We start from the raw sequence: 144179 nt of genomic DNA on the forward strand, positions 1-144179 counted from the left end.
ATCCATTGGTTGCCTCCCACATGCCCCAACTGGGGGTCGAACCTGCAACCCAGGTACATACATGCCCTTGACTAAGACTGGAACCCATGACCCTTTGGTGTGTAGGCGGATGCTCTATCCACTGAGACACACCAGCCAGTGCTGTAATTGGGGTTGCTTGAGGCCATTTCTGTGTCATTTTCAGGGTAGGTTGTGCATGGTGTGGTTCTTGGACTTGACCATATCTGCACTGAAGCTCCCATCCTAGATAGAATTGTAAAGTGATTCTGCCCAGTTTTCAGATGGCTTTTCTATTTAGTTTTTGGAGATTCTTTCCCACCTTCTGGGATCTCCATTCCCCTCTCCCATCTGAGTGGTCAGTGCCCCATTCTGCTTTCTATTCAAAGCTTTTCAATCTTTTTTTTTCCATACATAGGATTTTATTTTGCACTGCTGCAATAACTTCATTATAGATCAAGGGAGAAAATAAAATAAAAGGATAAAACCACCACAATGAGTAAATTACAAAAGCTCTTCTACTTTTTAACAGGATTTTCCATCTGGTAGATTTATTGTCATATTCCCTTCAAAATAGATAAAATGCTTACCATATTTTAAAGATTACAGGTTGCCAATAAAAGGAAAATTTTACACAGTCACTGTACATCAAGGTTGAAAAAGTGTCCTGCATGAAAAATGTACTGAGAAATCTCGTGAATAAAAGGAAAAGAAAAAATTATTGTACGTAAGGAAAAGTTAGAGTCCTCATAATGTGCCAACTGAAAGTGGAATTCATTCTTCTTGGAGTTGCTTAGGTGGAGGAGTGCTTGCTTCTGCCCATTTCGCTCATTATGCTGTGTTTTTAGCCAACAGTATTCATTAAGGCAAACAAATCCTTTTCTGGAGAGTTCTTAAATAAATTGTGGGCGAATAGCAAAATTTTGGCATTAAAATAGGTTAACATGCTTGCTAACAACATCAAAAAATTTAAAACCCAGCATCAAAGCAATTCCTAACAATGCTTCAGTAGCTGTAAACTCCAAACAGTTTAGATTTATTTTCTTAATATTTCACTGAAAACATTTTATTAGCCTTTTGGATAGAAATGGGAATTTATTTGCCAGGAAGGATGATCCCATCACACTTATGCTGGAACCAGCACATGGCTTCCTCGTCACTGATTCTGAGTTTGGCCTCTGTGCAGCCTGTCCTGCATTTCTTGTCTGTGAAGCTAAAACCTGGCCTACCCAGCACCACACAGAAGTCCAGGCCATAGATACTAATGCTTGGGACATATCTGATGATCTCCAGATCAATGTATTCCTGGATCCCAAAACCAAAGTTTCCAGTATCTGAGAAGTTATTTTTTGGTAAATCGTACTGTCGCACCTTCAGAACTTGCGCCAAGATTTCTTCTGCCTCAGCCCCATGGACAGTGCAGTTGACAGGAATCTTTTCATTTCTCCTAATGCCAAAGGATCTGACAGTGTATCTAGCTCTGGAGAACACAGGATTCTGTCCAGTGAGGTCTAGTCAGCATCCAGTAGTCTTAGAAACAGGATCCTGGGTCTATTGACTATTGAAACAGAGTTTTTAATCAAACAAAATATAATATGTTGGCCTCAGTTGTGTTTTAGCTCCTGAGCCAGGAAAGTGGAATGATCCCACAGAGCAAATCCTTGCGAAATTGAACAATTCAACTCCATGGCTAACATCAAGACCAAATACTGTGATCAATTACCACTACCCCTACCACCAATCAGTAGTGACCACAACTTTAACTCTATTAGTTACCATGATTAATGATTTTCCCCTCTATATAATCCATCCTCTGGAAGCTATTGGGAAGCCATCGGGGAGACAGGTCTTTGAGTGTGAGCTACCTATGACTCCAGGCATGGCACCATGTTCTTAATAAAGCCTTACTTTCTTGGCTGCAAACTCCTATTCATGTTTTATTGGGCTTTGATGCAGACCAATGGACCCCTTCAGTCAGGTGCGCAAGCTTAGCCTGATAATTTATTTTTTTAAATATATTTTTATTGATTTCAGAGAGGAAGGGAGAGGGAGAGAGATAGAAACATTAATGATGAAAAAAGAACCATTGATGGGCTGCCTCCTGCATGCCCCCTACTGGGGATCAAGCCCAAAACCCAGGCATGTGCCCTGGCCAGGAATCAAACTGTGACCTCCTGGTTCATAGGTCACCGTGGCTGGGATAGCCTGGGAATTTAGAGTAGGGGTGTTGATAATGGAAAAAGGGCTCTTCCACAAAGTCATGAGAAAAGTATTTGAGTGACCCAGCATAGGAGGATGAGGTGTAGTGTAAGATTTATTAGAGTAGAAATAAGAGACTGCCCCAGGTTCCTGGTGTCTCATCCACGGCAGGTGGCTCAGCTCCGTCCCGCTGTGGAAGAAGTTCAGCCTTGTCTTCACCAAGCCCAAAAGAAGGGGCAGAGTCCAAAAATTCTGTGCCATTGGCTCAGCATCTACAGGGTATAATGCAGTTCAGTCCATGCCAAAGCTTAGTCCAGCTCAGGCTCTGTCCCCACCTGCTTAGCTTAGTCTCCATTCCTGGCTGCCCTCCAGCCAGTGCTGCATTGCCATACCCAAGCCCACACTTGGGCCCATGTCTGCCAGCCCCTCAGCAGCTGGGCCCACAGGGTGCTATGGAGATTGAAGGCAAGGGAACAGAGGAAGAAAAGGGGCAAATGCGTGCTCCCCAGAGAGGCCTTGATTATGTCACCTTGGGCTTGGGACAGAGCCCACCCTCTTTCAAATTAAACAATCTCTTCCCTAATTCTTTGTGGGCTTGTGTTGGGTCCTCCCCCTAACCAATCCCCTTTCTAGAGCTTCCAGGGTTCTTTATCCAATTCGATCCTTTTCCCAGGCTAGGCACCTCCCCTTTGTGGTTGCCATCTTGGCTCCTACTACACATGCACCCAGCAGAGGAGTTTCCCCTTTATTGTTTTTATCTCTTCCTCAGTGATCCTGGTTAATGGCCTGTTGTCCTCCTGGGAACCCACTTCGGGGATTAAGTCTCCTTGGTGGTGGATGAAGGATGGGTTGTCCCCTGGGGTGTCTGAAGCTGTAACTGCCAGACTTAAGTCTGATTAAGTGTAACTTCCAGACTCAATCAGGCCCAGCAGTCTAGCTTCCTTCTCTTTTGTTGACTCCTTCCTGCCTATGCTAACAGGGGTGGATGGTAGGCAGCAGGTAACTCTGAAGTGAGACCTGCAGGAAAGGCTACCATCACAGCCAGGATTCCAAGATGTCTCATCTAACATTAGAGTCAAAGGAGGACAAGTTGACAGGGAGTGATACCAAAAGAATGGACCCTGAGTTCCAGTAGCTCAAAATTTCAACACCAGCTGGACATACAGAGACCAGCAGAGCAAGGAACACTGCCTAGAGACCAGAAGACAGAGAGCAAAGATCACTGCATGGATCCCAAGACCCCATCCACCTTATCCACCTCAATCAAATGGCAGACACACATTTCTCTCCCATATGCTGAATACTCTTCAGGGAGCAGCAGGAGGGGGAGAAGCAAGCTCAAAACTCAGCATTCTAGAGACTGCCCCTGTGGCCCAAGGGAACTGTTTCAATATCCCCTTTAGTCCAAGCTTTCCTTTCAATTAGGTCTGCTGTGTGACTGAGGTCTCTAAAAGTAGGCCAGATTAGGTTTAGACAAATTAAATAAAAATTCTCTCTTTTGCCCTTGCCAATTTGGCTCAGTGGTTAGAGTGTTGCCATGTGGACCTAAGGGTCTTGGGCTTGATTCCTGGTCAAGGGCATGCACCTTGGTTGCAGGTGCGGGAGGCAACCAATCAATGTGTCTCTCTCACCTTGCTATTTCTCTCCCCTCCCCCCCATCCTTCTCCTCCCCTTCCATTCTGTCTGAAAATCAATGAGAAAAATATCCATGGGTGAAGATTTGTAAAAAAATTCTCTGTTTTTCTGAATCTTTGAGTTAACCTCTAAGTCAAGCCTCTGCCTAGATTACTTTCCCCTTGGCAAAATCCTTCAGGAGGCTCTCAGCTAAATGACCTCCAAACAGTTAACCATTCTTTCCTCTTTATCGTAGTTGCACCCTGTATGTATTTATTTATTGTTATTATTTAAATGTTTTTATTGATTTCAGAGAGAGGAAGAGCAACATCAATGATGAGAGAGAATCATCGATTGCCCCCCCCCCCCCAGGGGATGGAGCCCACAATCCGGGCACGTGCCCTGACTGAGAATCTAATTGTGATCTCCTGGTTTACAGGTTGACACTAAACTACTGAGCCACATGAGCTGGGCATCCTTGTACATATTTACATGCACTTGCACTTGTACACAATTTATACTTCCCAGGTCTGCCTCCCTTACTAGACTGCTCATCTTGAGGGCAAATATGGTGCCTGATTCATTATGACCTTGGGCTAGCACCTTCATCTTGAACCTAGCACAAGACATAGCACTTAATAAGTAACAAGTGGCCCTGGCTGGTATGGCTCAGTTGGTTGGAGAGTCGTCCTATGTATGCACCAGAAGGTCTTGGGTTCGATTCCTAGTCAGGACACATCCAAGTTATAGGTTCAGTCCCTGGTGGGGGTGCATACAGGAGACAACCAATCATTGTTTCTTCCTCACACTGACTCTCTCACTCTTCCTTCCTCTCTCTCTAAAATCAATAAAAATTTATTTTTAAAAATAGGAAAAAAAGAAGTGACAAGTGTTGGCTGAATTACAGAGTTCTTAAAGATGGGGGATTTCAGCCCTAACTGGTTTTGCTCAGTGGATAGAGCGTCGGCCTGCGGACTCAAGGGTACCAGGTTCGATTCCAGTCAGGGGCATGTACCTTGGTTGCAGGCACATCCCCAGTAGGGAGTGTTCAGGAGGCAGCTGATCGATATTTCTCTCTCATCAATGTTTCTAACTCTATCCCTCTCCCTTCCTCTCTGTAAAAAATCAATAAAATATATTTAAAAAATAAAAATCATCATTCTCCCCTTAAAAAAAAAAAAAAGATGGTGGATTTCAGAAGTGATGCTTTGGGTCATTGAGACCATCCCCCAAAATCATATACACAAACTAATTGGCATTTAGGAAAATCAGTTTCTTCTTATCTCCATTCCTTTCCCAGAATGACTGTTATTGTGTCAAATTAATTTCTAAACAAGAATGAATTTGCAATGTCATCCACAATGAAATCTATTTAAAGATTTTTTTAGAAATGGGCTCCAGGTTGTCTGATGTTTCTTAAAATTCAAATCTACATATTTCTTATCTATTTACTTAGAAGACTCAAGTGGAGGGACAAATTCAGTTTTGTGGGTTTTTTTTTTTTTTTTGCTGGGGAGTCTCACTGGATGCTTATGCTCCAGAGAAAGCAAGTCCTCTTGCATTTGAAACTTCTCCCACAAGGACAATGAAGACTTCTTGGATCACCTTACAGATTGTTAAATGTTAAGCATGTGATATCTGGGAGATAGGATTATGTCAGTGATTTTAATTATTTTCTCTGTGCTTTTCTATATGTACCAAATTTTCTTTTTTTTTAATTGATTTTTTTTAAAAGAGAGAATGGGAGAGAAACATTGATGTTTTTCAGTCAGCTGCCTCTTGCACGCCACCTACCCCGAGATCGAGCCCACAACCCGGGCATGAACTTCAGCTTTGTGTGTAACAGTATTCTGAGGTGGGAGATGGGCATCCTCCTCTTCTACTCAATGCAGTCTAAAGGAGTTGGGACCTGAGGACAGAGTGGGACGTTAAGGCTGATATGCCATCTTGAACTAAGGAGAAGGGGGAGTTGTGGTTTGGGACTACAAAGGGCAGGGGAGCAATTTACATGGAAATGGAAAAGCAAAAGTTTGGTAAATAAATGCTTGTTGGGCTGTTTTTAACAATGGGACACAGCCACGACTTTGATCAAAAGAGCCTGGCTAGCCCTTGCCAGTGTGGCTCAGTTGGTTGAGTGTCATAGTCCCTTGCACCAAATGGTCAATTTCTGGTCAGGGATCATACCCAGGTTTGGATTCAATCTCTGGTCAGGGCATGTGCAGGAGGCAACCGATTGATGATGTTTCTAGCTCTCGCTCTTTAAAATCAATAAAAATTAAAAAGGGGGGGGGCTGGCTAGGTTCCTCTCTATCACACACTAAAGATTAAAAACTATAGTTATCACCGAAGCCGGTTTGGCTCAGTGGATAGAGCGTCGGCCTGTGGACTGAAGGGTCCCGGGTTCGATTCCGGTCAAGGGCATGTACCTTGGTTGTGGGCATATCCCCAGTGGGAGATGTGCAGGAGGCAGCTGATCGATGTTTCTCTCTCATCGATGTTTCTAACTCTCTATCTCTCTCCCTTTGTCTCTGTAAAAAATCAATAAAATATATTTTTAAAAAATAAAAACTATAGTTATCTATGATGATAACTCCCTTCCTAGAGCAGGTCCTCGATCTAAATTATTTTAGGCAGGAAGGGATAAGGTCAAAGGTTGAGTCTGTTACTTAAAAATGATCAGTGTGAGCCCTGGCTGGTATGGCTCAGTCAGTTGGAGCATTGTTCCGTGTTCCTAAAGGTCTTGGGGTTCGATTTCCGGTCAGGACACGTACCCAGGTTTGGTTTAACCCCCAGTCAGGGCACATGCGGAAGGCAACCGATCTGTTTCTCTCTCACATTGATGTTCCCCTCTCTCTAAAATTAATAAAAAACGTATCATCAGGTGAAGATTTAAAAAATAATCAGCTTAAAAGAGGCATATTTTGGGGTGGGTAACTCTGCCTTCTCCTTAATACCAAACACATTCTAGTTTGTAAGGGTGAATCAATGATCATTTCCCACTTAGGTGGAGGGCCTTGTACACTAGGAGTCTTTCTCTTTCTCTTTCAGCAGCGACCCTCTCTTCTCATGTGGGAAAATGTAGTTTGTTGCTGGGGTCCAGCCCCAGCAGGTCCAGGGGTTCCCAAAGGTGTGGATGGAGTCGGCGAAGAAGGAATGACACGGAGACAGCGTTCAGTTGGTCATCATAGCGAGGTTCTCTCTTGATTGTCCTATTACATCTATATTTATACTATTTGATCCCATAAGCATGCCTCTATAATTACATCATGGTATGTTTTGGGTCACGTTCTATAATTCCTTGTTTATTATCTGACCTTAGCCAAAAATCCTGTCTCTATCTAGTTCTGTTGATTTTAATCTTGTCTAGGTTAATCTCTGTGTTCCATTACAAGGGCTATTCCAAGGTCACTGCTCTACTGATAGGCTACAAGGAAGTGACTGCAAGGGTTTATCCTACCCAGTAAAGGTTATGTCCTCCCAGCCCCGCTGCTTGCCTTCCCTGGGACTGCCCTGTGTCGGTGGGTCTCCAGGGGTATAGGCTTTGGTGCTTTCCCTGGTGGGCAGCCCCCTGGGGATGTGGGCCCAACAAGTCCCAGATTTATTGCCAACAGTCTTAGTCCAAGTTCTTCATAAGTAGTACATGGTATTTCTGTAACACTAGGGGGATTTACTGATTTATTCTCTTCCTTAGTCCTGTTAATCCCTAACCTGGGGAAACAACCTTTCTCCGGGAGGTGGTCCTGTTTAAAACACATAGTGCTAAGAAGGGGAGCAAACCATATTAAGAACAGTATGCCAGGTCCCTTGAAACATAAGCTGTGCAGATGTTTCTTCCCTGCAGCGACTGTGTCAAGCTGCAAGGGTGGATCGGCTTCCAGCAGTTTGTGAAGCCAGAGAAACTGATTCATGTTGAAATAACTGTAAAAGCTCCAGAAGGCTAGACAAACAGGACTAGTAATTTCAGTCTTCCAGTGATTATAGTTATTGTGTTTAGGCAGAAACTCCTCCCTTCCTGCCCTCAACAACTCCTCCCCTCTGCTGCTCCATTACTGTCCTCACAATTTCTGCAAGGCCAAAGAATATCTTAGAATGGAATTTCCTTCCTTTTAGGAATCAAGTGTAAACATTGACTCTGAAGTCCATAACATGACCTTTTTCCCTGAATAACTCTCAGTCTCAAACAATAATCTCAGCCCTTGCAGCTAGAGGTGGGTGCTGGGTATTTATCCAGGCTGCTGAGTAAAGGAGGTAATATTGCCGCCTACATAATCAGGAGCTGACTAACGGGACTCTACCCCAAGGCCTTGTCTCATGCCTTTCACTACCACCTACAAAGGAGAATCATAGGATTATAGAATCACAAGAAGTCTTTAAGGATTTTGTAACCCACCTCACCATTATGCAGATGAAGCTGAGGCTCATAGTCCCTTTCGCAGTGACTGGCACCCAGGAGGTACAGTGCTCAGTCACTATTGCTTTATTTTTCTGACCTAAGTTGTTTAAAATGATCAGTACATTAGAATATGGGGTTACCAATTTAAAAACTGTTTTCTTACCACTCTATCACACTGAGTTATGTATTTCTACTTGGTTTACTATAAAGTCATTAGAGCCATAAATTTAATTTTAAAACCTTTATTGAGATATAATTTACATACCATACAGTTCACCTATTTAAAGTATACAATTCCATGGCTTTCAGTTTATTCGGAGCCATGTATTCATCACCACAATCAATTTTAGAACATTTTCATTACCCACAAAAGAAATCCCATACCCATTAACAGTCACTCTTATTTTCTCTCATTTCCCTGGCCCTAGGCAACCACTACTCTTTTATATGTGGTCCTTTTTGAGTAGTTTGTTACTTAGCATAATATTTTCAAGGTTCATACATGTTGTAACATGTACATTATTTCTTCTTATTGTTGAATAATAAACATTCCATTACATGCATAAACTGTATTTTATTTATCTATTCAACAGTTGATGGGTATTTGGCTGAACTTTTATTTTTGTAATGATTTTAGAGAGGGAGAAAGGGGATGGGAGAGAGAGAGAAACATCCATGTCAGAAGCTGATTGGCTGCCTCCTATACTGCCCTGACCAGGATCAAACTGCAACTTAGGTATGTGCCCTGACTGGGAATAGTAGCCACAAACTTCTGTGCACAGGACGACACTCCAAACAACTGAGCCACACCAGCCAGGGTTGAATTTTATTTTAAAACAAATGTGCTCTGCATGACTAGTGTTGCTTAGTGGTTGAGCGTCAACCCATGAACCAAGAGAGCACAGTTCAACTCCTGCCAGGGCACATACCTGGATTGCCAGTTCCATCCCCAGTAGGGAGCGTGCAAGAGGCAGCCCATTGATGATTCTCATCATTGATGTTTTTATTTCTCTATCCCTTCCTCTCTCTGAAATAAAAAACAAAAACATAAAAAGAAGAAATGTGATCTCTGATAGCCAGCAGCTTAAAATCTAGATATAAGTGTATGTCTCATATCTTTCTATATTGAATTTATACTAAAAGAAGCATAGTTAGTATGAAGATCTATAATAATAAAAGGGTAATATGCTAATTAGGCCAGACATCCTTCTGGGAAGCTGCTGAGGCAAAGGCCCCCTGCCGCCACAGCAGGCAGGGGCACAAACCCCTTGCACAAATTTCGTGCATCGGGCCTCTAGTTTCATTATAACTGCATACCTGCAAATCATTTTCTTTTCTCTAAATTTTCTGATGTGTATGATAACATTATGAAAAGACAAAGTAAAGTCTTGCCCTGTTTTCCTGCTCCTCTGACTCCCAGGAAAATAGAGGCTATGTAGAGGGCATGGGTGATAACCCTCTGGAAGAGAAAAAAAGACTAAAGATCCAGAGCAAGACTGTTTGTTTCTGGCTTTAAATGGGAGGTTTAGAAGAAAAGGGCATTTGGGGCTCACACCCAGCAATCTGATCAGCCTTACTAAGACCCAAACATAAAATAATATATGTGGGCGAAGGTGAGAAAGGGGGACAGTACAGACCACAAGTTCAGTCCAGTCCGACCTCATAAGGTTTAGTATGTTCGTTTTTGTCCTGTGTTTAGAGATTGGCCCTCGTTTAACCTCCATATGTTTTCGTGGGTCTCCAGATGAGTCCAGACTGGGGGACTAGTGCGTGCTTGGTAGGAAGAACTTGAATTTGTAAATACCAAGTTGAGGATATTTATGATCCTGGGAGGTGGTTGCTTCCCCGACTAAACCCTTGTTTATCCAAGTCCTGACTCTCCCAGCCCCCCTTGTAATTACAGTCGGACCGGACCGCAGAGCTCCTGAGTCACCTGCTTGGAGAGGAGGGGTTTTGGGAGTGCCTTCCGTTCCATTTGCAGGAACTCAAGAACACCAGGAAGCGACCCTTGACTCAGCCTGCCTGAGGCTGGAGTGTTGTGTCATTCCCCACACGTGACGCTCTCCCAGGCGTTGGAGACTCGCGTATCATGGGACTTTTTCACCCCAGTGACTCCCCCCCTTTTCTTTACCCGCAACCCTCGCACTTCCCCCCCCGCCCCCTCTTGAGTCTAGAGGAAGGGAGGGTAGCTGGAGCCAGGAAATGCCACTCTCCCAAGTTGGCCAGGAGAAGAAACTCAGTGTTTGGGAAAGTGCCAAGACGTGACGTTACGCTCTGACCCTTCTCCAGAATGCTTTGCCCTTCCTCCGTTCTGGGCTATCCTTGCTCTCATTCCCCCTATGGGACCTATTATTGATCTCTCCTGTTCAAGACCCCGTATCACGCAGACCGCGCCCCGCTTAAGGTTGCGTTCCCTCTCCCTCCGTCTCCCACTTTTCTGAGCCTGGAATTCTCCACCAGAACTGGTGAGTCTCCCATCGGCCTCCTTCCCGATCTCGCTGCGTGACCTTGAGTGAACCACAACTTTTCTGGGCCTATTTTCCTTGCCTGGAAAACGGGGGCGAAACGTCTACCTCGCCACGCCGGAGGTGAGGAGCAAACGAGAAAGCCTTCCGAGCGTGAGGAGCAACAGGAATGTCAGCTATGCGGCCTCTGGCGCGCCAGTGGCTCCAGGACCCCTCCCTTTCCTCGGGGACCGCCCCGCCAACCCCGCCCGCGGACAGACCGCCCCGCCTCCTCCCGCAGGCCGTCCTATTGGCGAACGCACGGCCGCGCGGCGCCGGGTGCTGACGCCCGGCCCCGCCCCCGCCGGCGCACGAGGACGCAGAGCCCCGCCTCGGCCTCGCTCGGCCTCCCACGGGGCCCCGCCCTGCGGGCCGACGAGGCGCGGGTCCCGCCGCCCAGGCAGTTGGTGCAGCGGCGGCTGGGATGAGGGTGCTCACCGCCCGCACCCCCTGCTCCGGCCCGGGCCCCCGGCCCGCCCAACCCAGTCCCAGTCCTAGCCCGGCCGGTCCCGTGCGGGGCCGCACCGACCACCCCGCGGGCGACGTCCGCCCCCGTCCCCGCCCTCACCCCTACCCCCGCCCCCACCCCCGCACGAAGACGCAGAGGCCCCGCCCCTGGCCGCGCCCGGCTCCCGCGGGGCCCCGCCCTTTCAGGCCGACGCGGCGCCGGTTCCGCCCCGCGGGTGACGTGTGGTGCGCGCGGCCCCGCCGCTCAGGCAGTTGGTGCAGCGGCGGTTGGACTGAGTGCGCTCACCCCACCCCTCCGGCCCGGGCCCCCACCCCGCCGGGCCCAGCCCCAGCCCCAGCCCCAGCCCTCGTCCGCGCCCGGCCGGAGTGCGGGCCCTGCCGGCCCCCAGTCGGCGACGCCGGGCCGCCCGCCCGCCCGCCACCATGGAGCTGGAGGACGGGGTGGTGTACCAGGAGGAGCCCGGCGGCTCGGGCGCCGTCATGTCGGAGCGGGTGTCCGGCCTGGCCGGCTCCATCTACCGCGAGTTCGAGCGGCTGATCGGGCGCTACGACGAGGAGGTGGTAAAGGAGCTGATGCCGCTGGTGGTGGCGGTGCTGGAGAACCTGGACTCGGTGTTCGCGCAGGACCAGGAGCACCAGGTGGAGCTGGAGCTGCTGCGGGACGACAACGAGCAGCTCATCACCCAGTACGAGCGGGAGAAGGCGCTGCGCAAGCACGCCGAGGAGGTGAGGCCGCCGGCGGGGAGGGCGGGGCGAGCCGGGCCGCCGGGGGTCGCCGCCCGGCCCGGGAGCGTGGGCGCGCCGCGTCCGGCCTCGGGGGGGGCGGGTCTGAGGCCGAGGCTCCGGGACCCAGCCCGGCGGCGCGGGGTCCCCGGAACCCCCGCAGGCGAGGGAAACCGGGGGAGGCCAGTGAGTGCCCGGGAGAAGGGAGTGGGATGGGGGAGGCCAGGCCCGGGAGGAAGCGCGGCCGGCGGAGGGCACCTGGGGTGGCGGAGGGCGGAGATGTAGGGCGCCGGGCGGCCTTCTGCACTTTGGGGAAGTTTCCGACCACCGTGGGCAGTCAGGTGGCGGCGCAGACATTCGCCACGGGGGCGGGTGCCTGTCAGCACTTCCCTCCTGCAGGTGTAACTCGCTGGTGCCAGAGCCTTTCCAGGGGGGACAGCTCGGGAAGTTAGAGGTCTCCCTCTTTCGGCCAGCTTCTTCTTGACGTTCCGAGCCTGTTGAGGAAGAGGCTTCATTCTGTTTTACGTGCTTTGGTGACACTCCGTCACCACCGGGATATTGCAGGGCAGTGCTCTGTCAGTGCAGAGTGTGCAGTTTTCTCTCTGGAATCCCACACCAGAGCGGCCCTCCCCGGCAGGTGGTAACCTTGGACAGTTCCCTCTAAAACCCTCCGTTTAGAGAGGACTGGGGGGCGGGGCTGAGGGGGTGTGGGCGCTGACAACCTCAGACTGCAGTTTCCAGGTGCACCAGGTGATTGCTCACCACGCTAACGGCGCACGGTGACCGCAGCACCTCGCCAGGCTCTGCGGACCCTGGAGGTTGGAATGCAAGTGCTGGGTCTGTGACTTTCTGAGACAGGCAAGGATTTTAGCTTTCGGGCTGTCTTGGCGCTGTTTCTGTGGGACTGTCTAATGCAGGTTAAGTGGCCTATTCATCTTTGTCCCCTGAGGGTCTAGCAACACCTGGCTAAATACGTGGTGATTGAAGGAAGCTAAAGAACTCATTATTGAAGGAATCACATGTTATCTTTCAAGAAATACTTGGAAAGTTTGTAGGATATGAGATTGGTTTAAAGTAGTACCACGACTTAAACTTTTGTTTTGTCATGGATACCTTGGTACCAGATCAAATAGGTCTTTTTCTTTGTTAAGCTTGACTTTAGTGATGATTTTTAGTTTTGGTACTGTGACCCATTTGCCTCAAAGGAAGGCCATTGAATTTGCCAAACAAAATTGACTTTATTTCAGGAGAAAGCTTATAGGGAAGGGGGGTTGCAAAAAATCTGAGGATGGGATCACAACTTCCACTCGTTTATTAGCACTGTTCATAGGACAGAGGCCAGGTACTACTTCTGAGATGGCATGCTCTGTCTTCATGCTCAGACAGGCCATTGCCTGTGTGTGGATGTGCTGGGAAGGGACTGGGAAATTAACTACATACACACAGGTGAGGCAGGCTCAGCATGACCTATAACCTTGGATGAAAGAAATGCTTTCTTCAGCCTTCAACTCTTGTCAGTCCATGCAAACATGGACGAAATGCCAGGGTCACACGGGCCAAGAAAACCATCTGCCACAGGTTGCAAAATCAGAACATAAAACTAACTGTTAGGCTCTAGATTGTGTTTTATTTTTTAAAAGTAAATGGCTTTTAAAAAATTGCTTACTCAGTGACTCTTGTAATTTATACTTTTTCAAACACATCTGTAAATTCTCTATGAAACCTTTGGGCAAAGGGCCACGACCTGAGACTAGAGAACATTGATGAAATGCTAGATGAGCCAACTCCCAGACCACAAACATAAAACCACCTTGTTCTCAGTCTCAATAAGACCATATATCAAGTATTACTGGGTACCCAGAAATCCAGTCTCTTTTAGGTCAGTATGCAGAAGAGAATTCTGTCTTTAATTTTCTGTGAGTGCTTTGTTTGTGGCCTTAATATGGAGACTAAGAGACTGCTATTATAGCAAAAGCACCTCAGGGTATTTACAGCAAAAGTATTTGAAAGCATGGAAATTGTCCATCACCAGAAAGTGTCAAGTAAATTCTGAGCACCTATGTGAAAATGTAGGAGGGTATGTAAATGGTGAGAATGTCTTAGGGGGTATGAAGTGCTGTAATCATCTTTTGCTTGCAGGAATTCCATCAAGGAGTCAGAAATTTCATCTTTATTGTATTAATATTACTTAATTTGAATACCTTCTGTCTTTTTCTTTGCATTTTTTTGGTGTGGACTTAGCTGTTGTTTTTGTGAGTCTTTATAAACAACCTAAAGGAGGGTTGATATTTTGTGTGTGTGACCAGATTCAAGTATGAATCAAGAAATCTACCTTATTTCTCATCACTTGCCCCTTTGGGCTTCCTGTTCATGCCTTAACCAAGTCTTGTCTGATGCCTTCGCCCATACTGTTCCCTTAGAACTCAGCTTAAATTTTACTTGCCCTGACAGGTAGCTCAGCTGTTCCAGCCGTGGGCAAACTACTGCCCGCCGGCCGAATAAAACTAAAGACCGTACCCTTTTATGTAATGATGTTTACTTTGAATTTATATTAGTTTACACAAACACTCCATCCATGCTTTTGTTCCGGCCCTCCGGTCCAGTTTAAGAACCCATTGTGGGCCCTCAAGTCAAAAAGTTTGCCCACCCCTGTGTTAGACCATTGGCCCCATACACCAAGGTTGCGGGTTAGAGTCCTGGTCAGGGCACATACAAGAATCAACCGATGAATGCATAAATTAATGGAACAACAAGTTAATGCCTCTCACTGTCTCTCTCTGTCTCTCTCCCTTCCTTGCCCCTCCCTGTCCTTCTCTCCCTCAATCTTCCTTCCTCTGTGTCTAAAACTAATAATTAAAGGAATTAAAAAATATCTAAAAAATTTGTTTTCACTTCTTCAGTTAGAACTTGCTTGTCTATCTAGAGTAAGCCTTGTGAATTTATGAACAATTTATTGGTAAATTGGTGATTTTTGTTTTATTGATTCTTTTAGACGGGGAAGGGAGAGGGAGAGACAGAACATCAATTTCTTTAGTAACTTTTTTTCAGTCTTATATATTTTCCAGGATGCCTTGTTTCTGACTGCTTCACTTGCTCCACTAGGGTCATAGAGCCTGAAAACATTTTTAACTTGTAATTTGAGGTCCTGCTGATTGGATTCCCTATCGGGGATAGGTCTCTGATTTTTATGATTTTGGATCTCGTTATTGTCCTTTAAAATGTTTTTTCACTTGCTTTTCCTGCAGTTATTTTTTTAAGGGCTAGAAGGAAACCCCATGATCTTCTACCTAGTTCTATCCCATTACTATAGGTTGATAGATAGGCAGACCCATAGATGATTAGAAGGAACAAATATTTTTTGAGCCAGGCACTGCTCTAGGCTTTGGGAATGTAGCCACAAGCAAGACAGACAAGGAAGGTAGCCCATGTTTTATTGAAATGTGTATTGTAATAAAGAATAAAAATGGACCACCCTATCCGGTTTGGCTCAGTGGATAGAGCGTTGGCCTGTGGACTGAAGGGTCCCGGGTTCAATTCTGGTCAAGGGCATGTACCTTGGTTGCGGGCACATCCCCAGTAGGGAGTGTGCAGGAGGCAGCTTATTGATGTTTCTCTCTCATCGATGTTTCTAACTCTCTATCACTCTCTCTTCTTCTATGTAAAAAAACAATAAAATGTGTTTAAAAAAAAATAAATGGACCAGTTAATTACAGATTGTGATAGATGATATGCATATAATAAAGATAGTGTGATAGAGAGGGAGGTACTTTAGATGGAACAAACATGTTTGTAAAAGGGTGAGCTGCCCATGAAGGATATAATTGATCTCATAAGAGTAGTTACTTACACCTAAACTTTAGGCACATGTAGTCAGAGTTTCTCCTTGTTCTTGAAAATTCCAAAGAGAACTAGCTCTCATAAATGCATTTCTTCTATTTTCTGTTATATTCCTTCTCATACTTGAATTCTCAGCAACATTTGACTCTTTCAGTAAATAATTCTTTAATAAACATATTCTGGTTCTGTGACTTTGGCATCTCTTGGTTTTCCTCTTCTCTGACTTCTCTGGATTCCTCTTACATTACTTTTGGTGTTACTTGGCATTCTTTCTAAGATCCACTTTAGTTCTCATTCTGCACACTGCCTAGCTTATATTATCCATTCCAGGGAGTTCAGTTACCATTTGTTGACTGTTCCAAAATGTATATCTTATTCATTCAACAGATATTTATTTACTTATATAAAATATTTTTTTATTGATTTCAGAGAGGGGAAGGGAGAGGGAGAGAGACAGCCTGGGCATGTGTCCTGACCGGGAATTGAACTATGATCTCCTGGTTCATAGGTCCAGGCTCAGCCACAGGCTGGTTGGTATTTATTGTCAACTATGTCCTGTGTCCACTGGGAATATAGTGGTAAGTAAAATCACAAGATTCGCCGAAACCGGTTTGGCTCAGTGGATAGAGCGTTGGCCTGCGGACTGAAGGGTCCCAGGTTCGATTCCGGTCAAGGGCATGTACCTTGGTTTGGGCACATCCCCAGTGCGGGGTGTGCAGGAGGCAGCTGATCGGTGTTTCTCTCTCATCGATGTTTCTAGCTCTCTATCCCTCTCCCTTCCTCGCTGTAAAAAATCAATAAAATAAAAAGAACTTTAAGATTAGATCTCTTTCTGGAGTTTCTGATCCATGTTGTTTATTGGACATGAAAGTCTGATACTGAACTTATCTCCCAAGCCTGCTCCTCCTCTGTTGTCTATCTTCCTGAGGGATACCACTGTCCACCTGGCTAGATACCTGGTCACCATCCTTAACTCTTTTTTCTCCTTCATCCCTATTCTGCTATTTTTTTGTTTCCATCTTTTAAATATTTCTGGAATCTCTTTATCTTTCCAAATCCATTTCTTCTACTCTGTTTCAGGCCACCCACACCTCCTGCCCTGAATTCAAACTCCATAGAGTTGAAAGTTTGTGTCATTCTGACTATGTATCAATGTCTGGCACATAGGAAGTACCCAATGAATATTTCTGAATAAAAGAATGGACAACTAAAACTGTCCCATAACTGATCTCTCTGCTTTCAGTATTGCCAACCTACAAATTGGCCATCACACTGTAGCGGCATCTCTCCAAAATGGAAATCTGATCAGATCGTTTCCATACTTAAAGCCTTTAGAGGCTCTATCTAAGGTTCTTAAAGTGACTGAAGGACCTAATCGGCTGCTCCTTTTCTTACAAGCCTCATCTTTTCCTTTTTGAGCCATACTGACCGCTGCGTTTGTTTTGCAAAACGTATTCTTTCCAGGCCTTCTTATGAGCTGCCCGAATGCGTGGCGCTCTTTCTCTTCTGTTGCCATCTTCCAGGTTTTAATTTTGGGGCTTTCTATGAACACCGGGTGCGGATCGTGCCCATCTTCTGTTTTCCCACCGCATACCGTTCTCTCCCTCTCAGAACTTCCAGTGTCACATCAAACTAACCTATTGCTTCAATTCCTTTACTAAACTACTGGGATCCAGTAGATACTATTTTTTGGTTTGTTGGATGAATGGATAATTATACTAAAGGTCAAATTGCTAAGCCTAACTATTGAAAGTTCTCTTTTGTGCACTCAAGATGTTGTCCTTACTGTTGGTGCCAAGTTATGCAAAAACTTCCAAAAAGTTCTTCGATCAGTAAGTCCTTTGACTTTTATACATACAGAAAAACCACGACTTCTCCTGAGTATAGTTACTGCAGACACTTCACCTACATTGTCCTATGCATAGTAGATATTCTATGAATATTTATGCATTATAAAAACTGAAATATGGCCCAGCCGCGTGTGGCTCAGTGGTTGAGCGTTGACCTATGAATCAGGAGGTCACGGTTTGGTTCCTGATCAGGGCATATGCCCAGGTTTCGGGCTCCATCCCTGGTGTGGGGCATGCAGGAGGCAGCCAATCGATGATTCTGTCACATCATTGATGTTTCTATCTCTCTCCCTCCCTCTCCCTCTCCCTCTCTGAAATCAATAAAAATATATACATATAAAAACTGAAATATGAAGATCATTGGAACTACTGTCATAAGTATTGTAGGGATTACTTCTCATTTGCAAAGGTTGGGCTAGGTTAGCGGTCGGCAAACTGCGGCTCGCGAGCCACATGCGGCTCTTTGGCCCCTTGAGTGTGGCTCTTCCACAAAATACCAACTTCTGCGCATGGGCCAAGAAGTTTCAATCGCGCTGTACATGCACACCTGCATGTGGTATTTTGTGGAAGAGCCACACTCAAGGGGCCAAAGAGCCGCATGTGGCTCGCGAGCCGCAGTTTGCCGACCACTGGTAGGTGATCTAGCACCATGATTCTTGTAATATTTTAAACTTAATTGTGGCTTTCTGTTGTATTCTTATTCCTTTTAGCCACAGATATTTGCTTCTAAGTTACTGGATGAGAAATAAGTTGGTCTGTCTGAATAAATTTTTCATACAAATGAAGATTAAGTGCCAAAACGTAATTTTAACTATTGGCTTATAATCTTTTTTTAAAATATATTTTTATTGATTTCAGAGAGGAAGGGAGAGAGAGATAGAAACATCAATGATGAGAGAGAATCATTGATCAGCTGCCTCCTGCACGCCTCCCACTGAGGATTGAGCCTGCAACCTGGGCATGTGCCCTTGACAGGAATTGAACCCGGGACCCTTCAGTCCCCAGGCCAACGCTCTATCCACTGAGCAAAACCAGCCAGGGCCTTACAATATATATATATATTTTTATTAGTTAAGGTATTACAGATGTGTCCTCATCCTCTCCAATAACCCCCAACCTTTCCCCCCCCACAATATTTTTTAATATATATTTTTATTGATTGGAGAGAGAGAAAGGGAGAGGAAGGGAGAAACATGGATTGGTTCCCTCCCCCATGCACCACAACCGGGGACCAAACCTGAAACCTGGGCATGTGCCCTGACTGGGAATCAAACTGGCTACCTTTCGGTGCATGGGATGACGGTCAACCAACTGAGCCATACCAGCCAGGGCTTTTTAGAATCTTTTGACAGGGATTTCTAATTGGATATAAAAGTAGAACCCTATAGTAACAAATAAAATAGTTATTAAAACAGCATTTATATTTGAAGAAAAATTTCCTCTGAAGAATAATAAACTTTTATTTCTTGGGCACTGAAATCTATATTGGTTAAAAGCCTCTGCTAGGCTATTATGGTATAATTTTATTTATTGATTGATTTATAGAGAGAGGAAGGGGGGGGAGAGAGAGAGAGAGAAACATTGATTTGTTGTTCCATTTATTTATGCATTCATTGGATGATTCTTATCTGTGCCCTGACCAGGGATTGAAACCTTGGTGTATGTATCCAGATGACGCTCTAACCAACAGAGTTACCCAACCAGGGCTAAAATTTCTAATTTTTAAAAATATATATATTTTATTGATTTTTTTTTTTTTTACAGAGAGGAAGGGAGAGGGATAGAGAGAAACATCGCTGAGAGAGAAATATCGATCAGCTGCCTCCTGCACACCACCTACTGGGGATGTGCCTGCAACCAAGGTACAAGCCCTTGACCGGAATCGAACCTGGGACCCTTCAAGTCTGCAGGCCGACGCTCTATCTCTGAGCCAAACCAGTTAGGGCTAAAATTTCTAATGTTAATGATCAAATTCTCAATTTAAATTTAATTTCAGTTACCTGTTGTCCTATCATTATCATTATTGTTACTATTATTATTTGGTTATTGCTGCCTATTCAAAAACAAATACCTTTGAAAAAGTTAAACAGTTTACTCGAAAGTGTGGAATCAAACAGGCTTTTGTAAAACCAGAAGGGTGTAATTTCTTTCTGAGGAAGGAAGAGGGAGAGATAGATAGAAACATCAATGATGAGAGAGAATCATAGATTGACTGCCTCCTGCATGCTCCCTACTGGGGATCGAGCCCACAGGCCTGGCAACCTCTTGTTTTAATTTCCTTTCTCAGATCACTGGTATGATTGAGCATATGATGATTCTGCTTTCCTTTTCTGTATGAATTGCCTGTTGAGTTTCATTTACTCATAACTAGCAACAACCTATATCTGGCTCGATCTAAATTATATTTTTACAGTGGCTTTATAGTATTCCCTAATGATCATCAATGGCTGCTACAACATCTCTGTGAAAAGGACTTGGGAATCTGTAGTTTAAAAGAGACCTGAGAGATGTATCATCCAAATGCAACATATGGGCTTTGTTTGGAACCTGACTATAAAAGCGTTTATGAGACAGCCAGGAAAACCTGAACAGTGACTGGATATTCCCTGTTATTTCATTAAGGATTGGGAAATGGCACTAGTCTAACTCAGTCCTTCAGCATTTATTAGCTAAATTTTCTTATAAAGGAGAGCTTCCTTTATAAACCATTTGGTTTACCCCCAAAGTATAGTTTGTACAAGAAAAGCAGAATAAGTGCTAGCTAGATTCTTTAATTTTCATACTTTTATGTTCCAAGCGCTCTTCCTTGTTCTTACTCTCCCTCCAAATCCCCAGTTTTAAAAAATAGCATACTGCCCTAACTGGTTTAGCTCAGTGGATAGAGCGTCGGCCTGCGGACTCAAGGGTCCCGGGTTCGATTCTGGTCAAGGGCATGTACCTTGGTTGCGGGCACATACCCAGTGGGGAGTGTGCAGGAGGCAGCTGATTGATGTTTCTCTCTCATTGATGTTTCTAACTATCCCTCTCCCTTCCTCTCTGTAAAAAATCAATAAAAAAAATATATTTTAAAAAATAGCATACTGTTCTGGTTTCATGGATGAAATGACTTTTCTTTGGTCTCTGAGTATATTAATTATAGTTTTCATTTGTTTCCTGTTTTATCTGTTTCCTCAGAGTCCCTTTCCCCTTTTTTTCTGGTCTCTCTCTTCCAGGTTGGAGCTTCAAATACCAGACCACCCTTAATTATCCCTTCATGTTTTTTTAAGAGTGGGGTACTAAAAAAAGAAGGCGGAAGCTTTGTGTGGCTGGATGCAGCTTATTGCCTATTGGGAACCCAGATTTTGTACCCCAGACATTTGAGTTTTTCCAAATAAAGATAGTCCTTTTGGAGGTGGAGGAGGGAGTGGTAGATAAGCCTAGTTATCAGAGGAATCTGGGTAAGGGACGGAAGGGAAAGAGGGCTGTCAGAATTACTGTTTGGTATGTAGATTTTCACTTCATTCTCTCTATTTGGTTGTGCCTGGTATCCGCTAGTGTAGTCTCTCTTCGTGTCTTCAGGAAACAAACTTCCTATCCTTTGTGTGGGTGGCAAAGAGGGCTACTGGCTGCTCTGGGATGGCTCTGGGGACCTCTTAGGGAGATTACTAACTAGTGCATTTAGACTTCCATTCAGCCTACCCTCACCCCAATTCCCTAATTAATTAAATAGTTTTCAAGATATGGATTAATTGTATTTACTTATTCACTATCTATTGATGGACATTTAAGTTATCTTCCAGTATAAACTGTTACAAATAGCCCTTCAATGAATATCCTTGTACATGTATATTTGTGCATGTATATTTGACTTTCAATGATAGGAAACTTGTATTACAATATTTTGTCATTTTATTTTTTTAAAATATCTTTTTATTGATTTTTTTTAAAAGAGAGAGAGGAAGGGAAAGGGAGAGATAAAAACATTGATATGGGCCGAAACCGGTTTGGCTCAGTGGATAGAGCGTCGGCCTGCGGACTCAAGGGTCCCAGGTTCGATTCCGGTCAAGGGCATGTACCTGGGTTGTGGGCACATCCCCAGTGGGAGATGTGCAGGAGGCAGCTGATCGATATTTCTCTCTCATCGATGTTTCTAACTATCGCTCTCCCTTCCTCTCTGTAAAAAACCAATAAAATATATTTAAAAAAACAAACAAACAAACAAACAAAAAACATTGATATGGGAGAGAAACATCTATCGGCTGACTCCTGTATACCTCTCGATAAAGGATTGAGCCAGAAACCTGGTCATGTGCCCTGACCAGGAATCTAACCAGTGACCTTATGGTGCATGGGATTTGTCATTTATTTTAAACTAGTGGCCCAGTGCACGGATTTGTGCACAGTGAAAGGAAATTAATTAGAAGTATTTTAATATCGCTATTCGCCCTTTCTCTATAATAGAAGTGTCAGAGATGAAAGAAAATTAGTAAAGTGTATATGAAAATAATATGTAAATTGATTAATAAACAGTAACAACAACAAAGACATGATATAAAGACAAACAACAAAAACATGATATAAAAACATTGATAAAAACAATGACTGATAAATTGATTCAACTTACTGTATTCTAATATCTCCCTGTATACCACATTAAGAGTAAAAACACTTTGAGTGCTTGACAAATTTCCCTTGTGATGAAGTATTTACAACTTTTACTTTAATGTCACATGCTCTTCGAACTCAAGAAAGCAGCCCTAGCCGGCTTGGCTTAGTGGATAGAGCGTCAGCCTGCAGACTGAAGGGTCCCAGGTTCAATTCCGGCCAAGGGCACATACATGCCTGGGTTACAGCACAATCCCCAGTGCGGGGTGTGCAGGAGGCAGCCGATCAATGATTCTCTCTAATCATTGATGTTTCTCTCTCTCTCTCTCTCCTCTCTTCCTCTCTGAAATCAATAAAGAAATAAAAAAAAAAAAAAAGAAAGCAACATATAACTGACCATGTCCGAAAATGGGTTCAAGTAGGAATATTCCTACTCTGTCTAGAGTTTGTCCTTGTGATTTATTAATAGTCATCGCAAATGCTGGCATCACTGAAAACTGGTCAATGTCATCTTCCGTTCGTAATTTGGATTCACTACAGCGGTTCTCAACCTGTGGGTCGCGACCCCTTTGGCAGTCGAACGACCCTTTCACGGGGGTCACCTAAGACCATCCTGCATAGCAGATATTTACATGACGATTCATAACAGTAGCAACATTACAGTTATGAGGTAGCAATGAAAATAATTTTATGGTTGGGTCACAACATGAGGAACTGTATTTAAAGGGCCAGAAGGTTGAGAACCACTGGTAATATCAATAGTATGTGAGCGTGAGGCAGTCCATGTTTCTGAAATTCGATGACATACATGAATTTTAGCTATTACTTTGCCAAATTGAATTTACATATATAATTTAAAAGCATTCATCTTAATATTAAAAACCCTGGCTATCAAGTCAGGTTTGTTTTCAACTTATTACCAGCGTTTTAAATTATTTACAATATCTGCCCATTTTGGGTTGCACATTGTGGTTACAAATAAATCGGGCTTGGGATACTTCGTTACAATTGCTGTAGCATCCTGATATCACTGCTGCACATTTCTGGGACTACCCTCAAAAGACGATGGAAATATTATCATTTCACATTGTCACTTTCAGATCTAGATGTGAGATAATCCATCAAACCACTATATTTTTAACTCTCAACTTAGACTGGTTTGCTTTAATGAAATTTATCCAGTTGGCTTTCATTTTTTAATATGAATCAACAATATACTGTTGAGTTAATTTTCCTGCATTTAAAATAGGATTGAATGTGTCCCGGGCAGAGAGATGAAATCCATAATACTGCATTTGTGTGACTTGCGTCCTTACATTTCATCTAGTATTATTGTCAGTTACACTGTCAGGTCCAAGTCTTAATGCAATATCCGTTCCCCAGCCTTTTTCACATGTGGAAAAAGAATAGGATATGTCATTGCATCTAAAGTAGGAAGCATTTAGTGGCATTCGGATTATTGGGATCTGGTTTACAATGAATGAGCAAGTCCCTTTCAAAAGGAGGTTCTCCTTCTTCATTTCTGAATATGACGGCAACTTCAGTTACACGGGATATCTACTCAGATCACTATTACAATCATATTTAATCGCCATTGTTACTTCCGTGGGAGCAATACCTTTCACTGCTGCTTCAGATTGGGCTTCCTTTTCTACCTAATGTAGCATCTTGTATGATTTTTTTAAAAATATATTTTATTGATTTTTTACAGAGAGGAAGGGAGAGGAATAGAGAGTTAGAAACATCGATGAGAGAGAAACATCGATCAGCTGCCTCCTGCACATCTCCTACTGGGGATGTGCCCGCAACCCAGGTACATGCCCTTGACCGGAATCGAACCTGTGACCTTTTAGTCCGCAGGCCGAAGCTCTATCCACTGAGCCAAACCGGTTTCGGCATGATTTTGTTAATTCGTTTATTTCATTCATGGTTGTTGATATTGATCATGAGTCTTTCTGAGCAGCCCTGGTTTTCTGGCCTTGCTAATCTTTTACTCGTCCCTTCAGCCATGCCTAAAATGTAGCGTTGAACAAAATTCCGAGAAACACCATCTGAAGGATGTCAAGTTCCAGTACGGTGATAAACTTGACCGTATATTCTAAAACACTATGGCCCATATCCTGGTGGTAATGTGATATTTGCACTCATTGATGCAAAAGCAAAAGAACTATCGAACGAATATTTTCCATGAAATTTTTACTGTCAGAATCTTCATTTATCATGAATTTAAAAAAAAAATATACCGGGTATTCTGGAAAGTTTATGTCATTTGGACAAACTTTGCCTTTGCTAAAACATCGAGTAAATTTTCTAACAGATGGTTTTTCATTGGAGAAATTTAGTGATAGGTAAAATTGACGTGTAACAGTCACTCTACCACAACTACGTTCGATAATTGCATCCTCATTTACTTCATTTTCACTATGAAGGCAGTTCCTACCAGTATTGGTAGTACTTGTCAATGACGGTTCTTCAGACATGTTCTGTCGAGGATGCCGCTTTCTTTCAGCTTCAGAATGTCAACAAAAACAACCAAATTCACGATTGACAATGACAGATCTAAATATACGCATATGATTGGCACCAGCGAGAGCTTTATATGTATTGCGCATGCACAAGCCAACATTTTTTATTTTTTAAAGTTAACTATTTTTTATATATATATTTAAATACAAAGCTTTTTCTTTTAAAAAAAATATATTTTATTGATTTTTTACAGAGAGGAGGGGAGAGGGATAGAGAGTCAGAAACATAGGTGAGAGAGAAACATTGATCAGCTGCCTCCTGCACACTCCCTGCTGGGGATGTGCCCGCAACCAAGGTACATGCCCTTGACCGGAATCGAACCTGGGACCCTTCAGTCCGCAGGCCAATGCTCTATCCACTGAGCCAAACCGGTTAGGGTGCTTTTTCTTTTTTAAATATATTTTTATTCAGAGAGGAAGGGAGAGGGAGAGAGAGATAGAAACATCAATGATGAGAGAGAATCATTGATTGGCTGCCTCCTATATAGCCCTTACTGGGGATCAAGCCCGCAACCCAGGCATGTGCCCTTAACTAGAATCGAACCTGGGACCCTTCAGTCTGCAGGCCAACATTCTATCCACTGAGCCAAACCAGCTAGGGCTCAATGTTTATTTTTAAACTAGTGACCTGGTGCACAGATTCATGCACATGAAAGGAAATTAATTGGAAGGTGGCAGGAGGGGCGGGACTGGGCAAGATGGCTGGACACACCTTGGAGCCAACCTCCCACAGTCTACCCTGGCCAGCCACAGGTCAGAACCACGGCTGCCAAGTCACTGCAGCTTGGCAGCTCCTGCATTGAGCGTCTTCCCCCTGGTGGTCAGTGTATGTCATAGAAACTGGTCAGACAGTCAGATACTTAGCATATTAGCCTTTTATATATATAGATGCCACTAATAAATCTATTCCAATCATATATTATCTTTTTATTATGGAAATATCTAAGTATTAAAAACAGAGAGAATAGTTATAATGAATTTCCATGTATCCATCACTCAACTTCAACAGTTAACACCATCAAGCCAATATTGTTTTATCTGTTCCTGCTACTTCCCATCAGCATTTTCACCATAATTTTAAAGTAGATCAAAGACTATTAGTGAATATCCAAAAGATAGTTTAAAAATCACACCTAAAAGTTATAAATGATTATTCCTTAATAACTTTTAATCAGTATTTGCCTTTCCCCAATTGTCTCATAAATATAGCTTGTTTTAAATTTTTATTTATTGATTTTAGAGAGAAAATGGGAGAGGGGAGAGAGGATTTGTTGTTCCACTTATTTATGCACTCATTGGTTGATTCTTGTACGTGCCCTGACCGGGCACGTACCCGCAATCTTGGTGTAGCAGGACAGTCCTCTAACTGAGCCTTGTAAATATAGTTTTATAGTTTGTTGTTTTAATCAGGATTGAAAGAAGATAGTCCACATATTTACACTTGGTCAAATAAGTTTCTCTTAATCTGTAATAGTTCTCCTTTTTTCCCTCCCTTGCTATTTAGTTTTGAAGAAACAATCATTTGTATTAGGAATTTTTCCAGATTTTGGATTTGGAGGCGTGGGGAAAGCACCTCCCTTGGGCATGATTAATATGGTCTGTCCTTTAGTTTCTTAAAAGATGCTACACTGATAAACAATTAAATTGAACTGAACTGAACTAAGTTGAACAATAATTGTTACATACGCTCCTTCTCCAGCTCCGCCGAGGAACTGAGAGGAGGCCGCTATCTTGGCGGATGCGCAGCAATGAACCGCCTGCTGTGTGGCGGCATTAGTTTTCAGACAGCCACTGTGGTCACAGTTTCTGCTTTGAAGGCTTTTCTTCTTCTTTTTTTTTTTTTGTCTCTTGCATCTTACCACAATAAGCAACGACCTCTAGGGATCTTTTTGTTAAGCTTCGGGAGCTTGCCTTTCCAAAGTATTCGTTTGTTTTTCTCCAGAACAGTGGGGCAAAGCAGTCCCTATAAGCCATCTGGACTTGAAACCATTTGCTTCATCACAAAGCTTATTCTTTTTAGATCCTGACATAAGTCTGTATTGTCTCCTGCTTTTTTTTTTTTTTTTCTAAATAGTGTCTGGTTGCTCCCAGGAGAGTTCTATCTGAAGTTACCTCAGTGTTGTTGTTGGCTGATTAGTTATTGAGAGGAAAAAGGGGTATCTAGTGAAAATCTGTTTATCATACATGCTAATAAGTCCATTGATGGGCTCACCCCCTGCCCACTACTTTTTAAAAAAGTGTGTGTGTGTGTGTGTGTGTGTGTGAGAGAGAGAGAGAGAGAGAGAGAGAGAGAGAGAGAGAGAGAGAGAGAGAGAAAGAGAGGGCTGGCGGCTGGGAAGAGACGTGCACCTTACACCCACATACCAGAGGGATCTGACAAGCTCCCATGCTGGGGGGCAGTAACCAGAAATTTCCAGGGGAAGGATGGTTTTATAGTTTGAAAAACCTTGATTTTTATAGTACACTAATCTCATCATTTGCCAAATGTAATAGAGGGTGTCCAACTTTATAAAGTTAAGCTACTAGCAAGAAGTTAAGACACATTAAGCAATTATGAACAGGCTGCTTATGGGTATTCATTTACTTTTTTTCTTATTCATCATGTCTCTGGCTAGGGCAAAGCCTCCAAAATCCTATTCCCTTTGCCTAATAATACTGTTATATGCAAATTATAGTAACCAAAGGAAACCTCATTTGTATTGAAAACTCTTTTGTAAGGATCTTTAAAATATAGTGTAAAATGAACCTATTTTTTTAAAAATATATTTTATTGATTTTTTTTCAGAGAGGAAGGGAGAAGGATAGAGAGTTAGAAACATCGATGAGAGAAACATCCATCAGCTGCCTCCTGCACACCCCCTACTGGGGATGTGCCCGCAACCAAGGTACATGCCCTTGACTGGAATCGAACCTGGGATTCTTCAGTCCACAGGCCAACGCTCTAGCCACTGAGCCAGACTGGTGAAGGCTGAACCTATTTTTTAAAATAAAATATGTTTTTATTGATTTCAGAGAGGAAGGGAGAGGGAAAGAGAGATAGAAACATCAATGATGAGAATCAATGATCGGCTGCTTCCTGCACGCTCCCTACTGGGGATTGAGCCCACAATCTGGGCATGTGTCCTTGACCAGAATCGAACCCGGGACCCTTTAGTCTGCAGGCTAACACTCCATCTACTGAGGCAAACCGGATAGGGCACTACATGGTTTTTAAAAGTCTTATTTCATATTCAGAGTTTAAAATGCTAACTCCTTATTTCATAATGTCTTGCAAGAACCGTGTCATGTAACTAGCCTGAGACTGAGTCATAAACCAAGGTTGTGCTGTTACCCCAGGTTGGTGTCATTAGGCAATAACAGAAATACTAGCCACCCTGTATTAGTTTAACCTCAAATTAGGTGACAAATTGTTTGAGATCTTTGCAAATCCATCTTTTATCAATCACCCATATATATTTTTTTAAATATATTTTATTGATTTTTCACAGAGAGGAAGGGAGAGAGATAGTCAGAAACATTGATGAGAGAGAAACATCGATCAGCTGCCTCCTGCACGCACACCCCCTACTGGAGATGTGCCCGCAACCCAGATACATGCCCTTGACCGGAATCGAACTTGGGACCTTTCAGTCCGCAAGCCGACGCTCTATCCGCTGAGCCAAACCGGTTTTGGCGATCACCTATATTTAATGTTTGTTTTCTTCTGCTAAATCTCAAGCAATGAAACACAGGACCAAGGCTGTCTTGTAACTTACTACATTCCCACCACCTTAGGGTACTTAGAACAGTAGGGACTTAAGTTGTGTGCAGAAAGGATGGATGAATGGAATCTTATTTCCCCACTTAACTCCCTTTGTGAATCAGAGGAGAGATTCCCAAGATTCCCAACTTATTCTCTCTTTTTTTATATTGTTTTATTGCTTAAAGTATTACAAAGAGTATTACATATGTCTCCTTTTTTCCCCGCCCTTGACAATCCCATGGCCTCCCCTACCCCCCAGTGGCTTGTGTCCATTGGTTATGCTTATATGCATGCATACAAATCCTTCGGTTGATCTCTTACCCTCCCCCCAACTTACTCTTAAGCTAATGATTTACCCTTTGCATCAACTATGAAAATTTTAATCTTGAATTATATTTACCCCTGCATACCATGACCTTTATGCCTCTGTCCCTTTGCTTATACTGTTACCTCTTCCTGAAATGGCTTCTTTTTAAAAAAATCCTCATTTGAGGATATTTTTCCATTGATTTTTAGTGAGAGGGAACTGAGGAATATTTATTTTTGTTGTGAAATAGTGATTAGCTCGCAGCTGTACATTTTTAAACCAAGATGGTAGTACACATTTAAAATTGGGATTTTTAAGAGCAGAGAGAATTTAAAAAATATATTGGAAAAAAAGCAACATTTACAGTTTTTATAAATGGGGGGGCGGGGTGGAGGATATTGCATGCACTCTGACCAAGGCCTGGGCCAGGGAGGAGGCTGCAACCGAGGCACATGTCCTTGATGGAAATCGAACCTGGGATCTTTCAGTCTGCAGGCAGACACGCTATCCACTGAGCCAGACTGGTTAGGGCCTGGCTTCTGTTCTTAAAAGTAGATTTAGTCACTTATTCTGTTTCTGTTGCCTCTTATACTTGCTTCCATTATAGTACTTTTAGCCTGGTATATTGTTGACTGTTTACTGTGTTTTTTAATGGCTATCATGAAATAAGTGCTTAAATTAGATGGTGGATAAAGAGTTTTAGTTTTATATTTAATATATTATTTAACTTAACAGTAAATCTGTGAATGCTATTCCTTAGTAGTTTGTAATAAATGTCTTTATATATTGCCTAACTGCCTGTTCTGTACTTCCGCTGACATCTGGAGAACAGTCATTGTGAATAGGTATGTGGCTTTATTTAATTGTGACAAGTTTTTCTTTGACTAGAAAGTGACAGAATGGGATATGTTCCTATTTTTATGTTACCTCAGTTTGTATGCTAAGGTGAAATTACAGGAGCAGAAAGCAGATGTGTTTCTTTGAGGTAAATTAAGAAGACTTTAAAATGAGTCGCTCATGTTTGTCGTCTACAAAGCTAGTAATGAGGTTCAGCAGTACTCACACATGCTACCAGCCCACCTGCGATCCCAGCATAGAAGTGGAAAGCCGTGTTGGAGAAATTTTTTAGTGTAACCATTGACAACTATTGTCTAATTATTTTATCTGTAGTTATGAGGGAGTTAGGTATAGAACAAAGAAGCAGCCCTGCCAGTGTGGCTCAGTTGGTTGGAGTGCCCTGTACACCAAAAGGTGGTGGGTTTGGTTTCCGGTCAGGGCACATACCTAAGCTTGGGGTTCAAGCCTTTGTCAGGGTGCGTCTGAGAGGCAGCCAATCAATGTTTCTCTTTCACATCGATGTTTCTCTCTTTTTCCCTTCCACTCTCTAATAAACATCAATAATAATTTAAAACATTTTTTAAATCATTAAAAGAAAAGAGCGAGGCAAATGAACTTTTTCATTTGTGCAATAAACATAGCTCTGAAAAGTTTCATATAAACTTATTTTGTATACCAACCATACTTTAAAGGCACCACAGGAATTTTTAATTCAAATCGATCTTATAGGAACCTTTCCTTTAAAAAGAATCATATTTAGAAAGTAAATAATAACCTATTAATCTGTCTCTGTGTAAACTTGCATTCTTACATACTTCAGCAAGGTTCATGTGTTTCATAAAAGATCATCTGCCAAAGGGCAGCATAGTACTATGAATTTATTTACCCTGAAGGTCTAATTACATTTCCCATGAACAGATACTTCTGCTATAAATCTCCTCAAAATAATAATATAAATATTCCAAAGTACTAGAAAAAGCACAGGACTCAGAACAATAATAAAATAATAGCTCATTTAAAAAAAGGAAAAAGAAAAAACAGTTCTCGTTACCTCCCTTATAGTCTGTCCCCGACCCCACCCAGGAAGAGGGACTCTCCTGTTAGGGCCATGGATCCAAACCTTTTTCTGCCAAGAGCCCTATTTTGGTGTCTGATTGAATTTCATGGCACCTTCTCTATTTTTATTTTTATTTTTTTCCTAAATTCTTGTATCAGTGTTTTTTACTTTCACATTATTGTTAAGTACCATATAAAGCTAGGCCATTTTCTGAAGTTTTTTGTAGTTATCATCAGTGTCCTGTTTCCTGAGCTGTTCTATCCTATAGCAACTTCTGTTCCCAAGGTGATTCTATTAGGGATATTTCTCAAAACCATGCCCCTGAACTAGTCTTTTTGGTAGGTATTTTTCTTGGGTAACAATTTAGAAAATTTCAGTTATTTGTTACTTTTTCTTGGTTATTCTTTGAAGGCTATAAGGAGTGTTCATTTAACTAGGCTTCCAATGCCCTGTAAGATCTATTAACATGCCTTATCAGAACTGAGGAATATTTATTTTTGTTGTGTAATAGTGATTAGCCCGCAGCTGTACATTTTTAAACCAAGATGTAGTACACATTTAAAATTGGGATTTTTAAGAGCAGAGAGAATTTAAAAAATACATTGGAAAAAACACAACATTTACAGTTTTTATAAATGGGGGGAATCATTCTTGATTTCTTGTAGAACTTGAAGATGCACTGAAATGGAATGCTTATGCCTGGTAAAAGAATGATTCTCAAAGGAGTTTATGATGCCAAAAACCCCCTGAAAATCCACCATTTAGAATCAGAAAGGAAAAAACATATCCTTATGAGAATAGCAATTTGTTTTATAGTCTCTAAGTTTATGTTTTAATTTGCTGGAAGGAAAGTCCTGGTATTATGCATTTGCTATGGAATACTTTTGTTATTGATAGTCCTTTTCTGTGAAGGGAAACTGCAGAAGCAAGAGATTTCCATTTGGTGATAAATAGCTCTGCCTGTCCAAGAACTATCACACAATTTTGAAAAAAAGAAATCTCTCTTCCTTTTGCCATATGTACTTAAGGTAATCAATATAGATATGAGGCCTCGATAGTCGTAATAAAATGCAAAAATTTTTGAAGCTTGAATCATTTAGATAGGTCTAAGTCATTCTTGTAGAGTAAACGTATAGTAGTGACCGCTCCACAGTTATGGATTATTCATGACCTTCTGTAGCCAAACTGGGTCGCCAAGAAACAAAGCAGATACAAAGCTGTGTCCGTGTGATGTTTCTTCACTCGGTCAGAAAAGTCTGAATAGGCAGAATAGTGGTAAAATCGTTTTTCCCCCAGCTTTATTGAGAAATAATTGACTATAACATTGTGTAAATTTAGGGTATACAGTGTACAATGTAATAATTTGATTACATATATAGTAAAATGATTACCACATAAGGTTAGTTAACACATTTATCACTTCTCATAGTTACAAATCTTTTTGTGTCGTGAGAACTTTTATGCCTACTTTCTTAGCAACTTTAATGTATACAATGTAGTAGTATTGTTAATTATAGTCTTGGTGCTGCTATACGTTATATCCCCAGACCTACTCATATTCTAACTGGAAATTTGTACCCTTTCACCACATTCACCCATTCCTCCCACCCCCACTCCCTACCCCTATTAGTGGTAAAGTTTTTTTTTTTTTATCAGGAGTTTAGTAGCACAGCATTTTAAGTGTTACTTGTAAACATCTCTATGTTCTTTAAAACAACATTTTATTAATAGCACAAAAGAAACCTAAAATAAGAATTTCTAGTTACCCAGATGAAGCAGTTTAGTTAGTTAAGGGAGCATCCTTTTCAAAGCATGCCAAGAATAATTCCATTTTCTTATTAATACTTTATTAATCTTTATTAATACTTTATCTTTGCTTATATTCCCAGGTAACATATAGTTGCTGCTTTTCTGTTCATATAACCTTTTTTCTTTTATTGATTTCAGAGAGGAAGAGAGAGAGAGAGAGAAACATCAGTGATGAGAGAGAATCATTGATTGGCTGCTTTCTGCTCACCCCTCTGGGGAACACTTGGGAACCATGGCCGCCTGGTCACAGGTGGGCGCCTAGCCACTGAGCAGCGCCAGCCGGGCCACCTGGTGCACCTTAGAGGGAAAGGAAGGGAGAGGGAGTGAGACAGAGAAACTGTGGTTGGATCTAAAAGTAGATTTGCCGGTGGATTAGATATAAGGTATTAGAGAAAGAGAAAAGTCAAAGCTGACTGCAAAGAGTAAACAGCAAAGAGAAAAAGTTGGTCAAGACTGAGCTTGCCAATGTCAAGAAGTTGGGGAGAAGAGGAAGAACCAACAAAGAAAATCAAGAATGACAGCCAATGCCCTAACCGGTTTGGCTCAGTGGATAGAACCTTGGCCTGCAGACTCGAAGGGTCCCAGGTTCGATTCCAGTCAAGGGCATGTACCTTAGTTGCAGGCACATCCCCAGTAGGGGGTGTGCAGGAGGCAGCTGATTGATGTTCTAACTCTCTATCTCTCTCCCTTCTTCTCTGTAAAAAATCAATAAAATATATCTTTAAAAAATAAAATAAAAAAGAATGGCAGCCAGTAAAGTAGAGGAAAAGAGGGAAAAGTCCTGGAAGTCAAATTTTAAAAAAGTATTTTAAAGAGGAATCAGTGATAAGCTGTCAAATGATGCTGGTTAAGATGAGAATTGAGATTTGATTCTTATATTCAGTGATAATCTCCTGATGAGAACAGTTTTAGTAAATTAAATTTGGTAGAGATATTTCTAGAACATGCTCTTTTTCTTAGGAATTTAAATTCCATGGTTCAGCCCTGGCCAGTGTGGCTCAGTTGGTTGAACATTGTCCCATGCTCCAAGAGGTCTCCAGTTCGATTCCCTGTCAGGGCACATGCCCGAGTTGCCAGCTCCATCCACAGAAGGGGGTGTGCAGGAGGCAGCCAATCAGTGTTACTCTCCCTTTCTCTTTCTCTAAAGTCAATAAAAAACTCTCTCTGGCCCAGCTGGCTTGGCTCAGTGGTTGAGCATTCACAGTTCGTTCACAGTTCGATTCCCGGTCAGGGCACATGCCCAGTGTGGGGCGTGCAGGAGGCAGCCAATCAACAATTCTCGCTTATCATTGATGTTTCTATCTCTCTTTCCCTCTCCCTTCCTCTCTGAAATCAATAAAAATATGTTAAAACAAAACAAAACAAAAACACCCGCCATAGAAACAAATAAAACCTGTCTCTCCCTCTCTTTCTCTATTTAAAAAACATAAATTCTATGGTTCAGGAATCTAGAAGACTGTCCATTAATCACATTAGCATTTAACAAATATTTATTGCTATTTCGTCATCCTTTGGTTCTCTGCTTGTACATGTTACGTGCAAAATTATGTAAAAATTGTTTCTTGAACTGAGATGAATATGCAAATATACTAGTAAAGCCATTTATATGTGGGGGTAGGATATATGTATTTCCTTTTGAATGTCTATTATATGATGTGAAAACACTCAAACAGATTATTTTGTCAGCTTTTCTATATTTGGAGGTTTTAAAACTTTTTTTTTTTTTTTATAGAAAATCTAAAATCAACCTAAGTTTATGATTCTGGTATCTTTTTGAGTAGCTAATGCCTAATTGTGCTACTTGATATCAAGAAACACAGGAGTTGAAAATGTTAAAAAATTTTCATTTCTCTAATGAAAATATTTCTTTTGTTAGAAATTCATTGAATTTGAAGACTCTCAAGAACAGGAAAAAAAGGATTTACAGACCCGAGTGGAATCTTTAGAATCTCAAACAAGACAACTTGAACTCAAAGCAAAAAACTATGCTGACCAGAGTAAGTAAAAATACCTCTCTTCATAAGTGCACTTCAAAGAGCGGGTTGCAATAGGGCTGTGACTCATCCTGACATTTGAGGAAGGTTCCAGATACATGCTTGGGATTGTTATCCCAGACTCAAGAGTGAGACCTGGGAGCTAGGTTTTAGTTCTCTTTTGTTCACATTTTCATGTGGCAACCATGTCTGCAGAAATGACTAAATAAAAAATACCTATAAGACTCTCTTCTTCAGTTTATTTCTCAGCCTTTGTTGTAGTTAATATTATGCTAGATCCACTATCCAGGATTCTGTGGTGTGTGCTTGCAGATCTTCTAATAATCAACTACACAAAGTTTCATTGTTCCCTGTATTGTTTTGGGATTTATAAATGTAAGAGAAACTCTAGCTTTGAAGTATGTATAAAAAAATTACTGAATTCTTTTTTTTTGTTCCTTTGTAGTGGACAACTGAGGGCAGTTAGAGGAACAGATTGTCATTTTTCACAATCATTTTATTTTTAATGTAATTTTATATTTTATTATTTTTTAAAATATATTTTTATTGATTTTCAGAGAGGAAGGGAGAGGGAAAGAGATAGAAACATCAATGATTAGAGAGAATCATTGATCAGCTGCCTCCTGCACGCCTCCTACTGGGGATCGAGCCAGCAACCTGGGCATGTGCCCTTGACTGGAATCGAACCCTGGTTCACTCTGCAGGCCGATGCTCTATCCACTGAGCCAAACTGGCTAGGGCAGTGGTCGGCAAACCGCGGCTCGCGAGCCACATGTGGCTCTTTGGCCCCTTGAGTGTGGCTCTTTCACAAAATACCACGTGCGGGTGCGCACGTACAGTGGGATTGAAACTTTGTGGCCCATGCGCAGAAGTCGGTATTTTGTGAAAGAGCCACACTCAAGGGGCCAAAGAGCCACATGTGGCTCGCGAGCCGCGGTTTGCCGACCACTGGGCTAGGGCTATATATTATTCTTGATTTGAAAATAATTACTGTTTCAAATCCCAAGGATGATTTCCTCTTTTTGGCTAATCAAAGTGGTCCTAATTGAGACAAAATTAGAAAGAAATGGAGAGAGGCTTCTTGGCCTGTTTTCAGGTTTGATTCAGGCAGGCAGAGTGCTTTCCAGTTTTCCCTCAGCAAGAGATGGCCAGCAGTTACCCTTCCCACATCACCCGTTAAAGGTGCACAGTGACACCTGCTGTTAAGGGCCTGGCATTCAGGAGGGGTAATCCTCACCACCAGGCTTGGATAACAGTGGTAACTGACGGCTCCCTCTAGGACTGAGAATCCCTGGGAATCCAGAGTTCAGGCATTGTAGAATTCAAGGAGAACGCACATGGCTGTTGAGCAAATGTCATAGACGGGAGCCAAAGGATATTTGGTAACAGAAGCCAACTAGAGTGATAGAGAATAAGCCATGTGTCATGTCTTTGTATTTTTAGGCTTATAGATACCTAGACTGCTGTACCCTTCCTTTGTTAACACTGAATACATCGAATGACTTCTATGATTTTACTATAGAAATTTGAGATGGTAGAGAGCTGTATGATGGACTGCACAGTGCACACACTAACAAATACACTCCTGGAGTCACATTATTGTGACTACCACTCATCTAGTGGCAATTATAAGCTTTTGGTATATTTTAAGAATTGAGCGTTTTCTAGTCAAAGAAGAAGAAAAATTAGCTATTGGAGATATTTTAATCCTACCTTGATTGTATTTTCATAGTAGGTATTATGTAGTATTTTAGAACCAAACACTACTGGCACAGTTGATAGACCCAACCTCTCATTATTTGACCTATTACATTTTCCTCTTGGTTTCTGAAGATTACCAAGTTTTGGATAAGGAACTGTTTAATTAGAAAGGAAGGCACCCCTAGTCTAGAATTCTTTTATAGTTTAATTAATCAGATTCTATGATTAGGGAGTTACTAAAGAATTACTTTATATTTGAAATTCTGATGTTGATGAAAGTATGTTAAAATATCTCTCTTCTATTCAAAGGAACTTCTGCTTTTTTCACAAAAGGAACCTAATGAAATGAGCTAGTAATTTTTTTCACATATACTGTATTTTTTTTATTACTAAACATTTAAAAACCTACTTCCTGTTCCTTTCTAGTAAATGTAGACAAAATGTAGTAGTCCCAGTTAAGATATGTTATCCATTACAGTGAATCATATCTACCTTTTTTGGAACTGTCATGTTCTGTGGTATCCAGTCTCTCATTTCTCTCTCAAAAGTACGGGTCCCTGGCCCTAACCGGTTTGGCTCAGTGGATAGAGCGTCGGCCTACAGACTGAAGGGTCCCAGGTTCAATTTCGGTCAAGTGCATGTACCTTGGTTGCGTGCAAATCCCCAGTACGAGGCAGCTAAATCAATGTTTCTAACTCTATCCTTCTCCCTTCCTCTCTGTAAAAAATCAATAAAATATATTAAAAAAAAAAATGTATGGATCCCTGTTTTTTCTTATTTTTTTTTAAAGATTGATTTCTTCTGAAGATATCTTTTTTTAAAAATATATTTTATTGACTTTTTAAAGAGAGAAAGGGAGAGGGCTAGAGAGTTGGTTAGAAACATCGATGAGAGAGAACCATCGATCAGCTGCCTCCTGCACACCTCCTACTGAGGGTGTGCCAAGGTACATCCCCTTGACTGGAATCGAGCCTGGGACCCTGCAGACCGCAGGCCGTTGCTCTATCCACTGAGCCAAACCAGTTAGGGCTGGATCCCTGTTTTTTATTTTAATTCAAAATAATTTTTAAAAATAAGATATCTTTTAAAATTAGTTGATAGTTTTCTAGGGAAGGGGTGAGGAAATTCTTCGTCAAGTATTGGATATGGTCTTGAACTAAAATTTTTCTGAAAACATTATTTTTGTTATTAATATATCCCCCTGGGAGTCTGATATCTCATTTTGAAGTAAATTTTGGTGTTTAAATAACAGATAAAGAACTTAAAACTGTGGTTGGTAAAAACAGACCATTCAGCTGCCCAAAATTGACAACACTAAATTTCTTGGTTCATGAGCTGAAGCTATAAGGAGCCTTCTTTTATGACTGCTTTGGGATTTATTCCCTTCTCCTTTGATACCTTGGAGTCTGCACGCATCCTGACCTGGTGGGGCCAGGTTGGACCCTGCAACCAAGGTACATACCCTTGACCGGAATCGAACCCAAGACTTTTCGGTCTGAAGGCCAACACTATCCACTGAACCAAACCGGCAAGGGCTTTAAATGTATTTTTTAGTGTGCCTAACGTGGTTTTATATTTTCATACTCTTTTTTTAAAATTCTTTATTGTTGAAAGTATTATACATGTCCCCTTTTCCCTCCCATTGACCTCTTCCAGCCTGCACACCCCCCTCCCCACCCCCCCACCGCCTACCCCCGCTCCTCACCCAGGCCTTCACCACCCTATTGTCTGTGTTTATGGGTTATGCATATATGCATACAAGGTCTTTGGTTGATTACCTCCCTAATTAAATAAGCACTTATTTGCCCTGGCCCATGTGGCTCAGTTGGTTGGGCTTTGTCCCGTTGGACTTTGTCCCATGGACTCGAAGGTTGTCGGTTCAATTCTGTTCAAGGGCATGTGTCCAGGTTTTGGGCTCTATCCCTGGTAAGGGGCGTGCAGGAGGCAGCTGATTCATATTGCACTCTCACAACATGGTTTCTCCCTCTCCCTCTCCCCCACTCTTTCCCTTCCCCTCCCCCTTCCTCTCTGTTAAAAATCAATAAAAACTATTCTTTAAAAAATAAATAAATAAGCTTTTTAAGGCCACAGAAATAACTGATGATGATACCTGTAGTAAAGGAGGGATAGATTTTTCTGATTAGTGCCATATTTTTAGTACCATATAATGGTATCTTATCCACGTTCCATGTTTATCCTATATAATAAAAGGCTAATATACTAAATCTCCAACCGTTCGACCATTTGACCAGTCACTATGATGTGCATTGACCACCAGGGGACAGATGCTCCAGCCATAGGTTAGCTTGCTGCTGGGGTCCACCCTCTCACAATCCGGGACCCCTCGGGGGATGTCAGAGAGCCGGTTTTGGCCGATCCCCGCAGGCCAGGCCGAGAGACCCCACTGGTGCACGAATCCATGCACTGGGCCTCTAGTATTTATATAACATGTTAGAGTCTTGAATTTTAAAAGACTGTCAATTCTGGCTTATGTGTGTTAGGGTACATATCCCTTTTAAAAAACAGCCACAATAAAAGTCCAAGTTCTGCTTTGAAGACCACTTCCTATGTTAAAAGGGGGAATTTGGTTGTAGTTACTTGCTATTTGAGAAGCAAGAAAATGTCAAAAAATAGGAACTGAATTAAAGGATACACTTTATAGCCTTTGATAATATGGAATCTGTCATATCGGGTTGTCATGATTTCACAGTGTTGAGAAGTTGAGTCCATAAAGTTTTTGTGGTCACATTTGATTTCGGAGATTTCTGGTTGCTGTGTTTTCAAAATTTGAACTACGTAAGAAATATTTTTGTTTTTTCCAAAAAATGCTGTGTATTATTTCTTACCTGGGAGTAGCAATAACATTTTTTGGTCGTTATTATCTTGTGAGCCTTGAGAAAGAATCTGAACTATATATGGAATAGAATAAGGAAGTTGTGGATTGAGAAAGACCTGTTGGTACTTTTCAACTCTGAAAGGAGTCTACATTCAGCCTTGCCATTCACAGTGTGACAGTAATGAGTTGTTTATCAGAAACTACTTTATGTTCATTAGTTCTGTTGTATATTGAGTATTTCTGTCTAATAAGCCAAATTTCTTAAATGAATCAAGTAAATATAGACATTTTGATACATTAAAAATATTAAACTACTGCTGTATGCCTGATATTCAGCCTAGGTATGGTTGTGGTATAGAAGAATATGATATGATTATTGCAGTCGAATACTTACAGTTTTTGTGTGTTTTTTTGGCGGGGGTGGCGGGTGGGGAATGTTTATGACTTCTAGTCTTTTTTCCAAATGTACCATGCTTTTATATCACTGCAGTTGGAGTGAGTGTACATATAATTTTGTATCTTTTCCTTAACATTATCGTATTTTCTTTGTTGTATAATCTTTATTACTATTATTTTTTAAATTTACTTTTCAATTACAGTTGACATACAATATTATATTAGTTATAGGTGTTTAGCATAGTAGACATTTATATAACTTAAGAAGAGATTGCACCAATAAGTCTAGTACCCATCTGACACCATTTATAGTTATTACAGTATAATGACTATGTAGTCAATAATTAATTTTTTTAAATGTCTGCTTATACCTATCATTCAGAAGCTGTGCCATCTATTAACAGTTATGTTTTCCCTGAGAGACTATGTTTTCTTCTTTCCTCTAATGAGAATTATTTAATGGCCACTTTGTTTTGTTTTGTTCTTGGCTACTCATAAACTCAGAACAAACTTAGAAGTGCAACCATAATGTCTGGTTTGGATCTTACCCAATTAGTGTATTTAATTGTTTTTTCCTTGATCCACATTTTATATATGTATGATGAATTGTTATATGTTCTTGTAAGCTATCTCAAAGTCTTTGTGGATTGAAGGAATGAGTCACAGTAAAAATAAATATTAGTAAATTAAAAACATACAAAAAACTTCTGTTGTTGGTTGGACATTTTTCCAGTGTAGTGAATCATATTTTTCACACCTATAAATTTCCCTCTCTCACTAATTTTCTTAGAACATATTTAAGGAAGTAGGTCAAGGAATTACAGAATAGTTTAGTGGTTCTTGGTATATAATAGTGTATGGTCGTTTTTAACGTGAACAGAATTGGAGAAGTAAAATTTGGTAGCGTATTTTATTTCTTTATTGTAACATGAATTTGAATCATTATTTATAACATTAGCACTCAGAGCTGATATAAAACCACTTATTGATTCTTTTGGGAAAAATATTTTTCCCTCAAGTTTCTTGAGTTTCTATTAGATGTCTTTTCCCTTGAATTGTGGGAGAAGATGACAACATTTAGATGGCAGTGATTTTAAGCTACTTATAGATTCTTCTCTGATTCTGTCCTTCCTTTGAATGAAAAATCCCATTTAAAAAAATTAAATGGAAAAATGCTTTTGACAGCTAAAGACATGTGGGATAGAACCTTGTATTCTGATCTTTCTACCCTTTATGTTTCCCATGCAACATCCATTTGCTTTTTAAATTTGGTGTTAGATCTTAGTCTCATAAGATAACTTCAAGCCTTTACCTTGAAACTTATTATTATAAGGGAGACACTTATTATTTCTTGGTTATAAGAACCTATACACTACTAGATGGAAAGTATGGGGAAGTCATATAATCAACATTTTTTTTATTTTAAAGGAATAAATGGCTTAAAATAGACTGCACATTTGGGAATTATTTACAAGCAAGTTCTGTCTGTTAATGATGTGACTGGTACACTGAGACCTTTCACAACACAGAAGAAAATCCATTTTTAGGTATACTTTATATCAAAGTTAATAGTTGAGGGCCTAAATATTTCTGTCACTAATTTTCAAATCACTTAAAAAAAAAACACAAAAAACACAAAACCTCCAGACCAATAAAATGCTTTATCAGCCTTTTTACTATGCTTTGCAGTTGACAATTCATGTTAATATTCTCAGAATTTGAGAGTTTTAAATTTTATATTGCTAATAGGCAATCTATATTATTTTTGGATGATTACAGTAGATAACTGATTCTATTATCATTGAAAGGCAGCTTTAAATAAAGCAGCTTTAGGAATTTTAGATTTATATCTTCTGATTTAAAAAAAATAAAATTCATTATATAGAAACTTTCTTTTTTAGTCCATTTAACTTAAATCTAGTTCTTTGCAATATATAAAGAATATTTTTATATTTAAAACACTTAATTTAAGTGTTGTTTCTTTCTTTTTTTTTTTTTTTTAGAGCCTATATATGAGAGGGAAAGCAGAAAATTAGGCACAAGATAATTTATACAAACCCTAACATTTTATTACTATTTCATTAGGTAATATTCCATGTGGCCTTCAGATGTGCTTTATGTTTTATAATCTGTATTTAGATTCTTTTCTGTAGTCTTGTGCTATCTATTAAAAACCTTAAGGTTGTAATTTATAATATCTAGAACTAAAGATTTCATAGAAAGTGATTTTCTAAGTAAGGGTTAAAGAACTTATGCTGACTTAACTTAGAGAACAGAATAAATATGATTTGACTAACCCTTCAAACATGTAAAGGAATAGATAAGGAAGATACCAAGTTGTTTTTCTGTAATCTTGGCAGATTAAGTTAGAGAAAATGGTTGGTTTTGGTTGGTCATAAGGAAGTACTTCTTGACCATGGAAGTGATACAGAGGAATCTGTGTTGAGGGATTCGCCTTACACAGAGACTAGGAGAGAAGTCACCTTTTTGTCATGTATGGCAAGGTCGCATCTTCAAGACAGTGACCAGATCAGATTGCTAGAAACCCCTACCACTGGGATTCTTTGAAGTTACCCTACTCTCTTTTGATTCATGAGGATACTGTAGCATTTCACATTGTGCCATTGGTTAATAACATAATATCCGTGGGAAAATCTCTTGAAGTTTAGAGATACTGCGAAGGACTTAGTTGGCAGAGGAGAGGGTTTTATTACTGTTTTGATGTGGTTGTCTGAGATCTGTTTGCTTGTAAGCACTTGATTCTTGCTTACCTGTTGAGACTTTTGATGCTAAATTCTTCAAGGAAAAGCTTCTGAAAGACCAATGTCAGTCTCCTGAGGCCAAGTAACAGCCGGATTATCTGCCTTCCATGACTAGTAAGAACTGAAGATGCCTTTTGAGAAGGCAAATCATGAGTTGGATATGGCGATCTAGCAGGTCTGTTTCTCTTTCTTCCCCCCGTAGGCCTATCAGCAGTCTGATGGGGCAGAAGACATCAGAGATGGAAGGTGTTCCAAACTTGGCAAAGGCCATCATTCTAAGGAGGTAAGCTCTGATTTTGAGCAGGTAGAGCAGGCAGCTCTTCCTGCCTTAATCATATCCTCTTGCTCTTTGGAAAGAGGGATAGAGAGAAAGAGCATTTAAAATGAGGCTGCAGTATCTCCATTAGCTATTTTAGGGGGACATTTTTATTAGTCTTTTGATTCTTATTTTTTCTTAGTCCCTCCCCCCTTTTTAAGATTCCTTGATTTTTTAAAAATTTTCTCCACAGAATATTTGCAGTTTAAAAATATGGCCGATTAGTTATCTGTTGTTTTGGGATAGAAAGGATGAAGAGAAATTTGTTTATTTCTAGTTAATCTCATGTTGTGGCTATTTTGATGAGTAAAATGATAAAGGTTTTTTTGGATTTGTCCTGAGATGATTTTGAGGTTTGGGTTCACATGGGAACTATTAAACAAGAAACTGTCTCCTACTGCACTTCAGATGTAATGCAACAGTGTAGGCAGAGGTGAATTTTATAGTACTTGAGGTTTTTAGGAATGTGCACCATTCTTGCTCAGATGGGATGTCTTTCCCTCTTTTTCCTCCTTTCTTCTTTCCTTCGCTCTTCCATTTACTTAGTGGCATTCAGGACTTTGAAGATACGGCTCTTCGCAGCATTTAAAGGTATTTCTCATAGCGTTAAACACTATAACATCTCATGTGAGCTAGGCCTTGAGAAAATGAAGTCCTTTGACTATTTTGTTGTGCTAAGTTATGTAAGTATTGTCAGAAATACTTACAAGACCACAATGATCTTTGTGGTTAACTCATAGTTTAAAGGACTAAATACTAGTGTTTAGATAAAGAAAACATGAAATATGTTACATCATAGACAGTTTTTTGACAAGGTACTTGCTGGAGGGGTTAGGTTGCAGAGAAAATAATAGTCAGAAAAACATTCAGAAAATCATCTAGAATAACAGACACAAACTAAACTACAAAAAACATATATAATGATTCAAATGTTATATGTTATTTTTTGTTCATGTAACGTTTAGAATGGATGTTTCCCATAGATGAGTGGCTCCTTTGGAGACACAGGTTCTTTTCAACTTACATCTGCAAAAGTTGGAGGAAAGGGGAAAGGAAATGGAGGATTCTGTGCGGATGGTTTTACTGGGCCAGGCCCAGGAGTGGTGCCTATAGATCTATCTATCTATCTATCTATCTATCTATCTATCTATCTATATCTGTATATATATCATTGTAAGGATTTCTTTTAATGTGACAGGGTTTTGTGCAATCACTGTCTGACTTTACTCAGGCTACTATTCTGAGAATAAAAGGAGCAACGGCTAGAGCAGAGACACTGGTCAGGAGGCAATTGTAATAATTCAGACAAGAGATGGATGTGATGGGGTGGTAAAAAGTGGTCAGATTTTAGGTTTATTTTGAAGGTAAAAGAGACAGTTGCTGATAGACTGAATATGTTATGTGAGGGAAAGAGAAGAGCTAAAGGATAGCTGAAGATTTTTGCCTGAGTAAGATTGTGGGAAAGAACAGGTTTGGGAGAGACAATTCAGTTTTGGCTTTGTTGACGTGTTAGTGGCATCACATTATAAGTGCTTTTGTATTTTCTATTTTCAGATATAGCAATATTTAGCACCCTTCCATTCAGTTCCAGGCACCATCCCATGTCAGCATATAGATATAATGCATTCCTTTTAACATTACCTTTTGTGGTTGTATTTGAAAAACGTGTGTTCAGGTACTATTTTATAATCTTTACAAGTAATAACTCACTTAATCCTAATATCATCTCTGATATGCTGCCATTATTTGTCAGTTATAAATTAGTAAACTGAGGCCCAGAGAGGTTACTATACCTGAGGTAATATAACTTGGATGTAGCAAAGTCACTGCATTGTGGTCCATTGTATGACTATCATAATTCACTTCACCAACCAACTATTGACAAATCTGGGGCTAGTTCCAATTTGGGAGTTATTATATAAGAACATCCATTTTCATGTCTTTGGGCATTGGTGTGTTTCTGTAGGATAAATAAGAATGGTAGTATTGCGTCAAAGGATATATACATTGCTTATTTTAACAGATATCACCAACATGACCTTCATAAGAGTACCAATTTATCCTCCCAGGATGCCTATCTTTTTTTCCTTATTTTAAATCTCTAGTCTAGTAACATTTTTGCTCATCTCCCTGTACATTTTAATGATGAATCAGTACACCTTGTTTGTAATTAGTTCTAAGTAGTCTGATTAAATCCTGTGCTATATATTGAACTTATAGCAGTTCCGGAGGACATAAAGAGCAATGAGTATTCAAGCCAAGGAAAGTGCCGATGTGAATGGGAACACATTGTGTTTGGACTGGGGTGGAGTGGGATTGTGCACACAGTAAATCCAGGTCACCGACTCCTCCCCAAAGCTAACCAGTATCCTGACTTCTAACACATTCGTTTTAGATTTGCATTTTTTTGCTTGTTTCTTTCCCTTAAGAGCCTGTTTGTGAGATTAGTCCATGATGTTGTGTATAGCAATAATTTGTTCATCTCTGTTGTGTAGTAGTCTAGTACATGAGTATTTATCCATTTTGCTGTTGATGGGCTGTTTCCAGGTTTGAATTATTACAAATAGTACTACTTTGAGCATTGTGGGTTTTTTTTGTTTTTGAGCATTGTTTTAAATGTCCTTTGGTGGACACATGTGTGCACTTCTTAGCAATGACCTTGTTGCTAAGGGTTTGCACACATTTAAGTTTATGAAATCTTGCCAGTTTTCAAATTGGGTGTATCAGTTTATGCTCCCACCAGCAGTATATTCGCGTTCCAGTTGCCCCACATTCTTATCTGATGTATTGTGTTTTTCATTTGAGCTATTCGGACGGGTATGTAATGGTGTTGCATTTGGTTTTAAAATGCATTTCCATGATGAATAAAGTTGGGTACATATTTTATTCGGCATTTTGAAACCTTTGAGTTGAAGTAACTGTCTGTGACTAGGTTCTTTCCATGAGTAGTCTATACACCTGTTTGTTTGTTTCACACGTAAAAATGTAAGTTATACTCCAGTATATAAAACAGATTAAAAAGAGTATTTCTTGAGAGGCAGTATTATCGCCTGGTAAATAAAAACAGAGTCTGGACCCAGACTCCTCCGTTAGGAATCCTAGTTTTGCCACTTATTAGCTGTGTGACTTTAGGCAAGTTACTTAACTCCTCTTTGCTTTAGTTACCTCATTTCTAAAATGAATGTAATAATACTTTCATTATAAGATTAATGTCAGGCTCAAATAAGTTAGTTAATATAAAATACATAGAACAGTGCATGGCACATAATATAATGAGTACTAATAATGTTAGCTGTTAGTGATGACATAAGTTTATTTTATGAATTGATATGAAGTTAACTGACAAGAACAATGAAGGTTTACTGTAGGACACAAATTTGAAATTGAGGGTTTTAGGTGATAGTTGTGGTTTTATTTTAGCCTCAGCCTCCAGGGTTTTTTTGTTTGTTGTTTTTGTTGTTGCTGCATAATACCAAGAAAATCTTAAATATGTTCAATTAAAAATAGATAAGGTTTACCCAGTAGTTTTAGGATTAAGCTTTCAGATAAATTTAATTGACAAATAGTAGAAAATATTTATTTTGAAATTGTTACCGAATATCTCAATTTGTTGGATTTCCTGTTTTTAAATAAAAAGCGGAGAAGTTGTACTAAAAATAATGGTTTCAGTACATATTGTGCTATCACAGCACATCTGCATTACAAGTTTGCTTTTTATTGCTTGCAGCCGCAGGATGAGTAGCACATGTTCTCAACACTTGCCTGGCACAATCAAGTGTGCACCATGGGAACTAAAGTGTGTGTTTATTCGCAGGTGTAAATTTAATGAGCCAACATAGAGGCTTCATTAGAAACAAAAGTCAGAGCTACAGTTTTCCAAATTAGTGACATATTTTCAAAATATTCAAACAAACGTGGCAAGTAAAGCTATCTATACAAACCAACACGAGTTTAGCGACAGCACACGCTATGTGTTGTTTGGTCTCTGATGTGTTAACATTAGGCATATGAAAACATTAGTACGTGTGCTGTGATAGTTCACAGCAGTTAATTCTACAGCCTTCTGATGCAGCCTTGCCTGTTTGTAGGTAGCCGACCCTTACACGAAGAGAGCATGTCCAATTAATATCAGGCCTTCAAACAGACTTAAATGAGTATCTACCTTTTTTTAAAAAAAATATATATATTTTATTGATTTTTTACAGAGAGGAAGGGAGAGAGAGAGAGAGAGAGTCAGAAACATCAATGAGAGAGAAACATCGATTAGCTGCCTCCTGCACATCTCCTACTGGGGATGTGCCCGCAACCCAGGTACATGCCCTTGACCGGAATCGAACCTGGGACCTTTCAGTCCGCAGGCCGACGCTCCATCCACTGAGCCAAACCGGTTTTGGCAAGTATCTACCTTTTTAAAAAATACATTTTTATTGCTTTCAGAGAGGAAGGGGAAGAGAGAGAGAGAGAGAGAGTTAGAAACATCAATGATGAGAGAGAATCATTGATCGGCTGCCTCCTGCACGCCCCCTACTGAGGATCTAGCCCACAACCCGGGCATGTGCCCTTGACTGGAATCAAACCCAGTCCCCAGGCCAACGTTGTATCTACTGAGCCAAACCAGCTAGGGCTGAGTATATACCTTTCTGAGCTCTGCTAGCACCAGTTTTGTTTCTCCCAGCAGACTATCTCTCACTGCTTCTTAGTCAGTGTGGGCTCCACCAGGCTGGCCAGTCTCCCCTCTGTCTTACCACCAGCATGATTCGTGTTCCCGTCTCTGTGGTAACAGTGCCCAGTACTCTCATCACCATCTGTCTTTAGTGCCTGTAGTTTCTTTGTGGTCCTGCTTGAGCTCCACCTCCTATCAGAATCAGTCCTCTCTATTACCACCCTTTCCCGTGAAATCCTGTCCCAACATTCTAAAACTTTTTTCAAAGACTTTTTTTCTAGTAAAAAATGTAAATATATACATACATATGTTTGTATGTATGTATATCATAAAGTTATACTCCGTGAGTACTACTCCAAATCAGTGCCACTCACAAACTCCATCAGCAGAGGGAGCTAAATAAAAGAAGATAAGTCCCTGAAATTAAGACCCGAAGGAGAAAAAGTACTTACAATGACTTTTTCACATATGGCTCAGTAGGGAAAAAGAGCTTGAATAATGTTAGAAATCAGTGATTTGGGCCCTGATCCTGGGTTAAAACTTCTTTGAGATGATTTATAAAGTGTTGTTGAAAGACTTAATTTTATATCATGTAAAAAACCTACTTAGGGCGATGACTTGATAAACATGGATATTAGGAAAAGCAATCTGGTGTTTAATTTTTTAAAACCCAATTTATCCCCCCTCTGAAAGTTCTATTTGTTAGGGATGATAAAATGAGGTTACTAGCTTTGTGAAGAATTTCATATGGAACACTGAGCCCTAAACTTGCTAAGGATTATAAATAACCCATTCCAAGATTTTAAGATGGAATTTTCAAGTAAATTTCTTCTATTTTGTTTTGATTAAGTGTATGTATCTTAATTTCAGTTAGCAGACTTGAAGAAAGAGAAGCAGAACTGAAGAAGGAATATAATGCATTACATCAAAGACACACTGAGGTGGGTTTCTGGGTTGTTCTTATATGCTAATATTGAGATTAAAAACATAACTTTAGAAATTATGTCTTAATTTTTCTTTGAAAATCAGTCAGTATATTTCTTGGGATTTATTTTAAGAACACATTAAATTTCCTATAACATTTGCCTAATTACCAAATGTTGACTTTTAATATATTTTTTATTTGAAATTACCTTTTCATTTGATGAATTAGTGTGCCTCTAATAGTTGTTTTTTTGGCTAACCAAGTAAAAGCTTCTGTGTGCATATTAAAAAGTATACACACTGCTAGTATGAGAGAATTGATTTAATTTATTCTGTTAACAGTTGAGAAATGATGGATTGGTAAATTATGTGTAGGAGTCTCTATAGTTATTATCCAGTATAAAGGACTTATTTGCATTAAGCTTATAACAAATAACATAAACACAAATTATAATGTAGTAAATGGAAATGACTCTAAAACAGGTTTTCTGGATGAAATATAGCACTTATATATTTAAAGTTACAGTTTTAATAATTTTTAGTATTTTAAAGTAACAACCCCAGCACATAATCTCTCCAAAGCAAATTAGGAAATGTACTTGAGGTTTTTTTTTTAACCTTCTTTTTATGATTGTCAGCCTTTCATTTGTTGCTTTTGTTTGTATCTCCTTAATGTGAAAATCATTTCTGGTGTATCATGATCAGTCTGAGGGTCACATATCTAAACATACAGAATTTTTATATTTGTTTAAGGAAAAAATGAGAATTTCTCTTTTTCCCTTTCTAGTCCAACCTCTCCCATGATCGGGATGGTTCCAGTCTTCTGCTTCCATTTTCTTTCACCAGTTTGTGTAATCTCTTATCCTACCTCTGGTAGAGACCTATAGATTGTCGCTTTAGGAAGATAAAACCCACTGCACTCAGTTTCATTTACTTTGGAATAATGTGCTTAATGCTTTCTTGGAGAGAGGTTTGAATTTCTTCCTGGCACATAAGGTTTGATTATTACTATCTTAGCTTATGTAGCCACACAGGAAGCATGAAGTGTCACAGAATTGGAATTCAGTGGCAGAGGGAAAAGACTGGCCACAGAAGGCTGGAACCATAAAGCTCTGGGAAGACAGGAACAGCTTCCCAACAGCCTTTTCCGTATGAAAAAAATGTCCACATTTTAATGAGATGGCACTTGATGGATATCAAGACTGTTAAAAAAACAATTGATTGGTAAAGGCCTATTGTTGGTTCTTTTTAAATTTTATTTTGTTAAACCTCATCTGAGGATATTTTTTTCATTGATTTTTAGAGAGAGTGGAAGGGGGGGGGGAGACAGAGAGAGAAACATCAATGTGAGAGAGAGCGAGACACATGGATTGGTTGCCTCCCACATGCCCCAGCTAGAACCTAGATGGAGCCTACAAATGAGGTATATGCCCTTGACCTGAATTGAACCTGGGACCCTTCAGTCTGTGGGCTGACACTCTATTCACTGAGCCAAACTGGCTAGGGCTCTTGGTTCTTTTTACATCATTTATGTCAGTGACTGAAAAATGCCCTGTATGTAGTGCTTATCAGTGCCATAATTATAAGCAGGAATATGTTTATGTACCAGAAATAATTGATAGTGATGAATAATCCTTTTGGTTTTTTTCATTGAAGTTCTAACCTTTGTAATAATGGATGATTACTAAATTAGGATGTGTTAAATTGAAGCATGCTTAAAATACATGCATTCTTGAAAAATCACTGTAAAGTGAAATTTCATATTTTTTCTCACATATTTATTTAATAAAAGTGATGTTGTTACAGAAAAACCTGACACCTTCAAGTAAAAAGCTGTAATAATTTTTCTGTCCTGTTCCTTCAGAGAAGGACAGTCCAAGAAGAAAAAAAGATCTCAGGAGAAATCTTAAATACCAATTCAGAGAGCTGGGCCTGGGCAGTAAATTTCACATGAAGCAGGGCAGCTCTTTTCATCCGGCCCCTCCCTTTGGCACAAGCAGCTTCTGTCCTCTGCCCTGATACTAGCAGGCTCTCTTTATTTTGCTCTGCCTCTAGGAAAGTTTATGTAACACAGAGGTAGCTGCTTTGAAATGTGGGGTGTTCCACTCTAGTCCCCATTTTTCTGTAGGAAAAATATCATTTAATTAACAATTATAAATAGCTATCCAATATTAATGAACCAGGTGTCCTTTAAAGGTAAATTCTGGAAACCTTCAGAGAAAGGATTTAACCTTCATTTTTTCATGATTACTACCAACTCAGGTAAGCTTTTAAAATAGGCACAAAAGTGTTTAAATATCACTTTTTACTGCTTAGGGGGAATCTATGGCTTCTTTGGTGAGTGAATAACTTGTTCTCTAGTCAAATCCAGGATTTTGTACACATTTCTGAATTTGTTTAAAAGAACACATGCTTAAAGAAGAGGGCTGCCCTAACCGGTTTGGCTCAGTGGATGGAGCGTCGGCCTGCGGATTGAAAGGTCCCGGGTTTGATTCCGGTCAAGGGCATGTACCTTGGTTGCGGGCACATCCCCAGTAGGAGGTGTGCAGGAGGCAGCTGATCAATGTTTCTAACTCTCTATTCCTCTCTCTTCCTTTCTGTAAAAAAATCAATAAAATATCTTAAAAAAAAAAAAAAGAAGAGGGCAGTGTAGGAAATATAAACATCAAGTAATTGTGAGGCACTTGGCCACATATGTACAAACTCTTAATATTACTCACCGAAAACTTGAACCCTGGTCTTACATCAGGGAGTGTTTAAATGCATTCTCATTTTATCCTCTGACCAAACCCATTTTACACATTGAAGTTTAGAAAGAGAATATAATTTGTCCCAAACCCCATGCCTGGGATATGACTGGATTTGAACCTAGGTTGTCTGATTCCATTGCCTGAATTTTCAATAATGCTTTTAGGTTGTGGAATACATGGATGTTAAATGCACTAGAAATTTTTCTGTGCCTCTTTGCTTTATGCTATCTCAACAACTTTAAGAAGAGAAACTCTGCAGATATAGATATATGATTTTTGGCCGCATATGGAAAGATTCAAGGTCAACATGACGAAAGAGATCCATGCCACTGTTTCCAAAACCTCACTATTGCCTTGCTTTTGCATTTTAGTCAAAGCTGTGAAGATTTTTCCAGGTGGGAGGGGATTGGTATTTTCCAGACAGTGTGCTTGGAATCCTTCATGACTCTAGCTTTGGGTTTTGGAATTGACACCTGACTCTGTGTGAATAAATGAGCATACCTGAGATCAGGAGGAATGGGCTGGTGGACCCAGTAGTAGCTTGCCTAAGCTTATCCCATTTTCCTCTTGCCTCTCTCTTCTTTCTAGCACCACTGATCCTGCCCTCCCATTCATGATTTTTAAAGACCAGAGCTACATTGTGAAGCCCTATAGTTACAATTTTTTTTTATTGTATCATTTATTTTTTCTACTCTTTTGTGCATTTATAGAAGTAGTGCATATTTTATTTCAGATGTCAGGAAATGCTTAAGGGTTGGGGTTTTTGTGGGTGTAAGGAAGAAAGGACAATGAGCTTATTGCCTGCCTACAGAATAGACTAAAAGGCAAGATATAGCGTGAGTCCCATAATGCTTACCTGCTCAGTTGACTGAGTCAGAGAGACCTGAATTCTGGCCCAAAAGCCAATCAGCTAATGGCAGTTAGAACATAGTTGACCATAGCTAGCAATTCATCTGAATTGCTTAATGAAACTTAGATTCTTCCATTTGAACTAATCAATTTTACATGATTACTATCCAGTATAAAAGAATTCAACTTAGGCTTTTAAAAACGATTTGAAGATGTAAATTGATATCTATTTGGCCCAAACATCACTTTGTTATATTAGTCTCACTTAAATTTTTTTCCTTAAAGTTCTTCCAGATACAAGAAGAAAACAGCTCATTATTTCTGGCTTGCTGACACAAAGACAAAGACAAAACCTGTATTTTTGCAAAACTGTTAAGTGGTGGTAAAGAGAAAATCTGTAAATTTAAAATAAGTATATAAATTTAAAAGTTAAAAAATACTTTCACATACCATATTCATGCAATTTTATATTAATTTTTCTTTGCCTGACCTATTTCTTGTTTGGGTTAGTCTTAGTGGGGAAAAACTTGATTAATTATTTACTTTATGTTTGATTCAATAGAATTACTCATCTTAACTCATGCACCAGAGTTTACTGTTTTGTTTATTTTATGTTAATAACTTTCAAATTGATTTATATATAATGATGGTACATGAACACCAAGTAAAACTTTTACAACAAAAGCAGGTTTTAAAATTAAAAAACAAATTTTTGTTAAATTTTTTTCTGTCAATAGTTTTCTTTAGATTACAATAATATTTAAATTATTAAGTTTGAAACCTACCTTCATACCACTAAAGTTTAGAAATTTCCAAATATATTTCATGCTACAGTTTTAAGAATTCAGGCAATATTCCCAAGAAAGATATCAACCTTTTTTTTATGTCCTACTCTTAATATTTACATCCCTTTAAGTTGCTGACATACCTTTTGTTATTTTTTTTAATCTTTAATTTCTTTATTAGTTAAGGTATTACAGGTGTATCCTCATCCCCCCATTACCCCCAACCTCCTCCCGTCCCCACGCATGCTCTCATCCCCCTGTTGTCCATGTCCATTGGTTTGGCCTTTTTGTTATTTTTTAAAATTCATTTTTCTTATTTATATAATGTTAGTATCTAGAATAGCCTTTTTGATTTTATGATTGAAACTTATTGCATTTTACATATTCTAATGCCAGATTTAGGTTTCTTAAAAATGGAGCTATAGATTATTAAGAATTAAATAGGACTGTAGCATTTCTTGGCAGTTTATGTACTTGATATTCTTGAAGCTTTCGCTTCCCTATTCAGCCTGTGTATCCAAGACACAAAATCACAGTGCTCTGATTTTTTTTTTTTTTAGTGCTCTGATTTTTTATTTGTTTTAATGTGCTGTTGTTATAGATAATTACATTACGTAATTATACCAGTAAATTAGCAATCAAAGGAGAAAATATATTAGCATTCTTTCAACTAAATATGTAGAAATAAGAAATAAAAACATTGGCATTTAATTTAATTACTTAATTAAATTGAGTGATCCATACTCTGAATCCTTTGTAAAATAGAATCACCACATAAGGGTATGGTTTTGTTAAACAAAAAACTTTCACAGCTAAAAGCTCTTCTGAGGATATCCCAGATTTTCTCCTTGTCAATTTCTTCTCAAGTGTTATGTTAATTTCTTTGTTGTTTTCCATTTTGCTGAATGGACTTCTCAGATGCCCTCTATTATTTATTTTACCACTTATATCACCTCCTCCCCAGTGTCTATATCCTAATTTCTGCTATTTATGTCAAAATTATATCATTTAATGGCATCACAATGTGAAAAATAGCTTTTTGCAGTGCTCAGCAATATGTTGGCTACTTTTATGGCTACCAGCGTCCTTAAATGTAGCATTTGCATATTCCTTTGCCGTTCAAAAAAATTTTATTGAGGTGACATTGGTTAACCACACCATACAGGTTTCAAGTGCACAACTCAAACATCTGCATACTGCATTGTGCGCCCATCACCCAAAGTCGCCACTTTCCTTCCCGTTTATTCCCCATTTGCCCTCTTCCACCTCCTTCATGCCCCCCCCCATTTCATCCCAATATTCTTTTATATGGAATTATGGATAATCTGATAAATAAGAAATGTGTAAAAAAAGTTCTTTTTGTTTTATTCCAGGTATTATTTTTAAATTTTTGTGTATTTTTTTTCTTCAAAACAGATGATCCATAATTATATGGAACACTTAGAAAGGACAAAACTTCATCAGCTCTCAGGGAGTGAACAACTAGAATCTGCAGTTCATAGTAGAATTAGGTAAGCTGTGTTATACGTTTGCCTTGAGATCAAAGCGAAATAACCTGCCTATGTCTGTTTCTCTCTGTTCTTTAATCCTGGAACAATAGTTAGGCTGTTTCAAAAGCTCTCTACTGTGGTTGGAATGCTATAGTAAAGAATAGCATAGAAAAACAGAAACAGCTTTCATTATTTCAGATGTAAATTGTGAGCCATTCCATATAAGCAGCATTATCGAGATATTTTGATTGCTTTCTAATAATGTATATTACAGTAGGCTTAAATTTTTCTGATTTGTGGGAACGCTGAAAATTTTCCAGTCCTCCTGGTCTAAAGTCCTTTTGTTAGAGAGAGGCACGTTTGAAAGGGTTAGCTAGTGAGACTTGTGTTTGATGTAGGAGTGTGAATAAATTATGTAGATCTGCAAGCATTGTAGCCAATGAGCTAAGCCAGGACTCTTGGTGGAGAGGAACGTAGTTAATAGGCTGCCTGTCGCTCAGGATAGCTGCATAAATGCTAGGAGCAGCAGCTCTCTGGTTTTGAGGTGGGGAGAACGGGGTGACGTCATCGCTTCGGAGCTGCTGCAGGATGGAGTGGAAAGCTGCTGCTGATGGCATTGTTTTCGTGGCAGCAGCTGAATGACAGATCCTCACTACAAAGATACTCCGTTGGCCCCCGTGTAGGCCTCCTGGTTCGGGCGTTTCACCATGCCCGCACAGCGCCATGAGTCCCGGATGCATGCTGCTGTTGGTGTTTGGCTTTGTTGGCGGGGCGGTGGTCATTAATTCTGCTATCTTAGTATCGCTATCTGTTTTGCTGCTTGTGCACTTTTCTATTTCTACCGGTGTGCCAGCTCTGACGCAGAACCTACCAAGGATACTCAGGTACTCCAGTCTCTCTTCACAGCCCCTGTTTAGTTGGTTTTTCTCAATTTTTTTTAGCTTCATGGGTCTGCTTTGCAACCATTTCTGTTGCAGATTGAAACAATGGAAAATGGCCTGAAGCTAGGATTTCTATTTTTACTTGTATTCATTTGTAGGCCATCACTTAGGGATGCTGCTTTGTGTTTGGAACCGTTGGACTTAGGAAAGGGGTTTTCATATTGTACTTAACCTACAAGGTCAGTGTGTGCTGCTTTAAGCAGTATTGAAAGAGCGAGGGGAGAGCAGAAGTGGAGTTCCAGCCCAAGTTTATACAACCTCTGGTTAGCATCTGAGCATTTAGGGGCAAATATCTTTCATGCTGGGACTTGCAGGCTATTAGACACAGGCCGTAGGTGTTTATTTTATTTCAGTTATCCTTTGACTGATAGAGGTTCAGTCATTATTTTTACAAATTTTGATAGCAGCTAATGAGGACTGAGCATTTAAATTAATCTTCCTTCTAAATTGTATTTAAGTGAAAGGATATAAACCTTTCAGGGCAAGAAATGCATTTTCCTCCATTATCTACACATCAAAGTTGTGAAAGCTTTACAAAGCCTATTCACTATTGTTTAGTCAGTTGTTGCCCTTTCTTTGTAGACTTGGGTGACAAATATTCATGCCTGTTTGTGGGGGTAGTCATTAATCTCTAGCTTTTCTGCTGCTCACTCTGCTTGCACCCTATAAGAACCATCTTCTACGTTTTAGAGATGGAAGGTTTTGGTTTCTTTTGTTTCTAACTCATCAAACTAAAACTATCTGACCTGTTCAGCTTTCTACTTTGCCTATGGTTTTAAGTGAAGGTACATAGTGCATAGCTTTTATTATTTAAATGTTTAAAATACTTAACTCCTAATTGTGGATTTAGATAAATCAAGAAGAATTAAAGTAGTAAATTCCTTCTGTGTGTTCTTTTTAATTCACAGGTCAATTCATGTTCAACATTAGCTTAAGACCCAGAAATTAAATTTTATGGTTGGTCATTTATTTCCTTTCCTGATTTTATAAAAATCAGGAGCAATCTCATTACTTGTGTATATTTTAGTATATAAAAGATTTGTGTGTGTGTGTGTGTGTGTGTGTGTGTGTTTGTGTGTGTGTGTATGTATACCTAGGCTTTTAGGAACTTAAATATACCTTAACTCAAGAACATGTAGAATATTAAAATGAGATTGATTTTAAAGGCTGTGTTAGGTTTCCATTCTGTCTGAGAAGTCAGTGCTGTGCTGTGCGGAGGGTAAGAGGCTTTGGAGTTAGATACACATGTTCTGTCACGTGTTGTTAGCTGGTAGACCTTTGGCAAATTGCTTAGTTTCTTTGTTCCAGAGTTTCCACCTTGGAGGTTTTTACCCCACTAGGGAGGTTTCAAAAATCAGGTGAAATAATTATTTTATACTTGATCAGTTGCAAGATATATAATTAAACAAGTAAATAATATTTATACTTACTAGTATATGTTCCCCCTTATTAGCAGAACTATTTTAGCCCCAGCTATCTTATCGATCAAATAACATGATTAAATTGAGAAGTTCCTTGACACAAAAGTCTTCAATATGAAGATTAAATTGTCAAGAAGCAGGTAGTTCCAAGGAAAGGACATGGGCCTCGGAGTCAAACAGGTCTGACTTTGAAACCTATCGCTGCCAACTACTAGTGTCTACAGTCTTTGAGCATCACTTTTCCTAATCTGAAAACTGGGAAAATAATCTCTATTTCCTTGTGAGGATTAATCGAAAATGTAAATAAATTATTCGTTTCAGTGCTTATCACATTGTACTGAACAAATGTAATCTTTTTTTACTCTCCTTTATAAATATATAGTAGATTTTATTAATGATTATTTATTTTAAATGTTAATATAACTGAAGAATATTTGTGAAGTGATTTATGCATAAGGTAACATTTCAATAAACAACTAAAAATAGATACATTGAACTGAGTCAGTTTAAAAAGAATGTAACGGGTTGATGATAACTTTGTTTTTAGATAATAATGGCATTGAAACATCTTAGGTTTAAATCTGCCACGTTGATACTTTCCCACATGTGTTCCATTCTATAGTTTCTTCTGTGAATTTTACTGAAGCATTCAATGCGTAGAGTACTAAACATGCATACCGACATAGCACCGAACGAATGTTCACCTTGTGGGTTTCTTCTCAAAAGTAAGACTCTAACTGACTTGCATAATTAATTACATGCCTTCTCCCTCCCTCTAACTCTTATGTAATTTATCAGGAAAAGGAGGAGAGAAGATATATGTAGTAAGGTTATTTTTCAAGAGTTGGCACAGTGTAACCCAGAGCACCATTGACCCTCTTGACAGATAGTGACAGATAGCTGCAGATCTCTGAAGGAAGTTCCCTCCCTATAGAAGAGTATCTGAATGATTAATAAAATCAAGATAAAGAGGTGTGAATAATTCTTGTAATTAACAGGAGTAGGAAAGTAACATTTGGATGCACAGCAGACTCCTTCCCCCGTAGTTTTACACTTTTCAGTAGTATTTGATGTGGGAAGATGAACATGCTGTCATTCATATAGAAGATCATTCTGATGATTGGCCTGTATTTTGATATCTGTTAGCAGTTTGATGGGTTCACATGATGTCTGTAATATCTTCCTGGTTGTCTTTACATTTTGGGTTAGAGAGCTTTCTATTAAATTGCATCTATTAAATTCCCGGTCAGCTTTTTGTTTATGTCATTAGGATATGTTTAAAAAAGATAAAAAAGAAGTCATCTAGTAGCTCTTAGAACTTTAAATTATCCCTCAACTTGATGTTGAGGGATAAACATCAAGTCAACAACTTTTTGTTTTGCCGAATATGGACATTTAAAAAAATCACTTTCCAATTACTGTCATCATTTGATGAAAGAAAGAGCATTTTAAAATCAAAGAAGCAGAGATGTAGAAAAGGGTCATTCCCAAGAAAGAACCGGTTCTATGATACATGGAAATGAATGTGTGTAAAGTATGTGCTGTGTTATCCGTTAAGGAAATAAATAATGCCTGTTTTTGCAGTGAAATTATGAAAACTTTGTTGCTGACCAGCATTTGGGAATAATTGGTATAAACAGAATAGTAGACAAGTTACTTTAATTTTTGTCATTTGGTTATTTTGGTGGCTCATTGTCACAAACTTGGTTTTGGCATTAATTATTACCTGGTACTTTATTGTGTACTACCTGCATTCAAATTTTCCTCCTAAATTAAACAGGAAAAGTAGCCTGAGTGTGAAGAAGTGATGAATAATTAACTCTGATAAAGTCCTATTTTATTTTCTTGTGCGTACGACCTAATAAAATGCAGTCTCTAACCGTAACTGGTTTGGCTCAGTGGATAGAGCGTCAGCCTGCGGACTAAAGTGTCCCAGGTTCGATTCCTGTCAGGGCCATGTACCTTGGTTTCGGCCACATCCCCAGTAGGGGGTGTGCAGGAGGCAGCTGATCAATGTTTCTAACTCTATCTCTCTCCCTCTCTCTCTCTGTAAAAAATCAATAATATATATTTTTAAATGCAGTCTCTGGACCCCTTTGCTTCACCTAAACTTTCTTAAAGTTTTCTGACAGTTTTATAAATCTTTTTCTGATTGTCATTTGCGAAACCCTTTGTGTTAATTGAGGGCACATTTCAAAAGTGGCTTAAGTTGTATAGAAGTGAATTTACAGAATAAAATACTTATTTAGCAAAACCAAATATTTTGCTACTTTTATTTATAGCCTCAGAGTTTCTATTCTAAGTTATATTCAGCCTTAGTAGGAGAGATAGAGCTCCAAACTTTTAGTGTCTCATTTCTTGCCAGTTTCCACACTTTCGAGCTAGTGACCTAGGATAACCTTGCAGTAGGCTTGTTTTCAAATCCCTTTGATTTTGAATCTTCTATGCATCAGCAAAGGACAAGTTTCTTGTTGCAATTCTATTATTATTGAAATTGTAACTCTTGTTAATTGAAATTCCCCACAAAGCAATGGAAACTCTCTACAGTCTCTCATAGCATTTTTGGCCTCCTTGTTTGGAAAAACTGACAATGGTTTTTTTCATATGTACTGTGATTGAAAGAAACTCATACATGGGTTCTGTTCTTGCTTTATGGGATAAAACTCTGTTGAGCTCTTTTTACTGTTTAATCAGTAGCCCTGATTTAGATCATATGTTGATTTTCCTTCAGGCCGAAAAGGAATACCCTGAAGAAGGTTGGGTAAACATCTTGGGGTGAGTGTGAGGACTTGGGAAGTCTAGAGGCAGAGGTTGGGACCACTTCCAAAGGAGAGGTTATGAGTTTCACTAGGGCTAACCTAAGCATGAGTGAAAACTTGGCACTTATTCTCTCTGTGAAAGCAGACCCCAGGCTGCTTTCTGGGCAAGGAACTCATCAGTACTTTATAACATTTCCTAAATCATTTCTTACTGCTTTTCTTAGTTGATTTCTTCGGGCTAATTTAAACTTCTGTGGACCTATATTTTTTCTTGGTAAGTCTGCTTGTTCAGATAGGCAGACAATATTATTTAAGAGTAATGATTCTAAAATAATAACCGCCCAGGAGTATTGCTTATAATCATGATGAATAAAGAATTTTAAAAAATGAATGAATACTTAATTTTTCCTCCCCTCTCCATATAGAAAAGAACGCCCTATATCACTAGGGCTTTTCCCTCTACCTGCGGGAGAAGGATTGCTTACACCTGACACTCAGAAAGGTGGAGAGACCCCTGGATCGGAGCAATGGAAATTTCAGGAATTAAGTCAGCCACGTTCTCATACCAGCCTGAAGGTAAGCTGAAAACTTCCGTTTATATTTTATGAGCAAAAATTGAAGTACTGGACAACCAAAACATAATAAAATGAAATAGTTTATACATTTTAGTTGTAAAACTAATGTCTTTTCTTCTTTTGGAAATGAGCTCTTCCCAAAGAGTTTCAGTCTTTACTATTCTTTTTCCAGTTGTTAATGATACTGATGACCAACATTTCTATTTGATTTAGGCTACATTATATGAATTTAGGGTGGAGTGACTGACTAGTGAACTTAATTTTGTTTTTTAGAATTGAAAATCATTGCCATCTGAAATCTTTGGTTTACAATTCAGTAGGGTTTCACTTTTTAAAAAACCGGCCCCTTCTAAGCAGGGTCGGGCCTGGTTAGTACTTGGATGGGAGACCGCCTGGGAATACCGGGTGCTGTAGGCTTAAAAAACAAACAAAAACCGGCTCCTTCCTCAAAACCCTCCATAAAGAAATATCCAAAAGTACATTGTGTTTCACTTAAAAGACCTGGTGTTAATTTATCCTAGATTATATTCTTGACCAAGAACTTGTCATCAATAAGTTATATATATTATATGTATAGTATGTATTGTATAGTATAATATACAAATAATGTACTTTAGGAGTGGAGATATACTAATAATTGGTTTTTAAAACTATGAAAGCTGTAATCTATAACATGGAATATTTATATACCTATGAATGTTATAAGAATATTGTTACATTATAAAATCTACTCTGTCATAACAACGAACACAAATGAGTTATTTACATCTTATCTCTTTTTCCTGCTCTCTTTTTTCCCCAAATTACTTATCATACTCTTAAGTACTTGAGGTTGGCTTTTAGGGTACTTCTAATACAAAGTCATTTAGTTATTGACTTTGTTTCTCTCCACTAAGGACATAAAATCCATGCAGTTTATTTACTGCTGTATTCCTACCACTTAGAAAATTGCCGGGCCCATAGTGACCACCCAGAACACGTTTGTTGAATTATTTGTTTTAGTTGCTAGAAAGACGTGTAGGATAATACAAATGGCCTGTTTCTCAGTTCTAGAAGGTGGAGGCATTTCGAATCATATCATTGACCTTTGAAATGTGCTCAAAACACTTAAGCAGCCAATCAATATTTAATAGCTTTTCTTCCCCTGAAAAATATTTTTAACATTGACTGACCCCACCTTTTCCCTCTTTTGCTTGTTGCTCATTTTAGAATCTGATCATGCAGCTGCTCACTATCAGTCCACTTGTTTGATACCAGTCCACAGTGATGCCAGCGGGAAACTCATCCTTACTCCTACGGTCATCCTGGCTTTGTTAGCCTGCCTGTAGGATCAGTAGATCTTCCAAAACGCCCATCCCTCCATCGCCTACTTGCTGTGTCCCTTTCCTAAAACAAAATTAAGTAGAAGGGATACTTTTAGTACACAAAAAATGTATGCCACATGGTAGCAATATTCTAATTACTATCAAAATGGCACCTTAAGAGAGGATTGTTATAATTCTCTTGTTTTAATCCAGTGACAGGCCGTAACAGAACTTTACTGGCAAGTTATAAACAGATTAACAGAATATTAATATGGACTTAAGCATATTTGTTTTGTGTGTGTCCTCCCAGAGATACTAAGGCAAGTACTCCCCAAAGAGTTTTTAAAAGTCCTGTCTCACTCTTCTCTGAGCCACTAAACAAGATAAAGCCTCAACAGATAGGTATTTCCAGGAAATTAGTGGTGCATTAAAAAATGGCAGAAGTCTATTTTGTCGCCGGTGTGGCTCAGTGGTTGCGTGTCAACCCCTGAACCAAGAGGTCACTGGTTCGATTGCTGGTCAGGGCACATGCTTGAGTTGTGGGATCGATTCCCAGTAGGGGGCTTGCAGGAGGCAGCTGGTCAATGATTCTCTCTCATCATTGATGTTTATATATCTCTCTCCCTTCCTCTCTCTCTAAAAATCAACAAAGTCATATATATATATATATATATATATATATATATATATATATATATATGGTTTAGTTTGTCAAGTATGTTTATTAGGACATACGTATTATATTATTTACCCAAGCCCTGTTATTAACTAGATGTCTTTTTCTCTAACTTTGTGAAAGGCTGGGAGTCAGTTTAGAGTTCACCTGTGGACTGTGTTGCGTGTACCCACTAGTCTTGGTTCCTGTGTATGACGGAAACTAGACTAGACTATCTCTAAAGTAATTGCCGACTTTCATTTACCCCCCTGAGAACTTGGGAAATGACTTAGGTATATTTAGGGCATGCAGGTAAGAATTAATATTAATTTTACCCGCATTTTTTTTCTGTGAATTAAGGTTAAGATGAAAATGCTGTGTGAGAAAACCACATGATGGGTTATAACTAAAAAAACAGAACTGTGGGAAACCTTGTGGCAGAAGAATGGCAGTTAAAGGGACTTGCCAGTGATTGTAAAGCGATAGACCTTATTTGTTGCTATATCGAAAATTTCTCACTGTAAGAGATTTGTCGTCAATAAGGTTGTATCTTCAGGTATTGGAAAATCTGCCAGGAATGATACACCTAGAGAAATGTCCACATTGTCCTTAAAAAGAAGTATTTCTACATACTATTCCTTCATTTATCATATACAAACAAGTAAATAAATGAAATAATAGGATTTCAAGTATTGTTAGATATTATTAAAAGAAAGCAAGATAAGGGAATAGAGAGTAATTAGTAGGGAGGGTGCTTATTTTAGGATGGCGAGGGAAAGCCTCTCGGAGAAGGTGACCGGTACATTGACCTGAGGGATGTGTACGTACATGGAAATGTCTGGGTGAATGAGTGTTTCTGGATAATCAAATAGCATCTATGAGGGCTCTGTGGTGGGACAGACTTTGGCACATTTGAAGAGCAATTGGTTTATCTTCACCCTACTTCTGAGACTGCCAGTCTTACCTAGTGCACCGACATCCCTTTTCTCAGGGTCCCCCAAAACATCACCTTTATAAATCTAATGAAAAGTTAAAAATTCTTGCAGGGCCATTAACTAGACTGAATGTTGTAGCAGCATTTGACACATTTGAATACTCTGCTTTTTGAAATGCTTTTATTGACTCTGCTCACATGGCACTACTCCTTCCTGCTCCTTCCCCATTGCTGGTTTGAGACCTCTAAACGTTGGAATTCCCAGGGCTTACAGCTCAGCCTTCCTCTCTACCTAATCTGGGTCGCTCAAGTTCCATATCTATAAATGCCACCCACACATTCATGTTCAAAGAGTTGAATCTCCAGTCTTGACTCCTTCTGTGAACTTGCTTTTCTTTATGGGTTGCCCACATAAATATTTGTATCCTGCTTAGGTTACCACCAGTCTAGAAATACCCCCTTTCAAGACCATTCTAAATGCCACAGCTTACATGAAGCCTCCTCCGATACTCTGTTGATGGAACTAGAACTCCAAGTCTCGTTCAGAAGTCAGCTCAAGGCAGAAAGCAGGAGTTTTATATTGCATCATTAACAGAAAATGTTTTGGTGGGGGGCTTCTTGTGAAATTGGTAAAAAGCAGTTTCTTATGTAAAATGACCAAAACTGTGCTGTTTAGAATGTATTATGAAAGTTAAGGCTGGGGATAAGCAAAAATGTTAAGGTAAGGTTGTTCATCCACTTGAATTATATTTATGAGCAAGATGAAAATAAAGGAATTGGAGAACAAAAGGCCAAGAATAACCCACAACAGTCCTGAAGAAGAGCAATAACCGTAAGAATTTGCCCTCGTAGATATCATGATGTATTATAAGACTGTAATTATTAAGGTGGTGTAGTATTGCATTAGCTGCCCTTCTTTTCTTTCTGCACATTTCATTCCTAAAATTACCAGGTAGGGTAAGGTAAGTGTCCACAGGGAGGGGTGGGGGTAGGTGCCATAACCCAAGCAGGGTTAGGAGGGTACCTATGTCAGGATAGCCTGTTGTAGACAGGACGTCGGCGGTGTGAAGGGCGTCCTTGCCCAGGGACAGCCTGTCTGGAGGTGTGTCAGATCCTGAACCTAGGCTCTAGGCATAGGGTGTCAGTCTGAGCAGGTGCGGAAGCCTGATGATTCCTCATGCAGCATCGTCCAGGGGTGTGGGTGGGGGCAGTCTAGACTGAAGAGACAGAAGATATACAGGGAGAGAGAAAGGCATTGGCAGGGGCGGGGGTTTTGTAGTGCCAGCGAGGAGAAGCCACAGAGACCGCACCCCTGGACGTCTAGGGACAAGAAGACTTTTAGAATGGAAGGGTTATTAGCAGAGTCGGCTGTCTGGAGAAGTCAAGTAGAGTGAGGACTGAATTTGTAGGTGTAGGTTTGAGCAGTTTGAGTTGCAGGGCCATTAACTAGAGTGAATGTGAATTATGAAAGAAGGAAATAATAGAAAGCATAGATTACTCATGAAAAGTGTTGCAGTGGGAGGAGAGGAAAGGGATAACTTGAGTTGGCGGGATGGAGGAAAAGGACTCTTAATATGGGAGAGTCTGGGTGGTTTGTAGGCTTAGAAGAAGAGTCCAATAGCTAGAGAAATTTCAAACAAGTGTGTGGGGGAAGATGGTACATCAGAATAGTAGAGGAAGGGCAGGTGGATGGGATCACATATTCCAAACAACAATTAATATCTGCCCTATTAGTGGGACACCTCAGTTTTTCCTAGTCTTTTGCTATTACTCACAATGCTGCAGTAGATAATTGTGTACATAATTTTGTACTTGTGTTTATAATCCCCATACGTGGAAATGCTGGGTAGCAGCATGTATTTAAGATCTTGGGAGATATTGCCAAATTACCTGCTAAAGGGATTGTAGCCTTTTGTACTTTCACTGGCAATGCTGTATAAATTCTTCATTGCTTTATAAGTTTAGAGTTCACATGTCCCTCCCTTATGCCCAAATGTGGAAAGAGAGAATGAAGTGTTTTAAGTATCATTTTAAATATATGCTTTTTCTAGATCTTGTTTGGTATCAGTTTGGCAATGATTTCACAGGTTTCAGATATACACATCTGTGTGAATATGTACCTATACATATATATATATGCTCCTACACATGCCTAAAGTCATGTGTGTGAGTGTACGCATGTGTGTATATACTCGAAAAATGTTTCCTTTGAAGAGTCTCCTGAGTTGTTGATTGTTATTAGAATGTGACTTTAAAAAAAATGTTTTTATTGATTTTTAAAGCGTGGGGAAGGGAGAGAGAGAGATAGAAACATGGATGAGAGAGAATCATTGTTTGGCTGTCTCGTGCATGGCCCCAATGGGGATCAATCCTGCAACCCAGGCATGTGCCCTGACCAGAAATCAAACCAGTGACCTTTTGGTGCATGGATCAGTGTTTGACCACTGAGTCACACTCGCCAGGCTAGAATGTGACTTTTAGAACTGAGAAAAGCAATTTTAACTAAAAAACAATTGTATTTGGTACCTACTTGTGAAACTTTTAAAGAATTCATTTAAACCACATGACTTGAAGTACTTTAGTGGAACTGTGTGAGGAGCTCTGGTTAGCAGGGTTTGGTATGTAAAGCCAGTAGTCAGTGGGTGCTGCCTTCTTCAGGGGATGTGCTTAGCATGCAGAACAGGAATGTCTGAGCAGAGCCAGCATTCTTGTTCGGAAGAATTTTTCCATCCTCCTCCACTTGTGGTTAAGTTCTTAAATTGTTCCTTTTTCTTTAGTCTTCCCAAACTTGATACTCTATAGCAATTGAACCTTAATCCTGTATATTTTATAATTAAATATTCCTCTTATAAAATGCATCTGTAATTTTAAATTCTCAAACAGTTAAAGCTTCCAGGTTTTAAAAATGTTTTGTTTTGAAATATTTTAGGCTTACAGCAAAATGGTAGAAATAGTCCAGAGTTCTCATCTATCCATCACCCAGCACCCACCAAAGTTAACTGACCATTGTACAGTTATCCACACTAAGAAATTAACATTGGTACAATACCATTAGCTAATCTACACACTTTATTTGGAGTTCGTTGGTTTTCCCACGACTTTCCTTTTCATGTTCCAGTATCCCACATTGGGTTATGTTTTCTCAGTCTCTTCCACTGTGTGACACATCCGCAGTCTTTCATGTCCTTAAGGCTTGAAGGGCACTGGTTAGTTATATTATAGAATGTCTCTCAATTTGGGCTTTTCTGGTTTTTTTCTCTTCACGATTAGATCGAAGTTATAGATTTTTGGCAAGAATACTGCAAAGGCAATATGCCTTAGGGGTGATGTTAATCTTGATCACTTATTTCAGCTGGGGCATGTCAGATCTCTCCATTGTAAAGTTACTATTTTTGCCTTTATAATTATTCATGGTGGATATACTTGAGGATTGTGCAAATGTCCTATTTGTCAAACTTTCACCCACTGATTTTAGTATCCATCCGTGGATCTTATCTACAATTATTACTGTGGTGTTCCAACAGTAATTTTTCTATGTTCTCCATCTTCTACATTTATTAACCAAAATTCTTCTGTAAGGGAGAGCTGTGTCCCTTCCCTCTCCCCTCCCTCCCTTCCTTCTTTTGTTGGTTCCTTCCTTCCTGTTTGTACTCATGGCATTTATTTTATTATGTAGGTTAGCTAATACAGTCATTTCTTTTGTTGCTTAAATTGTTCCAACTTTGGACATCAGGAACTCTTTCAGGTTGACTCCTGTACCTTTTTGACATGCCCCACCCTATTTATTTATTTATTTGTTTATTTATTTATTTTTTAGTCAGTCCTCCCTCCCCACCTCCACCATAAGATGCTCCAAGCTCTTATATTTTCTCTGTCCCAGCCCCGCAATGGACTGCTGCTCCAAGGAGCCCTTGTTCCGTCTATTGGAGAATGGTATTTAGGAATCAAGATCTAGGCACTAAGTGTACTTGTTGCTTGGAAAGTGGTTACTTGTAGGCACTTTTTTTGATGCCTAAGTTTGTTTTTTCATTTGTTTATATATTATGCATTACCTCCTTTTGGATTTTTGCATTAGTGTTTAAGGTAGGGTAAAATAGAAATACAATTTTAAGAAAAATGGATTATATGTTGTAATATTTCATGTTGCTTTTGCTTGTTATAGAGGATAAGAAATTTCTTCTATAATATCAATTTTTGTATATAAACTTCTTTCCTCACATATATCTTTATTTGATAACTTTAGAAACCAAACACAGATGACTGTTGGGCGTTGAAAGGAAAAAAAGGGTGAAGATTTACTCCTTTTAATTTTTTGTGCTTTCTTCCTATTCATTCGTTCACTCGTTCATTCATTCAGTTTTATTAAGGTATAATTGACAAATAAAACGATAAGATATATACTTTCTCTCCCTTTAAGCTCATGCTTAGAGAAGGGGAAATGGAATTAGTTCTTCCTTAGTTGGTGTTTATAAGTGAGTTTTTCCGTGGTTCTCAACCTTCTGGTCCTTTAAATACAGTTCCTCATGTTGTGACCCAACCATAAAGTTATTTTCGTTGCTACTTCATAACTATAATGTTGCTACTGTTATGAATCGTAATGTAAATATCTGATATGCATGATGGTCTTAGGCGACCCCTGTGAAAGGGTCGTTTGACCGCCAAAGGGGTCACGACCCACAGGTTGAGAACCACTGATCTAAAGTAAAAACGGTAAGTTTCTTCAACCCTAAATTCACCCTTCCTCCCCAGTCATTGGTGTATCCTCAAGACCTTTTTCTTTATATATGCACAAAGATGATATTAATAATGTCTGGAAGATGAATGGGTTTATGCTCTATGTATTTTTCTGTAGCTTGCGTTTCATTTAAAAATGAATGTTCATAATCTTTTCATTTTTATATATAGAGAGCCATCTAGATTTTGATTAGTTGAATAGTTGAGAGGGTTAAGGATGATGAGAATCCAAAATCAAAGATCACGTGAACAAACATTAAGGGAGAGGTAATCTGGTCTCTGTAAAGTGAATTGTGTCTTACTAATCTATGGCTTTTTGAGGGAATTACCAAAAAATCTTTGTTGAGCCCAGCCAGCATGGCTCAGTGGCTAAGTGTTGACCTGTGAACCAGAATGTCACGGGTTTGATTCCTGGTCAGGACACATGTCTGGTTGTGGGCTCAGTCCCAAGTCCCAAGTATGGGGCGTGCAGAAGGTAGCCAGCCAATCAGTGATTTTCTCTCATCATTGATGTTTTTATCTCTCTCTCTCCCTTCCTCTCTGAAATCAATAAAAATATATTTTTAAAAAAGTCTTTGATGAATTTCCAGACCAAGAATATCTAAAACTTGCTTTGTGTTTTAGAGAAGTGCTTTTGTCTCATAGAGTGCAAGTGCACAGCTAGAAATGAAGACTAGGCACAGATCTGGGTCGCCCTTTGATTGTTTGTGTTTATTTAGGAGTTTCAGAAACAGTGTGGGGGGGAAAGGTAGATGCAGTAAACATTTCCATGTATGCTAAACTGCAATATTTAGTATGTTAAAAAAGATGATTAGAATAAATTTCAGAAAGATTTCATACAGTTGTGTGAGTAGAAAAAAGGGTTAAGTGATGAGCTGCTTATTGATAAAATATAAGGTAAGACATAGTTCACGTGGTGACTTCTGAACCATATTGCTTAAACTAGAGGCTTAAAGGAAGTGTGATTTTAAATCAAAATAAAACAAAGCCCCAATCCCTCACTTTAACATGGTAGGTGATAGAAAGATGGGTCTTGTCATCCTGAGGTAGTATAAGTCAAAGATACTTAGAAATATGCTAACATTTAGTAAATACATGACATGATGTTTTTCTCTTATAATCTTTCCCTCTTAGCAGAACCTGGAGGTGAGAATGGAGTTTTAAAACATTTTGTAAAACAAACAAACAAAAACATTTTGTAAAAAGTAAACAAAAGTGATTGACCATTTGGTTACTCCTCAGCTGGTATTCTCAGGACCTCAAGGGCTCAGTTTGGAAGACTACTGATGCTATTCACTGAAACATAAAAGCAAGTTGTTTCCTCACAGTGGTTGCCAGGGCTTTAACTATAATCTATAATTTACTACTCTTCTGAAGACAGCATTTTGAAACAAGGAAGAGAAAAATATAGTAAATCAGGTAGAAATGCAGCCAATTTACACTTACACAGTGCTAGGTAAGAGAGCTAGCATGCTTTGCACAAACAGCTTCCTCAGGACAGAATGTGCATAACCTCCATGTATCCTGGAGACAGCTCAGTGTGTCATTTCACCAGGGGCTGTCTCCTCCCTGAACAGATTTATTTCTTCAGCCTCAGTCAGGGCCCCATGCAGCTTCAGACAGCAAACATCTGTTGAGAACCTACTTCATCTTATGCTCAGTATGCTGGGCACTTGGGATAGAAAGACAAATAAGACATCTCCTACCCACTAGGTCACGGTTAACCCAGTCCCTGGAAGCCCTTCAGCAGGCAGACTGTGAGGTGAAACAGTGTCCTCTTTCTTCATAAGTATCCTCAGGGTCAGGACATTCGTATTTCCTTTAATAATCTGGATTTTCTTGAACCTATAACATAATTTACATCTAGATTTATTTTGTCTAGAGTTATGGTACTCATTGTTTCTTTGGATCACAGACTCCTGCTAGGAATAAATTGAAGCTATGAAATTCCACAAAATACATGTACACAGAGAATTTTCTGATTCTGTTATGCTGTAGAGTTGTAAATCAAAAGAAGTTTATAATTGCTGCTTTAGACATTTAACTTTTTCTTGGGGAGAAAGAAATGTCAACATAAAATTTAAAGTATATTTAAAGGTTATGGTGGGATCCATGAGACTAAGTTACCTTTTGTAATTTTGTCTTTACTTTCTTTGGGCCTAAAATTGATGAGTCTAAAAGACAAACTGCCTGGTGTTGCTCAATGGTTGTGCATCAATCTATGAATCAGGAGTCATGGTTCGATTTCTAGTCAGGGCACATTCACCCCTAGCCAGGGGTGAATACATTCTTTCTGATTGGTGCTTTGGGTTTCTTAGGATATATTCCTAGAAGTGGGATCACTGGGTCAAATGGCAGTTCCATATTTAATTTTTTGAGGAAACGCCATACTGTTTTCCACAATGGTTGTACCAGTCTGCATTCCTACCAGTAGTGCACTAGGGTTCCCTTTTCTCTAAATCCTTGCTGGCAATTGTCTGTTGATTTGTTGATGGTAGCCATTCTGATAGGTGTGAGGTGATGCCTCATTGCTGTTTTAATTTGCATCTCTCTAATGATTAGTGACTTTGAGCATTTTTTCATGTCTCTTGCCATCTGTATGTCCTCTTTGGAGAAGTGTCTATTTGGGTCCTTTGCCCATTTTTAAATTGGATTGTTTGTCTTTCTTGTTAAGTTTGTCTTCCTTATATATTTTGGATATTAACCCTTTATCAGATGTATCATTGCCAAATATGTTCTCCCATACAGTGGGCTCTCTTTTCGTTTTGTTGATGGTTTCTTTTGCTGTGCAGAAGCTTTTTATTTTGATGTAGTCCCATTTGCTTATTTTCTCCTTAGTTTCCTTTGCCTTAGGAGATGTATCTGTAAACATACTGCTACAAGAGATATCTGAGATTTTGCTACCTATGGTTTCTTCATATAGAATAACAATAATTCTGTGAATTAGGTACTATTATTCCTATTTTACAGATGAGAAAATGTAGGTATGGAAAGAATACATAACTTACCTAAAGTCATACATTTAGTGAATGGTAAATTTACCTTAGTCATTATTATTATTACTACTACTAAACTTTTTTCAAAGACCTGGCTACTTTGCTTAAAAAGAACTGCCTTATTATTGTTAGTCATTGGACAACTGTTTTAAAAACTATTTTGGAGTCACAAAACTCTTTGAGAATCTGAGAAAAGTTGTAGATTCTTTTCCCAGAAAAATGCATGGCCCACAAATTTTTGTATAAAATCTTAATCTGGGCATGTAGCATTTGAAAGCTATCTGTGGATTCTAGAATAATAGTTATCAAATTGTAGTGAGTATATAAATCACCTGAGTTGCTTGTTAAAGTGCAAATTACCTGATTTCACAAATCCTCCCTTTAATAAGCACTTCAAATGGTACACTGTATATGTGGGATGTTTTAACAGCACTGTCTACAAAGCTCTTCCCTGAGATTGGAGTCTTGTTATCCCACTGCTATTTCAGAGTAGCTACTACCCAGGACCTTAAGTGTTGTGAAGCAGGTCTTTGTTATCATATGATTGTTCATTATCACAACTGCCATTAAAAACTCTAAGGTTGATGTTAAGGTATAATGTTATCGCCGAAACCGGTTTGGCTCAGTGGATAGAGCGTCGGCCTGCGGACTGAGGGGTCCCAGGTTCGATTCCGGTCAAGGGCATGTACCTGGGTTGCGGGCACATCCCCAGTGGGAGATGTGTAGGAGGCAGCTGATCGATGTTTCTCTCTCATCGATGTTTCTGACTCTCTGTCTCTCTCCCTTCCTCTCTGTAAAAAATCAATAAAATATATTAAAAAAAAAAAAAAGGTATAATGTTATTGCTAATACTGCCAATCTTTTATCTTCCAATTTTCTGTTTAAAAGAATACCATATATACCTGAACAAATATGATTTATTTCCCAATTATTTGAATAGTCTGGAGATTATTGGTTTCCTTTGATAATTAGCAGCTCTCTATTACTGTTTTTTTTAAATAGACTTTTCTCTCAGCAAGTTTATTTCTTAACCTATTTAAATAATAGTTTAAATTACTTATTTAAATTTTTTTGTAATTATTTTTATTTGTAGGATGAACTTTCTGATGTTAGCCAAGGAGGATCTAAAGCTACCACTCCAGCATCAACCGCTGCTTCAGATGTGTCAGCACTTCCTACTGACACACCCTTAAAGGAAGACACTGAAGGATTTGTGAAGGTTGCAGATGCACCAAATAAGGCAGACAGAGGCAAGCACATTGAAATTCAGGTAGCCCAAGAAACTAGAAACGTGTCAACAGGTACGTGACCCTAGTTCTTTTTTCCTTCTTTAAGAGAGGGGAAGTAGAGGAAAGAGAAAGAGAAGAAACATTGGTATGAGAAACATCAATTGGTTTCTTCTCGCTCACGCCCAAATCGGGGATCAAACCACAACCTGGGTATATGCCCTGACTTTTTGGTGTATAGGACAATGCTCTGACCAACTGAGCCACCCTAGTTCTTTACTTACTGGCAAAGTTTTCAATAAATCCAGATGATGTGGGTATGAGAAAATTCATCATTGTGTTGTTGATGCTTTGCATTTATAAAATAAAGCAGTGGTTGCCAACCGGTTGTCCTAAAGGTTGGCGACCGCTGAAATAGATAAATAATTCATTGTAATCAATTATTTGTAAGCTTAAAGAGGTGATGATTAAATAAAGTTTTGGAGAGAAAAATGTTAGGAGCTGGAGGGTTGGAGAACCTGAAAGGTAGGAGGACACTGTTTTTCTCTCCCTGCCTCAGATCATTAGTCTGAGTTGTGGCCTAGGATACACTGCACTGTGTCTCAAGAAATACAAATGAAAAATTTCTTTGGTTATTTATTAGTTTCTGATATTAACTGTTAATTAAATATATGACATATTGTCTAACCCTATGTTTCCTAGAATATACTCTTTAAAAAACTTTTTTATGATCAAATGATGTATTTACAACCATAGAAATGACAAGATTTTTATATAAGGGCTATATTCATTAATTAAGTCATCTTGTCCTTTTGTAAGGCTCTGCGGAAAATGAAGAGAAGTCAGAAGTTCAAGCGATCATCGAATCCACTCCTGAGTTGGACATGGACAAAGATCTCAGTGGATATAAAGGCTCAAGGTGCTGTAAATGTCAGATTAAGACATTTTATCCCTCTTTTCCTCTCTCTCAGAAGTACGCTGTTGTTTTCTGGTCTCTGACCAGACTGAATGCATTCACATGTTTTGCTGAAGAAATGTTGGTATTATATTTCAGTTTCTGTTTTTGAAACTGACATTGTACATGGTTTAAATGTTTTATGAACTATGGCCTTTACAGAATTAGGTATTAGAGCATGTGGAAGGTCAGGGAGAAAAGACAGCCAAAGGATATCCCTACATATGGGAACTTAAGGAAGCATAGAAGCAGGTGTGGGGAAATAACAATTTGAGCAAAATTTATTCCTCTCTCAGATCAGGAAGAAGTGACTGCTCCCTTCAGAACTGAAAGTGTCTCATTTCACATGGGGAGATGCTTAGTGGTGAAAATTGTTAGATAGCATCTTAACCAAGGTCATCTGAAATAGATTGATGTTCAAGAATGTCAAACAGGAGCTGCTACCTTTTCATTCCTTCTATAAATTTTATCCTTTAATTAATAATTACCATTAAAAATACATGCCATTTATTGGTCACTTCTAGCATTGTGCAGTAGTGGTTAAAAGCAAAAACCTCGGGTAAGATTGTGGGTTCAAATCCTGACTTGGATTTGAATCTGAGGTAAGTTTCCTCATTCATAAAAGGAGTTTATAATAATACTTCAGATAGTTGTGAGAAGTGAATGAGTCAGTACATGTTAAATCACTGGCAAAGTGCCCAGTTCAATAAATGTTAGCTAATATCATCATTATTTTGTATCATTTGTTCTTAATTACCTATATGGGATAGAGGTCTTCATCTCCATTTTACAAATAAGGAAACTCAGAATGTTCAAGATTGCTAAGCCAGCCAAAACCGGTTTGGCTCAGTGGATAGAGCGTCGGCCTGCGGACTGAAAGGTCCCAGGTTCGATTCCGGTCAAGGGCATGTACCTGGGTTGCAGGCACATCCCCAATGGGAGATGTGCAGGAGGCAGCCGATCGATGTTTCTCTCTCATCAATGTTTCTTTCTTTCTTTTTTTTAAATATATTTTATTGATTTTTTACAGAGAGGAAGGGAGAGAGATAGTTAGAAACATCGATGGGAGAGAAACATCGATCAGCCGTCTCCTGCACATCTCCCACTGGGAATGTGCCCGCAGCCCAGGTACATGCCCTTGACCCGAATCGAGCCTGGGACCCCTCAGTCCGCAGGCCGATGCTCTATCCACTGAGCCAAACCGGTTTCGGCTCTCATCGATGTTTCTAACTCTCTGTCCCTCTCCCTTCCTTTCTGTAAAAAATCAATAAAATATATTTTTCTTTTAAAAAAAAAAAAGATTGCTAAGCCAGCAAGAGGTAGAGCTGGGTTCAGTCCAGGACTGTGAAAACTCAGTGTATAAAAAGCAATTTGCTTCTGGTCCAGTCTCTCCTAAGCCTAGGAGATGCAGCTCCTTATTAACAGTTGTGCGTTTCTGTCATTCCGAATCTCTTTTACAAATTTAAAAAATTATTTTTATTAGACTAATGCGTGTATGTAGTATTAGGGTTAAGTGGTCATGCACAACATGATGGGCAGTGGTAGTCCCTTCCCCTCCCCACTGTTCATTCCCACCCCCAAGAGGTCATCTCTGTTACTTCTTAGCTCCCTTTGCCTCTGTATCTTCACGTCACATCCTTATGCAGGTCTTCCTGATCCCTCTTTCGCAGCTGAGATTCTGTAGGAAAATTGTCCTAATGCCCTAAGGCATCTCTTGTATTTAATGGATGTGTTAACACTCCTGCGCATCTAGAATAGTAATAGCTATGTATGTGCTTTCTTTGGAAGGCTTGAGAACATGACGATGTTCTTGGTATAGGGGTCTTCTTTCCTGTATCTTGTATATAGTAAATTTTTCATCCGTAAAAATCATATCTCCCAGTTCTGAGAAATTCTCTCTTTATTTCTTCTTACTGTTTTCCTCTTTCTTTCTGGAACACCTGTTAATGAACACTGAACATCTTGGCCTGACCCTCTTTTTTCTGTTCTCTCCTATTAATGTTCTAATTTCTGGATGATTTATTCCAACTTTACCTTTCAACCCTCATTGATGTTTTTTCTCCCTAAAAGTTTTTTGTTTTCAATATTTATTTTGGCATGGTGCAGGTGCTCTCTAGCAAGGCTAAATTGGAAGGGGGGGGGGGGGATGAAGAGGGAGGACATCCGTAATACTTTCGACAATAAATATTTTAAAAATATATTTATCCTGGGAAAAAAATCTTTGTTTTCAAGTTCCTGTTGCTGCCTGCATTGTCTCCTTTTGCTCCGAGTGCCTCTGTCATAGCCCATTTATTTCGGTTCTTTTATGTAGAGAGGCCTTTCTTTATATGTCTGCTCTGTGGCTATTTTGCTCAGACCGAAGTAAATGACTTATTCTCTGGTGTCCTGCCTATAACATTTAAACTTGGTTTCCATTTTTCAGGGAGCTATGTTGCAAGAAGGGAGGTCTGAGGATTGGATCTAGGCCTCATACTGTTTCTTGTGTCATCTTTCAGCCCGTATTTCTGTTATATGTCCCCCATGGATGCTCCTCTCCAAAGATTGCTGGTTCCTTCCATTCCTGGGCCTTTCAGGGGTTCTGGCAGCATACTGACTTCCTCCCTAACCCCACTGGTTTCAGTGTCAGCTTTCTCTTGTCTGTTAAGTCAGTTTCTACTCCTTGCTAGTCTGTTTTCCATCTTACAGAGTTTTGTTCACATTTCATCTGCCCTGGTTTCTTTTTCTATTCCTTATGTCCTGTGGGTTCTTTCTAATTTCTTTCCTGTCATTTTAATTGATTTTTTAATTATTGGGTGTGAAATGACTATGTTCAGTTCACCATGTTTAATTGGAAATTCTGCAAATATTTATTTTCCTATTACTATAACATTAATGTATAAACATACTAGTACATGTACAGTATATCCCCACGTCCCTCCACTCCTGCAAAAAGGGTTACATTATACATAATGTTTTGCTGTTAGCTTTTAAAATATTTTTTTTTAATTGACTTCAGAGAGTAAGGGAGAAAGAGAAAAAAACATTAATGATGAGAATATCAACCGGCTGCCTCCTTCACGGCCCCTACTGGGGATGGAGCCTGAAACCTGGGCATATGCCATGACCAACAACCTCTTGGTACATGGGTCGATGCTCAACCACTGGGCCATACCAGCCAGGCGAGAAATGTTTAAAAATCACATTTTGTATTATTTGTAAATGATAGGTAAAAAAAAAAAAAAGCCTATGTAACTTAGCCTATTGTATTCATTTAGACTGTTAAAGTCCTTATGATATTTGTTGATTTGGTTTTGTTGTTTTTATTGCATAGCACTCCCACCAAAGGCATAGAGAACAAAGCTTTTGATCGCAACACGGAATCGCTCTTTGAAGAACTGTCCTCAGCTGGCTCAGGCCTAATTGGAGATGTGGATGAAGGAGCAGATTTATTAGGTATGATGGCTTATCTGAAGACCTAGCATACTGTTTTAAAAATATATTTTTTAAAATAAGAAATTTTAACACTTGATTTTTCTGAGATTTCTCTGAGTATTCTGTTTCAACTCTATGGGAAATGTGATCATTTTAGAATTTGTCATTGAAGAACATCTGGCTTGAAAAGAATATAGTGAATTTGACTCTTTTACTCTTTTTTAAAAAACATATATATTTTATTGATTTTTTACAGAGAGGAAGGGAGAGGGATAGTTAGAAACATCGATCAGCCGCCTCCTGCACACTCCCCACTGGGGATATGCCCGCAACCAAGGTACATGCCCCTGACCGGAATCGAACCCGGGACCCTTGAGTCTGCAGGCCAGCGCTCTATCCACTGAGCCAAACCGGTCAGGGCGGCTCTTTTACTCCTTATTGGTGACCTTTGCCAAATAGATCAACTACTCTGGGCCTTAGTTTCTTTGGCTATTAAAGGAGGAGGTTGGACTCGGTTTCAGGGGTTGGGCAAACGCAGCTCATGGGCCAAATCCAGCTCCTCTTTGTATGTGAAGAGAGTTTTCTTGGAACACCTTCACACTCATTTGTTTATTCATTGTCTATAGTTGCCTTTGCACTACAATGGGGGACCTAAGTAGTCTGCAATGAAGATATGGCTTAAAAGCCTAAAGTGTTCACCATCTGGCCTGTACAGAAAAAGTTTGCCGACTCCTGCTCTAGGTGATCTCTAAAGTCCCTTCCAATAATAATTACATGACTATAACTCATGTGAAGTAGATTTGGTGTATAACTTCAAACCTTACAGAAATTGAAAACCTCATAGTATTAAAAATCTGTGCCTCTGTGTTAAATTATTGATTACCAGTTATGTCCTTGAGAGTTTGAAGTATTTTCTGAAGGAAACATAAATCCTGTATAAACAGAGCTCTCAGTCTATCTAGTAAGAGAGATTGAAAGTATATAAATAAAAGTGTTCTGTGTTAGACATAGACTCCCACTGTTAAAATCTAAGGAAAACATTGCAAGTAATTGAATGAGTTTGCAATTCTCAAGGGAGAACTAAAGGATTAACTCATAAAGAATACTAAATTTATGGTTTAATTTTAGTTAACATTAAAGTATGCATGAAAAGTTCTTTAAGATTTGATTGGTTTAAGAAACTGACTCCTTGGCAAAATTGAGGGGCTGATGTAAAAAATGCTAGAAAGAAGAATTTTGAAATGTTTGAATTCAGATTCAAATTTATATACAGTAAAATTCACTCTTTTTGGTGAATATTTTTAGTTTTGACAAATGCATAGATTTATGTAATGACCACCAGAATCATAAAAATCACCCCCAAAATTTCCTTCAGCCCCATTGAATTTAACCAGAATGAGTACTTTTTTTGTTGCTTTTAGTTGATTTCAGAGAAGAAGGGAGAGAGAGAGAGAGAGATAGAAACATCAATGATGAGAGAGAATAATCAATCAGCTGTCTCCTGCACACTCCCTACTGGCGACAGAGCTGCATCCCAGGCATGTGCCCTGATCGGGAATTGAGCCATAACCTCCTGGTTCATGGGCCGATGCTCAACCATTGAGCAACACTGGCCAGGCCAGAATGAGTACTTTTTAATGTAGTTTTGTACACTTTGCTGCCTCATAGTCCAATATTGAATAATATAATGTTTAAAGATGCTAGCCCACACTTTTCTTTTAAAGAGTTAAGAAGCCACATAATACTTAGAAATAATTGTGGTCTTTTAAATCAAATATTTTCTGAAAGCTTTCATCTTTAAGTCAGAAAATTAAACATAATAAATAGGTTAAAAGCAAAATCCTGACACCGTGGCTTCCTTTCCACTTTGAAAAGAATAAATAGTTTTATATTTTCCCTTTTGCAGATATTGGTAGATTTATTTCTAGAAAGCTTCAGATTAGGAGATTTAAAAATACTATCGTAAGTGTAGCAACATGTGCCTACTTTTTGGTCAGTGATAAGAAATGAAATTTCCAAGGCACATATTTGTTCTTGGCTTCTCTTCTGGACAGTTCAGTGACAGCCACCGAGGTCTAATACTCGCTAAAGGGAATATCGCTAACCTAACAAAATTGTTTCCCAATGTTCGTTAATGGGCCCGTTAACGAGATCATTATTCATTTTTCTAGTTACCGTATTATTATAAAACTCTCTTCTCTAGTTTGAGGATATAAATATATTATAATCATATATGTGCTTAGTTTACTTTTTTCTGGTTTTAATAATTTAAAAGAGATAACTATCCTTCACAGTTTGTCCTTTATCTGGATTGGTATCTCATCCCCTGACTTTATTTTTATTGATCCCTTTCTCCATTCACTCTAGTCACTTATTCCCAATAGCCACACTCTAGAAATTGGAAATTACACATTCATACATCCTTCTGTTGGGATTTTCTTTCTCTTGATAACATTCTGTATTTTCTACTTCTCCATCTTTACTAACTTCTTTATATTATTACTGAAACATGTGCAGTTGTTGTCCATTTAAAAATAAAAATACTGCCCTCCTCTGACCCTCTAGCTTCAGTTGCTACCCCTGCTGCCACTCTCCGCCCATTTCTAGTCACGCTTTTGTGCAGCAATATCAATGAAGTGTCTGTTATGGGACAGTTCTAGTGCCATGAAACAGCAGTGAACAAACAGGCTTCTTAGAAGTGTGGCTTCTTTTAACCAGCACGCTTTCCCAGTCCCACTTGCATCTCAGCCGGCTGCAGTCTGAGTGGTTTTCTCCCCCACCCTTGCCTTGCGTTAGCCTCTTGTCTGCTGTGTCCAATGGTTCCTTCTCAGTTATTTCACATGACTTCTCAGATAGCATTTGTCTTTCAAACTGTCTTTGCTGGGTTTCTGGAATATCAGACTTACCAGACTGCCCTGCATGCTTTTCAGTCTTCTCTGCAGGCTCCCATTCTCTGCCCATCTTTCAGCCGTCAGTGTTCCTGTCCCAACGCTGCTGCTCTGTTTGGGAAATCTTATTTGCTGTTGTTGTTTCTTGGCTTTCATGGCTGATTGTTCCAAAGTTTTTATCGCCATCTAAGATCTTTTTCTAGATCCCCAGGCTGTTACTTTCAAACAGCCCATAGCCAGCTCTAAGATGATTTGTAGGGCTTTACACTTGATATGCCTAAAGCTCAGTTCATCATCATCTTTATTGTCCTGTCCTCCAAGGCTCTTCTTATACCAACTTGTACTAACTCAGTGAATGAATGACCTCACCAGCCACTCAGGTCTCCATTCTAGATCTCTCCTTATTTTACAACCAATTGCAAATAATTGTTTGTTCCCTTTCTTTAAAAAACACAACTGTTATCTGCCTCCGTTTGGGCTCTGCTTAAATGGCACACCCTCCTCTAGGAATTCTATCTTGATCCCATAGTTAAAGCTTAGTTGTCACTGAAATACATTTTCATAGCACTGCATTTTATTTATTATGCCACTCTTCATTCTTTACTGTAATTTTTATATACCTTTCTTCTTGAATAGACAATAAGCTCAGTGTGGCCAACACAGCTATTTGCTCATTGTTGAGTCTTCACTACTTTGCACAGCAGCTAAGTAAATGAATTCCTAAATAGTTCTAACAGTTTTGCTTCACCTCTAAATCTGTGATTCTTCATCTTTTGGAGTTAAAACTCCTTTCCTGAAGAGATCAGTGTACTTTTGGGGAAATGCCTGTACAGAACTGGATAAAATTGTGTGTACTTTATCAAGAGGTTAACAGATAAATTGGAAGCCCATCTATGGACCCAACTTGAGACTCAAAGGTAAAATCAAATGAGGTGTCTATGATTTTGAAAACTACCAGGGAGTTTTTTGCTTGTTTTAGTAGGTAAAGTTTCCAAATACGCTAGACCTAAGTTTATGTTTGGTTGAAGTCTTGAATAGAAATGGGGCCATTTCCAGTTATGTTTTCCTTTTGGTTATGAGTTACTGTTTATTGATATATTTCAAAATGAAAATTTTGAGCAATTCTTTTGATGATATGTTAAATTTATACACTAGATTTTAAGAGAATTCTTCATTAGGAATGTGTAAACTTTAGCAACTACATTATAGGTCATGATTCTCATATGATACATATTTTGATTTTTCATATTTATAATATTTATACTTTATTGTGTGTTGTTAATGGTTTCTATACATCTTTCCAATTTTATTGTCTCCTCTCATTTTGAAGTAAATGAGTGTAGATCTTGCTTTCTCAAAACAGTCTAATTGAGGTTCTCTTTCATTTTTCTCTTGGGCTGCTTACCCAGGGGAATATTCTGGTGTGTATGCTTTTAAATACTTTAATATACTGCTTTTTAAGCAAGGTGTTCTTGGCTGCTGTTCTCATTTAATGCTTTCTCATCATTTTTTTTTCTGCTCCGCTATTTTTTGTGCCCTACACATATTTTCAGCTTTTATGCTTATCTCCCTGTATGCTTGAGAATTTATAGCAAACAAGGTCATTATATAAACTTCTTAAAACAAGTCTAAACTTTATTTCTCCTGACTCTATAGCTTTATTGAAAAGTTAACATTAGTGTTTAAATATTTTCACATATCTTGCCAAAATTCATTTTGAATTGGAATGTGAAACTTTTTTAGGTTTTCTTTATTTTCAGTTTTTGGAAAATACATAGATAATTAAACAAACATTATTTCTGATATTTAATTCTTCATGGTAGTAGTATTCTGATCTTTGAGAATATTTGAGATAATTATAGTACAGACAAAATATGAGTCCATATATAAGCATTGAATTTCTAGCATTGCTAGATTGGTTTTATGTTAAATTATCTTTAAGTCATTTGAAGTATTACCTTTATTTAAAAAAAAAAAATAAGGGACATGCTAACTCTGTTACATAGTTTTCTTTAGATATATTTTCTTCCTCTTTAGCTGTGTTATGAATATTGCTTCTCCCCCCATGTATAAAATTTTCTAACGTTAGCTTAGGGTAAGTGAGCAATGAGTTTGGGTATTTCTTTGCTTTTTTTCTTTGTTTATTTTTGTGACTTTTTGAGATACATTCCCTACTGTGTTCTTTTATTTCTTCTGTTTCTTCTGAGTAATAATTTAGTTTTCTTCTCCTTAAAGATCACTATTTGGATCTTGCATTGAGTGCTCTACCTGCCTACCTTAGAGGACTTACCAAATTACTAAACACGGTTCTGTAAAGCGACAACTGAACGTTCTCATTAACATTAACACTTTGAAGGAAACTTATGTTATTGATCTGGGGTTTTCAATGTAATTATATTCAATTTTATTATGCAATAGAATTGGTAAAGCATTTATTTTTTAGGTCTGACCTATCTGAGCATCTTTATGAATGAAGGAAATCATTGTACTTTCTGTCTTTTGCACATCATTATGCATTAAATCATGGCATTGTGATTCCAGATGTTTTTCATATCATGCATAAAACTTTACAGATTAACGACCTATTTTCATGTTGTTTCTTATACAAAACATTTCTTGTTCTTTGTTTTTGCTTTGCATGGAATGCATGGGCTTTCAGAACAACATACTTTCTTTGGTAAGGTTTCATCTGCATTGGGGTTTCGTCTTTCGTTGGCCTTGTTTCTGCCTGTTCTCTATGAATAAGGTCTAATTTTTTGGCAAAAGACTAAAATACCAGCCTATGATTTGGAAAGATTTCTGATCCATATTAATGCTGTTCCTTTTCCTCCCCCAAAATGCTGCTATATTTTATAATGTTTGGCAGAAAAGTCTTGATCTTTTTTAAATATTTTGAGAAAATACAGACTAATGTTTATAAAGAATTGACTAGCGAAATCTTTGGCATTGTTTTGCGATGGAAAATTATAATTTTATAACCCACTCAAGTAGATATATCAATTTAAATTATAGACAAAATGAGATTACTAAAGATAAAATTTATAAAATTTGGAACAATAGCTTATAAGTCACATAATTTTTGATAAATTTATTTTCAAAGTTTTTATCCTTTTTTTTTTTTTTTTTTTTTTTGCCTAGGAATGGGTCGTGAAGTTGAGAATCTTATATTAGAAAATACACAACTGTTGGAAACCAAGTAAGTATATATAGAATTTTAATAAGGGAAAGATGCTGAATTTTCTTCTTGTCTAAGTCAATGACATTTCTCCATTTCAACACAGCACTAATGCAGTCTTATTACCCCCATCTTATTCTCCTTCTCTGTGTATGGGTTTGTGTACACACACACACACACACACACACACACACACACACAGGTCATGGGACCTAATTTCACGGATGAGTAGTTTTCATTGCTCATTTTGTTTGCAGAGATTTTTATCTGTCCAATATACAGTTATCCGGGCTTTCTGTTAATATTTCTGCAAAAATGTTTTGCTCTATACCCAGCCCACCTATTTAGAGTTCCCACTATAGTTGTAGGTTCTCAGGTACAGTTTGTGGGTCTTAGGCCCTCAAACATATTGGCATCTGGTTTAGTGGGGTGGGTCCTGAGTCACGTGGAAAACATCAGGCCACATTGTTAATTTGTTGTGTCAGAGCAACGTTGGAACATTTGTGTATGTCCAAAACAGACTGAATCTGTAATGAACTCCTATGCCCGCTGTACCCTAAAGAAAAATAGATCGTAGATTTTTTTTTCTAGTTCAGACTTTTTTCTCATTAATTATTAAAGGTAAATATAAGAATTAATTTTACTTTATTGACTAGGTAATATCTTCAGAACTTATTAACAACAATACCCTTATGGATGCTACATTTATCCACAAACGACCTCAGGTAGAATGCCTTTGAAGTACTCAGTTATTCAGCTTTATGATTGTATATATTTGAGTCTGCAGAAGAATAAGCTGAAAGATGGAAAGGATATGTATTTGTAACAATGCACTTGAAATATGTGTTCCTTAGAAATGCTTTGAATGTAGTGAAGAACGATTTGATAGCAAAAGTGGATGAACTGACCTGTGAGAAAGATGTGCTGCAAGGGGAGTTGGAGGCTGTGAAACAAGCCAAATTGAAGCTGGAGGAAAAGAACAAAGAGCTGGAGGAAGAGCTGAGGAAGTAAGTGTTCACTGTGCTGCTCTAAACCTGACAGTCTTGGCCCGTGAGCCTGCACCGCTTAGAAGGAGAGCCCGAGGCTGGTGCCGACGCCCTTCTCAGACCAGGAAGGGCCAGAGCTGCCTGGACAGGGTCAGGTGCCACCTGATCGCCTCTGCTGTGAGCAGGTCCCCCATTTACTGAATATTAGCATTATTGTGTTTGTCACGATATGAAAAAAAGTTAGAAGAACTATTGAAATACTGTTAATAAGGAAATTAGAAACACTCTTTTCTTTCACCCAACCTTTTTTAATACGTGGGTCCCCCACCCCCCTTGTACAGTGCTGTGGTAATGTCCTAAGTAAAGGCAGCTAAATAAAGACTCTGTTTGGGAAAAAAAATAATCATTTGGTGGTGGCTAAAATTTGTTACCTACTCTTTCATTCTTTGAAAAGGTGAACTCAACTCGCGTAACATGTTTTGTGTGTTTTTCCCGCTAGAGCTCGTGCAGAAGCTGAAGATGCAAGGCAAAAAGCAAAAGAAGACGATGATGTAGGTTTGCATTTTGGGGGCTTTTTTTCTTATCACAATTTTGTATTGGGGAGAAGTCTCACTAATTAAACTTTGGGTAGAGTATTATAAAGATTTTAAAAAAGCCAGAAGCATGTTTGTGGTCAGGAGTTGGGTAGCTTCTGCTCCCATGTGCTGTCCAGATACAATTTTCTAGCTGCATGTGATGTGCTTGTTTTCCTCTGGCTCTATGCTCTGACCTGCATGTTGAAGCTCATGGACCAATAGGGACATTTTGAGTTTTGGGTTTTTGTTTGGCTACAAATTTTCACTTAGAAATAAGAAAAATTAATAAAAATTGTTTAATAGCATTAAACATTAAAAAGATGAAGGGAAGAGAGTGGGTGGGGATGGTAAATGGTGATAAAAAAAATAAAGTCTACGTTTAATACTAGATCACTAGCCCACAATGTTATCAACATATTTCAGTACAAAAATATAAATATGAGCTCCATCCCAATATTATTAGCATACTAGGCTATTCTGTTGGTAACTATTTTATCATTCCTATAACAGGTGCTTGTTACTTGAGCTTCAGACTTGAGCTATATGGGTGTCCTGGACAGAATAATTAGTTGGTGCCCCTTCAATCTCATATTTGTTTTTTAATACAATATTTGATACATAAAATATATATGTAACATAACTAAGTTATGGCTATAACTTAATATTAGAATTAACATTATGAACCCAACTGACACTCTAACCAACTGAGCTACCCAGCCAGGGCCAGCAATTAACTTTTTTGGTTAAAGTTTAAAATCTGTACTATTCTTTGTATTTCTTTTATTTTCAAATATCTGTATTTATATTTGGAAATTAAATTGTCTACCTCTTTTTGTTAATAAGTAATTATATCTCTTTTTTCATAGTTTTTTTAAAAATTAAATCTTTATTGTTCAGATTATTACAGTTGTTCCTCTTTTTTCCCCCCATAGCTCCCCTCCACCCGGTTCCCACCCCACCCTCTGCCCTTACCCCTGCCCCTCCCCCCACTCTCCTCATCCATAGGTGTACGATTTTTGTCCAGTCTCTTCCCGCACCCCCCACACCCCTTTCTCCCTGAGAATAGTCAGTCCACTCCCTTTCTATGTCCCTGATTCTATTATATTCACCAGTTTATCCTGTTCATCAGATTATTTATTCACTTGATTTTTAGATTCACTTGTTGATAGATGTGTATTTGTTGTTCATAACTTGTATCTTTACCTTTTTCTTCTTCTTCCTCTTCTTAAAGGATACCTTTCAGCATTTCTTATAATACTGGTTTGGTGGTGATGAACTCCTTTAGCTTTTTCTTATCTGTGAAGCTCTTTATCTGACCTTCAATTCTGAATGATAGCTTTGCTGGGTAAAGTAATCTAGGTTGTAGGTTCTTGCTATTCATCACTTTGAATATTTCTTGCCACTCCCTTCTGGCCTGCATAGTTTCTGTTGAGAAATCAGCTGACAATCTTATGGGTACTCCCTTGTAGGTAACTAACTGTTTTTCTCTTGCTGCTTTTAAGATTCTCTCTTTGTCTTTTGCTCTTGGCATTTTAATGATGATGTGTCTTGGTGTGGTCCTCTTTGGATTCCTTTTGTTTGGGGTTCTCTGCGCTTCCTGGACTTGTAAGTCTATTTCTTTCACCAGGTAGGGGAATTTTTCTGTCATTATTTCTTCAAATAGGTTTTCAGTATCTTACTCTCTAGCTTCTTCTGGCACCCCCATAATTCGGATGTTGGTACGCTGGAAGTTGTCCCAGAGGCTCCTTACACTATCTTCATATTTTTGGATTATTTTTCCGGTTGGGTGATTTTTGCTTCTTCGTATTTCAAATCTTTGACTTGATTCTTGCGATCCTCTAGTCTGTTGTTGGAACTCTGTATAATATTCTTTATTTCAGTCAGTGTATGCTTAATTTCTAGTTGGTCCTTTTCATATCCTCGAGGGTCTCACTAGATTTCTTGAGGGTCTCACTAAATTTATCGGCGGTCTCTAGAAAATTCTTGAAAAACCTTATAAGTTTGGTTTTGAATTCTATATCCAGTAGTTTGCTTTCCCCCATTTCTGTCATTTGTGACCTGTTTCTTTGTCTCCGCATTTTTTATGCTTCCCTGTGTTGATAGAGTGGCTTTCTGCGCTAGGTGTCCTATAGGGCCCAGTGGCTCAGCCTCCCCAATTACCTGGGAGGACACTCTTGGTGCACCACTTTGTGGGCTTTGTGCACAGTCTTGTTGTAGTTAAGCCTTGATTGTTGTAGGTATCACTGGGAGGAATTGACCTCCAGACCAATTGGCTGTGAGAATCAGCTGTGTCTACAGTGGGAGAACTTCTGTGCTGGAGACACCCTTCTGGGGCAAGATTTGCTTCAGTGGGGCTTTGGTGCTCACTGAGTCTGCCCCCTGAGTGTGTCCCTTATGGATCTGAGGAGTTGTAATCTGGATGGTCCCACTCTGACCACTGGGTACACTGGCCTTTGGATCTCTAAGGAGGTGCTAATTTAGCCTCTTCCTGAGGCTACCCAGTAGGAGCTACAGAGAGATCTGCAGATTCCTCTTCTTTGTTTGGGATTTGTAGGTGCCCAGATGAGGCCCAGCGGTGAAGCAATGCAAGTTGCTGTGGGGCCTTGGGCCTTCTTTTGGAAGCTCTGGGTCTCTCTGACCCAGCTGAGTTTGTTAGGTAATTTTCAGATTGCAAAGGGCCAGGCCATTCATATGCAAATGTCTCTGTGCACAGCTTGGGTGGGGCGGGTCTCAGGGAATCAACAGGGCGGAACAAACAGCTGTGGCTGATCCTCAGCCCTGCCGTAAGAGGCCCTGCATCTCAGTGTTCCGGTAATCGCTGCAAGCACCTCTGAGAGAAAGCCGCCCTCGAGTTCCGACCCATGCCAAATGGTCCAGTTTCTCCCCGTATGAGTCTGGGTCCCCAGAGACTCGCCCGGAACTGAAGTTCAGAGCATTCGGGAGCTTGAGACTCCCTCCCGATTGAAAAAGACAACCGTGTCCTCAGTTGCCAGCCCTTTCCACGTGCACCTCTGTACCTCTGCACTTTACTGTCGCACCTCCTCTGAGTCTCAGTGTGCTTTTCTCTTCTAGTTGTAGAATTTCCACTCAGCTAGCCTTCCTGTGGTTCTGAATGATGTCTGTTTTGTCTTTTAGTTGTATTTTTGAAGTGGTTGTGCAAGGCAGCAATTTCCGGTGTTTACCTCTGCCGCCATCTTGGTTTCTGCTATTTATATCTATTTATTGGTTTTATTTTATAAGGTCATTTTAAGTGATCCATTAGATTAGAAGTTAAGGAATGTTTAAAAGCTTAAAGGGTTCCTTAAGTCTGAAATAATACCAAGACAGGTATAGGCTCTCAGAGTGATCTGTAGTCTTCTTTTCATTACAGAGTGATATTCCCACTGCCCAGAGGAAGCGGTTTACTAGAGTAGAAATGGCCCGAGTTCTAATGGAGAGGAACCAATATAAAGAGAGATTGATGGAGCTTCAGGAAGCTGTTCGATGGACAGAGATGATTCGGTTTGTATAAGAAGTATCTCTGGTGTTTTTCTAGTATTGTTTTTTAGTTTTTCTGGAAATGCCTTCATTCAGAATTAAGATCTCTTCCTTTGGGGATCCAAGCCCCTTGCTCTCTTTACTAGGAGAGACTTTCAAAAGTAACCCTTGGAATTGGCAACAGAATGTGATTAAAATGGGCGTCTTTTGGGCCAGTAAAGGGCTCTTAGAGAATGTTCCCATAACCTCTTAAACACAATTGTTATTGCTTAGGAATGGTGTTCATTTCTCAGAAGAATATAGAAATTGACGCTACTTTTGCAGTAATGTCAGGGAAATACAAGCATTTCATAGGCCAATAGGAAACAGTCATTTTTACTCAGTGTCTTCCTGTACAATGGTCTTGCTGAATTTTATCTCCCTTTCCACTTCATGCAAAATGCCACTTCTATTGAGATCTTTGTCAGTTGGATCTTAAATCTCACCTCTAGTGCTGCCATCTAATGGTCAGATTCTCAGTAACAGCACTCCTTTAATTTAGGAAGAGCTCATGAAAAGTTTGTAGTCACCCCCTAATTTGCCCACATTTTTGAGAGAGTGGAAGGGACCTAGGGGATGGGGGTTGGGAGGGGAGGGGAGAGAAATGTCAATGTGAGAGAGACACATCAATCGATTGCTTCCTGCATGCACCCCGACTGGGGCTGGAGATCAAACCTGAACAGCCAAGGTCTGTGCCCTTTACCAGGAATCTCACCCGAGACCCTCCAGTGCGCAGGCTGGCGCTCTAGCCACTGGATCCACTGGCCAGGACTGTAGGCTCCACTCTCATTGTTCTTCTTAATTCTAGCAAGTGGCAGTCAACAGGTGGAGATCAATGGTATCTGGTATCTTACTACATTTTTTAAGTTCTTTTTTTTATTATTGATTTCAGAGGGGGAGAGAGAGAGAGAGAGAAACATCAATGACGAGAGAGAATCATTGATTGGCTGCCTCCTGCATGCCCCCTACTGGGGATCGAGCCTGCAACCCAGGCATGTGCCCTTGGCTGGAATCGAACCTGGGACCCTTCAGTCCACAGGCTGACACTCTGTCCACTGAGCCAAGCCAGCTAGGGCTGATATCTTACTTTTTCTATTGAATTATGATGTTTTTAATTTAGCCTTTTACAAAAAGGGAAAGGGGAGTTTCTCATCCTTACCATCTTACTGAATCACTTTGAAATGCCTTATTTTCTAAAATTTTGTTGAATTACCTATCAATCTAGTTCATCCCTTTCTTTGGTCATCTTTTCAGTGATGGAAAAGTTTTAGTCCTGTGAAAAATAACCTATCAAAACAGTAAAATTACAAGCTATTCTGAGAGCTGGGCGTATAAGGTTGTACAGATCTTTATGTAAAGATAGGGATTTACAAGGCAATGTTTTGATAAAAAGGAGAGAGGTGGAGGTTATATCTTTAATAAGAAATGTAAAATAGTAAGCATTCAGGCATGTTGGTTATTTGTCCAGCACAGACAACAATCTTGTCTCTGTCATGTCAGTAGACTGAGCTCTGAGGGAGGGATGGTATTTTACTTCGGTTGTAGCCGTAGCAGAACTTCTTTGGTCCTTGGTTCTTAGACCGCTACAACACTCTGCTGAAACACATTTTTTTTTTCTTTTTTCATGTAGAGCATCAAGAGAAAATCCAGCCATGCAGGAAAAAAAAAGGTCAAGCATCTGGCAGTTGTAAGTATCTAAAAACACATAAAGACAGTAGATAGCACTTTGAGACAAGATTACAGTCAAAATTTATTTTCAAGAGTGCTTTGGTGTCTCCTCCCTTCCTCAGTTCTTCCTCCCTTCCTTCCTGCCTACATTTCTTAAATTTGGATATGTAGCTAAGCTGAACTTTTTCTTTTTGATATGTAGTGTGCCAGCTCGGTAAGGCTGTTCTTGAGGACAAAAATATTACTATCGTAAGCTGCATCATTTTGGTTATGCATTTGATGGAATCCTCTACTAAGTTAAATAAAATAACAGGGAGCTATTCAGAGTTGATAATTACCTGGATCCCCATTAATAAATGGCTGCTTCACTGGTGCTTCACTGGTTGTGTGATTGTAAAAATCTTTACAAAGTGAAGATTAGAAATTCAGTGTTTGTGGGGTTTGAATAGTGTATGTCGGTTTTGGACTTGAGTTACTAGTATGTTCATGCTAGAACAGGGGTGGGCAAACTTTTTGACTCGAGGGCCACAATGGGTTCTTCAACTGGACCGGAGGGCCGGAACAAAAGCATGGATGGAGTGTTTGTGTGAACTAATATAAATTCAAAGTAAACATCATTACATAAAAGGGTACGGTGTTTTTTTTCAATAGTTTTATTCATTTCAAACGGGCCGGATCCGGCTCGCGGACCGTAGTTTGCTCACAGCTGTGCTAGAAGTACTGTGTGTTCAGTGAGCTTAATACTCACCCCTTTTTGATGAATCTCCTATTTAATAGAAGTATTGGTCTTTTTGAGTGGTTGTGAAAATAGTTATTTAAGTTGAGTTTAATAAGAGAATGTATAAGCTGTGTGTTAAATGGTAATGTGTGTTCCAGTGCTTTATTGTAACTATTTTTAGAACTGGTTACTAGGCTTCTGTTCAAGCCATGAAGCCATAACCTTGCTTTCTAACAGCCACTCTCAGATGGCACCAAGTAGGAGCTGGCTAAAGGGGCCATCTTCTTTTATGTCTTCATTACGAGCAGTTCCTGGTACTTCAGAGCGTCTCCCTTTCGTTAGGGGAATTGCTAATTAAAGAGCAGGGATCTGCCAGGCTCGGCGTAGTTCCTCTTTCCTGAATGTCTGCTTTGGCTGTGAGTTACTGCTAAGGCTGCACTGGGTGACCTCAATTTTTTTTTTGCCAGTTTTTAACTCATTGCCTTGTAAAAGCGCTCTGGGATTTGTGGGAAATTATGGATTGTTTTTTCAGTGCGTGTAATACATATATAGACATACACATACTCACTTTTTTCTTTTTAGTTTTAGCCGACTTTTTAGCTCCTCAAGTAATACTACTAAGAAACCCGAACCACCTGTTAATCTGAAGTATAACGCACCCACCTCTCATGTTACTCCTTCTGTCAAGAAAAGAAGCAGCACCTTATGTCAGCTCCCTGGGGATAAGTCCAAAGCCTTTGACTTCCTTAGTGAAGAGTAAGTATTTTCCAGACTAGTGGTTATGCCCTCAATAAGTCAGCAGTTCTGAGTATTCTCACCACTTAACAGTTCAGCTGTAAAGTTTCAGATAAATCTATATATGAACTATGTCTGCAACTTGGCTATTGTAAATAAATTATTTATAGCTAATACATTTTAGGAAAATTGCATCTGTTTTCATAAAGAGAAGGAAATTTTTAATGTCTCCTTTTTCTGGTATGACAACATTGATAAATACTAATAGAAATGCTAAAGGCTTATATTACTTTTTTTTAGTGTCAGAAGGACTTGGTTTTTCAGTCTGACTCTGCTTCTCATTAGGTGTACAGAAACTTGGTACATAAACCTCTTAGAGTCCCAGTTTCTTGGCCAGTGAAATGAGTATGATAATCTATCTCAGACGTGTTAGGATTAAATTATATAGGTTATAGTATCTGTAAAGTGTCTGACACACAGGTAGATTTGTTAACTATAAGATACCAAGCAAGTCACCTCACAAAAATTTAAATGGCCTTGAGAAAGACAAATTATTTTCATGGTATTTTACTGCACAGCTCTAAAGCTTACCAAGTCAGTTTGCATATTTGTCTTCTGGAACAAGTAAATGGGATCCAGAAGTTAACCTGTTATCTTCCTAAGAAGATATTGATTTATTGGTCTTTAGTCACTCCTATCTAGCACATTCCCTGCATTAGAAAATTCTCAGTATATATTTGTTGAATGAACCAAAAAAATGAGGAAGCAAAAATATTTAAGGATTTTCCCTTTCATATAGGTAAAATTTTAAACCTGATAGAAATTTGGTTCAATATAATAGGCTATTTACTAACCTGTTAAAACTTGGACACTGTATTCACTGCATAACTTGAAAAGACCAGCTATGGTATAACACTTTTTAAGGAGGAATCTTAGTCTGAAGTAAACCAATCTGAAATCATGTAAATTTTGTGTTATTTTTACTCTTTTTAGAAGGAGAGTTGTTGTAATCACTTAATTTTAAAAGGAATGTTTTTTCCTTTTAGAACTGAAGCTAATTTAGCCTCACGCAGAGAACAAAAGAGAGAACAGTATCGTCAGGTGAAGGCCCATGTTCAGAAGGAGGATGGAAGAGTGCAGGCTTTTGGCTGGAGCCTGCCTCAGAAGTACAAACAGGTAACGTGTGAGCATCATAAGAGCATCTAGTGCAGCGGTTCTCAACCTGTGGGTCGTGACCCCTTTGGCGGTCGAACGATCCTTTCACAGGGCTCGCCTAAGACCATCCTGCATAACAGATATTTACATTACGATTCATAACAGTAGCAACATTACAGGTATGAAGTAGCAACGAAAATAATTTTATGGTTGGGTCACAACATGAGGAACTGTATTTAAAGGACCAGAAGATTAAGAACCACTGATCTAGTGGAAAATGCCGGGACAGGAGTGTGGCTGGGCATGAAGGAATCGAAAACCACACCCCGAACCCGCTCATTTCAAGCTGCTTGCACTTGGCATCCATTGAGAGAAGTGCTGAAAGTAGTGGTTTTCAGGCTGTTTTCCACCCTAGAGCTCAAAAGAAATGCCTCTGAGTCTAAGGGAGACAGGTCAACAAAGGTGGCCGAGTGCATGAACTTATATATCCAGCTCTGTTTTAATACTTGAAGATTTCATTTTTTGAAAAGCAGCATCTATTGTTTATACTTTATACGTTTTAAGAAGCCATTAGCATGGGAGCCTTTGAAACACTTGACTTAAAACTCAGTTCAGGTGTTCAGGAACTTTACCTGTCTACACCATATTGCCTATTCCCAAATGACTCAGCTTATGCTTACACACACACACACACACACACACACACACACACACACACACACATTCACTCTCTCTTTCTCTCCCTCCCTATCTCTCCCACTCCCCCACATATGTGAATTAGCCTGTCTTCTGATATTTCATAGCATCTTGTTTATTTTGCCCAATTGCCACTTGATTTTTTTTCATTTTTCAAATAAGAATAATAAGGCTAACTCCTCTTTCTCTCCCCTCCCAAATTATTAGGTAACCAATGGTCAAGGGGAAAATAAGATGAAAAATTTACCTGTGCCTGTCTGTCTAAGGCCTCTAGATGAAAAAGATACATCCATGAAGGTAAATAAATTTTGAAGTTAAAGGAGCTACTTCTTAAAATCTGGGTGGACATTTTTCTAAACAAAATTGGTAAATCCTACTTTTGTGGGTCAGATTTTTTATTTTGTAATTTTAGACTGAGGTACTTTGAATATTAAAGACCTATATTTATAATCATTAGAATTTTAAAGAAAATGTGAAAAATTCTAAACATTTTTAGATAAAAAGTGACTTAATACTTTTTATTTTTTAACTCTAAAAGCTGTGGTGTGCTGTTGGAGTCAATTTATCTGGTGGGAAGACCAGAGATGGCGGTTCTGTGGTTGGAGCTAGTGTGTTTTACAAGGATGTTGCTGGTTTGGATGCAGAAGGCAGTCAGCAGCGGAGTGCATCTCAGAGCAGTTTAGACAAGCTCGATCAGGAACTGAAGGTAAGCATGTGCACCAACGCTTGTCTCCTGGTGCCTGAGACTGTTAGTTAACTCTTTGGTCCAAAACTTACTTCTGGGTTTAACTTCTAGTTGGGATTACTGCGCCCTTGCTTCTTCCTCACTCTTTCTCTTTTTTCAAAATCAGTTTTATTGAGGTATATTTTACACTCAGTAAAGTGTATACTTGAAATGTTTATAGTCCAGAGTTTGGACAGATGTGTGCAAGTATGTAACAACTGTCACAGCCGAGATACAGACCATTTTTGTCACTGATCTGCTTTAACTGCTAATTCTTATGTGCTGGTTAATGTGGAAAGACAGCAGTATTTTCAGCCTTCCAAATAATCTGGAAATAAACTTGAAATAGTGTTGCCCTTGACTGTAGTAGCACAGCTTTTTTACTGTTTGTACATATCATTTCTAATATTCATTTCTTTACTGTGCTTCTGCAGGAACAGCAGAAGGAGTTAAAAAATCAAGAAGAATTATCTAGTCTAGTCTGGATCTGTACTAGCACTCATGCAGCTACAAAAGTGATTATTATTGATGCTGTTCAACCAGGCCACATCCTAGACAGTTTCACTGTTTGCAATTCGCACGTCCTGTGCATAGCAAGTGTACCAGGTAAGAGTGAGCCGTGCCCCTGTCTTCCCACCTTCAGCACCTCCTTTGCAGGCCCTAATTTGGTTACTGGAGATATAGTCATGCACCACTTCTAGGAGTTGTGTTCTACTTGGGAAGACCAAAAATAAGCTGGGAACAAATGACTAAACCTGATATTTTCAGACGGTGTGAAGAAAATAAAATAGTGCTAATATTAGATGATGACTGGAAGGCAGAGCACAAGGGATTATTTTGATTTATTAGTAAGGGAAAGCTTTCTGAAGTTTTAGATTAAATCTTATAAATACATTGGTTTAAAAATGAAATAAATTTGTGATATATCTATAAGTGGAATATTATATAAAAAGGAATGAAATTCTCATACATGCTACAACATGGATTAACCTTAGAAACATTATGCTAAGTAAAATAAATCAGACACAGAGGACAAATATTATGATTCCACTTAGGTGAGCTATCTGGATAAGGCAATTCATGAAGACAGAAGTCGATTACCAGGGGCAGGCAGGGGTGGGGCTGGGGAACCGGATTATTATTTAATTGGTACAGATTTTCTGTTTGGGGTGATGTGAGAGTTTTAGACATGCATAGTTTTGATGACTGTACAGCATTATAAATGCCATTTGAATTATACATTTAAAAATGGTTAAGATGGTCCTAGCCCACGGCTGGTATAGAGCGTTGGCCTGTGGACTCAAGGATCCTGGGTTGATTTCAGTCAAGGGCACATGCCTGGGTTGCCAGCTCGGTCCCCAGTAGAGGGCGTGCAGGAGGCAGCCAATCAATGATTCCCTCTCATCATAGATGTTTTTATCTCTCCCTCTCCCTTCCTCTCTAAAATCAATAAAAATATTTAGAAAAGGTTAACATGGCAAATTTTATGTGTATGTGTGTATATGTCTGTATTTGACTACAATAAAATTTTTTTAATGCAATACGAATAAAAACAGCTTTCTAAATTAAAAAAAAAACACAAGAGTTTTATCTTTATACTGCAAATGCTTAGTTTTTAAATGGGTTACTAATGCTTAAGGCACTGTGTACATTTAGGGTGACAATTTTTAATAGTGGTAGGCAGAAGTCCATATTTCAAATAGCAAATATAATTTACATATATTTAGATTTCATTGGTTTTAACCTCGTTAGGTGGCTGCCTAGGAGCTCATATTAAGAGCAGAAGCATAATTTCTGACATTTTCATGTTTTCTTTTGCTTGCATTACTAGAAATATTATCTTACATTTTTAAGCTGCTTTCCATTTTGTGAAGGTTAGTTTAAAAAAATGTTAAAGCTATCTTTAGCAGTATATTCAGATAACTATTTGCCTTTACCTATACACTCTTATTTAAAACCCATACTTGCTTTTATGGAGAAAAAGCTAGTTATGTAAGTTTACTTAGCATTAAAAGAAGGTTTATCTTGTGTTTTTAGGAGCACGAGAAACAGACTACCCTGCAGGAGAAGAGCTTTCAGAATCTGGACAGGTAGACAAAGCATCTTTATCTGGAAGCATGACAAGCACTAGCTCAGCAGAGACAGACAGCCTGTTGGGAGGCATCACAGTGGTTGGCTGTTCCGCAGAAGGTGTGACAGCAGGTGCCACTCCCCCTAGTACCAGCGGTGCTTCTCCAGTGACAGAAAAGCCACCAGGTACAGCCGTCCTCCTCACATCCCATCTGTACAGCACCAGAGCCTGTTCCAGATGCCTCACAACGGACTTAATCTGGATCTTAAAGTAACAAGAATGAAAGAACATAAAAGAAGATGCTGTAATGATTGTTAAATGAAATTATGAATTCTCAATGTCATGATATAGTGCAGAGGGGGGAGAGGGTAGGTGGAGTGGAATTCTGTAGCAAGGGTTTGTACAAGGAAATTATTGATAGAAAAGTTCAAACTCAGAATGGTTAGCATGTTTTATTTACTTTTTAGAAAAGGAAGCAGAAAGTAGTGAGATTGATGAAAATGTTCCGACGGCAGAAGAAGCAACTGAAGCCACAGAAGGCAATGCAGGGTCAGCTGAAGACAACATGGACGTCTCCCAAACAGGCGTGTACACAGAGCATGTCTTCACAGATCCTTTGGGAGTTCAAATCCCAGAAGACCTCTCACCAGTGTATCAGTCAAGGTATTCAGATGGGTCAATAACTTAGGAAACCACATTAGTACACACACAAAAGGAACCAAAATAACCTCAATCTGCCAAAATATTCCCACTAGTTCAGTGGTTCCCAGCCTTCTGGCCCTTTAAATACAGTTCCTCATGTTGTGACCCAACCATAAAATTATTTTCGTTGCTACTTCATAACTGTAATGTTGCTACTGTTATGAATCGTCATGTAAATATTTGATATGCAGGATGGTCTTAGGCGACCCCTGTGAAAGGGTCGTTCGACCGCCAAAGGGGTCGCGACCCACAGGTTGAGAACCGCTGGTGTTGGTATTGTTGTGGCAGACTTAGATGCCATTACTTATTCCCACTGTGCTATTCCTTCCTCTTCATTGTCTCTGGCTACCCCCCCCCCCCCGCCCCCATTTGCTCTCTTTTCCTTCTAATTTATGAAAAAAGTCTTGTCTATAAAATACATTAGTCAAAATTTTTCTGGTCATTTTTTCCTCTAGAATTACTACTTTTTTAATTGTATTCACTCTCTTCCATTCTATTAATAATTCTTGCTCTTTTAATCCCCACCCCTACTCTCACTCCCACTCTAGTCAGCAGTGAAACTGGCCATTGTTTCAATTTCCCATGTGGGCTTGGATGACCTTTTTGAATTTAGCTCTGTGGCAAACATTTTACTAAAAGACAATTTGTCTCAGGCTCTTTCTTTAAAAGGCTGGCTAATCTAGGTCCATGTCATGAACCCTTTGCTTTTCTTTCTTGCCTACTCTAGGTCTTGCAGATAGAGGTTTATCGAAACTGGATTTTTTTTTTTTTTTACAATTTAGTATTTTTCCTCTTAGTATATAGGACAACCAAATATCTTAACATTTAATTGTCAATTTAAGAGTAAAGTCATGCCCTGGCTGGTGGCCCAGTTGGTTGGGCATCAATCTGTGCACTGAAAGGTTGCCAGTTTGATTTCCAGGCAGGACACATGCTGGGTTGTGGGCTTGATCCCTGGTAAGGGGCCTGGGGGAGGCAGCAGGTCGATGTTTTGCTCTCACATCAATGTTTCTCTCTCTCCCTCTCCTTCCCTCTCTCTAAAAGTAAATTTAAAAAGAAAATAGTCATCTTTTTATTAGAATTAGTACATTTGTCTGTTGAATTTGATAACCCAGTTATATCACTTTATTATATGTGGCAATCTAAAAGAAAGACGGCTGTGAGTGAATGCAAGCTTATTAATTTATTTTAGAAAATTCTTTATATTTTACCCTCCTTTCTGTGTATGTGTGTGGTTTTTAAAACAAACCATCCCTTCCTCTTTTCTCCTTTAAGAAGAAACTGATAAAATTCGAAGTAACTGTAAGAGTGAGGCATAATTATAGTCTGGATAGTAACTGCTATATTTCATTACCATTTCTTAACTCCATGTTTGCAACTTGGTCCTCCTAGTATGTTAATTTTCTTCTGGTACAATTGTTTAAATATTTAACAATAAGCATTTAACTTTGGCTTTTCTGGAGTTTTAGAGTTTGATTTTTTTTTTTTCTTAAACTGTACACTAAAGTGTAGAAATGACCAATCCCTGAAAACTAACTGAGCACACTCAGCTTTTTTTCCTTTTGTCCCACCTTTCCCAGTAATGACTCAGATGCATATAAAGATCAAATATCAGTGTTGCCAAATGAACAAGACCTGGTGAGAGAAGAAGCCCAGAAAATGAGTAGCCTTTTACCAACTATGTGGCTTGGAGCTCAGAATGGCTGGTAGGTGCCAACTCTTTTAATATTAGAGTATCTTTAGTCTTTTATCTTTACTTTAGAAACCAAAGATACGTAAAATGTGGTACACATAAGTATAAACAAAGAGTACACATTAAAGCAAAGGATTTTATATACACTTAAGTTTTAATGTTATATTACAACAGTCTCATAAACTGGACTTGCATTGGTTCTTGCTAAACCACACGTTTCTCTGTCATGGTGTCCTCTTTATGTAATATTCTTGGAAGAAGAGGTTAATAACATTTTAAAATTTGAATGATCCAGAATAACACACAGATGGAGAATTATTGATGCATATATAGGAGGCTTATGTAGGATTAAACTAATGTATTTGGCTGCAGGAAGACCCAAATCCAAACATAACTTTTCAGTAGAGTTACTAGGAAAACCAGGACAGATCAGGCTGAAAGCTTACCAGGTGATAACAAACATTGTTACCTGGTCTGTTCACTTTCTAGTGGTGTGGGGGTCTTACAAAATTATCCTTTTCCTGAAGTTAAGCAAGGCCACTAGTGTATCTTTTCCATAGTGGTCTAATACTATACAATGAAGGATGGGCAGACTTTTTCCACAGAGGGTCAGATAACAAATGTGTTAGGCTTTGTAGCCATACGATCTCTGTTGTAACTTCACAGCTGTGCTGTGTGATGCAAAAGCAGCCATTACTTTGACAATATGTAAGTGGGTTAGTGGGACTGTGTTCCAATAAGACTTTATGTTCACAGAAGTGTGAGTTGCATACACATCTCATGTCATGGAATACTCTCTGATTTTTCCCAACCATGTAAAACTATTTTAGCTTATGAACTACAGTTCTAAGGCGGGTGGAGGGCTGGATGTGTCCTGCAGGCCTCGGAGTGCGTCTGCCTGATGTAAACCACTGTCTTCACAAAGTTGTAGTTCAGTCTAGTAAAAGGATGATCGTTTTTTAAAACAGGATTTTGCCCAGGATTCTGAAGTGTGGGGTAGCCTGCAATTGACCCTGCATTCTAGTTCTGGCTTTTATTCTTCATATGTTTCTGTTTGCTTAGGCAGCTTATTTCTCTGCCTTAGGCCTACCCATACTCTCATTTTTCCCCTAAAATGTGTATGTTACTCCTCTTTCCCCCTGAAGGAACTCTGTGGTCATTATTAGACATATGCAATGACTTGATGTTCTCAATGCCTTACCAGTCTTGATTTTGTTCTTGCAGTTTGTATGTCCATTCATCTGTAGCCCAGTGGAGGAAATGTCTCCATTCTATTAAACTTAAAGATTCGATTCTCAGTATTGTGTAAGTTTTATTTTAGAAATTCTTTCTTTTAAAAATACTATATCTTGGTTTAAACTAGATTTTAAGACTATTAAAGCTAACATGTATGTCATGACTAAATCAGTATCCATATTATTTTTACTTTCTTTATAGAATTAGAGAAGTTGAGTGAGATGAAACGAAAGTAAAATAGAAAAACTTGCCAGGTTGATACCTCACCATGCTATGAGTTCTCTAGTGCTCTGTGGGAGATAACCAATTAATACCTGTGAATATACATTTGTTTCACAATATTCTTTACACTCTGTGAATATGTTGACTAAGGCTTTTACTAGTCCTTTCCATGTGCTGACTATCAAAAACCAGTGTGTGTCTCAAGTGACAGAGCTGCCTCTGCTAGTTCTACTCGAGGTGTGTGTCTCTGGCCTGTGGACCTTTTGTCAACAGTCTGTGATGAGAAGAGGAGTTTGTGCCCCACCGTGAACATCTGGGTCACCACATACGCTGTTTATCTAGTTCAGCTGACATTTTTATAGCACAGCTCTCTCAATGAAGAAAAGGGTGTGTTCATTTAGCTTCTGATGTGAGCTCCTCATCTTTCATGTACTGGCCCTCTGAGAGCCTCTGAACTAGTTCAGTATTATGTGGTCCCTTCTGTATTCCTGATGGAGAGTTCTGAAATCCTCTTTCCTGTTTGCAGACACGTGAAAGGAATTGTGTTAGTGGCTCTGGCTGATGGCACCCTTGCTATCTTTCACAGAGGAGTTGGTGAGTTGTGATGAATAGATAACAAGTGCACTCACTCGTTGCATTGCAAAAGCATTTTTAAACAGATTGGTTTTTTATGCTTTAAAGAAATGATGCTTAATAGGAGTAAGAAAAAAGGTTTAAACCGAATACTAACAATGTGTGATAGCAGTAAATATGTGAGTGCCTGCTTGGAGGTATACATTTATAGTATACCTCAGTGAAAGTATGTTTACCATACTGAGCAAGCAGTTTAACATTTCACGGTCCTCTTTTATAATGTGATACGGAGGTGCTGGTTTTTCATTCATACACTTATTCAATTGGGAGAAATTTAGTGAGAGGATAATTTTTTTGTCCAGTATTTAAAAAATAATTTGCATCTACTTATATTTGGTAAGTATATAATAAAAGCCTAAGCGACCATTACGACGGAACGACCAGAACAACCGGTCTCTGTGATGCGCACTGACCACCAGGCAGGCGCTCAACGCAGGAGCTGCCCCCATAGGGGGCAGTGTGCTCCCGTAGGGGGAGCACTGCTCAGCCAGAAGCCGGGCTCGTGGCTGGTGAGCATAGCAGTAGTGGCGGGAGCCTCTCCCACCTCCGTGGCAGCGCTAAGGAAGCAGCAGCAAGCAGGCAGGTGGTCAGGAGCGAGGGGCCCCAGACTGTGAGAGGGCACAGGCCAGGTAGAGGGGACACCCCCCCCCCCCACCACCACCACCAGTGCACAAATTTTAAACTCTAGTTTAAAATAAAATAATTTTTAATTGGATAAGGTTTAGTGATTTTCATGTTATGTTACTTACATTCTTCCCCTTTAAAACAGTGTTTCCACCATCTTTTGCAATCATCACCAGAACTTATGAGGAAGATTCTGTTGTCACCCTCATTTTATAGATGAGGAAACTGAGGCAGAGTGTTTTAGTCACTCAGTAAGTGGAAGAGCCTAGGAAAAACAGTAAATGTTTTAGTGTACTGGGTCCAAAATTATATTAACAGAGCAACACAAGCAAAGTACATTTAATAAAGAAATGCCAAGTTCTGCATTTGGGTTCAGAAGAGTAAGATGGAGGAGGCCTGCTGAGAGTGAGAATTCCTTAAAGGTTGACTACAAATTCAGTCTGAGTTAGCTAACGTCATAAATCTCATAGGTAGTAGAATAGGGTTTCACTCTGGTAGCTAGACAGCGTGAAAAGGACATGGATGGACAAAGAGGAACTCGGCTGAAGGGCCTAAAGACATGTGCCAAGGATGCTTAGATTTGAAAGGAGAAGACATGGGGCAGTAACAGAAGCTCCTTCCATTGGGCAAAACTATAAACTAATGGGAGATTACATATGAGGAGGCAGACTTCAGCCGGTGTGGGAAGTATTTTGCTGACAGTTACAGCTTCCTGAAAATGGAGCAGCTTTCTGTGAGGCATTGTGTTTTCTTTCACTGAAATTGTTGACGCAGAGCAAGCTTCCAGCATTGGCTCTCATTTGTATTCTGTCATCGCTAAAATTATAGGACACATGATTCCTAACGTTGCCCTTGACTTCTACCCAAGAAAATATATCAGAATGCAAGTGAGTGAGAGATGTCATCCCTCAAATAATTTCAATCCTTGCTCATTCTTAAATATTATTATAAACAGGTAACTTATAACTGATTTATCATATAACTACTGTTGAGAGCATGGTGGTCCAGGTATTGAGTGGCAGGTTGGACCGGATGAGCTTTGAGGTCTCTTCCAACTTTGTAGTTTAGAAAATAAGAGAACCCAGTTTCTGCAAATAAAGGATATAGTGAATACATGGTATTTGTGGGTGTTTCATGAATAAAATTAATTATATACCCTGATAGAATGTTTCTTGTGTTAAAATTTAGTAAAAGGTGGTATACATTAACTAGTAATCTATTTCTTATTTTAAAGATGGGCAGTGGGATTTGTCAAACTATCACCTGTTAGATCTCGGGCGGCCTCACCATTCCATTCGATGCATGACTGTGGTACATGACAAAGTCTGGTGTGGCTATCGGAACAAAATCTATGTGGTTCAGCCAAAGGCCATGAAAATCGAGGCAAGTTAACCCATGTTTTCGCTGCTTACTGAATTTCTATTTCCTGAAGATTCTAAGACTAAGTATTTTCAGCTTCTTTGAAAACTATTTTCTGAATCTGTGTTTTAATGATACATTGATGACATCTTGCCACTTTTGACTATCAGAATGGGAAGTGTTGAGGTTTTTTTGAAGGAAGAAGATTAACACAAATGTTGAAATGTGTCTGAGTACCCATAGTGCATATGTGTTTGAATATATGGTTCTGGATTCGTTTACTTATGTACGGGTAGAGGGGAAGGAGGATTCCCAAGTCTTTGCCATCCCATGTGTGTTTACACAAATCCATATGTGTGTCGAAGACTGAGATATAAGATTGCAGTGAGCAATCCTCTTAGTATTGCTTTCTTTAAAAAAGTTTTGCAACCAGATGTAATTTTTTTAAGACAACCTAAAGCTGGAAAATTTTAAGGTGGAAGGTCTCCTTCTCCCTTTGTCCTAAATCTCATTCCTTTATGTAAAAGTCCTAAAGTTAACCATTTGGTGTTTATTTTTCAGACTGTTTCTTAAATGCAGACACACACACACACACACACACACGCACGCACACACACGCACGCGCGCGCGCAGCAATGCAGGCTCCTTTTTGTTTAGTTATAAATAGAATCTTCATGTAATTTCTCTGCAATCCAACAAAATCTTGAGATCAAATTCAGTCTTATTGTTGAACGCTGACACATAACATGGATGTGCCAGTATTATTTCCGTAAGTCGATGACCTGTACAGTGTTAAAATCCAGCATCCTTTAGTTCTTAGCTTTTATCCCAGACTTCAAAATAAAAAGAAAAACAATGATCATATTTAGTGAACACTGTTTAGGCTCCTCTTTTAACATATATTCTTCCAAATTTTTGTGCAAATTAGCAGTTTTTAAACACAAACTCCTGCATGTTAAAAGTAACATTGTGATTGAACAATCTTTCCTAGAAATCATTTGATGCACACCCCAGGAAGGAGAGCCAGGTGCGGCAGCTTGCGTGGGTAGGTGACGGCGTGTGGGTCTCCATTCGTTTGGATTCCACCCTCCGTCTCTATCATGCACACACTTACCAACATCTACAGGATGTGGACATTGAGCCTTATGTAAGCAAAATGTTAGGTAAGCTTCCAAAGCGTTTTATTTCTGTCAATTAAATAAAGTTTTTATTTTTAAATGTTCTCACATGCTGGATAGAACCAGTGAATAAGTTGCCTGAGGATTAGTGAGCTCTTATCACTGAAGGTGTCAGGCAGACACTCCATCTACCCTGTGGGAACTGTCAAGTCTGCCCCAAAAATATCTTCAAGTACTGACTTCCGCATCTCTACCTCTGTCCCGTGCCCATCCTTTCCTGGCTGGGTCACCTGAGCCTCCTCACTGGGCTCCCTCCTTCCACTCCAGCCTGTGCTCTGCATAGTCACCAGGATGCATTCTCCCCACGCCCACTGGCTGCCTTTAGATGAGGTGGCAGGAGCAGCGGGATTTAAATGGCCCGGGCCACTCTCCTCACTCACTCTGTTCTACCAACACTGACTCAAAGTCAGCAAGTTCCTTCCCATGTCAGGGCCTCACATGTACTGTATCCTCTGTCTGAGAAGTCCTTCTTGGTCCCTTTTACTCGGCCTCCAGACCATAGCTGCATGTCACATCCAGAAGAGACCTTTTCTTGTCTCCCGCTTGGGTTTAGGTCATCTTATCCTTTTTCTTCACGGGCTCATCGTTGTGGTCGCACTGGCGTTACGTGATTCCTACTTCCCGCCTCTCTCTCCCACGGATCCTAAACGCCATGAAGGGCAGGGACCACCCCTGCTGTGTCCTCAGCTCCTGATGCAGAGCTGTGTGACCATTAGATGCCGTTCACTAAGGATTCCTTTATGAAGAGAGGTTGAGCTGCACCATCGGTTTTTAACCTTTTTAGGGCCTTTGCCCTCAGAAAACCTGATGATAGCTAAGTACCCTCCCTGGAATCAGGCGTATGTACACATAGACACAGACTCATTTCGGGGGTGGACTTTGACAATAGGTTTAGACTATGAAGATTTTAAGACTGTATTTCTGAATAGAGTAAGATTCCGAACACTGATTCTGTGATCATACTCTTCAGCTCTTACAAGTAGAATATGAGTAACTAAATGCTGTTTGTTTTAAATGCATTATCTGTTTAATAATTTTGCCCCTCAAGTCCCAGAAAATAAAGTCAGTTGAAAAAACTCTTCTTGAAATAACAATGTGCATTGATTCTCCTTAAGTTATATGCCTGTGGTTTCCTAAAATTTCTAAACTGCCATTGAATAAGAAGAGTGTAGGTTTTGTTCGCAAAAGTTGTTTTCATCTACACAAAGAAATTTAAGGCACACCAGAACTCTTTCAGCTTATAAATTTGAAGGACATTTAATTTCCCAATTTAGTAAACACTGTTTTTATTGAGGGTTTTTTGTTCTGGTTTGGTTTTGCAGCTCCCTAATTAAGTCCTGTGTCATATTTCCTGAGCCACAGTATCTTCCTTCTAAATGATACTGTGATGGCAACCACGTTTAGAATTTTCTGTTCCCATTTAGCATGAGTTGTGAGCTAGGTGGTAAAGCTGAAGGAGAGTTTTCTTCTCTATTAACCCACTACTCTGAGGGACCTAGAATCTCAGACATCGTCTGCTCCAGTTTCTTAATGAGATGTCCCCCCCACCCCTCTCTGTGCAGGTACTGGAAAACTGGGCTTCTCTTTTGTGAGGATCACAGCTCTGATGGTGTCCTGCAATCGTTTGTGGGTGGGGACAGGAAACGGTGTCATTATCTCCATCCCACTGACAGAAAGTAAGTACATTTTCACTCACCAAACTGTCACAGTGCAGATCGGAGAGTTGCAGGGAATGGTCATGCCCAGACATGAGGCGGAAGGAATTGCTCTGGTATTGGCAACTCGGTGGTAATTTAGAAAATCAATCTGGTGGCAAAGATCTATTGTCCCTTTATTCTTTCCATGGAAACTTATGAACTGTAGCAAGTAACAGTTCATTCTGAGAGGTACTTTTTCTCAATTCAAGAATAACAGTCCTGTTTCCTCTTTTTTTTTCCTTTAGAGAGAGAGAGATAGGAAGCGGGAGAGACAGAAACATTGATGTGAGAGACACATCGATTGGCTGCCTCCTGCATGAGCCCTGACTAGGGATAGGCATCAAACTTGCAACCCAGGTATATGCCCTTGACTGGGAATTGAACCCGCGACCCTTTGGTGTGTGAGCCAATGCTCCAACCACTGAACCACACCAGCCAGTGCCTGTTTCCTCTTTTAAATAAAGGTCAAAGTCCATTTTTCTTTGTGCTTTTTATACCAGTATCCAGAAACACTACTAGTACTCATTCTAGTTTTTCATGTCTCCCTGGCAGTTAGTTTATGAGATTCTCTTTGGTTTAGAAAAAAGTCACGGGAGAAGTTTCTCAGGAGGTCAGCCAGCCCTTCCTTATTCTGGAGACAAGTCACCTATCCTGTATTTAAAAAGAATGTGAACAAAATGTACATTGTATGTTTTTTATATTATGTTCCTTTATTATTTTTGTGAACAAAATATACATTGTGTGTTTCTCTCATTATGTTCCATTACATTGATCATTCATTAAATAAGTGTTTTTGTTGCAAAATTCACAGGCAGGGAATGGTTTGGAAACAAGTGTCCTAAGTACATAAGATAAGTTAATAAGGAAATATCTCAGAATAGTCCTATCTTTTTTCAGGGGAAGGAAGGAGGGCTAGAAGGTGGTATATCTGGAGCCTTAAAGAACCTAAGTTCTTAATCAGTTACTTATAAATATACATGCTTAGACCACTTATATCCTAAGAGATCATAGGATATCCCAGAGTTCATTTCAGCTCTTTATAAAAGAGAGTTCCACTTTGGCACTGTTACTTTGAACAGGTTTTTTTTTTAATGAAAAAGGGGAAATATTAGCATTTAGGAAATGCTCCCCATTAATTAAGTTCTTATGAAATTATGAATCACTGCAATTGCTTTATGATGGAGAAAAACAAAATCACAGTGAATCAAATTGTATTTTTGGGGCAGAGAAATTGTAGAGAGAGGCTTTGGTTAAGAACTTTTGAGTGTTACTCGGTGTTATACCAAGTTGGATTTGGTTAGGCGCTTTGGGCGCCAAGTCACCAGATAGGAGACTCCGAGAGTGGTGGCTCATAGTAATTCTTCTCCCCCCTGTCATGCACCTCTCCATGTCCCCTTTCCTCCTCTCGCTGTAGCTGTAATCCTCCACCAGGGACGTTTACTGGGGCTGAGGGGTAAGTGCAGATCCTGATCCCACTCTTCCTCCTGGCTTCCGATAGCCACCGTGAGGCTGTCTCACGTCTCTAGATGCCTCCTGAATGTTCTCAGTGTCACCCACTTGCAGTCACTGCATCGCAGCAGGTGTTCTTGTTTTTGTTTTTGACGTCTGTTACATGGCCACCGAACTACTGCTCAGCAGCTTAGTCTGCTTATCACCTTTTGTTGCAGCTGAACTTTCTTTTCAGACTTTTTTCCTTTCCAATAAAAACACGGAACATCTCTTAAAACTGTCATTAATCTACATTGTTTACTCTTGTTACCAGTTATGTTTCTTTCATTCACTTACTGGCCCATGGAATGGGGATGTTTTGTGAGTCTGGTCATTCTAAAACAATCCAGCAAACCACTGGTCTGGTGCCAGTGAAAGTGGCTGTATGGCAGTGGCTGCGTCCTTTAGCACAGCTTTTACCCTCCCCTCACGGGGGATAGTCTTACCACAGGGGAGAAAAACTAAAAGATAAACAGTAAAATTTTTATTTTAAAATATGCCCATTGACTTTTAACTATGTACTGGTTAGTTTTCTAAAATGAGGATTAAAAACAAAACAAAACAGATATTCCTAAGATTCAAATCTGTTTTCTTTTGTTAACTAAAATGATGTTTTAAAAATTACTAGATGTGTTGAAAAAGTGAGCTTAGTTATTGCTAGACTGGCAAAATCCCCTACTCCATTTACTGAGGTACTTAAAAATAACTAGCATGCTCTCTCTCCTCTCCCCCCTTTGTCTTGATTTGGCATTGCTGCCTTTGTTTTATCTCAGCTGGCTGTAGCTTTTAGATAATATCTATCATAAGGATTAACCAGTAACCTCTTGCATCATTACAGTTTTCTAGGGGAAAATAGTTGGTATTTGGTTTTTCCGTTGCAGCAAATAAAACCTCAGGAGCACCAGGAAATCGCCCCGGAAGTGTGATCCGTGTGTATGGTGATGAAAACAGCGATAAAGTGACTCCAGGGACGTTTATACCCTATTGTTCAATGGCACATGCTCAGCTTTGCTTCCATGGGCATCGGGATGCGGTGAAATTCTTCGTGGCCGTCCCAGGTGAGGTGGATTATCCTGTTGAGAAGATGCATGTCATTGTCTCTCTCTTGTCCCTTAGTTCCACTACCCGCTCAAATGCTAAGTACTAGAATGACAGATCATTTCACTAATGTATATGAGAAGTTCTAAAATGGCGGTAAGATTAAAGCACTGTAGGGCTATTTGAATGAAGTTGTCATGGAATCTCCTCCACCCCCCAAAACAAACTTCTTGATTTTTATTTAAGCAACAATCCTGCTTGCTTTTTAAAGCAGTTGTATTATTTTATCACCACAGAATACCAAAAATGGCCTTGGCCTGATAAAGGAGATAGCTAGAAAGAAGCCCCTGTCATAAAGGCCTGGTGCAGGAAGACGGGGAATGTGCTCGTACCTTTATCAGTGCTGCGGCCAAGAGCAGTGGACGAGGAGCTCGGGAGTCTGGGCCCTCCGCCTCACCACTTGCCTGTTACTTTGAGCAAGTTGCCTAACCGCTGAGACTCGTTTCCTTGTCTTCTTACATGGACATGATTTTAATATCTGCTCCCTGCTGGCCTCATTGATTGTGAAAATTAATGGGAGTGCTTTGGGAACTAAAGTACCATCTAGATAAGAAGGTGGTAGTGTGATGTCCAATGGGAAGCGCTCTGCCCGTTGAGAATACTAAATGATGTTGCTGCCACCTGTAAGCAGGATCCACGTTTTGAATTTTGTCCCCATAAGAGGCTAGTTTAAGAGTTAGACAAATTTCAAATATGACTTTACCACACCAGCTCACTGTGTCACATTGGACATAGCGTTTTAGCATATTAGGGTTCTTCAGAGAAACAGAACCAACAGGGGTGTGTGAGAGAGAAAGAGGAGGACGGGGAAGAGAGATGGCGAGTGAGGAAGTGGAGATGTTTTGATTTATTTATTTTAAGAAATTGGCCCATGCGATTATGAAGGCTGATATATTTGAAATCTGCAGGGCAGCTGGCATACTGGAGACCCAGAAAAGCGTTCATGTTACAGCTGGAGGACAAAAGCATGCTGGAGGCAGAGTCCCTCTTCCTTGGGGGACTGACTTTTAAGATCAGCAACTTGAGAGATGAGGCCCACCAACCTTATGGAGACCAATCTGCCTCACTCAGAGTCCGCGGACTTAGATGTTAACTGTGCCTTCACGGCAATATCTAGACTGGAGTTTGACCAATGTCTTGGCACCGTAGCATAGGCAGGTTGACAGATGAAATAACCATCACACTTTCCCCCCAGGGTGTCCCAAGGATGAGGCGATGGGCGAACACAGTGCAGGGCTCGCCCACGGCGCTCTGGTTACTCCGTGTTCTTGGCAACATAGTAATGAGCTTTCTGAAACGTCTTGTATTTGTGTGGTTATTTCCTTAGGATAAGTTCCTAGAAATGGAACTGCTGGTAATAGTGTTTTCTTGCTTTCTCAAAGAAAGAAAAAATATGTCTTAGAGTCCCCTTCAAGTCTCTTTTATATTTCTCATTTTGAGATTTGTTAAGTTCATGCATAAAAATCTAGTTTATTCAATTAACTATGGTTCTTATATCTGAATAAATGTGCTCCATTCTCCTATTGATGGACCTCTCGATCTTTTCTGCCTTCCTCCCCGCCCCCCAAGTATTAAAAATAGTACTGCAGCAGACCTTCTCCTGTATATGGGAAAGACTTTCCTGTTGGGTATAAATCTGGAACTAGAATTGGCAACACTGTTGACCAGTTGGCCCTAACGATTAAACCTTCAGGTTGGCCCTATTATCATACCTCTGTGCTCTTGCTCCTGTGTCGGAACTAACCAGTCTGGAGTAGTTTTCTCTAGCAGGCCTGGTTTCTTCCAGAGCATCATTGAGTAATGCATGAGTGAGACACTGCGAGAATAAAGCAAACTGTCCTATCCACCGTCAGCATACATTACTTTCTAAAAGTGTGTTGCACCATAGGATTGTGTCCTGCTGTGTCCTGTAGGCATGGTCTGTGCAGCTTGACCAAAGGACAGCAGATTCTCCGAGAAGAAAACATACCCCACAGTCAGAGCTTTCTAAGAGGGATGTCCTAGAGATTATAGTGTGAATAGTTTTTTAAGGTTTCTCTCTATACCATTTCATGCTCCAGGATTCTACCTTAGAACACATTTAGCAATCATTTTATTTGCATAATCTAAAATATAAGATATACTTTTCTTAAATATGAAAGGAAAACTGTGGATTTGAAATAAATATAAATATTAATTAGGAATACCCAAACTCATAAGGCTTAAGGTAAAGACTTTCTTTAGTCTTTTACACAAAAGCACATGTACCCTCTCAGGAGAGAGGCCTTTCCACTGTCCCTCAGATCAAGAGATGCAGATTGTAAAAGTCTGAAGCAGGCAGCTAAGACTAGCCTGGCTGTACACAGATTTTATGCTGAATTTTGGACCTATGTCTGGTTTGGTACAAAATGGCTTCATTTAGATTTTCAAATTGGGCTCTTAGGACCTCTCTAGATGTTTTCTGATCATGCAGAGGCTTCTAGCATCCCCAGTACTTTGGTTGTATTAGGATATACTTGCTTTTTTGGTTCAAGTTTCTGAAAATATTCAGAAAAAAATGTTTCCCCACTCCAATCTATGATAAGTAATATTCACTTGTTCCTGTATAAATAGGTCAAGTTGTCAGCCCACAAAGTGGCAGTAGTGGCACAGATCTGACAGGTGACAAAGCAGGGCCATCTGCACAGGAGCCTGGCAGCCAGACGCCCTTGAAGTCTATGCTTGTCCTCAGTGGAGGAGAGGGCTACATCGACTTCCGAATGGGTAAGTCGTGGTTCTGGGCGCTCAGATTCCACTGGGTTCTGTGACTGGATTTTCATAGTAAACCAGAAACCACTCTGATAAATTATTTCTAAGAGCTTTTCTTTGAATTCTTTACTTGGAAAAGCACTTCATATATTTCCTTCTATCCATCCTTCCTTTTTGGATTTCTTTTTATACCAAAGTGCATTTTTTTTGAACTACCTGATTATATTTCAGTTCAGAAATTGAATTGTGTCTTTTTTTTAAAAATAATATATCTTTATTTCAGAGAGGAAGGGAGAGAGAAAGAGAGATAGAAACATCAATGAGGAGAGAGAATCATTGATTGGCTGCCTCCTGCACGCCCCGCACTGGGGATCAAGCCTGCAACCCAGGCATGTGCCCTTGACCAGAATCAAAACCGGAATCCTTCAGTCTGCAGGCTGACACTCTATCCACTGAGCCAAACCAGCTAGGGCTGGATTGTGTCTTGAGCCTTTTGAAGAATGCTCCTCTCCACAGTTGGACGTTGCTTTGAAAAGGCCACAAGGGGTGGGTAAAGGAGAGCTTGGCCTACAGAGAGGAATGCGCGTTGTTAGGGGTCTTTCTTTCCCACTGTGTCTCGTTGACGGTATCAGTGTTTCCTTTTGCCGGCTGACGTGCAGGTGAGACACATTGCAGACTTCTAGGAGAGGAGTGTTACAGCTTTGTCCCTGTGTGAGTGTAGGTTCTGCTGAAGAATCTGGCCCGCGAGGCGAGTTGTCCCTGGGCTGTGCCAGAATAACCGCTGGCTGTGCGCCCAGAGCAGTGTCTGGTCGGGATCTCATTGTCAGCCTCACTGAGCCACTCCTGGAAACACCCTCGTCTGTCTGTCCCTCGGCCTCATTTCTTCATCTCCACCAGGCACTGTCAGTTCCTTACCCATCCTGAACCTGAAAATCCTGGGAAGGAACACCCAGCATGTTAGGTGGTGAATCTGACGTCTCTAGTGCCTCAAGGAGGTGACGTCAGTGTCCGTGTGCTGGTGTCGGTTACCTTTGACCGGACAACTTCCCTGCCTGACAGGAAGGTGTTTGGGTTTAGTTTGTGGGGGTCTATCCCCACACTTGCACATTTATAATTCTACTAGAGTCCCAGCACACGAAATCGTGCGTGGGTAGGGCCCCTAGGCCTAGCCTGCCATCAGGCCTAGCTTGCCAGTCCCCAGTCCTGTCCCGCTACCACCTATCCTGGTTCCCCATGGTTCCCCCTTCGCCATTCTGTGATCGGAGCCTGCGGGCCAGGGAGAGGGCAGCGGGTGGAGGGGGGGGGGGGGTAGACCGAGAGGTGGTCAGTGCACTTCATAGTGACTGGTCGTTACGCCATTATGGTCGCTGGGTTTTTATTATATAGGATCTAGTCTCAGTTCTTAGTTTGAAATAGACACATGTAGACTGGCCATTTTGGATAAACACAGAATTAGACAGCTTTGCCTTCTTAGCTCCCATTTCTGTAAACTGCCGTATGCAGACCTATTGGGATGAGTCTCCAACATGGTACAGAGAACTCATGGTTACGATGTGGTCTGGAAAGTGAATTGCCTTTTTCAGAAGTCAGGCAGGCAAGACTCCTGTTCGTGGCACTGCTCTCACTGTGTTCTCTGCGACGGGAGTCGGACAGGTTGTGTGCGCACTGTTGCTGCCCTGACCACGAGCATCATGGCTGATGTACAGCGGCCTGCACCTTCCATGCTCAACCTAACTTGGGTCTCTTTATCCTCCACCCACCAGGTGATGAAGGTGGAGAATCAGAGCTGCTGGGAGAGGATCTTCCACTTGAACCTTCTGTTGCCAGAGCGGAAAGGAGTCACTTGATTGTGTGGCAAGTGATGTACGGCAGTGAGTGAGCCCATGGGACACAGGTGGAGACGGGCATGCCGTCTCTTCTGCATGGTTCTTTCCCTTCCTCTTTATTTAATGCTCTCTTTGTGAAAAAAGATGCACCACATACTGTGTGAGCATTTCCCCCCGTTAACTTTACATTATAAAATCTGTCCCACTGTCATAATACAGGAACTAGCTGTTTTACTGCGCCAGTGTTATAGGCAATTTCAGTGTGTTATGAACAAATCAAAGAATGTTTACTTTCTACAAACTGGTGAATTCTAGAACGCAATCCAGATGTGGTTTATTCTGCCGCAGCGAATATCACTCACTTCATTTGATGGAGTCACTTTTTAGCTGTCACTAATAATGGAATCAATGGAAACACTTGATAAGTGAAACTGTACCATTAAGGACAGTCGTAAAGTTTCCCCCAATGTATTATAAACTGACACAAATTAATACCGGGTGGATCATCAAGATTTATCTAATGTCCCAAGAGGGCTAAAAGCTAACTGTAAATTACTTAACTTTCACTTTCAAGTCTGAAAAATCTTGTTTATATGGTATATAAAAACTTTGTTTTCATCAGATGGGGGGGTTTTATATTAAAGAAATTAAGACTACACTATTTAAATAAATGTTTCCTATTTCTGACTTATTAGAGCTCTAAAGTTTATGAGGCCTGCTTCTCTGAATATGCTAAATTTTTTTTGAGGCTAGTTTCACTCATTTTCATACTAATATGTCTGAAAGTTTGTACTTAGAAGGCTTAGAAGATAGGCATCAGCAGTGAGAGGATTTTTTAAAAAGGAAATTGTTTTGGATTCTTTGTATCAGAGGATGGTGGTGGTTGGTTGAATTTTTTTTCATGTAAAAAAATTAACTGTTTACTAATTGTTCTTGGGCCGCCCTAAGCAGTTAATAGGAGTAAAGCTGTGTTGTCGATGGAACGTGGCCTAATGGACCGAGAGAGAGAGAGACTTGATTAGAAACGGTTGTTTCTCTTGTTCTGTAGGAAACTACAGAACCGCTTGCACTTGATATTTTGTATGTAAATGGCACATCAGAGCTTTTATGCCCTTGCGAGATTAAAATGCCATCGTCAAAGAGGAAAACCATGAAGGGCAAGACCACAAACCAAGACACCATGGAGTGGATGTTGACACATCTTTTCACCCTCAATGCCCATTTAAAAAGTAGAGTCTACTCTACCCCATTTAATACGTTTTTTAAGAACCATTATGCTGCGGTTTTTTCCCTCTCAAGCTTCTCGAAAATGTGTGATTTATCATTTTTTACTCATTACTTTAAGCAAAGCTAAATATGAATGTAAGTGCTATTTTTAAAATATAAACCTGTTGGATAACGACCCTTACCAGGACTATCAAAGAGAAGAAAGCAGACACAGGCCCGTCTCAGTAGTCTGCCAGGAATTGTTTTTCTGAACAGTCATGTAAAGGCAGTTGTAAAAAGTACACCTTGTCTTTGCTTCACACACATGATGAGGGTAGACTATAAAATACACGAGCTCTAAGGCGCTGGAGGGGGCCTGTGGGTCCTTGGCCACGTGTGTCTATGAGCACATCGTGTGACAGTACAAGTGCGGCTGCTGTAGACGACGAGAAGAAAAACCTCTTCTTAAAAGGATCATGTTCTTGCTTAAGCTGCGTGCTTTTCTTCAGGCCACCTTTCCAGGACCCCCCACAACAGGTTTATGTTCTTGTAGCGTTCACTTTGGTCAAGGTGGTAACAGGGAGAAAATGCTAACAAGTAAGCTGCTTGCAGGCAGCAAAGCAGTTGGTGTGAACTGCCTGTAGCTTGCACGTCAAGGGCAGAAAAGAAGTACCTGGGGTTGGTCTCTGTGTAAAAAAAAAAAAGAAAGAAAAATTACCCCGTGGGAAGAAATAAGGGATTCCGAGAATTTCCTCATTTTATTACGCTTCGGTTCTATGTGAGGCTGAGCCACGTGACACTGCGGTCATCACCCTTGCTGCTCTGCAAGAATGGCCGTGTGGGTAAAGGCCGGCTGACCTCCCTGAGCAAAGGGAGGGTATTCTCTAGGAACTCAGTTTTGAGAGCATTTTTCTCGAATTCCTGTGGATCTAAAATTTTAAAATAGGAGTGAATATCTTAATAACTGCAGATTATTGAGAGTGTACAAGGTTTTGAGCACAACATATGCAGCACATAACTTTCCCAGTTAGTGCGTTTGCACAGAAGAGGTTAAAATGCCTTCTCTCGCTTGCTGTGGTGTTCCTTTCTTGTGAAGGTCTTCCCGCATTGAGAACAGACCCTCTACGGTGGCTGCCTTACAAACACAACAAAGCAAAACAGTTGTCATACAGTGTTAACTGTACTGAAGAACGCGTGTCTTGCAAATGCTTGGAATTGAATATTTATTTCCTTGTGAGTATTATGACCGTTACCAAAGGACTCAGCCAGACTTAGGGCTCTTCTTCATTGATCATGTTTGTCACATGGGAAGAGCAGAGAGAATTAAATGTGGAAATCATAAATGCTTTTCTAACAGGGTTATGCTGTTTTATAACACAAAATGTCTTTTTCTTTCTCTCTAAAAAATTAAGTTGTTATTAATGTCATACATGTCTCAATATTTGAATATGTATTTTAACCATTTTATGTTCTGACTTGGGTTTTGTCCTGGACATTTTATCCGGCATATTCCTTGCCTCTGTGATCTGAAAAGTGGGTTCTAGATCCTCCTGCTTTCCGCCTCTTGGAGGCTGAGGCTTCATTTCTATGAGCAAGACGCTCATTTAGCAAAGTAGTTATTTCAGTATTTATTTCTATTATGGAATCCCTGGGGTTCGGAATGTAACTTTGTACATGAAATATATATAAATATGTATATGAAACATGTATGAGGTCCCGTGTATTTTGTTTGTTTTTGCCTTTCCTAGGAGTCTGAACTTGGTTTTTATTTGAAAGTTTGATAATCTTTCCCGATCCAATATGTCGTTTCTGGGGGACTGCCGCCATTTGGTACTAGCTGGAAGTGAGCCATGGGGAATACACGAAGGACACGCCTGCTGGCTCACGTGTTCACATGAGACGTGAGTAATAGACACTAGGGCTTTCTAGAAATGTGGGTGTGCTGAGTAACACCCCACACGTGACACTATGGCATGCCATTTGCCGGATACTCAGTAGTAAGAAGCAGGTGCAATGCAGACGGGAGTGAGCGGTGTGCTTATTCGGGGCCCCTTAGCCTGGGAGAGACTCCTGCAGGAAGGATGATTATAAGACGAATCACGTGGTAGCACAATGTGACTCCCTGTGCCGTGCGGTGGTATTGAGAGTAATCCAGTGTATTTTGTATACAAGAAATGGGAGTTTCTGACGTGATGGTAAAGGAAGCCCTGGTGGGCATGTGAAGAGGACAGTTCGCTAGACAAATGCACAGCCATCTATCCAGTGAGGTTGGATGCTCTAGAACGGTGGTTCTCAACCTGTGGGTCGCGACCCCTTTGGGGGTCGAACGACCCTTTCACAGGGGTCGCCTAAGACCATCGGAAAACACATATATAATTACATATTGTTTTTGTGATTAATCACTATGCTTTAATTATGTTCAGTTTGTAACAATGAAAATACATCCTGCATATCAGATATTTACATTACGATTCATAACAGTAGCAAAATTACAGTTATGAAGTAGCAACGAAAATAATTTTATGGTTGGGGTCAGCACAACATGAGGAACTATATTAAAGGGTCGCGGCCTCAGGAAGGTTGAGAACCACTGTCCTGGAATATAATTAATAGCCTGGCTCATTCCTGACCTTACCTACCTGCCCCTTCATCCTCTGGGGCCTGCCGAGTCATTGTTGTGGAGACAGGTGAATTCTTTCCAGCCTCATTCAGTCATCGTCCTGATTCAGCCAGTGTCCAGTGAGAAGCTAGAGGAACATCACAGGACAGGAAGTGCTCATCCTCGTTCTGCTGGTAACAGGACAGAGTGCTGTCCTCACCACTGGAACGGCTGCCTGCAGTCCCGCCCGGTGGTGCAGTTGTCTTTACACAGATACTGCCCAAGCCCCCAAGCTCTTCCTGGTCCCCCCCAGGCCTCCTGTCCCGGGTAGGCTTGAGAGCCCTGACCATCACAGAAGGCACGGACCTTAACTTTCTGCAGTGGCCAACTAGTTAGAAAAGGCTTTGCAGTTAGAGAACTTTTCAGAAAGCTTTAAATATTTGGTAATGACTGCAGTTCAGTTTTAAAGTCAGTTCCTGTACAGACACAGTGGAATAGAGGCAAAGCAGGCTGTACGCCTGTCCAGGCTCTGCTCCTGCAGTGACTCTAGACAAGTCCCTAACACAGCACCCCAGAGTCACCCAGAAAGGCATCAAGCTCCACCCAGACCTACTTACTGGGTCGGATCCTCTTGTGGAGTCTGAACCCAGGCATCTGTGAGTGTCATAGGGAAGTGTGCTGTGTGGCTAAGGTTGAGGGATCCTGTTTAACATATTCAGACCTTAGTTTCTCATGAGTTAAAGGTAGGTGGCTTGTCCAGATGATCTAAATCAGCGGTTCTCAACCTGTGGGTCGCGACCCCTTTGGGGGTCGAACGACCCTTTCACAGGGGTTGCCTAAGACCATCAGAAAACACATATATAATTACACTAGGGGCCCAGTGCACAAATTTGTGCACCTTGAAAGGAACTGTAGGCTGTGAGGCTGCTGTGGGCACAGGGGCATGTCCCCGCCCAGTCCCTCACACCTCAGCCCCTGGTTCCCCTGTCTGCCGGCAGCCCCACTCCCATCGCCGCCACTCCCATGCTCTGACAGTGCCGTTCCTGCTCATCAGTGGGTGTGAGCAGGGCTGGCACCATCAGCAGGTGCAAGTGGCGACTGTTGCCCCAATCACCCCTCAGGAGCAGGGGGTGGTGGAGAAGCCCTCAGGGGTGATTGGGGCTGGCAGCCACCACTTGCACCTGCTGACAGTGCTGAGCGATTGGGGCTGACACTGGGCGCTGGCAGCGGGTGTGTCGGGCTGGCTCCGGCAGCAGGTGCAAGTGCTGGGTGGGACCGTGGCACGCAGGAGCAAACAAGGTTCAATAACCCCCAGAGGCTTGCCCCGATGACGGCGACCGGTGCCCCGCCTTGGTTTGGCGCCCCAACTCACCTGCTACACCATCCTGCCATGGCCAATGCCTGCCATGTTTCACACTCTGCTGCCTGCTGCTGATGCCTGTCATGTTCCATATGCGCCCCCTGGTGGTCAGCACACGTCATAGCTACTGGTTGTTCAGTTGTTCGGTTGTTCAGTTGTTTGGTCTATTTGCATATTAGCCTTTTATTATATAAGATACTGTTTTTGTGATTAATCACTATGCTTTAATTATGTTCAGTTTGTAACAATGAAAATACATCCTGCATATCAGATATTTACATGACGATTTATAACAGTAGCAAAATTACAGTTATGAAGTAGCAACGAAAATAATTTTATGGTTGGGGATCACCACAACATGAGGAACTGTATTAAAGGGTCGCGGCATTAGGAAGGTTGAGAACCACTGATCTAAGTAAATCCTAGCTCTAGTCAGCCGTGGGCAAACTACGGCCTGCGGGCCGGATCCGGCCCGTTTGAAATGAATAAAACTAAAAAAAAAAAAAACCATACCCTTTTATGTAATGATGTTTACTTTGAATTAATATTAGTTCACACAAACACTCCATCCATGCTTTTGTTCCGGCCCTCCGGTCCAGTTTAAGAACCCATTGTGGCCCTCGAGTCAAAAAGTTTGCCCACCCCTGCCCCAGTCCTTTCTGGCTCTGTGGCCCTGGCTCTGACCTGCCTCGGGTGCTGTGTGCACAGTTGCCACCCGCACCTGCTTGCAGATCCAGGTTGCCCAGTCCCCTAGGAGGCCCAGGTATCGGGTGGGTGGGATTTGATTACTTAGAATTTCCAATTTATCAGAATGACTCTGTACAAAGGAGCCAGATGGTTTAGCTCCTTTCTTTTATGACCAAGCAGAACATTGGCTCCTACCCACAGGAGAGAAAAAAAAAAAAGTAGTTATGATTTTATTTGAGGCTGCAAAGGAGAGGTGGACCAACCAGCCCCAGCTCCCCGGGGGGAGCAACTTTGTATGAAAGCCACAGTTCTCAGCCTGGCCAGGAGAGGGGGGTATGGCCTGAAGCACCCAGAGCTAGTTCCAGCATGAAATTATTTCCTCCTTTCTCTCCTCTAAGGACTGTCAGATGTCTATTTGGGAAAAATTTCCCAGGTGATTCTGATTCTTGCACTGGGGAATAAAGAGCAGCCCAACTGGATTCACAAACATCTGTGAATTCAGATGTCATTACCAGCTCATGGTGACCTGCCAGCAGGCTCTCCCCAAGCTCAGCCCAGTGTCCTTTCTTTTTTGATTCATGGGTAATTGAAGCTTATGGTACTTAGAACGTATTGCTACATTAAAAGCTTAAAGAGAATATTTCATCTCCCATTCATAGAAGAAAGCCATAACCCTTTAGTTGTGATCATGACTAGCTTGCATTTACATAACATCTCATAATTTTTCTCAAAGTCTTTGCTTCATAAACTCAAAGGTGACTGGCAGAGCAACCCTTTGGAGTGTGTGACCATCCTCAGGATCTAGAAGCCTGGTCACAGGAGGGGCCCTGCCCGTTGGCAAACAGGTCCAGCTGAGATGAGTAAAGGCCAAGGTCCTCACTGGGGAGAATAACCAGTTACTACTAGATCTCCAGCCAGGAAACCTGGTTTGGATCCTGGGCCTACTGTTTAATTTTGTGGCCCTTCACTAGTCACTTCAACTATTGTTTCCTTACTATGAGAAGAGTAAACTCCTGGCCTGGGTTCTTGCGACGGCTGCGTGAGGTAGTGAGGTGGTAGCAGCCAGCACACCACCTGCCCCTTGAAGGCCCTCAGCAGCAGCAGAGGTTCCCAGGAGCCAGGTATGTGGGGGTGAGGAAGGCCCTCAGGGAGACAGAGAATGTGAATGGCAATCAGGTGTTACGGCTGTACGTGGAAGCAGTAGGTGTACACCTGGGAGTGGTATGGTGTCTGCTTTGGCTATTTTGTAATGTGGTGAAAACAGAAAAACGCTTCCACGCTTATTTAACGCAGACAGTTCTTATTTCAAGTCTGTGTAGGAAGCAGAGGTGTCTTGCGCCCCTCAGACCTTCCAGGGAGTACCTTTCTCTGTTGCTCCACCGAGCCTAATTTAAGAACAAGGAGTGTCCCGTGGAAATTATACATAGAAGGGGACCATATTCATTTTACTCCTCTGCAGGCACAAAGAGGGACATACCGAAGCATGAGAATATAAGGTCAACATTTTTAGGTGCCACCAAAACATATTTATTCAGTATCTGTTGCTCATAATGCTAAAGGTATGACTATTACACTCCTAGTCACTGCTTACAAACAGAGAACAGACATACAGAACTAAATAAAATGTTAACATTGATGCACAGCAAGGTGTGGAATGGGAGCAAAGAGGTTATGGGCTTCCTACAAGATTAAAAAGGCTTAGCATTGCTCTGCCCACGCAGGAGCGCACACCCCATCTGTCGAGATGGATGTGGGGCCTCCCAGGTGCAGACACCCAAAGAGGGAGCAGGCTTTCAGAAACTGCGGCTCCTCATCGGGAGGCTTCTTACTGTGGCTTCTTATCCACAGTAACACATGTTTGTTTCCTGCCCCGTGAGGCCTCAGTTTATTTTCTTATTGTCCTTTTCATCCAGCTTCCTCTCCCTTACCTTCGCCAGCCCAGCCGCGTGACAGCTCCCGGAGTGAGTTTTCAGCTGTTTGCCTTTTAGCCGTTAGGCTGCTGCGGGACAGGCCTTTGCAGGCAATCTCTGCCTGTTCTGGGGAGCGCCCCTGGAGCTGTAAGAAAGAAAGTAGGAGCAAACGTTGGGCATGTTCTTCCCCAGAAAAGATTCCATAATTGACCCTCGGAGGCATCTCAAGCCTTCGACCTTCCTGGAGGAGCCTGGCTGGAGAGGAGCAGAAGTTGGGCAGATGTCTCTAGGCTCCCTGGGCTCTACCCAACTGGGTTTATCACACCCTCCTAAGCCCCGTGTTAGGGCTTTGTTTCTGGGGCCTCCAGGTGACAGTCCTTTCTTCCAAAGACCCTCTGATAAGAGCCCGAAGTCAGCATTTCAAAAGCCAAGTCATGATAAAGAAGTGGGTTCTAGCCCCTCCCTACCACATCACCAGTCCTCTCCCCCTGACGGACCCACGGCTTTCCTTATCTGTGGAAGCTGGGTGTGGCTCTCGTGAGCGCCAGGCCACTTCTAGGATTGCATTCTTTAAGGGTGGCTCAGTGTGCGTGCAGCTAGGTTTGTGTGGACTAGTAACCTTCATGCCCAGCCAGATCCTTCAGGGAGGGGACTCACGCAGCCTGAACCACTTGGTACAAACCAGCTGCTTTGAAGCCCCCGTTTGTCCCTGGGGCATCAGGCACCCCCTCCTGTGAGTGGAAGGAATGTGTCCTAATGAGGAGACAGGCTGCTGAGTTCCGCCCCGCAGTCCCCGCAGGTGCCCAGCTTTTCCTTCTTGGACCTGGGAAGAAGTCCCAAAGCCTCAAAGTCTGCTTCAGGACAGCAGCTGAGGCTCGAGAGCGCTGCTCCCAGGGCCCCTGTGACATCACTTGGGAGGAAAAGAGAAGAGCTGAGAGGTAACACTTTATTAGGGAGATCTGTGGCTTCCCAAGACCACCCCTTCCCAGAGCAGAAAAGAGGTCGGGGACCAGGAAATGCTCTTGTTTGGAAAGCTGCCTTCTGAGAAGCTGGGCTCGGCTCCCTTCCGAACACAGGCGGTGCTGTGTTGGGTGGTGGTTCTGTGCTGGTATTCGCACCCAGTCGGCCAGCCCCTCATATCTCCCCTTCATTCTCCCTGGGCCGTCATCCCAGCAAAGGCCCAGCCAGATCAGAGGTGCCCTGGGCTCGGACTGCACAGGTGAACTACTTCACTCGGCTAACAAGCACGCTGAGGCCCAGAGCGGCTGCTCAACAGCTGAGGTTGGACTAGAACTCGAGCCTCTTGGTCGGTGATGGCGAACCTTTTGAGCTCGGCGTGCCAGCATTTTGAAAAACCCTAACTTAACTCTGGTGCCGTGTCACATATAGAAATTTTTTGATATTTGCAACCATAGTAAAAACAAAGATTTATTTTTTTGATATTTATTTTATATATTTAAATGCCATTTAACAAAGAAAAATCAACCAAAAAAATGAGTTTGTGTGTCACCTCTGACACGCGTGTCGTAGGTTCGCCATCACTGCTCTTGGTTGTTCTGGTTCTACTAGGCCACCCCCAGATTCTCGTCGCCCCGAGTTCTTTCACTCCCCAGGAGCAGGGAAAAGGGCTCTTTCCAGCCTCCCACCACGGCAGCTGTAGCCCCGGGACCCAGAAGGAAGGTAGGTGAGGTGGTCAGAGCCGGGTGAGGTGAGAGGGGCTGTGGGGGTGAGGGAGCCATCAGCCACGGGATTACAGTAAAGGAGGGAGTTGCTGCGGCAGCCACCTCTGAACCAGGCGAAAGGAAATGTCACGGAATCGGCTTAGTGAGTTGCTTCAATAGAAACTTCATCCAAGGCCGATAATAAATGAGTTACATAACTCAGCAGGTCACAGCTCTAGCTAAGCCCTTTATAGGCCATCCATCCACATTTATTTCCTGGATTTTATAACTGCTGCTGGAAAGGAAAGGAGGGGGTGAGGATTAGAGGGAGAGAAGCGATGTGACTGGAATAAATCAGTCCACCCCAGTGTCTTGGCCCACACGCCCCCACAGCTTATCCTGGGGGCTGCCGAGTGCCCGCCCGCGGCCAGGAGGCTCGGACCCGCCCAAGCTGCTCCGAGCAGCCTCCGGCTTCAGGCTGCTTTCTCACTGGCCCTCAGTTTCCTGTTCTGTAAAATGACAGGTTGGACACAAGAGTTCCAGGGTCCCCTTCCTCTAAACATGAGCAAAAGGGGATTATGGCTTGTTGCCCAACCCCCACCAGAGTTAGTTGCGGGAGGGGGAGGGAGCTGCTAGCACATTAATGGGGCAGTAAGGGTCCAGGGGAGAGAGAGAGAAGGCTGGCCCACTTGGGGGATGCGGGTTTGTTGAGGCCAACCTGGGTAGGCAGGGAGCCTGGAGGAGCACAGGGTAAAGGACCCTTGCCACCTTCCCCCAGCTTTCAGGTGCCGAGGTCCAGAGGTGGACCTGTGTCAGGACATGGCACATGTGCACATGCACATGCATGCACGCAGGTGTGAGCACACACACACAGTCCTGGAGAGGAGGGCGGCTCACAGCATTTGCCATCCTCCGGCTCTGAGAGGGCTCAGCGCTGCTCCCAGGCCCTGGAGCATAAATGTCTCAAACTCCAGCTGACAGGAAGGGAGAGGGAGAGACAGAAACATCAATGATGAGAGAATCATTGATCGGCTGCCTCCTGCACGCCCCCCACTGGGGATCAAGCCCATAGCCTGGGCGTGTGCCCTGACCGGGTGACCTCCTGGTCAATGCTCAACCACAGAGCCATGCCAGCCGGGCAACACTTGGAAATAATTTCTCTGCTGCGAAACATAATGTGAACTCGGCAACGCTGAACCTAATGAACAAAAGCATTAGCTAAATCTGTCAGAGACAGTTCTCCTGAGATGCTCAGAAGAGAATGTTGGTGCCTTGAGAACAAATAAAAGACCAGAGAGAATTTCAAAAGGTGAACCGGAAGCCATGTGGGGGTCATGTGGAAATCACACGGAGTCTATAGCTCAATGAATTTTTCCAACGTGAATACACCCTCGTAGCCAACATGAAGTCTCTTGATCTTGCTGTGTTTTTTTTCTGCCCCAAATACAAATTTGACTAAATAGCACTGAAGGGTAATTTGTCTTTAATCTCTTAAAGGGGCAGCAAAAAAGGAAATTCCACCATGTATCATTCTGTAAAGACCTCCTTATAGAAGCTTCTCTCCACCCAAATCTCTCTCCCTTCTTCCCTTCCATTCATTCCTTTCAAAAATATTTATTGAACAACTACCAGTTTAGGCGCTGGGTCGATAATGATAAGATATCAACACACTGGGCTTGATCCTTAAGGCAGCTGCGGGCAGGGGTTCCCCCTGGGCAGGTGGCTCAGACCAGGGTCCTGCTTTTGTGGCAGGGGTGGCTCACATGGGAGTCACCTGGTGGAATGTATTGATTGGAAATATTCAGGGTTGATGTTTTTCCTCTCTGAACTACCTACTCTGAGATTTACCTCGTACTAGATCTCAAATTCTATGCTGCCTCTATTTAACCTGCTTATCATTTGCGGCCATAAATACACTGAGTGGCCAGATTATTATGGCCACCCCATCAGTACAATGAAGTGAATTAGTTATGCAAATAATAATAATAAAACTTTGAGAGTATTTGCTTAGGAAGTTTTCAATATTCAGTATTTTTGCAAGTGCCAATGAAGTACTGATGGGGTGGTCATAATAATCTGGCCGGTCATAATCTGGCCACTCAGTGTGTACTTTATAACATTTAGATGTACTTATCTCAGTAAACATATGCCAAATATATTTTTTAAAACAGGTACCACTCTGTGATGATAATTGCAGAAGTTAGGTATCCTTAAAGGAACACCACAAATTGTGTGTTTGCACATGCACACATATTCTATTCAGCCCATGACACTGCTGTATAAGGAAAATCTTCCTGGACTTGTACATTCTGACTCCACTCTCACTGTTCCTAAATTCCGATCCTGGAGCCCTACACGATGCAGAAGGGAAACCCAGCAAGAATTTTACTCTGAATGACAACGTGGCCGGATGGTTGCAGGCTGGGACGCAGTTAGTGGTGTGTCGCTATTTCGGATTATAAAGGGAGAACTTCTGAGTCCTGCTCCTACCGCTGCCATCAAGGACTTGGGACGGCAACTTTGCCTTACTCCCACATCCCCCTTCCCAAGCGTACACGGCTGTTGGGCGTTTCAAATACGTTGTTTCTGTGCAATCAACGTGCAAAGCACAGCCCCCGACACAAAGCAGCTAACGCACTTCCGAAGCATCGGAAGGCTGCTGTGCTACTGGCCACAATAGCAACTCCCCTGCCACAGCCCCCGGGGAAGTGCTGGGTGAGTCCCTGGGAAAAGTAAATAAACAAATATAAGCAGTTTCGTTCATGAAAGCGAAGACACCCGTGAGCAGGTCTAGCCCTAGTTTAAGAATTTGAAGGTTGGTGGGATCAGGCCTTGGGTGGGGGTTCGGGAAGCCTCCCCACCCCGACCCCCAGCTGGTGAGCCCCTGCCGAAGGTGGGCGGAGACAGGAGGGCCTGCAGCTCCCAGCATCCCCGGGAGGGAGGGGGAGGTGTGCCCTCAGCGCCCTCAGCCCTACGCTCCAGGGGAAAAGACAAAGGTCGCACGTCAGGAAGAAACTTCCAATCCAGACAGAATGTCTCCCCCTCCGAGGGGTCCTCGCGGAGGAGGCAGCTCCTACCTGGAGACTCAGAACAGTTCTGTTTATTTTTATTATTTTACATTAAAAAAATTTTCAATCACCGTTTACATTCAATATTTTGTATCAGTTTCAGGTGTGCATGATGCCCCCGGGACGTCTGGCACCCATCCGACACCCGCAGTGGCGGTTACTGACTGTCGCCCTGTGCTGTACTGACATCCCAGTAGCCGCTGATTTGTAATCCTTCATCTCCACCTTTTCCACCAGCCGCCCACCCCCTCCCACCTGGCAGCCGTCTGTCAGTCTGTCCACATCTCCGAGTCTGCACAGACCCTTTTATCAGGTCCTTGATTGTACTCGGCCAGTCCTTGGAGTCCGTGGTCCTCCCCTCCCCTCCCCTCTGCTCGCCCTTCCCCCTCGGGGGCTGCCTCTTTCCAGAAACAGCTGCGTGTCTGGGCTTGTCCGGTCAGCTGGGTTTCCAGACGCAGACGGGAGCCCCACCCTCACGCCGGCCGGACCACTGCTGACCATTGTTTGGGAGGTGCTGGTGTCCCCCCATTAAACAGGGCCTGAAACGGAGACGCAGCGGGGGAGGGTGGTGGAATCCCTAAGTGAGCTCCTGGCCAGTCCAGAAGCCCGGCCCCGGCTGGGGAGACAGAAACCCCAAGATCATCTCAGAGGATTCTCATGTGATGGTCGCTGCATGTGCCCACTCCACCCCGCGGGCCAGCCTGGGGCAGGCGCGAGGCCAGTCCTGCGGCTTCGTGGCCTCACTGCCTGTGGCCCTCCGGCAGCTGGGGGCTGGGGTTCCCCGCTGGGCGGGTGGCTCAGACCAGGGCTTCGCCATCTCAGTCGGCATGATTGGTTATTCTGTGTGGTCTGTGCTGTGCATTGAGGATATTTAGCAACATCCTTGGCCTCTACCCACTCAATGCCAACAGGACACGCATGCCCTCTCCCCCGTCTTAACCAAAAACGCCTCCAGGAGCTGCCAAATGTCCTCGGGAGCAAAACCCTGTCTGAGAGCCACCATCTTAGGTGTCCAAGGACCGGGGTGATGCTCTCCCTGCTGCTGCCTCTCTGTGGGAAAAGTCCCCTTTGAAAACCTCTCCCCCGAACAAGCTCCCACCTTCAGTGGGACGCCAGGGGCTGATTCACGGAGTCGCTGTGAGGAACACCTGCTTACGGGGAAAACGCCGGATGGAAAGCCACCGAGTCAGCCACCCTGCTCCCTCTGACCCCCATGCAAGGCCAGTGGGGACTGGGGGTGGGGTGGGCGTGACTGGGGAGGGATGGAGGGGGGTTGTTGGGGGAGGAGGCACGTGCGGCCAGGCCCCTGCACGCCCAGCAGCCCCGAGGCGAGGCAGGCGGCAGTGCCCGGCCAGCCGGCTGAACTTGAGCCTTCACCTTGCAGGTGGCTCGCCCTGACCAGGCCGAGGGATGGACGTGGCCTGCGGTTGTCTCATCCAGGACTTGTTTACTGTGGCTGGGCGGCCGCAGCACCCTGACATGCCGGCCCCTGCAGGCAGGTCGATGGGTCCACTCAACTCAGGAGGTGGCCTTTGGTTCCGGGTTCTAGAATAGGATGGGGGCGTGGGGGAGGGGCTTCAGGACTCCAGGAGCTTCCCCTTCCCCTGCTCTGTAACACGTTGTAGAGACGCCTGGAGCTCAATGCCCGATGTCAGCTCTCTGGGCCTGTTTCCTGGTCTGTGGAATGGCGGACACGGGCGTGATGGTTTCTGATAATTCACATGCATCGAGTGTCTCCCCGGTGACACCGTTTTTACATACGTTTCATTTATGCAGTGCTCCGTGAGCTCGGGACCGTAATTATTATCCTCATTTTACAGCTGAGGAAGGAAGCTGAGCTCAGAGGAGTTAATTAACTTGCCCAAGGTCACAAAGCCAGTAAGTGGAGGGAGCCAGTCATGTATCTAGGTCTGACCCAGCGGCACTGCCGTGCCCAGTGACAATGAGTGCCCAGGAGGGGGTGGCAGGGTGACCTGCAGCACGAGGAGGGGCAGGACCACGCACCAAGGCAGTGTGGGGAGGAGCTGACGATGACTCAGGTTTGGAGCCTGAGGGACTGGGAGGGAGGCGGTGCTATTAATAGAAATAGGGAAGTCAGGAGGAGGAGCAGGTTTGGGGCTGGAAGATGACAAGTGCATTCTTAGACGTGTTGAAGCTGATTTGCTACTAGGGGGACATTTAGGTCAAAATCCAGTTCAATTAGGAAAATTCAGCACCTACTTCCAGCAACCTCCAAACCTGGGCCTGGGCTGAGCTGCCGGGCTGCATCTGCTACAGCCAGTGCCCAGCCCAAGTTCAAGTCCCACATTGACCGCTGGGGGGCGCCACTAGTGCACGGACCACGGTGCACCTACCTGAGTGCCCGCTGTAGGGTCGACCCAGGGGGACAAGGAGGGTTCTACCCAGCCAGCCCCCGCTCCCCCCCCACCCCCGCCACCACATATACACACACACATACTCGGAGGGCAAGGAGAGCTCACCAGCCACTGAGCTGCTAATCTCCCCATTCCCCCAGGCACCTGCAACTGCCATTTCAGGGATTTCTGTTGATCTTAGAACCTGTAGGAGGGAGACTGGGGGGAGGAGGGGAGCCCCTCCTCTGAGTGTGCGCTGGGGACCAGCCTGGGGACACCTGCCTGTCCTGGCGCTGCAGGCGACCTCCGGTGGCCACGGAGCCCAGGGAACCAGATCCCAGCTGTTCCAAACCGCGTGTCTCCCTGACATTTGCGTCAGCAGTTCTGCCCTTTGACTTTTAATTCCTGGGAGTGGAGGGTGGAGGCAACCTTGGCAATCAGGACTCATTATCTGCAATTCGATTCCAGCAGCAGTTACTGGGGTTAGGCCTGGCTGCCTGCCTCCCCTCCCCCTCCCACAGCCCAGCTGTACGGCGGAGCAGAGGGCAGGAGGGGTTCCACTGGGGAGACACCCGCCCCCTCTCTGTCTCCTGACCTCCAGGAGCGTCCCGAGGAAACTGATGCTTATAAAAGCGCACTGAGACCCCAGAACGAGGGGGTGCCCAGGCTCTCACCCAGCCAGGCCTGGTGCTCCCTCAGGCCAGCGTCCAGCTGCACTGGGGCTTGTTGGGACATGGGTCAGCCAGGCCAGGAGGTGCTGGCCTCCCAGCTGCCAAGGTTAGGGGTTCTCAGAAGGGAGGGGGTGGGTGAGCACCGAGAAGCCGGTGGGGCACCCCACGCCCTGTTCCTCTTCGGTGTCCTGTGTCTCTATATTTGGCTTTGGCAACACCAACGTGCCCTCGCAGAGGGGCAGGCAGGCAGCCGGAGCCGCTGTCTCTGGGGCCTGAGCTATTTTGGAAGCAGCCTGGAGGGCGTTAGGGGAGGCAGGGGAGGTGTGAGGGAACATTTCCTCCTGGCTGGGAGGAGGCGAGGGTGTGTGGCTAGACTTGGCCCTGAGGCTGTTCTCAAAATTCCCTGAAGGTTCCTCCAATGTTCCTTCTGCTCAGGTTTCCTGGGGATGCCTGGCGCTGGGGCTGTGGGCTGAGTCTGGGCAGGAACCCCCCCTTCTCCCCCTGGGTTTTTCCAGCTGCTCAGATATCATCCCTCAACTAAGAGCAGCCCCTTCCAGGCCAGGTCCCCTTGGCGGTTTCCAGCTTTCGATTTCACAGGCCACTAACATTTCCACGAAGACAGCGTGAGATCTGACATGGTCACCAGCTTTCCATTTTGCTGAGTTAAGGACGTTAAAGGCCATGTCAAAGGAAAGGCCCTTTTAATCAATCTCTCTCTCTCTCTCTCTCTCTCTCTCTCTCTCTCTCTCTCTCTCCTGCAAATACACAGCTCCAGTAAGAGGGCCGTATTCAGAGTGAATAGGTCCAGCTTTATGAAAGCCTCCCTATATTGTCCTTATTTTTTTCTTTGCATTTTGCCACAAGCAACAGTTGGCCCTGGGTACCCCGTCGATGGACAGGTGTTCCAGGAACTGCTGGTTCCTGTCACTCCTCTGCTGGGCCTAATGTTAAGGGCAGCCAGCAAGGGCGGGGGGGGGGGGGGGCTCCTCAGAGCTTTCTCTCTAGTGGGCTCATGCAGCCGCCACTCTGCTTCTTACCTCTTCCCGCTCATCCCACCCCCAATATCTGCAGGAATTGGGGTGGGAATGGCCTCCCGCTGCTCCCAGCAGAGAGCCTGGTCACAGGGGGGCCACTGATGGGGGCTTCCTGGAGAAGTCGGGCTCCTCTGAGGGATGCCGCTGTGGAAGGGGTGTCTGGACAGGCTCGGACCGCCGAGGCCGCCACTCCCTGGCCCTGTGATCTGAGACCAGCCCCACAACCTCCCTCCCTCCCAGAGCTTCTGTGCCTCGTTCTATAAAATGGACCATCAACTCCCCATCAAAGGGCCCGTGTGAGGACCAGACGAGAGAATGTTTGTGAAAGTACGTTGTGAACTATAAAGCGGAGGCAGGGGTGGTTATTATCATCATAGGAAACTAGTAAATGGCTGGAGAAAGAGCACCCCAAAAGCTGACTTCAGCTTCTGGGTGCAAAGACGGGCTCCTACCCACCCCCAGGTCTGGGATCTTGGAGCCTCTCCAAACCCACCGAGGAGCAACACCAGCCTGGTCCCCGCTAGTCAAGGCCTGGCCTGGACCAAGCCTTCTGCCCCACACACGGCCCGCCCTGGCTTGTGCGTGGAGAAAGGGTCTGACATTCCTCAAGCTTCCGTTTCCGTGGGGTGGCCACGCGGCATAGTTCTCGATGTCTACCGCCCCCCAGTGGCAGAGGAGTGTGTGAAGGGCGTCCCCCCCGAAAGGAGGCCCTGCTGGGTGGGATGAGGGGCCAAGTCCAATGCCTGCACTTCAAGGCAGTCAGAGGAGCTGTAAGGACCGCCCTGCCCCCATCCCATGTCGCTGTGGGGCGGGGTGGGGAGCACCCCACCCACGCGCCCAGGCCAGGCCCACACCTACTCTAGCTGTGGCTTCAGCCTCTCTGAGCCTCAGTCTGCTCCTCTGAGAACAGGGCTCAGTCCCTACCTCCCGGGGGTGCTGTGAGTTACCAGGGGTCACTTGTGGATGCCCAGTCTCTGAGAGGTCCCTGCCCACCTTCCCCAGGTGCCCTGGCATAGTCACCATGGCCTCCAGGAACCTAGGGGTCCCCAGGAAATGTGAGCCTGTGGCTGGGCTGCTGCCCCACCCAGAGTGGATCCCCAGGCCCTGCCCCGGACAGGGGCCAATGGGGCAGGTTTCCTTGCCTCAGCCAGGCCCTGGCTCCCTCCCCCCGCCCCCAGCGGCTCAGCAGCCCGTTGTCAGGAAGTCATTGCCACCTTCCCCAGCCCTCACCCCCACCGGGCCCAGTGTTGACACCCATTTGGCAAAGAGGTCGGAAAAGCCAAAAGCCGCTGACTCTTCCAGACCCTGAGTTCATTGACTGGTCAGGGACCGCCAGCCACACGCTGACCATGTGGTCAGAGGAGGTTTGTGGAGTGAACCTTCAGGCTTTCTGAAGTCAGCCCCGCCCCGAGACACTCCTCCAACACACACACACACACACACACACACACACACACACACCCCTCCATACGCTTACCTGGACCTATACACCCGCGTCCCCCACACACGCATATCACACTGTACACAGACTGCCTCTTCTTCCCGCAACATAAATAGTCCTACAGGCACAAGATAACTCCCTCCTGTTTTATACAGCCACCCACCCACAAGGGCACACTCCTACACATATGTGACTGCAAACACAGCCTGCATGCTCACACGGGCACACGGGCACTCGGAACCTCCTCACACACTGATGTGAGCTGCTGGCCACCACCAGCGAGCTACCCACGGTCAGCGTCAGCCTCTCCTGACTCACCCCGGCCTGTGCCCTGGACTCGGGCTTCGGGCTGGGCCAGACTTGGAGTGTGGGCAGGTCTCTGAGCCCCTAAACCAGAATCCCAGGCAACCAGAGCGGAGACCATCCCAGCCAGACCCTTCATTCTTATTTGTGGAAGCTGTGCCCAGAGAGGGCAAGGGGACAGACGGTCAAGTCGCACAGCCAAAATCCTCCCGAGTGCTTCGTTCGCGGTGTCTGAGCGCATGGCACGAAAGGAAGCACCCAGACTCCTTCCTCCCTCCCGCTGCCCCCCTCAGGCGCCTGGCTCAGCTCCTCCCTGCCCTGGGCAGAGCCGGCCACACAGCTGGTCCCAGTCCCAGGGCTTCCTCCAGGAAGACCGCCCGGATTGGGTGCGGTGTCAGGCTTTCACCCTCTGCCCTGGGTGCAAGGTCATTGGAAGCTGCAGGGGAGGGTGCCCCCTGCTGAGGAAAAGCCTCCATGGGCCTTGGCTGAGTCCCACCAGCCCCTGCAGCCTGGCCCCTTGCTCCCTGCCTCGGTCTCCCTCCCAGGACTCAAGACCCTCAGCCTAGATGTGGTTCCATCAAGGGGCCTGAGGCTCCGGGGCCGACTCTGTCCGGAGACTGTCCGTTCACAGGGGTACGGATTTCTGCCTGGGACGGTGCCTGGCGCCCAGTAGGCGCTCAACAAGGTGTGTCTGGAGGGTCCTCCTCCGGCTTCTCACCGGGAATCGGCACCGCTGTTTCCCATGAGCCCGGAGCTGGGGCTGCCTTGTGGGCGGGTGACCTTGGACCTGCCCGTCCCCCCTGAGCTTCAGCTGCCCCCTTGGAGGGAGGGCTGACGCGGGGAGAATGCGAGTCTCCTGTGATTCCCGGGACCATGCCTGGGGGGGGGGGGGGCAGCCAGGCCCCAGCACTGCCCCTCCTGCTGGCTTTGAGAGGGCACCCTGTGGGCAGAGCCAGGCGGGAGCCCCGCCTGGTGAAGAAACCTTCCTGCCAGAGCAGACCCAGGCCTTCAACCTGGGAAGCCACCGGACAAAAGGAGTTTCCGCACCTCCCCCCACCCCCCCACCTCCCCCCACCTCCCCCCACGCTGCACCCCCCACCTCCCCCCGCACCCCCCACCTCCCCCCACGCTGCACCCCCCACCTCCCCCCGCATCCCTCCACCTCCCCCCGCACCCCCCACCCCCCCACCTCCACCCGCATCCCTCCACCTCCCCCACCTCCCCCCGCGCCCCCCACCTCCCCCCACGCTGCACCACCCACCTCCCCCCACCGCACCCACCTCCCCCGCACCACCCACCTCCCCCCGCCACACGCGGCCGGGCCGCCCGAAAGGGCCACAGGGCGCTGACTCCGGTCCACATCCTGCTCCCCGCGCCCCCAGCGAGGCCAGGCGAGGGGAGGGGAGGGGAGGCCAGGCGAGGGGAGGGGAGGGGAGGGCAGGGCACCGGGGCTGAGCGCTCGCAGCGGAGGGAGGAGATGCTAATCGCGGCGGGTCCCGGCCCGGCTGAAGGTCAGGAGGTAACTCGACCCGCGGTTATAAATAACCCGCTGGCCCCGCGGCCTCGCCGCTGCGCCAGGATTGATTACCGCCCTCCCGGCCCGGCTGCTGCAACCTGAACCCCCAGAGCCCAGCGCCCTGATCTGGGGGCGGGGGGGTGCAAGGTCAGAGGAGGCCCAGGGCTTCCCTGGCCTGTGAGCAGGGGGGAAGCGGGTGCCCCTGCTCCCTGCCTTCTGCGGGGGTGGGGGTGCGGACGCACAGACAGCCCCCTGCCCCCCTTTCCCCGCCCCAGGGGACTGAGGAGGCTGAGTGACTCCGGGCATGACCCAGGGACCCCAGACACCTGCGCTCCACCGCCCTCCGGACAGAACAGGGGGTTTAACCTGCTGCAGGATGCGTGCCCCCCCATACCTCTCCCCCCCCCCCCTCGTACCTGTTCTACTGGATTAAACGTGCGTACAGGACATTGCGAAAGCAAAGTGCACAGCTGGATGGACTGGCACGACCTGACCCACACCCGGAAGGCCCCTCAGGACACCATCTGTCACCCCAGCGCTCGCCTCGCTCCTACCCCTAACCCCACAGGCTGCCTCCGCTGCTTGGACCTGTGCGCACTGAGCCAGACGCCCCCCACGTGCTCTCTGCGTAGCGCTTCTTTCGCTCAATATTATGTTTGTGAGATTCGCTCATATTGGGAGCAACTGTCCCCCTTGCTGGTAGCCCGCCATCGCGTGGCTCTGTCGTAAGGTTTTCACCCATTTGACTGTAAATGGGCCTGGGCAGCTCCAGTTCCCTGGCCGGGGGCATATGTGGACGCGTCTCTGTTGGGTAGAGACCTGGGGAGGGATTGCTGCCGGCTGTGCGCTGTGCGTGCTCAGCTCTGGAAGGCACAGGGAGTATTTCTCTGTAACCAACGTTTTCCTAAGAATGGTTTTTCAAAGGACGTTTTTGTTTTTCATTCTTTGTAAGGATTGGAAAAGGCAGAAAGAAAAAATAATCACTCAGGGTTACTACTTAGAGTCAAGCATTTCGCCAAACGTCAGGGTGACGGTTCCTAGGCCTCTGGTGGGTCCCCTCCTGGACCCAGACCTCACGGAGTCTGTGCAGGTTCTGGGCCAGGGCAGCCGTGGCGGTGCCGGGGAGAGACCAGGGGCCTGGTCACCCTCCGGAGCTCCCTCAGCGAGCCCTCTCCCCTGGCAGCCACGCCCCGTAAACTCCAGGTAGACCAGAGACAGAGGCCCAGGCCGCCAGCCAGCCAGGCTGCACCCGGACTCAGAATGGGAAGTGGGATGACAAGGACACAATTCATTGTAACCATGCAGAAGGCAGCAGTGGACGGAGGGCGGTGTGAGGGCACAGGGGGCAGGGGGCAGGTGTTGGGCTGACCCGAGAGCAGCTCACAGAGGAAGGAGAGCCTGGGAGGTGGGGCCAGGCAGCCACCTCCGGACTTTGGGCTTTATCCTGAGGACCATGAAGCGGGTTAGGCAGGTGTGTGTGTGTGTGTGTGTGTGTGTGTGTGTGTGTGTGTCAGGGGTCCTTGTTGCAAAGATCACTCTGGATCCCTGTGGAAACTGGCCTGTGGTGAGACTGGAGGGAAGACCAGAGACCTTGGAGGTCTTGAGCGGATAAGAAAGTGGGGGCGGCGGGAGAAGACGGGGACTAAGGAGATGTTCCGAGGTGTTCTGGAAGGGTCTGGGCCTGGCTGGCTCTGGGGCGTGGAGAGCAGGAGGCGTCGGGAAGATGTGCGAGTTCGGCCTAATTGGGGGGGTGGGGGTGGGGATTGCAGATGTGCAGGAGGCTGTGGTTGGTTCTGCAGCGTTGGGGTGACTTTCCTCCATCTTCAGCAGGATCTACTTGGGCCTAAACTTCTGAGAGTCAAGTTGGTTGGACCTAAGGACGGCCTGAGAGAGTCCTAGGGGACTCTAGGAGGTGGCAGAGGGCTACTCATTTGACAAAAAATTGGGGGGGGGCATGTCAAAGGGGCACAGGAGCCAAGTGTGAAAGAGCCCCCATCAGCCAAAGCTGGAATAATTTGAGCAAAAAAGTAAAACATCATTGGATTATAACCCAACTGTAAAATATAGCGTCTGCTATAAATAAGTGATGGGCTAAATTAATAAGTGGGGGAGAAGAACTCCAAATAATTCGTGTAGCTACTTCACCCTCAATAAAGGAGGGGAGCATAGGACAGTATTGGGGCCGGGGGCTACCTTTACAGTGAGACGCATGGCAAACCCTACTTCAGTCAGGTGACCAAGGTCAACATCAACAGTCATAAATCATGTGGATGGCATGTACCCTTGATCTGATACATGATGCAAATGTAATCTTGCTCCTGGAAACCTGCAGCCGCTGTCTGGTCATGAGAAAACCATGTGGCAAATTCCAAAGCAGAGCACCTGACCAGGACTTCTCAGAACTGCCAAGGTCACCAAAGTCTGAGCAGCTGCCACAGCCCGGAGAGCCCGGGAAGACAAGACAACCGAGTAGAATGTGGTGTCCTGAGTGGGATCCGGAACCGAGCAAGGAAATTAGGTGAACTAAGGAAATCTGAATAAACTGTAGACTGCAGTTAATAAGAGTGTATCAACATTGATTGCCAAAACCAGTTTGGCTCAGTGGATAGAGCGTCGGCCTGCGGACTGAAGGGTCCCAGGTTCGATTCCGGTCAAGGGCATGTACCTCGGTTGCAGGCACATCCCCAGTAGGAGATGTGCAGAAGGCAGCTGATCGATGTTTCTCTCTCATCGATGTTTCTAACTCTCTATCTCTCTCCCTTCCTCTCTGTAAAAAATCAATAAAATATATTTAAAAAAATATATCAACATTGATTTATTAATTATAAAAACGTACCAGCCCTGGCTGGTTTGACTGTGTGGATAGAGCGTTGGCCTGTGGACTGAAGGGACCCAGGCTCAATTCTGGTCAAGGGCACATGCCTGGCTTGCGGGCTCGATCCCCAGTAGGGGATGTGCAGGAGGCAGCCAATCAATGATTCTCTCTCATCATTGATGTTTCTCTCTCTCTCTCTCCCTCTCCTTTCCTCTCTGAAATCAATAAAAACAAAATAATAATAATAAAGAATGCTTTTAAAAAACAAACAAACAAAAAAATGTACCAGTATAACATGGGATGTCAATAACTGTGTTAGGGGGAACTCCCTACTATCTCTTTTTTTTTTTTCCCTGTAAATCTAAAACTTCTCTTAAAAAAATCTATTAAACGTGACAACCCTCCGCCCACCAATACCTCATAGCCCTTTTTCCATTGTACTTCCCACCGGTTAGCATACTCTATATTGAACTTGTTACTGTCTGTTAACTTTCTAGCATATCAGATCCCTAAGGTTTGTCTCCTCAGCACCTAGAACAGTTTGACAAACAGTAGCTGCTCAGTAAATATTTGTTGAGTGATAAACTTATAGAGGTAGTCACTGTTGGTGTTTCCAGTTCCCCCTCTGCCTAATTGCATTTAGGATTGTTTTTAAAATAAACACAAGGTTATAACGTTTTGCTTATTTCTACCTTCACTTTTTCCTTATTATTCTTTGACAATATCATTTCTTAGAAGGTGATGTTTGCAGGCCTACTGTGAACAGAAAGGTTGTCTTCAGAGGCAAAGACTCTATGTCTCTCTCTCTCTCTCTCTCTCTCTCTCTCTCTCTCTCTCTCTCTCTCTCTCTCGGTGCTGCCACACTGCATGCAGGCAGGAAGGATGGCGCTATGCCAGGGCCGCCCTCTGACATCAGATCTGTGGGCACTAGATCCTGCCTGGTGGTGAACCGGGTGTGTCAGAACCCAGGAATTAATAGCTTTCAAAACCTACCAGCTTGTTTGTGACCAGCTGGCGGGCCCGGGGCACATGCCCAGACCTTCTGCTGGCCCAGGATAGTGGAAAACACCAGCCGTGCACACATGGGGGGGGCACAGTCCAGACCCAAGGCTGATGGTCAGGGTGCAAAGTGCTTCTGAGGCCTGAGCTCCTGGGGGTGGGAGGATGGGTTGGGGGCAGGGTGATCAGACCCTCATCCAGGCACCTGGGTGAGGGCTGGGGCATCTGCCCTGCTGGCTATTTTCCTGGTGGGAAGCGGGCAGCTGGGGCAGGCTTCTGGGGAACCCAATCTGTCGGGGGAGGAAACACTGTGGTGTGGGTTGGGGTGAGGGTGGTGGGTTGGGGTGGGGGTAGGGACGAGGAGCCAGGGGTCTCCTTCTGCACTCAGAGACCATCTGCTTTAAAATCCAGCCACTTGTCCTCCTTGCTGGTAGCAATATGGAGCCACGCATGCTCTGCTAGACATATGAGCGCTACAGATAACACGACTTGAAGGGCCCATGCCTTCTGTGAACGGCTTTGCTCAGTGTGCTTTGGGAGCCCTTTAGCGTCCCTCAGCCACAGTCACGCACCCCCAGGGCTCAAGATCTGAGAAAAGAGATGCCCCTGGCCAGTTTGGCTCGCTGGATAGAGCGTCAGCCTGCAGACTGAAGGGTCCCGGGTTCAGTTCTGGTCAAGGACACGTACCTTGGTTGTAGGCTTGATCCCTGGCCATGGTTGAGGCACGTGTGGGAGGCAACCAATCGATAGGTCTCTCTGACATCGATGTTTCTCTCTCTCTGTCTCTCCCGCTCCTTTCCACTCTAAAAAAAAAAAAAAATCAATGGAAAAATATCCTCGGTGTGGATTAACAAAAAAGTTGCCGTTGGTGCCGTGCACCTGCCTGTCTCATTGGCAGGCTGGTTTCTAATCTCTCGCAGATGAGATGGCCTCTACGTTCCTCACACCTCCTTCCACTTAATCCTCCTCCTCTTCAGTTTCCCGGGGCTGTGCCCGGACGGTCCTTCGCCCTCCAGGCCTGCCTCCTGCCTTCACTAGGGCATCGGTTTGGCGTCCCCAGCCTGAGGGAGGCCTGGCAGGAAAGGGCCCCTGAGTGGTGTTTTTCTGGTAAAAGCGGCTTCCAGTACCCCCTGGTGGAGAATCTCCATGTGCCTGAGCATATTAGAGGCCTGGAGCATTCCTAACGTGAAGACACCTGAGTGGGTTAGTGCCACGTGAGCTTTCACAGAATTATTTGGCAGCTGATCTGAACCGGGTCCGGGAACAGCGCACACCTGGCCCGAGCAGTGTGCGGCGTCACCCACTGTGTCCCGGCGGCCTCCTGGCCTCTTCTCTGGCTGCTGTGCGGACGCCTCTGAATGTCCGGTTGGTTGGTGCTCGGGGGGGTACAGCCTGGGCTGTCTGGGGAGTGGGTGCTGGGCTTGGGAAACACTGCCTGGGCCTTGGCCTTGGCCACGGGGGCCAAGTCAGGGGAAGCGTCTCTAGGAGTGGCTGAGGGCTGGCGTTTATCCAGAGCTGGTGGCCAGACGGAGGCACCTCCTTCTACCTGGCCCTGGCCTGGCCCTTGGGGCAGAGGGTGTGAGAGGGTGGGTGTCAGGGGGCCTCTGCCATCTGAACCAGCCCTCTGGGCTGCAAAGCCCCTCCGCCTTTTCTCTGCCTGGCCAGGAGCCCATCCCTTCCTCAGCCCAGGACTTCCAGCCACCGAGGCCTCTAAGCACAGTGGTCAGACAGCGTGTACCCCTGGGCTGGGGCAGGGTGTGGAGAGGGGGTGGGGGCGAGGGGGTGCAGGTGGGGGGTTGGAGAGCAGATGCCTTCCAGCCAGTCCCGCTCCTGATCTGACCACTGACTGCTTCCAGAGAATAAGATAGTCAGGGGAGCTCCTGGCTCATAGCACCGAAGGCCAATATTTAAAATCACCCAACCGTCTGTGGCAGCCATAATTCAGAAACACAGTAAGACCCAAAAGCCTCCCTCCATCTCAGAGGAAACGCAACAGTGCAAAGCCCCCTTCCGTCCGCACCTGGATGGGTTGATAAAAACACAAGCAGAACCACACTCTGTATTTCCCTGTGACTTTAAGATTCGATTTTAATTTAACTCGATCCGCGTCAGGACGTCTGGATCTATCTGTTATTTTCTATCAGCTCCGCAGTGTCCCCGGGTCCGTGTGCCCTCGTTTATTGGATCCCTCCCCACCGACAGACGGTGGCTCCCATTTCGCGCTCTTCCAGAATGAACAGTGGTGCGACCGTCGTCTTTCCACATGTCGGTGGGCGGGGGCGCGAGCGGGAGGGACGGGTCCCTGCGCCGGGCGCCCAGGAATCAGCGGGAGAATGGAAGACGGGGGAGGAGGCTGGGGTTCCGAGAGGACCCCGGGGGGGGGGGGCTCCCTTCCTGCTCCCCGTTCATCCCGGACCCTTCCCTGGCTCTGGGCGCTCCTGCCCGGCCTCTCCCAATAATAATAATAATAATAATAATAATAATAATAATAATAATAAATAATGCGGCGCGGGCGCTGCCGCGTTGAGCGTGCCTGGAGCCCAGAATATAGACCTAACCCCCAGGACACGCGCCATCCTGTTCGGCTGCAAAGCAAACTGAATGGAAATCAGGAGGCGCAAGACCTTCCGAGGGGCCAGGGGGGGAGACAGATGCGGACCCAGCGAGTTGAGCATCAGGAGAGTCGGTTCCTCTGTGGAGGAGGAGGAGGAGGAGGAGGAGGAGGAGGAGGAGGAGGAGGAGGAGGAGGAGGAGGAGGAGGAGGAGGAGGAGGAGGAGGAGGAGGAGGAGGAGGAGGAGGAGGAGGAGGAGGAGGAGGAGGAGGAGGAGGAGGAGGAGGAGGAGGAGGAGGAGGAGGAGGAGGAGGAGGAGGAGGAGGAGGAGGAGGAGGAGGAGGAGGAGGAGGAGGAGGAGGAGGAGGAGGAGGAGGAGGAGGAGGAGGAGGAGGAGGAGGAGGAGGAGGAGGAGGAGGAGGAGGAGGAGGAGGAGGAGGAGGGCGGCGCTAGCGGCCCAGTTACACAACCGGGGCATCGCCGGGCCCCCTGGGGGAGGTGGGTGCTGCCGTTAGCCGGCTCCCACCGGGGCCCCGGAGAGCTCACGTCCCAGGCCTCACAGCTCGGATGTGAACCCGGTTTGCCCGGAAAGAGGCCCGCTCTCCGCAGCCCGTGAGCCCGCAGCCCGCGGAGGCCGCGCAGGGCCGGGCGCGCCCGCAGGTTGGACCCGGAGGAGAAGGGAAGGGGCAGGCGGTGGTCTGCAGAGCGCAAGGCTGGGGCGACCTCTCCGTTCGGGCCTGAAAAGATGGCCCCGACGCGGAATTAAGGGACAAGGGCAGGTTGCAGCAGGGTCTCATTTATGTGAGAAGAAACACCAACCGCAGCTCCCCGCAACGCCCGGGGTGATGGCTGCGCTGATGGGGATGGTGCCCCTCCAGGGAGGCAGGGCGTCAGGGAAACTCACATGCGCTCTGCATCCTCTGGGCTGTCCGGTTTCTCACACCAGAATGCCCTGTGTGCGTGTGTCCTTAGGAGACAAACCCCAGAAGCAGGAAGGGGAGGGCGGCCTGTAGGTGGGAGCTGGACTCCACCTCCAGCGCCTTCGCAGAAAGCCAGTGGGAAGGGACTGCCCAGTGTGACCGCAGGGAGGGCCTTAGAGAGAGAACGTGTGGCCCAGTGACCCGCTCTGAGGCCCAGGACGGCAGAGGAGCCTGCGGCGGAGGCAGGAAGGGGTGGGTCATTAGCCTGTGGTACTTTGGCCGCCAGGCTGCTCTGCCTGGCCAGTTCTCAAACATGCTGGTGTCATGGTGGCGCAGGAGAGGGGCGCAGGGAGGAACTGGGTACACCTGGGGCAGACTAGGTGGGGAGAAAATTGGCCTCCATCCATCCAGCAAACATGCTGAGGACTACAGTGGATTGAATTTGTCTGCAGATTCCTCCACGCTCTTCCCATTGAGAAGTGGGGTCCCTGTCCGCCCCCCTCCGCCTTGAATCTGGGCTGACCTCGGTGATGCAGCTGTAACCCACAGACTGCGGTGGGAGTGACGCTGCCTGACCCCAGAGGCTGGGTCAGAAAAGGCCACCCAGCTTCCTTCTGGCTCTGTGAGGGTGCGCGCTCTGGGGGAGCCAGGCTAGGTCAGCAGTCTGACTACCCTGAAGCTGCCGTGGCTGGTGGGTTCAGTGGTTAGAGCTTTGGTCCATGCACTGAAGGGTCTCAGGTTCGATTCCCGGTCAAGGGCACATACCTGGGTTGCAGGTTTGATCCCTGGCCCCAATTGGGGCGTGTGCAGGAAGCAATCAATCGATGTATCTCTCTCACATCCATGTTTCTCTCTTTCTCGCACTCTCTCCCCCTCCCCCCTTCCCTTCCACTCTCTAAAAATCAATGGAAAGATCATTGGGTGAGAATTAGCAACAACAAAAAAGACCAGGCAGGCCTCCAGCCAACCGCCAGCAGCCGCTGCAGCCATGCACACGGGCATCTGGTGCATCCAGCTGTCGGTGAAGCTGTCGGAGGACTCAGCCCATGGCAGACCCTGACTGAGACCTCCCCAAATTCCAGACCCACAGAACCATGAGCAAAATAAAGTAGCAAGTTTAAGCCATAAATTGTAGGGTGATTTGTTCCAAAGCAATAGTATCTGAAAGGGGGGTTACTCTGAGCCGGGCACCGCACACGGAGGAGTAGAATGATGAATAAGCGTGGTCTCCGCCCCCCGTAAACTAACAATGTAATGGCGAAGCCAGACACATGAGCAGCTGATTACAATGTCATGCGGTGAGCACCGCGGTGGAGTCATGCCCGGTAATGTCGGAGCAGCGCTGGAGTCTGTAATCTAGGCTGGGTGGGGTCCGAAAAGATTTCCTGGAGGAGGTGACATGGAGCTGGCTTTGGGAGGTGAGTAAGGGTTGTCTAGGTCAGCGATGAGGTGAGGAAGGCAAGGTGGACCAGGCAGAGAGAGGCACTAGTGAGCCCCAGGTGAGCAGCAGATGTCACTCCCAGGGCTCCTTTTGAAGCGGGAGACAGAGGGGAAGGGAGATGGGGCTGGGCAGGTGGCGGGGACCCCAGATCATGGGAGCCGTGAAGGACAGGAGAGCCATCGGGAAGCACTGAAGGTGGAAGCAGGAGGTGGGGCCTCCGGGGGCAGCAGCAGGGAGGATGGAGAAGAGGGGGAGATGGGTGGATAGATCAGTGAGTAGGCAGAAACCTAGGAAAGAGAACTTGGGGATCCCAGAGCTAGAAAAGGATGGGAGGGCGGACATGAGAGAAACATTTAGGGAATAAATGGGGGTGCCTGGTTGGGAGTGTCAGGGGCGGCTCCTGGTGTCTATATTGGCGTGCCCGGGTGGGTAGTGGCATCAGCGGCTTAGAGAGCCTGGAGGACAGATGGGTGTGATTCGGCCTTTTGCAGCATTGTAGCAGGTCCATGTAGAAATGCCCAGCACAGGGGTTCTCAGCCTGCTGGCCCTTTAAATACAGTTCCTCATGTTGTGGCCCAACCATAAAATTATTTTCGTTGCTACTTCATAACTGTAAGGTTGCTACTGTTATGAATCATAATGTAAATATCTGATATGCAGGATGGTCTTAGGCGACCCCTGTGAAAGGGTCGTTCGACCGCCAAAGGGGTCGCGACCCACAGGTTGAGTACCGCTGGCCCAGCAGCTCATTAAATGTTTAGTCCAAAACTTGGGGAGCCATCTGGGGAGGAGGTATGGTGATCATAGACATTCCATAAAATGTGTCAGAAGAATGAATGAATGAATGAATGAATGGAATCACTGACTCCATTAGGCTAGATGAGGTGATGAGGGGATGTGGTATGAGCCCTAGGAATTTCCTTTGGAATTTCCTAGGGGTTGGCTCTACTGCTCAGATTGGCTGGGAGGCATAGCTGGGAGCCAGGTGTGCTAAAGGCCTGGTGATTGTGCTCAAAGTTCCTGGAATGTGTCCCAAAAGGTGGGCCACAAGCAAAGACAAGGAGGAAAGTATAGAAGTCAAGGGAGTCACCTACGTTCAGATCCAAAAATCACTAATTCCAGCATCAGCAAACAGTTTACTTGGTTTCAGAGATGCAGGTATGGCAGTACGGCTTGCACGGGACCACTTCCCTCTGAGGCTGACTGCCTAGCAGGCCCCAATCTGAGGAGGTTGTTCCTGGGATCCAGGGAACCCTTCAGACCCCAGGAACCTTCATCACGCCTGCTGGCTTTTCCCATAACCCCCCGGGTTCTCAGTGGGTGAACTTAGACAAGCCTCATGTCCAGGCTGTACCCAGACCAATGACACCCTGGGGGAGGGCCCGGGCACCAGCCTGTTTAGAAGCTCCGCAGGTAATCCTCATGGGCCCCGGCAGCACCAACATCACAGGGAGCTTGTCAGAAATGCAAATCCCCAACCACCGCCCTGGACCAGCTGAGTCAGCTCCTCTGGGGGTGGGGACCCAGCAGCCTGCGGTTTAACAAACCCTCCGGTGAGTCTGATTCTCCATAAACTTTGGAGGCTCATCATTGGAGGCCGAGGAGGTGTGAGGCACAGGTGGCGCCCGCCGGTCATTTGCTACGGCTGAAAACAAGCAGCTTAACAAGACATATTTGCATGAAACCTCTTACACAAACCCCATGAATTTTGAGGAAAATAAATTTTACTCTGGTTTATGAGTTTCCCAGGGAACACTACCAGTTGGGCTCTTCTCCCTTATTCGATCGGGAAACGTCCCACTCTGACCGAGGATTTGTTAAACAGCCCCTTCTTTACAGTCCGGGCCCCGAAGCCCTCCTCATCCCCCAACGCAAGGCGGGCACGTGGTAGGTGCTCACTCAATGAAAGTGTCTTCCCTTCTCGCTTTCCTTTGGACCTTACAGAGCGGTGGCTTCCACACATCCTATTGCCGTTTTGATTTATATTGAAATTAGTTGCCTTGCCCAAGTGCACTGCGTGGGGGTGGCCAGCTGTCTGGGGATTATGAAATGCTGGGGCTCATCCAGCCGGGGCTGGCTGTCCTTCCTTTAAAGCCTTTGCCGATGCGGAGGCAGCTAAAGGGAGGCGCATGGAGTGGGAGACACATCACATGGATGATTGTATTACATCTCCGCAAAATGACCTGCTCTATTTCCTTGATTCTATAACACAAGAGATTTACCAAGAGCTTTTGTGTGTGGGGGGGGGGGGGGGGGGAGGAGGGAACACATGTGCGTACATCAGTTATAAAATGTGAAAAATATGTATTTGTCTCAGAGACCATGAAATAGGGTTTTCCTATGAACAGTGATGGGAGGAAAGCGTGAGGAAGTACAACAGCGATGCTTGTGGGTTACGGGTTGTCTTTTGGCCTCTGGAGTTCTTATCATGGGTATGAACATGGGTTTGTGTAATGATTACAAAATACAGTTCACAAGGGGAAAGGAACCCCCAGCCACTGTAGCCACAGAGCCTCCTGGGGGAGAGCCATGAGACATGGCCTTGGGGAGGTCTGCTACAACGCGGTCCTACCTCTTAGGACTCGGGTTTAGTCCCTGTGCAACCTCCGACAAGTCCCTCTGAGCCTCATTTTCTTCACCTGCAATGGGAATGACCATCTCAGCTTGACCTGGCTCCTGGTGGCTGAGAGCGTCCAATGCAGGGACTGCTGAAGGGAAGAGCAGTTTGGGGAGGGGCTGTTTCTGGGTCCCACCCACTCACCCAGCATCCCGATCCCTCAGCCCTGGTGGACCTCTCTCTGCAAGTGCAGGGCACAGCTGGCACCCTCTGTTTCCAGAGAAGCCTCCATTGTATTTGCTGGCAAAACCTCAGTGTCTTCCTGTTGCCAAATTCTCGGATTCACTGGAAATGCAGTCAGCACAGGACACACCAATGCCTGGTGTGTCAAAGTGCCTGCGATTCCCCCACCAGGGCAACAAATGACTTGGAGGAAATCATTTTTCAGAAGGGCCCTGATAAAATGCAAAGTTTTTTTTTGGTGTGTGTGTGTGTGTGTGTGTGTGGTGTTTTTTTGTGTGTGTGTGTGTGTTTTTAGCAAGATCAACACTAAAATTTAGAACATATGTTATAGCCCACAGATGGCCTTGGCCTTCACAGGGCTTTTTTAAATGTTTGAACTTCCCCCAAAACAGCCATCATCCTTTTCATTCCTGTGGCTACTGTTCGGGGTGTGGTGGGATTAAACGTGGCAGCTCCTACGGGACGGCCTGGGCCCCGGGGCACTGGGAGGAATTCCAGAGAGCCCGGCATCAGGGCGGCTTCAGCCCTGGGCTTCCTGCTGCAGCCTGTGTTGGAGAATTTAGGGAGCAGAGAGAACTTCTCACCCAGATTATAAAGGCGAGATGTTTTAGCTCCGGAGTCAGAGTGGGGAGGGTTTCACCCACATGCCCAGCAGTGTTTACTGAGTAACTACTATGTGCCAGGTGTCCTCTAGGGGTCGGTGGACCAGTTGTCTCATTTCATTCCCCCACGGCCTGTGTGAGTGGTATTACTGTCCCCATTGGGGGCTCTGCTCCCCCAGGCTGGCAGGGCCGGGAGGGGTTAAACACTTGTGGGAGTTGCCCACTCGTTGCCCTCTGGTGCCTGGGTTGTTTTGCACCCTTTGGCTGGGGTCAGTTCCTGGGGGCCCCCTTGGCCAGGGCCCTCAGCACAGTCTCTCTCACCAGCAGAGGTGGGGCTGGAGGACCGAATGGACTTGTCTGGGCATGGCCCCGGCAACCCATCCTCCTGGCCAGAGGCCCTCAATGGTGTGCTTTTTTCATGTTTACGGGGGCTCCCCTGCTTACAGAACTTACGTCTTGCAGAGTAGAAGGTATGGAATATAGCAACGGTGTTTCAAAGTCACCCACAATGCCACCAGCTAGAGATGACCTCTGTTAGCTTGGGAGGTATATTTCCTTTCCGTCCCCAAGTGATGTCAGGTGTGAGTTACTAGGTCTCCTCCTCCTATTGATTTCAGAGAGGAAAGGAGAGGGAGAGAGAGATAGAAATATCAATGATGAGAATCATTGACCGGCTGCCTCCTGCCCGCCCCCTACTGGGGATCAAGCCCACAACCTGGGCATGTGCTCTTGATGGGAATCGAACCCGGGACCCTTCCGTCCACAGGCTGACACTCTCTCCACTGAGCCAAACCAGCCAGGGCTAGATTTTATTCTTCTGTGGGGGCAGGGATCACAGGTATTTCGTGTTCCTTTTTATCCCCCTCCATCTTTTTTGGCTTGTTTGGAGACTTTTTAAAAAATCCTCCTAGCACATAGCACAGGCTTCAGGAAATACTTGTTCAATGAGAGAATGACAGGCAGAGCCCAGGAATGGTTGGGGCTGGAGCCCTGGCTGCTTTAAGCGTGCCCAGCCCGGGGCCTGAGA

At 42.8% G+C, this 144179-nt stretch overlaps 1 protein-coding gene across 4 annotated transcripts; it reads left to right on the forward strand.

Annotated features, from left to right (window-relative positions):
- Nucleotides 1–11421: 11421 nt before the first annotated feature.
- SPAG9 (sperm associated antigen 9) lies at nt 11422–111903 on the forward strand. Of its 4 annotated transcripts, XM_081109696.1 has the most exons (30): nt 11422–11901; nt 34323–34443; nt 47985–48055; nt 53839–53933; nt 59459–59609; nt 71325–71532; nt 72277–72376; nt 75723–75844; nt 81850–81907; nt 82741–82893; nt 83372–83423; nt 86818–86948; nt 88594–88650; nt 89932–90105; nt 91131–91260; nt 92143–92232; nt 92474–92641; nt 93094–93265; nt 94697–94915; nt 95198–95393; nt 97013–97138; nt 98350–98430; nt 99110–99177; nt 101075–101223; nt 102191–102362; nt 103940–104053; nt 105489–105527; nt 106444–106620; nt 109253–109402; nt 111151–111903. In XM_081109696.1, exons 1-30 carry the CDS (start codon nt 11599–11601, stop codon nt 111264–111266), a joined length of 3963 nt encoding a protein of 1320 aa, XP_080965822.1. In that variant the 5' UTR covers nt 11422–11598; the 3' UTR covers nt 111267–111903. The 4 variants fall into 4 exon arrangements, with proteins under 4 accessions (XP_080965822.1, XP_080965823.1, XP_080965824.1 ...); XM_081109697.1 differs by lacking the exon at nt 105489–105527 and having other exon boundaries at nt 111151–111902; XM_081109698.1 differs by lacking the exons at nt 11422–11901; nt 34323–34443; nt 47985–48055; nt 53839–53933 and adding an exon at nt 54331–54796.
- The last annotated feature ends 32276 nt before the right edge of the window (nt 111904–144179 follow it).

Source organism: Myotis nattereri (assembly GCF_964212035.1).
Source record: "Myotis nattereri genome assembly, chromosome: 16".
In the NCBI taxonomy this organism is placed as follows: Eukaryota; Metazoa; Chordata; class Mammalia; order Chiroptera; family Vespertilionidae; genus Myotis; species Myotis nattereri.

Coding starts and splice junctions, on each gene's coding strand:
- SPAG9 (XM_081109696.1), top strand. CDS start 11,599: ATGGAGCTGGAGGACGGGGTGGTGTACCAGGAGGAGCCCGGCGGCTCG. Junction 48,056..53,838: donor TACATCAAAGACACACTGAG/GTGGGTTTCTGG, acceptor TCTTCAAAACAG/ATGATCCATAATTATATGGA. Junction 75,845..81,849: donor TGAAGGAGCAGATTTATTAG/GTATGATGGCTT, acceptor TTTTTTGCCTAG/GAATGGGTCGTGAAGTTGAG.